Source organism: Cetorhinus maximus, chromosome 3 (assembly GCF_964194155.1).
Source record: "Cetorhinus maximus chromosome 3, sCetMax3.hap1.1, whole genome shotgun sequence".
NCBI lineage: Eukaryota > Metazoa > Chordata > Chondrichthyes > Lamniformes > Cetorhinidae > Cetorhinus > Cetorhinus maximus.
Genome location: NC_135881.1, coordinates 68,711,412 through 68,855,590, shown reverse-complemented (window position 1 = coordinate 68,855,590; position 144,179 = coordinate 68,711,412). Strand labels below are relative to the sequence as shown.

Below are 144,179 nucleotides of genomic sequence, written 5' to 3'. Positions count from 1 at the left end.
TCTCACTAAACCCTAGACTAGCATTTTTGGGGAGTTGTTTGTGTCTTCCTCCATGAAGACAGAACTAAAGTAGTTGCCTAATTGCTCGGTGATTTCCTTGTTCTCGATTATGTACTTTCCTGTTTCGGACTCTAAGGGACCTACATTTGTTTTCACTAATCTTTTTCTTTTTACATACTTACAGAAGTTTTTTCAGTCCACTTTTATTATCCTTGCAAGTCTACTCTCATACTCTATTTTTCCCCTCTTAATCAATCTCTTGATCCTCCTTTGCTGAATTCTAAACTGCTCCCAATCCTCAGGCTTGCTACATTTATTAGCAACTTTATATGACACCCCTTTGGATCTAATACCATCCTTTATTACTTCTGTTAGCAATTATTGGGCCATTATGTGTATAACCCTCTGTCAGAACCCAGGAGAAAAGTATATTAGAATGTGCTTTCCCACTTCTCATTTAGATTCATTCATAAAGTAATTTGTTGTGTTTTGGCATTGTTTATCATAGTTCACAAGAGTTTTAATTTGGAATGTCCTCAATTTGATTTGTTTTTCCACACTTCCCAGTGAGATGGATTTTAAAAAAAGGAATCCAGCCCAAATTTATGACTGTTACAGATTCATAAATTAGTTAGTTGCATCTTAAAGGGATCACTCAGGTTCATCTGGCTGAGACAATGAGTAACTGAGCTATGCAGACCAGGCAGAGCTCAGATTCAATCTGCAATTTCTGTTGAGTTACCTGATCTTACACAGGGCAATGGTAGAAGTGACCTCATTTAAGAAGGAAAATAATCAGTCAGCATTCTCTGAACTTTGATTACTAATCGGTTACTCCTGGATGGCAGTGTGCATATGTGGACCTTGGGTGAATACCTGATAAATAGCTTGCCAATAGCCATTAGTTAAACTCACAAATAAAGGATTGCATATTTGAGATACAGGAGTATTCCTTGCCTCTAAAACCATCAAGCAGTCAAAACTTACAAGAGAGAAAGGAAAAAAAAGATGAAGAAAAATGCACTGTACACATATTAAAAAATAAACACTCTGAAGGAGCTTCAAGTTTTAATCTACCCTGGAATTGAAATGTAACTCCATTCGGAAGTAATTGAATCACATCCATTCTGTTACAGCACTTCAAGTGTACATCAATTTAGAAATAAAATGAGCTAGATGAAATTGTGCATTGCAAATGAGGCTAAAATGTTTAGTTAAAATAGTCATCAATAGTTAAATTGAGCAGGACATCTCAAGTCATATCCTGATTTTTCCTGCCAGACCTTTCCAGACCTTTTCCTGCCACCTTTAGTTCAAAGTTATTATGCCCTTTAAGTTACTGGATGTGCAAGCTGATAACAGTGCAGTGATTAGGGAGATGAAAGGGAATTTATGCATGGACGCAGAGGGCATGGCTTTGTATTAAATTAACACTTTGCATCTGTCTTTACCAAGGGAGAAGATGCTGTACAGGTCTTGGTGAAAGAGGGTGTAATTCAGACACTTGAAGGGTTCAAAAATGATAAAGGTGAGGTATTGGATAGGCTATCTGTACTTAACATTGATAAAACACCAAGACTGGATGAGATGCATCCAAGGATACTGAGGGAAGTGAGAGTGGAAACTGAAGTGGCATTGGCCATGATTTTCCAGTCTTCCTTGGACTTCAGATATTTTTTTTTGATTTATTCACAGGATGTGTGCATTGCTGGCATTTAATACCCACTCCTAATTGCCCTTGAGAAGGTGGTGGTGAACTGCCTTCTTTCACCACTGCAGACGTATGGTGTAGGTACACCCACAGTGCTGTTCAGAAGGGAGGTTCCAGGATTTTGACCCAGCGACAGTGAAGGGCAGCGAAATGTTTCAAAGTCGGTCTGGTGAATGGTTTGGCAGGGAACTTCCAGGTGGTGGTGTTCCCAAGAGTCTGCTGTCCTTGTCCTCCCAGATGGTAGTGGTCATGGGTTTGGAAGGTGCTGTCCAAGGAGGCTTGGTGAGTTCCTGCAGTGCACCTTGTAGTTGGTATACACTGCTGCCACTGTGCAGTGGAGACAGTGAATGATTGTGGATAGGGTGCCAAGCAAGAGGGCTGCTTTGTCCTGGTGTCGAAGTTTTTGAGTGTTGTTCGAGCTGCAATCATCCAGGCAAGTGCTGACTCCTGACTTGTGCCTTGTAGATGGTGAACAGGCTTTGGGAAGTCAGGAGGTGAGTTACTTACCACAGGATTCATAGCCTCTGACCTGCTGTTGTAGCCACAGTATTTATATGGCTAGTCCTGTTCAGTTTCTGTTCAATTGAAACCCCAAGGATGTTGATAGTGGGGGATTCAGCGACGCTGTTGCCATTGAATGTCAAGGGGCGATGGTTAGATTCTATTTTGTTGGAGATGGTTATTGCCTGATACTTGTGTGGCGCGAATGTTTCTTGCCACTTGTCAGCCCAAGCCTGGATATTGTCCAGGTCTTGCTGCATTTGAACACGGACTGCTTCAGTATCTGAGGAGTTGTGTATGGTGTTGAACATTGTGCAATCATCAGCAAATATTCTCATTTCTAACCTTATGATGGAAGGAAGGCCAATGATGAAGCAACTGGAGATGGTTGGGCCTACGACACTACCCTGAGGAACTCCTACAGTGATGTGCTAGCACTGAGATGATTGACCTCCAACAACCACAACAGTCTTCCTTTGTGCTGGTGTGACTCCAACCAGCAGAGAGTTTTCCCCCTGATTCCCACTGACTCCAGTTTTACTAGGGCTCCTTGATGCCACATTCGGTCAATTGCAGCCTTGATGTTAAGGGCAGTCACTCTCACCTCACCTTTGGAGTTCGGCTAAGGCATTAATGAGGTCAGGAGCTGAGTGGCCCTGGCGGAACATAAACTGGGCATCAGTGAGCAGGTTATTTCAAACCAAGTGCCACTTGATAGCACTGTTGATGGCCCCCTTCCGTCACTTTACTGATGATGGAGATTAGACTGATGGGGCGGTAGTTGGCCAGGTTGGATTTGTCCTGCTTTTTGTGTACAGGATATACCTGGGCAATTTTCCACGTTGCCGGGTAAATGCCTCTGTTGTAGCTGTACTGGAACAGCTTGGCCAGGAACGCAGCAAGTTCTTCTATTGCTGGAATGTTGTCAGGGACCATAGCCTTTCCAGTATCCAGTGCCTTCATCCGTTTCTTGATATCACGTGGAGTGAATCGAATTGGTTGAAGACTGGCACCTGTGAAGCTGAGACCTCCAGAGGAGGCCGAGATGGATCATCCACTCAGCACCTCTGGCTAAAGATTATTGCACATGCTTCAGTCTTATCTTTTGCACTGATGTGCTGGGTTCCTCCATCATTGAGAATCGGGATATTTGTGGAGCCCCCTCCTCCAGTAAGTTGTTTAATTGTCCACCACCATTCACGACTGGATGTGGCAGGATTGCAGAGCTTAGATCTGATCCGTTGTCTGTGGAATCACTTAGCTCTGCCTGCTGTTTGGCATGCAAGTAGTCCTGTGATGTAGCTTCACCAGGTTGACACCTCATTTTTAGGTATGTCTGGTGCTGGTCCTGGCATGCCCTCCTGCACTCTTCAATGAACCAGGGTTGATGGTAATGGTAGAGTGGGGGATATGCTGGGCCACAAGTTAACAGATTGTGGTTGAGTACAATCCTGCTGCTGCTCATGCCCAGTGTTGAGTTGCTAGATCTGTTTGAAATCTATTCCATTTAGCACAGTGGTAGTGCCACACAACACAATGGATGGTATCCTCAATGTGAAGACAGGACTTTGTCTCTACAAAGACTGTGCAGTGGTAACTCCTAACGGTACTGACATGGACAAATGAACATTGAAGTCCCCCACCAGAGTACATTCTGCTCCCTTGCCACCCTCAGTGCTTCCTCCAAGCGGCGTTCAACATGGAGGAGCACAGATTCATCAGCTGAGGGGCGGGTGGGGGCGATACATGGTAACCAGCAGGAGATTTCCTTGCCAAGTTTGCCCTGATGCCATGAGAATTCATGAGGTCCAGAGTCAATGTTGAGGATTCCCAGGACAACTCCCTCCTGACTGTAGACCACTGATTTTTTTTTTCATGGTATGTGGGTGTCACTGGCTGGGCCAGCATTTATTGCCCATCCCTAATTGCCCTTGTTTAGATTTGAGATTCAACCACATTGCTGTGGATCTGGAATCACATATAGGCCAGACCAGGTAAGGATGGCAGATTTTCTTCCCAAAAGGGCAATAGTGAACCAGATGGGTTTTTACAACAATCAGCAATGGTTTCATGGTCATCATCAGATTTTTATTGAATTCAAATTCCACCATCTGCCATGGTGGGATTCAAACCCAGGTCTCCAGAGCATTACCCTGAGTCTCTGGGTTACCAATCAATGACAATACCACTGTGCCACCACCTCTGCTGGGTCTGTCCTGAAGGTGGGAAAGGACATACCTAGGGATGGTGACGGTGTTGTCTGTGACATTGTCTGTAAGATATGACTCTGTGAGTATGATTATGTCAGGCTGTTGCTTGACTAATCTGTGAGGCAGCTCTCCCAATTTTGACACAAGCCCCCAGAGGTTAGTAAAGAGGACTTTGCAGGGTCGATAGGGCCGAGTTTGCCATTGTTGTTTCCGGTGCCTTGGTCAATGCTGGGTGGTCCGTCCAGTTTCATTCCTTTTAGACTTTTTAGTGGTTTGATACAATGGAGTGTCTTGCTAGGCCATTTCAGAGGGCATTTAAGAGTCAAGCACATTGCTGTGGATCTAGAGTCACATGTAGACCAGACCAGGTAAGAACAAAATAAAAGCAAAATACTGCGGATGCTGGAAATATAGAACAAAAACAAAAATACCTGGAAAAACTCAGCAGGTCTGACAGCATCTGAGGAGAGGGATACAATTGACGTTTCGAGTCCATATGACCCTTCATCAAAACTAAGACATATAGAAATGAGATGAAATATAAGCTGGTAGAAGGGGGTGGGACAGGAGAGGTAGATAGGGGGCCAATGATAGGTGGAGGCCAAGAAGAGACTGCCAAAGATGTCATAGACAAAAGGACAAAGGGGTGTTGACCAGCAGATATCCTTCCTTAAAGAATATTAGTGAACCAGATGGGTGATGCCAGAGGACTGGAGAATTGCAAGCCTTACACCCTCCATCAAAAAAGGGAGTAAAGATAAGCCCAGCAACTACTGGGCTAATCAGTTTAACATCGGTGGTGGGGAAACATCTAGAAATGATGATTCAGGCCAAAATTAATCGTCATTTGGACAAATGTGGGTTAATTAAGGAAAGACAACATAGATTTCTTAAGGGAAAAATCATGTTTAATTAACTTGCTGGAGTCTTTTGATGTGGTGTACATGGACTTCCAAAACGTGTTTGATAAAGTGCCACATAACAGACTTGAGAGCAAAGTTAGAGCTCAGGAACAGTAGCAATATGAATATGAAATTGGCTGAGTGACAGAACCTGCTCTTTCTTACCTATTGTTATGACTGATGCAGTTGGTACAGCTGAGTTATTTAAAAATCCCAGCGGGAAACTTTAACCGACTGTCTTAACCTATAATTTTAAGTATTATGTTTGAGATGCGACTCTAAACTCAGTAATAAGACCACCAGTTCTTGAGGTTTTACATTAAACTAAATGAAACAATTTATTAATTTACACAGGTTAAAATAATATATATATTATTTATATATATATATATATATATATATATACACACACATGGCTACAAATTACTACTATCATAACTCATAACAAATTCCCAAGCTAACCTCCTTTGAGGCAATAGCAACCCATAGACTTAACCAAACACCGGGCAAAGCATTTTCACCTTATGAATTCAAAATGAGGTTTTTTTCACTTTGGTTCTGTGAAGCCAGTTGGAGGCTTACAGCTGCCTTTTGATCTCACATTGCCTCTGCTCTGCACACCCAAAAACTGCTGAAGTTATATCTACCACTGTTGATTGAATGTTAATTCTCATTGTATCAACAACATCTGAACTAAACCTCTCTAACAATAAAACCCCTTTCATAGTACCATTTTTATTAGTCATATAAATATATGGCTTGGTATCTGCTAGATAAGTATAATTTTTCACCCCACTTCTTGACTGCTCTATTCAAAAAATGCAAGTGCACACTATCTCTCTTACATATCAAGACTAGTACACATCAAAGCACCCAGACAAGCTGGCTTTAATCCAATTAAGACACACCCACAGATTAAACCTCTTTTAAAAGAAAAATATTTTCCAAAATATTATATACATTAATAGCTTCATGACACCCATATACATGACCTAGACCTTGGTACACACAATTTCAAAATTTGCGATGATACAAAATTTGGAGGTATTGTGAACCATGAGAAGGGTAATGTAGAAATTCAAAAGGTTGGTGAAATGAGCAGACAAATGGCAAATAAAGTTTAATGATGAAAAGTATGAGATGCTTCATTTTGGTAGAAAGAACAAGGAGAGACAATATAAAATAAAGGATACAATTCTAAAGAGCGTGCAGGAGCAGAAAGACCTGGCTGTATATGTGCATAAACCATTGAAGGTGGCAGAACAAGTTGAGAGAGCAGTAAATAAAGCATACAGAATCCTAAGTTTTATTAATAGAGGCATAAAGTTCAAAAGCAAGGAAGTTATGTTGAACTTGCATAAAACACTGGTTTGACCTCAACTGGGGTATTGCATCCAGTTCTGGGTGCCACATTTTAGGAAGGATGTGAAGGCATTGGAGCAGGCTTGTCTAACCTTTTCACATGGGGGACCACATTTCAATTTTTTTTCACCCAAGGGGCAAATGAGTAAATTTCTGAAAGGTAAGGTTTGGCACAACATTAAGCATGAATTTCAAAAAGACATATGAAAAGAAACAATTCGCTGAGCAAAAGAATGTCAAAACAATGGGCTGCATCTTCCAGTCAGCGAGCAGGAGGGCGGGGCCCGCTCACCAACGTGTAAAATGACACGGGGTGACGTCAGGCGGGTGTCCTGATGTCACCCCGCATCATTTACATTCTCAGATAGGTGGGCACGCAGCCAAGTCAGCTGCATGGCCACCGACCTATCGACAGCCTATTAAGCCATTAAAAAAGTAATTGAAATCATTAATGGAGCTGCCCATCCAACCTTAAGGTTGGCGGGCAGGCCGGAAGCCCTGGCAGGTTTCTTAAAAAACATGAAACCTCATCCACGGGTGGGATGAGGTTTTATGAGGGATTTAAAAATTTCAGAATATTTTAAAATAAAAGTTATGACATGTCCCAACTCATGTGACAGTATCACATAAGGGGACATGGCAGCGAAATTTTCTTCTCATCTTTATTTAATGTTTCAAACCTGAGCCGATCTCCCTGAGGCAGCACTTTGCCACAGGGAGATCTGTGGGCTCTTTCGCGCACATGCGAAAGAGCGCACTCCCGGCTCAAGGAATCCACCCCCCATCCGCACAGGGAGCGCATAGCACTTCCTGGCTTACATCACACTGGGCGGGCCTTAATTGGCCCTCCCACATAAAATGGCAGCGCGCACCCGACCAGGGGCGCCGATCGGGAACCCGTCCGCCCGCTCCCGCACATTCCCCCCCCCACCAAAGAAGGGAAAATAAATAATTGCCCAATAAATTGATTACTTACAAAAATGAGTAATAAATAAAGATGACTGTTTGAAACATGAGAGTATGTGTGTCCAACTCACTGCCAGTCTCAGGTGCTCACTCACTCACTCATCCTCACCCACTGGGAGAGTGGGTGAGAGCACATGATGGTGTGTGGGGTTGAGAATGAATGAGAACCCTGAGGCTGGGAGTGAGCCAGACACACATACTCTCCTCCCTCTCACCCCTCAGACACACACACACACACACATGCACATATACAAACACACACCACTCACACTCACCCCTCACCTCTGCCTCTCACACATTCACCCCTCTCACACACACACACATTCACCCCTCACACACACACACACACACTCACCCCTCTCACACGCACACACACATTTGCTCCTCTCACACACACTTATAATTAACATTATAAGAATGGTCAGTCCTGTATTTGGATGGGTAATAACGGTAAATGGTGAATGGTGGTTGGCAATTAAATAACTCACTGGAGGAGGAGGCTCAACAAATATCCCCATCCTCAATGATGGAGGAGCCCAGCACATCAGTGCAAAAGATAAGGCTGAAGCATTTGCTACAATCTTCAGCCACAAGTGCCGAGTGAATGAGCCATCTCGACCTCCTCCAGCGGTCCCCAGCATCGCAGGTGCCAGTCTTCAGTCAATTCGATTCACTTCATGTGATATCAAGAAACGATTGAAGGCACTGGGTACTGCAAAGGCTATGGGCCCTGACAATATTGCAGCAATAGTATTGAAGACTTGTGCTCCAGAACTTGCCGGACCCCTAGCCAAGGCATTCCAGTACAGCTACAACACTGGCATCTACCCAGCTATATGAAAATTGCCCAGATATGTCCTGCACATAAAAAGCAGGACAAATCTAAACCAGCCATTTACCACCCCAACAGTGTTCTCACAATCATCAGTAAAGTAATGGAAGGGGTCATCAACAGTGCTATCAAGCGGCACTTGCTTAGCAATAACCTGCTCACTGACACCCAGTTTGGGTTCCGCCAGGGCCACTCAGCTCCTGACCTCATTATAGCCTTGGTTCAAACATGGACAAAAGGGTTGAATTCCAGTGGTGAAGTGAGAGTAACTGCCCTTAACATCAAGGCCACATTTGGCCAAGTGTGGCATCAAGGAGCCCTGGCAAAACTGGAGTCAATGGGAATCAGGGGAAAACCATCCGCTGGTTGGAGTCATTCCTAGCATAACGGAAGATGTTTGTGTTTGTTGGAGGTCAGTCATCTCAGTTCCAGACATCACTGCAGGAGTTACTCGAGGTAGTATCCTTGGCCCAACCATCTTCAGCTGCTTCATCAATGACCTTCCTGCCATCATAAGGTTAGAAGCAGGGATGTTCGCTGATGTCTGCACAATGTTCAGCACCATTCATGACTCCTCAGATACTGATGCAGTCCATATCCAAATGCAGCAAGACCTGGACAATATCCAGGCTTGGGCTGACAAGTGGCAAGTAACATTCATGCCACACAAGTGCCAGGCAATGACCATATCCAACAAGAGAGAATGCAACCATGCCCCTTGATGTTCAATGGCATTACCATCTCTGAATCCCCCACTATCAACATCCTGGGGATACCATTGACCAGAAACTGAACAGGGCTAGCCATATAAATGCTGTAAGATCAGGTCAGAGGCTAGGACTTCCGCGATGAGTAACTCACCTCCTGACCCCCCAAAGCCTCTTCGCCATCTATAAGGCACAAGTCAGGAGTGTGATAGAATACTCCCCACTTGCCTGGATGAGTGCAGCTCCCACAACACTCAAGAAGCGTGACACCATCCAGGGCAAAGCAGCCCGCTTAATTGGCACCATATCCACAAACATTCACTCCCTCCACCGACGCACAGTTGCAGCAGTGTGTACCATCTACATGATGCACTGCAGGAATTCACCAAGCTTCTTTAGACAGCACCTTCAAAACCCACGACCACTACCATCTAGAAGGACAAGGGCAGCAGATAGATGGGAACACCACCACCAGGAAGTTCCCCTCCAAGTCACTCACCACCCTGACTTGGAAATATATCGCCATTCCCTCACTGTCGCTGGGTCAAAATCCTGGAAATTCCTTCCTAACAGTGTTGTGGGTGTACCTACACCACATGGACTGCAGCAGTTCAAGAAGGCAGCTCACCACTGCCTTCTCAGGGGCAACTAGGGATGGGCAATAAATGCTGACCCAGCCAGCGAAGCCTACATCCTGTGAATGAATAAAAAAGAAGAATTAGGTCAGTCAGGTCTCTGGATTGGATGTTTACAGTAAAAGTGATGTCAGTAATCAATATGGATGGGCGTTCAATGCTCCTGTTTCACCAAGACAAATTGGATCGTGCTGTAACAGAATCTTAATTGAAAATTCACCTATTGTATGGTTCAGGGACATTGTCTGTGTGTAAACCAACTACCATCCCTCCCTCACCCACCCACACTCTCACCCACACCTTCACTCGCCCACACCCACCCTCACTTACCAACCTACCTTTACTCACTAAATTGTCTGGGAATGGAGTGTGGTCAGAGGGGAAGAGAGACCTGGGATGAGGCCTGAAGCTTAGCGACACTAGTGAGCCTATCAGCAGCAGACTTGGGAAAGAAACAAGCTGTGATTGGAGGAACAGCCCCTTGCAGAAATCTTCAATTTCACTGACCGGTCCAACCGGCATCTTGACCCGTGGCTCCGTTGGGCCACATAGAGGGGCTTCGCAGGCCACAATGTGGCCCACAGGCTGCTATTTGACAAACCTGCTCGAGAGAGGGCAGAAAAAATTAATGAGAATTGTTCAAGGGATGAGGAACTTTAGTTACATTGATAGACTGGAGAACCTAGGACTGTTTTCCTTGGAGAAGAGAAGGTTTGAGAGGAGATTTGATATAGGCATTCAAAATCATAAGAGGCCTGGACAGAGTAGATAAGTAGAAACTGATCCCATGTGGAAGGATCGAGAACCAGAGGGCACAGATTTAAGGACATTGGCAAAAGAAGCAATGACAAAATGAGGGAAAGCTTTTTCACACAGTGAGTGGTTTGCTATCTGGAAAGCACTGCCTGAGAGTGTGGTGGGGGCAGGGTCAATCAAGGCATTCAAGGGGGAATTATATTATTATCTGAAAAGGAAGAATGTGCAGGGCTACAGGGAAAAGGCAGGGAAATGGCATCAGGTGAAGTGCTCCTTCAGAGAGTCAGCACAGACATGTTCCTTCTGTGCTGTAACCACTGTGATTCTGAGTTCAATTATGTCACATTCTACCCATCATCATAACTACTTACTTACATCTCTGCAATATTGGTAGCCTCTATCCTACCTCACACTCAGTCAATTAAATTCACTTTTATTGTCTCTAGACTCCCTCCCTCTAGGCTTCACCTTTCATAAACTCAAACTTATTCAAAACTCAACTGCCCATATCTGCGCTAAGCCCCACACACCAAAAGCCCCACACACTAATTAATCTATCCTTGATGGCATCCACCTATCCTCCAAAGCAGTGCAGTTAAGATCCTGTCCACATCTCCAAATACCCACACCCCACTTCCCACATATTCTGCAATCTCCTCCAGCTTTTTACCATTCACGCACCATTTCTTCTTCCAAGCTGCTAGCCTTTTGTGCACCTTCGTTCCATTGTTGCTGACAGAATCTAAAGCCACCTCAGCCATCTGCCTCTCCATCTTTCATTACCTTTAAAAATCTTCTCAATATCCATCTTTTCAGGCAAGCTTTTGAGCACTGTGTCTTCATGTTCCATTCTTTTATCCATTTTAATCTCCTTCAGATTATAATGTGTCTTCTGGCATTTTCTATTTTTAGAGCCTCTGTATAAATGCAAGTGATTGTTGTTGTATTTTCGCCTACTTGCCAAGTTTCCTGAAAACTTTCTGAATTTAATTTTTTGTTCCTTTGTTTTATTTTCAATTTTACTATCACCTGCAAACTTGAACATTTTACTTCAGTGCCCTCATGTAAGTTATTTATAAAAATATGTAATCCAAGTTAAGGAAGTTATTATAAATAAAAATTAATCCCCTTTGTGGCTTTTGTAGGTTGAAAGGTTTCCATTGATATCTATTCTCAACTTTCTTTTTTTGAGCCAGTTTTTACCTATTTGTCCACTTTTCCTTTTCCTTGTACATACACGGAAAAGTACAGCACAGAAGGGGGCCGTTTGGCCCAGAGAGTCCTCACTGACTCTTTAGAAGAGCAATCCAGTTAGTCAAATGTTTCTTTATTCGAACCATTATATTCCATTGTAGAATTTTGGCAGAGCGTTTTGAAGAAATAATGTATTAACAGATTCTCCAAGGCATTGTTCACAGCAAATCACATGTTATAATGTTTTATAACAAAAGGAACATAATACCATGTAATCGCATTGCATTATTCTGTGACTAAGGCGTAGCTGTATTTATTCTGGCCTATGCTTTTAAGCCTAATTACTATAAATAGTCACATTCCAAGGTTAATCAGCATTTAATTACAATTACAATTAGTGCAGGTGTCTTTACAGCTGATGACACAAACTCTGGATTTCCTAGTCTGTGAAACCTGTGGTTGTTGCAAGGTAGATGTGTTAATGCCTCTTACAGTTGGTAACTCGCTTACAAGTGTGGCCAATCAGACTATGCTGGCTGTTGATCTCCCTGGAATGACTTTCCTCTTGTGGTGCAGCTTCAAGCAAGACATGGAGGTGTCAGCTGTGGCTCAGTTCATAGCACCCTCGCCTTTGAATCAGAGGGTTGTGGGTTCATGTCCCACTCCCGGAAACCAAGAACTGTGATTGTACTCGAAAGAGTTGCAATCTGTGACTGTTGATAACTCGAAAGAGTTTCAAGCAAGACATGGAGGTGTCAGCTGTGGCTCAGTTCATAGCACCCTTTCCTTTGAATCAGAGGGTTGTGGGTTCATGTCCCACTCCTGGAAACCAAGAACTGTGATTGTACTCGAAAGAGTTGCAATCTGTGACTGTTGATAACTCAAAAGAGTTTCAAGCAAGACGTGGAGGTGTCAGCTGTGGCTCAGTTCATAGCACCCTCGCCTTTGAATCAGAGGGTTGTGGGTTCATGTCCCACTCCCGGAAACCAAGAACTGTGATTGTACTCGAAAGAGTTGCAATCTGTGACTGTTGATAACTCAAAAGAGTTTCAAGCAAGACATGCAATAATTCCAAAGAAACATCCAGTATTAAAATTAATTTGGACTTCACGAAGTGCAGGTGAAATTGCTATCTTCACTATGGCATTTTTTGTTGGAGCAGGGGAGTAACAAAACCAAAATCACAATGATGAAATTACTGCTCCACTCATTCTGGCATCCCACCTCCTGGAGCGAGCCAGGAAATACACATTTTGAGTTTCTGCTGGAAACAGGTGGGAAGCCTCATTCATGTATGGGTATAGTAGTGTAGTGGTTCTGTTACAAGTCCAGTAACCCAAAGGTCTCAACTAATAACCCAGGAAATTGAAAATCAAATCCTGCCATATCTGTTTGAGAATTTGAATTCAGTTTTAAAAACCTGGAGGTAAAAATGGCTATAAAAATGGCTAAGAAAGGCCAAAAAAGCTGTCAAACTGACAGAAAACCCAGCTGTTTCATTAATGCACTTAGGGAAAGAGACCTCCTCCAGCCTCACACCTATGTGGCTGACTCTTTACTGTCAACTGAAGTGGCTGAGCAAACCATTCAAGTGTAGCAGTGAAAAACATGGCCCACCACCATCAACTCAAAGGTAACTAGAGGTGGGCAATGAATGCCAGCTTTGCAGGTGATGGCTACATCTCAGGAATACCTGTTTTCAAATGCTTGTTGGAGTCTGATGATGCATATAGGATACCAGTGCATCCTTTGGATGAAAATGTGCATAGTCCATTCTGCAAAAACCCCACCCATTCAGCAGTGCAAAAATTGGTTAACCCAGTGTTCAACAAAGAACAGCTGGGGGTGAATGGTTATAAAATTTTGAGGGGGGGCCCAGGAGAAGCATGAGTGCCTCCAATAAAATATCCCTACCTGCAGCCAAAGCTGCCATGGTTACCTATACAATATTTCTTTAATCAGTGGAATACAGCACTAACCAGAATGGGTGGAGCAGCATGCTGGCACTTCAACTTTGAAAACTGCATTTCATCTTTTTGTTGGCTCTAAGAGTCTACTGACTTGCTGTTTTAAATAAAAATGTGCTCAACTTCACAGAGGAGCCATTGGATTCCATCCACAGTCTTACAACTTTCCATTCCTTTATTTCCCCCCACCCCTTCATTCCCTCCATCTCCCCATTCCTCCATCCCCACTCTGATTGACAAACTGCCTGGAAGTGCTCATTTTTAGCATCAGCAACTCGCCGATTTTATTTTAAGAAGGCCTAATCGTGAAAGTTGCCCGGATCTCCAGTGAACTTCACAGGATGAATGGTGGGCTCCTTCCAACCACCATTTGTTCAATGAAAGGGTCACATGAAAATTGATAGCACTACATTTGTCCATTAGGACTGCTGTAAGGAATTCCCACTGATCACCTATTGGTTGCACTAAGGGAGCTATAAGGAGATTAAAAAAAAGAGGCTTTACAATGGTCAGAAAGGCTCTTGAAATGTAAGTGACACAGAAAAGATGATAGAAGTGATTAAGGAATGGACTTAAAAATGTTCACTGAAACTTTTTCCTATTCCCTTGTAATGAGCTTTCATCTAACACTGATGTCCAAGTACAATGCCAATTATGTATGCCCTCAGAATCCCTCACACATGAATGTTAGAAGGTAATCTGCAGGGCAAAATGCCATCACCCACCTTAATTATCAGATTATAATGGCACTGCTACACATTTCAAACAGGAGATTTCAGCCACTGATTATTCGCTTGGTGAAAATGCACACATTGTACATAATTAGCAGACATCCACACTGTATATTTCTGTCATACTTTCTATTCCATTACATTCTGTTTACACTAATTTACAGCATACAACAAAAACAAAAATTTCTCCTGCATTTCGAGTGAGCTTTAAATTTGTTTCCAACTATTCATGACCTAAACTAAAAAATCTAGATGGGTGCATCTAAAGCAGCATGTCCTGATGGGAGTGGGGAAGAGGCTTTATGTAACAGGTAGTAGAAGTAATGAGCAAATAGCTACCTTGCAGGCTAGTTATACGGTATTCGTATACAGTAACATTCCAAGCTAGTCACAAGTATTAGGGCAGAATTTTTTGTGTCCACTGACATTAGGCATCTTGGCAGGCATGAGCAGACAATGTGGTGGGGAGGCCAAAAATCGGTTTCACGATGTCATGAAACCAGCTTGCAATCATTCGCTTCACCCGTCAATGCCGGGTTGCGTTTCCCCCGCTAGATGTTGGGAACTTCATTTTAATACATCTGCATATCATTATAAGATCAGCCCGCCTGAATCATCCCCTCTGCTGGATCATCCTGGCAATCACGCCGGCGTGTTTCAGAACTGAACATAAGCGATGTGCACCTGGCTAGCTGAACTTCGCTCGGGACTTTGAGGCTTGTTTGCCTACTTTGCTCCGGGCAGCACTCATGGTTATCAGCACCAGGCTTCGCAGGCTGCAGGGCTATGGCTTGCTTGGGGAAGGGAGAAAAGTGGCCTCAGGCAAGGGAAGAGGCTGTAAGGTGAGGGCTGTACTGGGGAAGGGGTGTATCCCAGGGTGTGTGTGTGTGAACACATGTTGATATGTGCAGGTGTCCTCAAGAGGGCGAGGGTTGAGGAGGCAGTTTCCAGAGGAGATGAGGCCAGATAAAGATGTGAGGGTGTGTGTGAGAGAATGAGTGGTGATGTCCCTTGAACTGGCAGTGTGAGATGCCAGTGAATGTGTGATGGGCTTGTGAGTGTGTGAGTTTAGAGTGATGAGATGGTTGCCTTACCCTGGTGGCACAGATGAGGTCATTCATCCTCTTTTTGCACTGGGTGATGAACCTCGTCTGTGCAGCTTTGGCACTGACCACCACTGCCATCACCTACCAAGCCAGAGTGGTGACACTGTTGGGCCTCCTGCGGCCAGAGCGGGAGTAGAGGACATCGTGGTGGGCTCCAGTGGTGTCCAGAAGGCATCCCAGGGATGTGTCACTGAATGGGGGGTGCTGGAGTCTTCTGTGCAGCCGTCATGAACTGGAAGTACTGAGAGGTGTGCACGCGGCTGCACTTTAAATATGGGGCCCAGCGTGAGGAAGTGATGAGGTGTTGGTGTGGTGGGCGAATCAGAGGCCAACCACCAACGAAACGGCATGTTTCCCAGGAATGCATGAATAATGAGGCGGGATTGGGACGATAAGGCATGAAAACCCGCCATTGCGGCCGGCACGTAAAATCCACTTTTTCCTGCCTGCTACCACACTTCGTGTAAATCCGGGATGATTCTGCCCATAGAAATGAGTACTCTCATACAGTAACATTCTTCTTTAATTATACCCATCTTCATTTCACTCTGTTGGGAATATGATGGCTAGAAGTTATAGATAAACATCCTTTTTTTTTTGATCAATGTTGCTGTTCACCAAAGTGAAAGATGAATCCTGTCAAAAGAAGCATCTTTCCATTTCTGACACCCAGTAGTTGCATTAAGCACTCTCCGATGAGGTATAGCATGAGGTAGATCTGTAATACTTAGATTTCCTCTATTAGATTTGCCTCTACTCTGCACAGCAATGTTACCTTAACCCCAAGCTCAGAAAAGCCCTAGTATCATATTGTTCATATTCTGCACCACCCACTCTGTAACGTTTTGAATAAAATAACTTGAGTTCAAAATTAGGGGCTGCTTTTGTGCTGTGCATCCGTTCCCTTGAGGACTAAGTTGAAACTGCACAAGTGTTTTTTTAGGTGGACTCTTACAGCCAACAAAAAGAGAAATGCAGGTTTCAAAGGTGAAGTGTCAACATGCTGCTCCACCCATTCTGGATACTGTTGTATTCCACTGATTAAAGAAATATGTTTTGGTCTGGTGCTTGATGCATTTTTCACTGAATACATATGCAATCAAGATTGAAAGAGAGGGATGATTCTGCCACCGTGTGTTTATGATACAAATTGTACCTCATAGCAAAGAGTGAAAAGATTACTACCACTTCTACCTTAATACTAGGGGATTCCTAACTATTTTCATAAAGTCCATAATACCTCCACTTCTACAGATAAAAGGAACTTTCTGCTGCATTCTGTTCACTCCAGCTCTTGCTATCATGAAATGTGGAAGATTTATGGGATTTCATTCAATTGTTCATTGTCAACAAAGTGGCTAAAACAGTGGGGAAAGTTCTTAATCATGAACTGTTCTGTTTGGACAAGTAGGGAATTGGACAGCACCTTGATGGATGGTGTTACTGGTCTTGTTAAGGGCCTAATTGGATAGTCCGCTAGTAAAATTGAAACCTTGATCAACGTGCAGCCTCCTGGATGCTTTAAATATGAAACAGAAGGCACAACCGTTATGCTACTCAATTGCATACTTGTGTTAGCCATATCTATTTCTGAGATACAACTTTTGTAAAATCAGAAAGATGAATCAAGCATGACCTCAGTAAGGATATTTTGAATTGAGGTATTCTGGGAATGTATTAATAAATTCAGTTACCTGGAAACAAAATATTTGATTCGTAGATACTTGACACTGTAGATATACCAGGGCAACTTTAGTATGGCAAGGTTCCCAACAAACAGCCTTGCTCAATGAAAGTGCAGATCAGAGAATTAATAAAAATAAAGAAAGCTCTTGTTTTTATATGACTGCATATATATGGGTCCAGCCCAAGAGAATCAAAGGAATTGGAGTGGAGTCCTATAGGTGCCTGGCGATCGCTTTAAGCAAGCACCTTCCAGGAACTCCTGCAACCGAAAGGACTCTAGATGGAGGGGCTCCCACCCTTCCTCTGGATTCAGTCTATAATGTGAAGAGGGAGATGCAGATGCTGAGAAAATTGGCTATGCAGCCAAAAAACAAATGGCAAGGATACTTTGTCTTTACTGTTATAAGTGGCAAACAAGGGTTGACCAACCCAGGAGATAACAGTTTACAGGTTATAAATCCAGTTTGTTTGGCATAAGGGCAGGGCACGACAATGGGAAGAATCAGCACATTCTATTAGTCAGACACTGCCTGCCTCAAGCGGGCCAGACCCCAGGCAATAAGGTACTGCCCTGCCAACATCTGCCTTCATCATTGGGTACATGAGGATTAGAGAGCCTATCCTCACAAGCAAGCTGTAAATGGGTATCCAAGAAACAAAAGGCAAAGATTCTATAGCTCAGAAGCTGGAATGTCAGGACTACATGCATGCAATACTCTAGGCCACAGCTAGAGTATTGTGTGCCATTCTGGAATCCGCATTATAGGAAGGATGTGATTGCGCTAGAGAGAGTGCAGAGGAGATTTACCAGGATGTTGCCCGGGCTGGAGAGTTTTAGTTATGAGGAGAGATTGGATAGACTGGGGTTATTTTCCCTGGAGCAGAGGAGATTGAGGGGGAACATGATTGAGGTGTGCATGATGGGGTAGACAGGAAGGAACTTTTCCTCTTGGTGGAGGGATCAATAACCACGGGGCATAGATCTAAGGTAAGGGGAAGGAGGTTTAGAGGGGATGTGAGGGAGAATTTTTTCACCCAGAGGACGGTGGGAATCTGAAACTCACTGCCTGAAAGAGTGGTAGAGGCAGAAACCCTCATAACATTTAAGAAGTATTTGGATGTGCACTTGCGATGCCATGGCATACAAGGCTATGGGCCTAGGGCTGCTGGAAAATGGGATTAAAATAGTTAGGTACTTGTTTGACTGGCGCAGACTCGATGGGCCAAAGGGACTTTTTCTGTGCTGTTGACCTCTATGACTCTATGACTATGATTCTATGGCTCTATGACATGCATGATGCTTACAGTCAACAAACAGATGGCATTGATCAACTGTGAGCTGCACAAGTTCAATATCAACATTGCTGCTCTCCAAGAGACTAAATTGGCTGACTTGACTGACCGCCCTGACTTGGAAATATATTGCTGTTCCTTTACTATCACTGGGTCAAAATCCTGGAACTCCCTTCCTAACAGCACTGTGGGCGTACCTACATCACATGGACTGCAGTGGTTCAAGAAGGCAGCTCACCACCACCTTCTCAAGGGCAACTAGAGATGGGCAATAAATGCTGGCCTAGCCAGCGAATCCACATCCCCTGAACGAATAAAAACGGGATCAGTAAGTGAGGCCAATCATATCTTCTACTGGCATGGCAAAAGTGCAGATGACACCATGAACAAGGAATGGGCTTTGCTGTAAACAGCAGATTGACACAGGCATTTGTGATGTCTGTTGCGACTTATGAACCTCACATCTTTTCATCTACCATTAGATGGAAGTTTTGTCACCATCATCTGTGCTCATAAACCAACTCTGTACGCCAATACCAAAGGTAAAAGCACTTATATGACACTCCAGATGATATTGTGGAACATCTACCGTATTTAAAGTCCTGGCTAGAGTTGGATCAGGCAGACAAACGTACCACGGTCATCATAGCATTGGCTAGATGACCAAAAATGGACAGCAGCTACTAAAACTTTGTGCACAGAATGGACTTTGCGTTACCAACAAATTCTTCCAGGACACATATTGACATAAAATGACATGGCACCAGCCGAGATCTGGCCACTTGTGCAAACTTGACCTGATAATGACCAGAAGATGTGATCTTTTCAGCATTCTTTACACACTCACCTATCACAGTGCAGACTGCGATACTGATCACTAGTTTATCAGTAGCCTGGTGAAAGTGCAACCATGGAAAATACACAAGTCCAAACGCAATGGCTTGCCACGCATGAAGGATAATGACAAATGTCAGAAGCTCTCAGAAATTCTTGGGCAATCCCTTCCAGCTGAGGGCTCACCAGATAATGCTGAGGAAGCATGCAGGTCTCTGCGGTCAATCATCTATGAAGCTGCAGTAATCACATCAAAGGAAGAACCGGGATCAAAGATTGGTTAGAGACCAACCTTGCAGAAATGACTGCTGTCATTGAAGTGAAGAGCGCAGCTCACCTGTTTTACAGCCTGCCTCCTAACCCTAAAGCATGTGACAACTTCATGCCCTACCCCAAGGCAGCACGTGAAAGACAACAAGGTACTGCACCAACAAGTATTGCATCAACCTATGCAAATAAATACTGATAGTGACAATGGTAACCTTTGCACAACGTATGAGGTATCAAAAGGGTGCTTGGCCGCACCATCATCAAAATTGTTCCTTTGAAATCCACAGATGGGGAACAAGCAAATTGCCCACTGGGTAGTCATGTGAGATGGATATCCGTGTGCTGTGCTTAATGATCTTCTGCAGCTACCTGTCATGTATGAGCTTGAAGCAGAACCCTCATTATTTAAATGGCTTGAAAAGGCCATTGATTCCCAAGCAGCAATGGAAGCATATGGAAAGGATGGAATACCAGCTGAGCTACTCAAAGGCCTATCTGCTGCCATACCTTCACAACCTCCTCCAACTCTGCTGGAGAGAAGGCTCTGGATACGTGTGACACAAGCATCATCACATTAAACAAGAACAAAGGCAATCAAGGGGATTGGAAGAACCACCGGGGCTTCTCACTCCACTGCGTCACTGCAGAGGCCTTTGCCAAAGTCATTCTAACAAAGCTCAATTGACTGACCAACAGAATAAACTCAGAAGCACAATATGGCTTCAGAGCAGGCAGATACACGGTATACATGATATTGTCCCAACGTCAGCTTCAAGAGAAGTGTAGAGGGCAGCAAACGCCATTCTACTTTGTTTTTGTTGATGTCACAAAACATTTGACACCATGAGCAGGACAGGCCTGTACCGGATAATAGCAGAAATTGGCTTTCCTCCCAAGCTTCACGGTCCTCCCATGATAACATGCGCAGCACCATTCGGTTCAATGGCTCCACTTCTGACAGTTTCGAGATCAAGAATGGGGTGAAACAGCCCCTGTCCTGTTTTGTATCTTTTCCTCTGCCTCTGCCAACATGGAAGGAGTGTATCTCCACACACGTTCAGACGGGAAATTCCTCAACCTATCAAGGCTGAAAAGTAAGACAAAAGTGTGGCATGTCCTGATCAGAGAACTCCTGTATGATAATGCTCAATAGTTGCCCATTCAGAAGACCAGCTCCAAAGGCTCACGGATTGTTTGTCCCATGCCTGTGTCATGTTCTCCCTCACCATCAGTGTCAAGAAAACTGTAGTAATGGGACAGGGTATTGCGGTGTTGCCTGTGATTAAACGTCACGCCACTGGAAGCAGTCAGCAAATTCTGCTAGCTTGGATCTACGGTGACAAACATCCTGTCTCTTGATGAAGAGCTCAGCACACACATTGAAAGGCAGACACCAACTTTGGCTGACTAACAAAAATGGCATGGAAAATCAACAAACTAACCTGCAGAACCAAGATGTTTATCTACAAGGCTTGTGTCCTCAGCACATTGTAGTGAAGTTTAGACAGCTTACACCCAGCAAGAAAAAAGGCTCAATAACTTCCATCTCCAGCGTCTACAATGCACCTTTGGAATCATAAGCATGCGGGCTCTATTCCAACAAAGAAGGCTTCACTGGCTTGGGCATGTGCACAGGATGGAAGATTGCTGTGCCCTCAAGGATATGTTATACATAGAGGTAGCCCATGCCAAGATACCAGTAGGGCACCCACAGCTCCAATTAAAGGATTCTGTGAAAAGAGGCATGAAAGACTTCAACATTAATCATGACAAGTAGGAAACTCTAGCTGAAGATCAATGCAAATGGCAACATCAGCTGTGGACAGGAATTCACCAGCACAACAACACGTGGTTTCAGAAGCTCCAAAGCAGACGCCAGCCCTGCAAACGAGGCATCAGCAGAGATCATCCTGCACCACAAACAAGAGGCAACTTCATGTGTGACATTTGTGACAGACTTTGCCTTTCCAGAATCAGTTTGTTCAGTCATCAAAAGAAATGGAGCAAATGATCACATCTGACCTCACCGAAGTTCTGAGGCTGTATTCCCATCATCTGTCGCAGATGGAAGGATGCGAATCAATGTATATAAAAGGCTACAACCCCAAAACTCAAATTTTCAGTTAAAACTAAGACACAACCATAATTTCTTTTTCAAGTCTGATAATTTATTTTTACAATAAATGATGCAGTTCAGTTCCAGCATTTTTATCCAAGAATCTATCAAACAACGTGATGTTGAATAGTAAGTGAATCTTGTTTCTCAGTGGATTGCTTTGCATACTCACTGACTCACTGATCAGTCGCTTTATGTTCTATCACGCATACAGCTGTAGGCAAGAAACAAGAATATGAACAATGAAAACATGATTTCACAAAATGATCAACTTTAGCGACCTTTCGACTATCAATATAAATGTCTGTGCTTTTATACCTAGAGAGGCTAGGCACAATGTAATGAAGCCTAATATGCATTTTTGTTTTGCTGGTGTTGGAAAAAGGTGTTAAAAAGTGTGTATCAATACAGAATTATTGCAATAGTTATTTTGGAACACTGGTGTCTGGAAAAGTGGAGTTGCTGTTGCGTTAGATGGCGAAGGAAAGAGCTACCTTGTTTGCCACTCCTGGGCACCCTCCCCACAATAAAATGGACAGTACGCTTAACAGAACATGGCAGCCAGACACCACACTAACTGTAGTTCCCACAAAGCCACAACAGCATCTCTCAAGCAACTTGATTTCCCTGAGAACCCTCCATAAGTCTTCCTTTTCTTCCTTTCATAAGATATGACACTTGCCACTGAAAAAGTCTATGGTGCCTGGAGCTGGTGGGTAACACGGAACTAACATTATATGACTAATTTAAAATCAAAATTCACCATTTACAGTTTCACCCACGTGTATAAAGACAATTCTGATTGGCAGGTTGTGGCTAGCGTGCTCCAACAGGATCTGTGTTCATTAATGAGTTAGATAATGAGATAGAAAACCACATATCTAAACGTCATGATGACACAAAGATATAGGCAGCTTTGCATGTAGTGTAGCTGGAAGGGTAAAATTACAGAGATATAAGTAAATGGCCAAAACTGTGGCAAATGGATTTCAATGTGGGCTAATGTGAGGTCACCAACTTTGGACCTTAAAAGGATAGAACAGGGTACTTTCTAAATGGTGAAAAGTTAAAACAGTGGGTGCCCTAAAAGACTTGGGGGTCCAGGTACACAGAGCATTAAAATGGCTGAAATAGCTACAGAAGATAATCAAAAAGGCAGAAATGCAAAAACACAGACTGTTGACCTTTACATCTAGAGGAATGAAATACACGGGAGTAGAACTCAAGCTTCAGCTATACAAAGCCCTGGTTCGATCACATCTGGAATACTGTAAGCAGTCCTGTGCACCATATCTTAGGAAGGATATATATATTGGCCTTGGAGGGATTGCAGCGAGGATTTACTAGATTGATACAGAAGCAAAATACTACAGATTCTAGAAATCTGAAATAAAAAGAGGAAATGCTGGTAATACTCAGCAGATCTGGCAGCACCTGTGGAGAGAGAAACAGAGTTAATATTTCAATGACCTTTCATCAGAACTGGGAATATTTAGAGATGCAATGAATTTAGGTTTTACTAGAATGATACCTGGACTCCGATGGTTAAGTTACAAGAAGAGATTAAATAAATTAGGGTTGTATTCCCTAGAATCTAGTAGGTTAAGGGGTGATTTGATTGAGTTCTCAAGATTATGAGGAACAACTATGCTAGATGGGAGAAACTGTTTTCACTAATTGAGGAATCTAGGACTAAGAGCATATTCTAAAAATAAGAGCCCAACCTTTCAGGGGTAAAATTGGAAAACAATTCTTCATGTAAAGTGTGGTAGAAGTTTAGAACTCTCTTTGGCAAATGGCAATTGATGCTAGATCAATTGTTAATTTTAAAACTGAGATTGATAGATTTTTGTTAGCCAAAGGTATTATGGGATGTGGGGCAATGGCAACGATATGAAGTCAGGTCGCAGATCAAACAAGACCTCACTGAATGGCGTGGGACAGGCTGGAGGAGCTGAATGACCTAATCCTGTTCCTATGTACCTCCTGCAAGTAAATGTTGATATTTTTATAATAAGTTTTCCCATTGATACAGCATACATGGAAGTTTTCATTGCATCTTGAGGTTGAGTGTTGCAATCCACTCGGAGTATATTTATAATCAATGTTTACAATTAAGCTCCTGTGTCTTTAAGGTGAGACTTCTTGCATCTGTCAAATTTCTAACTGGAAATGTGTGCGATATGCATAGCGAATGGAAATCCAGCAGAACCAATCTCCATCCAGTGCTGGAGCTAGACACAGGCGATTATGCTTATGACAGCATAACTAAACTGTGGTCTCTTCATTTCATTACAAGGGGAAATGATATTGCAGAAAAAAATAAAGATCTGGAGTTATTTTATCTTCTTCAGCTCCCTGTCCGAAGGCAGGTCCAACCCACAGTACCACAACCTCCACCACAGGTAGGGCAAGGAGGCAAGTCAAAGATTCACCCCAGCCGAAACAGAGATTGAAGCCATGCTGTTGGCACCAATCTGATTCATGCCAGCAACCCAACTCCACAAGTGGTCCAAGTTGCTGTGGCAACATGCACTTTTACATTCATGTTGTAGTCCAGAGCTATAAACACTGAGGGTTGAGGTTCCAATTTTCTTTCCATCCCATGACTGACCCGGAATCTCTCCCACCCTTACCAGCTGCCACTGGCATATGTTGGAAGGATATGCAGGTTAATATTCAACCAGTATGGCCATGGTGCGAACAACTTCCTTGGACATCAAGTCCTGGAGTCACAGGAGGAAAGAACAGTAAAAACTGGGAAATAAAAGCACTGGTCCAAACTGCTATTTCCTTCTGGGGTAGGACCCGAACCCAGAGCTTCTAGCTCAGAGACAGGAATGCAACCTACAGTGCCACAAGGCCTCCAGTTAGCATAAAGATGAATACCAGTTATTGTTCTTTCTGATATTAATTTCAAATTCTGTGGGCTTTAAATCCTGCCCAATTTAATATCCTTATTACTATTCTTGAAGAAATGGTCAATAAGCATTTGAACGTTGTAGCCAAGGGCAAATATTGATGAGTTCTTAACTCATGTGCAGAGATTATCACATTTCTGAATAAAAAGACTGGGAGATTCTGCATTTGTTCCAGATGATTTGTCTGATCGATTTGGCAAATTAGTTCCAATGCATCTCACGTTTGAGGTAGAAAACTAAAACTGTTGCTCATTTATTTCACTGTGCCACTGGGTTTGAAGCAAAGTTGAAATAGCAACTGAGTGTAAATGTGAAGATTCATAAGCTAAAAAAAGGTCATGGTGTCTACAGAGTATGTCAATAACTAATGAGTTTCAATCAAGTTTGCCAACTCCAGAGAGAAGTCACTCCAGCTGCCTCTGTTTAGTACACTATTCACAGAAGATTCTGGCATTACAGATGATTCTCTGTCAGGGAAATTAATGGAAGTACAAAACAGCTCAATTCTAAAGAAATTAGTTTGATGTTACACACAGCTAGGTTTAGACATCACCATTTACAATTTCAGGATCCGAACGTATCATGCTCAGTGTAGCTCTGCGTTAAATATATCTGTGTCATCAAAGGAAAGACATTACAATTATTCTAAAAGTAATTGTCACCTATTTCACAAGGGTTATCAGATAAGTATTAGAAAATGAATACACCAGAAATACAAAATTGTTTAGCCATGAAATATTTTCTATACTTCTGATTTGTTGAAATTATGTGTACTGTGCTCCATCTGCTGACTGAAACCAATAGTGCAATAATTCAATATAATGCAGAGTATACCATAAACCTTCAACTTTGAACTCTCCCCCTCGCTTCACTGTCACTCACCTCACCCTTAGACCCCCCAACCTCCCCAAACTTGATGTTTCCCCAAAAGGTGAGTGCTGTGGCCAAAGCCCTGCTCCTACTTAAACAGATTGCCTCCCCCCAGTTTCTCATACTTTCACTTCTTATGTTTCTCAAGTCCAGCACATGATAGTGCATGGAGGTGACTCTGGTCACAGGAAAGCAGTTGACCCAGAAGGACAATCTTCTGGCAACATTTCTCTTAGGGTGGTAGGGGAATTCAAGCCTGTTTCTTCTTAGGTTTGGGGTCTTGATGTGGGTTTCCCTACGGTTTGCCTGTTAACTTAAAAATGCTACCATAGACTGTTATTTGTAATAACCATTCTTGTTTATTTACAGACATCTATATTAATCTCAGTACTCTGCTTTCTGCCAGATCTGTCTCTTATTCATGTGACATTGTATCATAGTTACATCAGTATCAGGTGGTCTTGATGTCAACCCTTTATTCTACAAGGCAGCATCTGTACCCATTCATTAGTGTCCATCCTGCTGGGCACAGACTCAGGGGTGCAACTGGTCAGTCTCAGCAAAGACTGAATAGCTGCAACCAGGTCTTGGAAGGCCTTTGCAGGTGTGATGATCGGATTTAATCCCAAGGCATTTATTGAAGCAATGGTAACTACCACAACGAAAGCCACCCCAGACACTATTTCTTTCTTTTCTATTCATTCATGGAATGTGGGCATCACTGGCTAGGCCAGAATTTACTGCCCATCCCTAATTAACCTTGAGAAGGTGGTGGTGAGCTGCTTTCTTGAACTGCTGCAATCCATGCAGTGTAGGTACACCCACAGTGCTGTTAGGAAGGGAGTTCCAGGACTTTGACCCAGCGACAGTAAAGGAACAGCAATATATTTCCAAGTCAGGATGGTTAGTGACTTGGAGGGGAACTTGCAGGTGGTGTTGTTCCCATCTATCTGCTGCCATTGTCCTTCTAGATGGTAGTGGTCGTGGGTTTGGAAGGTGTCGAAGGAGTCTTGGTGAATTCCAAGGGGAGGGAGTTCCAGGGTTTTAGAAACATAGAAACTGGGAGCAGGAGTAGGCCATTCAGCCCTTCGAGCCTGCTTCGCCATTCATTATGATCATGGCTGATCATCCAACTCAATAGCCTGCTCCCGCTTTCTCCCCATATCCTTTGATCCCTTTCACCCCAAGAGCTATATCTAACTCCTTCTTGAAAGCATACAATGTTTTGGTCTCAATTACTTTCTGTGGTAACGAATTCCACAGGCTCACCAGTCTCCGGGTGAAGAAATTTCTCCTCATCTCAGTCCTAAATGGTATCCTCAGACTGTGACTCCTGGTTCTGGACTCCCCCACCATCGGGAACATCCTTCCTGCAAATACCCTGTGTAGTCCTGTTAGAATTTTATAGGTTTCTATTAGATCCCCCCTCATTCTTCTGAACTCCAGCGAATATAATCCTAATTGATTCAATCTCTCCTCATATGTCAGTCCTGTCATCCCAGGAGTCAGTCTGGTAAACCTTCGCTGCACTCCCTCTATAGCAAGTACATCCTTCCTCAGATAAGGAAACCAAAACTGCACACAATATTCCAGGTGTGGTCTCACCAAGGCCCTGTACAATTAGAGTAAGACATCCCTGTTCCTGTACTCGAATCCTCTGACTATGAAGGCCAACATACCATTTGCCTTCTTTACCGCCTGCTGCACTTGCATGCTTACCTTCAGCGACTGGTGTACAAGGACACCCAGGTCTCATTGCACGTTCCCCTCTCTCAATTTATAGCCATTCAGATAATAATATGCCTTCCTGTTTTTGCTACCAAAATGGATAATCTCACATTTATCCACATTATATTACACCTGCTATGCATTTACCCACTCACTCAGCTTGTCCAAATCACACTGAAGCATCTCTACATCCTCCTCACAGCTCACCCTCCCACCCAGCTTTGTGTCATCTGCAAATTTGTTTTGACCCAGCAAGAGTGAGGAAACAATGATATAGGCCGAGATTTTCCGTGCCCGCTGGCATTGGACTTGTTCAGTGGTGTGAGCGGACAATCTGGCGAGAAGGATAAAAATCGTCGCGAAACCAGTTTGCAATCATCCGCTCCGTCCGCCGATGGCAGGCTGCGTTTCCCGCCATCGGACATCGGGAACCTCAGTGTAATACATCAGCATATCATTGTGAGGACAGCCCACTGGGGCCCCCGCACATGTTGCCGAAGAGCCGCAGCAAGTCACCATTGGTCGGCGCCTAGCCTGACCCAGGGTCTATAGACACCGCCTTTCATTCCTGCAGATGACCGAGAACCAGTGTTTTCGTTATTTATTCACGGGATGTGGGCTTCGCAGGCTGGACCAGCATTTATTGCCCATCCCTAGCTGCCCTTGACAAGGTGGTGGTGAGCTGCCTTCTTCAACCGGTGCAGTCCATGAGGTGTAGGTACACCCACAGTGCTGTTAGGGAGGGAGTTCCAGGATTTTGACCCAGCGACAATGAAGGAACGGCGATATATTTCCAAATCAGGATGGTGAGTGACTTGGAGGGGAACTTCCAGGTGGTGGTGTTCCCATGTATTTGCTGCCTTCTAGATGGTAGTGGTCGTGGGTTGGTAAGATGCTGTCTAAGGAGTCTTGGTGAATTCCTGCAGTGCATCTTTTTTTTATTCATTCACGGAATGTGGGCTTCGCTGGCTGGGCCAGCATTTATTGCCCATCCCTAGTTGCCCTTAAGAAGGTGGTAGTGAGCTGCCTTCTTGTAGATGGTGCACACTGCTGCTACGTCGGCGGTGGAGGGAGTGAATGTCTGTAGATTAGTGCCAATCAAGCAGTCTGCTTTGGCCCGGGCAGTGTCAAGCTTCTTGAGTGTTGTGGGAGCTACATTGATCCAGGCAAGTGGAGAGTATTCCAACACATTCCTGACTTGTGCCTTGTAGATGGTGAGCAGGCTTTGTGGAGTCAGGAGGTGAATTACTCATCGCAGGATTCCTAGCCTCTGACCTGCTATAGTAGCCACGGTATTTATATGGCTAACCCAGTTCAGTTTCTGCTCAATGGTAAACTCCAGGATGTTGTTAGCAGGGGATTCAGTGATGGTAATGCCATTGAATGTCAAAGGGCGATGGTTAGATTATCTCTTGTTGGAGATGGTCATTGCCTGGCATTTGTGTGGCATGAATGTTTCTTGCCACTTGTCAGCCCAAGCCTGGATATTGTCTAGGTCTTGCTGCATTTCGACATGGGCTGCTTGTGTCGCCGAAGGCTGCACATGTCTAGGGAACTGGGCGGTCACATCTGCCAGTTACTACAGGATTTGGCGCCACAGGGACATGGAGGGCATCCACTCCCAGCAGTCGTAAAAGTGATGCTCAATTTCTACGCCAGTAGATCCTTTCAGGGTTTCACACGTGACCCCTGTGGGATATCACAAGCCTCCACCCACAAATCCATCCATGAGGTCACAGAAGACACCTTTGCGAGGGCACACAACTTTGTGCATTTCGCCCGGGACTAGGACAGTCAGGATGCAAGAGCAATTGGATTTGCCCAGATCTCGGGTTTCCCACAGGTGCAGGGTGCCATCGACTGCACTCACCTGGCATAGACCTCCCTCGCACAAGTGGTCAACTATATCAACCACAAGGGATTCCATTATCTGAATGTGCAGCTAGAGTGCCACCACCACAAACGCACTCTGCAGGTCTGCACACTGCTTTCTGGGGGTGTGCACGACTCCTACATTCTCAGTCGGTCACAGATCCCAGACGTCTTCCAGGGTCCACAGAAGTTGCAGGGATGGCTCCTCAGGAACAAGGGTTACCTTCAGAGAACGTGGCTGATGATACCCATGCCTCAGACTGCAGCAGAGTGAATGAGGCTCATGCTGCAACTCGCAACTTGGTGGAACAAACCATCAGGGTGCTGCAAGTGAGGTTCTAGTGCCTGGATTGGACTGGTGGATCCCTGCAATATAGCCCACAGAGAGTGTCACGCATCATTGTTGTCTGCTGCGCCCTCTACAACCTGGCACTGCAATGGGGAGAGGAGCTGGCTGAGGAAGAGAGGAAGAGATGGAGGAACTGGAGGCCTCCCTCGATGAGGGGTCGCTGATGGGGATGAGGGTGAGGAGGTCTTTGAAGGCGACGATGACAGGGATGAGGCTTTCACACTGGCCAGACAAGGCAGATGCACTCAGGAGGCCCTCATAGCTTCTAGATTTGTGGAGGTTGATGACTACATGCAATGAGGAGACACCATAGATCCTCACATTGCATCTATGAACATTTGACTCCAGGCTGACTTATGGCAACACTCATACCCTCTGTGAGAATGTCCTGTCATGGAGACGCAGTGGAGGCCCTAATAGTCGCTCGATTGCAGGAGGATGATGCAGTGATGCAGTAAGCACTCTCCATAGATTTTCACATAGCCTCCAAGAATGTCTGGCTCCTGTCTGGCCAAGGGCAGCTCGCTTGCACTCTGTTGTTTTGTTTGCTCTTCAGTCCCACGCTCCTCATCTACAGGCACCCGGTGTGGAGGGGGGGGTGGGGGAGGGGGCGGGGAGGGAGGACGACCTCCTCATGAACCTGCTCCTGGACCTGGCCAAGTTGGCCATTAACAGGTCCAGGCAGAGGATGATCAAAGGTGTCATCTGATCCGACTGTCTGCCCCTCTTCCGCAGCTATGTTCGCACCGGGTGTCCCTGTAGGAAAGCACGCAGTGTCCGCTGGCACCATCGAGGTTTTCCATGCTCGGTGGCCATCGCAGGGACTCGGGTGCTTTATTGACCCCTCTAATCACATTTTGATTTGATGTTGTAAGTTTCCTTTGTGATTTGTTTTTCTTTTGCAGTATCTCTTTAAGGGGCTGCCATTTACTTTGTCCCTGAATTTGTTAATTTAGCTTATTTAGTTTGTAATAAAAGAGTTACATCTTCTTCTTTTACTGTTGTTTGGTGTGCTACAGTCCCACACTCTTGATCTATGGGCACCCGGTGCAGAGGGGGACCCGGAGGGAGGAGGACCGCCTGGGCCTGGCCAAGTTGGCCATTAACAGGTCCAGGCAGAGGGCGATCGAGGGGGACATCCGGCCCGACTGTCAGCCCCTATTCCGTGGCTACGTTCGCGGCCGGGTGTCCCTGAAGAGGGAGCACGCGGTATCCGCCGGCACCGTCGAGGCCTTCCGTGCTCGGTGGGCACCGCGGGGACTGGGGTGTTTTATTGATCTCCTTGAGCACATTTTTGTTTAATGTTTGTAAGTTTCCTTTAAATTTTGTCTTTTGTTTTTGCAGTTTCCCTTTACAGGGCTGCCTTTTAATTTGTCCCCTGATTTGTTCATTTAGTTTATTTGGTTGTGAGTTTCCTTTGTGATTTGTTTTTCTCATGCAGTATCCTTTTAAGAGGCTGCCATTTACTTTGTCTCTCATTCTCTTTAATTTAGTTTGCTTGGTTGTAGTCAAAAAGAGTTACGTCTTCTTAACTTTCCTAACACTGCTGTTGTGTCTTGGTGCTGCCTGGCCATCCACAGTGGAGGTGCAGGCAGCCTGCTGACTGCTACACCCTATCTGCGATGACTTTGATGAGCGTCCTCTGGAGGGCCAAGACCAAGAGGGCACCGGCCTGCTTTCGGGCTCCTGCTGTGTGGCAGTGGCATGCTCCTCAGCCTGCGGAGCTGGAGCTGCTGAGGTCACAGGAAGAGGGGATTCGGATGGGCCAGAAACTCGCAGAGTCACCTGGATGGATGGCCCTGGGGCGTACACCTGCTGATCCTCCTCCCTATGGCTGACTCCTTGAGGAGAAGAGGTAGCTGGAGCGAGATCGAGCTGCCCTGTACCCCTCTCCCATACACACTGTTGGAGGCCAACTTTGGCATCACTGATGGAGTTGAGCCCATGCAGCAATGCAGGAGCGACGTCCTGGACCAAGGTTTCCATGGCGGCCACCATCCTACTAGTCTTGACCTCGGTGCATTGGCACGATGGTGCTATCACCTCAGCCTGAAGGTGAACGGACTCCTGCATTGTGCCTTGCAATTTGAGGAGTGCAGCGGACATCCCTTCCTGTGTTTGCAAGCTTGCCTTTGCAGCTCCAGCAACTGTGACATGATCGAGTCCAGAGGCTCATTATCCGACTCATACTCAGCAAATTTCTGGTCTCCAGCAGTCCACCAAGTGCTGGGTACCTAGGAAGTCCCTGCTGCTGCCTATTGTGGATCAGACAGTGCAATGTGCTCACCAGATTGTAATCCCGAAGCTACTCTAAAGCTAGGTCCCACCGAGATGTGTGTCTCTGCGCTAGTGGAGGGTGTGGGTGAGCGCTGTGACGGGACTTCAGGGAGGGTTCCTCCAGATTCCTCTTCAGAGTTCTTTTCGGGGCTTGATTGTAGGTCCTGGGTCATGGACGCTATTGGCTGTTTCCCAGAACAGGGAAGCAAGGGGAGATAATTAGTTTGCGGCAGTGCCCTGTGAAACAGGACACATTACTCACAGGATGGGTGTCTGATGGATGTTGCACTGCTGGATCCTCACTTGGTAAAGCAGTGCTGACCTCACCATCAGAACAGGAACGGTCCAGCTTGTCACCGGCCAGCTGGATGGCTCTGTTTTCAAAGTCCGCAAGGACCTTGATTTCAGGCATTCCTCCACTGGTCTGCGACCTCTCTCTTGTTGTGTGCCAGCTTGTCCTGCATGAATAGAGATGGAGAGAGTGTAAGCAGGGCACCTGCCAGGCCAGATGATAAGTATGCCTGGCATGTGTGAATGGTGTGTGGTCCCATGGGTGGGATGAGGACAATGACAGTGAGTGTGAGAGAGTGAATGGTGATGTCCCTTGAACCGGCAATGGGTGAGGATGTGTGATGGGTTTGCGAGTGTGAGTTGAGAGTGATAAGAAGAGTGACTTACCCTGGCAGAACGCAGGAGGTCATTCATCCTCTTGTGGCACTGAGTGGCTGTCCTCTTTTGAAGGGCGTTGGCACTGACCCCTGCTGCCACCACCTCCCAAGCCTGGTTGGTCAGGCTGCTGCCCCTCCTGCGGCCAGAGCGGGGGTAGAGGACATCGCGGCAGGCTTCCATGGTGTCCAAAAGGCGTTCCAGTGAGGCGTCATTAAACCCGGGGCTGCAGTCTTTTTGCCATTCATGAACGTCTTCCCTGCAGCAGTCCTGGGCTGGAAGCACTGAGATGTCTGTACACAGCTGGACTTTAAATATGGCGCCTGACTTGATGAAGTTGCAAGGTGATGGCATGGTGGGCAAATAAGAGCCCACCCATCATGGAAATGACTTATTTCCTGGGAATGCGTAATTAATGCAGCGGGTTTGGGACGATATGGCGTGAAAAGCTGCCATTGTGCCCACTACCGCACTTACTGCAATCTGGGACGATTCCGCCCATAGTCCCAAATCAGGGTGTATGACTTTGAGGGGAACTTGGAGGTGGTGGTGTTCCCATGCATCTGCTGCCTTTGGTAGAGGTTGTGGTTTTTGAAGGTGCTGTTGAAGGAGCCTTGGTGAGTTGCTGCAGTGCATTTTGTAGATGGTACACACTGCTGCCACTGTGCATTGGTGGTAGACAGGGTGAATGTTTAAAGTGGCGTATGGGGTGCTAATCACTACTTCATCCTGGATTGTGTTGAGCTTCTTGAGTGCTGTTTGAGCTGCGCTCTTCTAGGCAAGTGGAAAGTATTCCATCACACTCCTGACCTGTGCCTTGTCGATGGTGGACAGGCTTTGAGGAATCAGGAAGTGAGTTACTCTCTGCAGAATTCCCTGCCTCTGACCTGTTCTTGTAGCCGCTGTATTTATGTGACTTATCCAGTTCAGTTTCTGGTAATAATGATTCTTAATGCAACAGAATTAGTACTGAAGATTTGTGCTCTAGGACTAGCAACGCCCATAGCCAAGCTGTCCCAGTACAGCTACAACACTGGCATCTACCTGGCAATGTGGAAAATTGCCCAGGTATGTCCTGTCCACAAAAAGCAGGACAAATCCAATCCAGCCAATTAGCGCCCCAACAGTCTACTCTCGATTATCAGCAAAGTGATGGAAGGTGTTGTCAACAGTGCTATCAAGTAGCACTTACTCAGCAATAACCTGCTCACTGACACTCATTTTGGGTTCCACATGGGCTACTCAGCTCCATACCTCATTACAGCCTTGATCCAAACATGGACAAAAGAGCTGAACTCAAGAGGTGAGGTGACTGTGACTGCCCTTGATTCGAGGCAGAGATCCCTACCCACAAATTTTGACATCATTTGCATTCAACAGCGTTCATGTGCACTCATTTGACATTAATTGTGCTTAAAAGCAATCATTTAACCATTCTTTGATATCAATTGCATTCTAAAGCAATCATTTAGCTACTATTTAACATTATAAGTAATGTAATCGACATCAATGTTGTCAGATGCCCCAAACCACAGCGCTCAAACATTTGTGATTAGCACCATGACTTAAACATTCTGACACCAAAAACAGAGTTTATTTTCCGTATTTCTAAATTTCCATAGCTTCAAACGTCCTAAAACTGAGCTAACTTTAGAAAAAGCAGATACAGTTTTAACATATCTTTTAATAAACTAATTGCATGTTTGTCTTCGTAACTTATAACTTGTGCAGCACAGTGTTGCCCTCTCCTGAACCACCACGCCCCCATAGATTGCAGCAGTTTTCTCCCCCACCACCAAACACCCACCTCCCACCAAGTAATTTTCCCCCTCAAATCTCTACAATCCCGGAGCAATTTTTTTCCACTCCCAAATGCCATCATGCACCCACCCCCAACAGACTGCAGCAGTTCTCTTCCCCTCCCTCTCTTTCCAACTCCCTTTCTCCCTCATCCTCTATCGCCCTCCCCTCCCCCTCTCTTCCCCTCTCCTGTACACCTTTACCCCACATCTCACCCACTCCCCTCTCTCCCCCTACTTCCCCACTCTCTTCCCCCTCCCTCCTCTCTCTCCCCTTCCCACCCCCTTCTTCCCATCTCTCACCCCTCCCACTCTCTTCCCCTCCTTCCTCTCTTCCCCGCGCTCTCTCTATCCTCTCCCCCCTCTACCCATCTTTCCCCATGCTCCCTCTACCCTCTCCTCTCTACCCATCTCTCCCCCTCCTCATCCCCCCTCCCCTTTCTCTCCCTTTCTTCCCTCCATGCTCTCTCTCCCCTCCCCCTCTCCCCTCCTGCTCCTTCCTCTCTCCCCTCCCCCTCTCTCACCCTCCCACTTTCACTCCCCCTCTCTTCCCCCCTCTCTGCCACACCCTCCCCCACACTCCCCTTCCCTCCTCCCTTTCTCCCCTCCCCTTCTCCCATTCTCCCCTCCCCCACTCCCCTCCTCCCTCTCCCTCCCCTCTCTCTCTCTTTTTCTCTCCTCCCTACCCCCTCTCTCCACCCTCTTGCTCTCTCTCTCTCCCCTACCTGTCTCCCCTCTCTCTCTTCCCATCTCTCTCCCCACCCTCTCTCTCTCCCCCTCTCTCCCCCATCCACCCTCCTCCCGCTCTCCCTTGCCCCTGGGGGGGGGGGGCGGGGGTTGTTTAGAACCTGAGATTGGAGCTGAGGGGAGAGTGTTTAGAGGTGGTGGTGAGAGTTTAGACCCTAAAACACAGGCGAGTGGAGAGACTTTAACCCCTGAGACTTGGGGTGGGTGGGTGGAAATTATACAACCTGAGACTAAAATGAATTAAGAACTATGTGGATCTGGGGTGCTCTTAAGCATGTACTGTACAGTGGAAAGATTTTTTGGTCTGAATGAAAACAACTCAATAAATTCAGATATTATTTAAGTAATTAGTTTCCTTATACTTTTCAATGCAGGTTGCTGAGCACATTGGATAGCTTTGAACGTATTGAATAGCTTTGAGTGCCCTCAATGCCTTTGAGTGTCTTTTGCCATTTGATTGCATTTGAAGTCAAAGATGGAAAAACGTTGCTGATCTGTGATCAAACTCATTTCAAATTAGAACATTTGATGTCAAATTATCACTGACAGTTTTTGAGCACACTTAATGCAAAATTATGTTAACATTTTCAGGTAGGGTTTGACCGAGTGTGGCATCAAGGAACCCTAGCAAAACTGAAGTCAAAGAGAATCGGGGGGAAAATGTTCCACTGCTTGAAGTCATACCTAGCACAAAGGAAGATGGTTGTGGTTGTGGGAAGTCAATCATCTCAGTCCCAGGATATCACTACCTGAATTTCTCAAGGCATATATAGGCTCAACTAGCTTCAGATGCTTCATCAATGACCTTCCCTCCATCATAAGGTCAGAAGTAGGGATATTCACCAATGTTTGCACAATGTTCAGCACCATTCATGACTCCTCAGATACACAAGCAGTCCATGTCCATATTCAGCAAGACCTGGACAATATCCAGGCTTGGGCTAATAAGTGGCAAATAACATTCATGCCACACAAATGCGAGGCAATGAATATCTCCAACAAGAGAGAATCTAACCATCTCCCCATCACATTCAATGGCATTGCCATTGCTGAATCTCCACTATCAACCAGCCATATAAATACTGTGGCTACAAGAGCAAGCCAGAGGCTGGGAATTCTGCAGAGGGTAACTCACCTTCTGACTCCTCAAAGGTTCTCCACCATCTGCAAGGCACAACCCAAGAGCATGATGGAGTGCTCGCCACTTGGCTGTGTAAAGGAAATATCATTTTTTCCCCTAATTTTATGGTGGGATAGTGAAGCAGGCTTATGGGGACTGTGTGTCTGTATGTTTGTGAGTGTGCCTAGTTTAATTAAACTGCAGTCAGGCCGCAAGGTTTGAATCATAAAAGGGAGTAGGTGTAAACAGGCATTTTTGAAATGGAGTTGGGGTAAACTAGGATGAAATCTCAACAGATATGGCGTGAATGGAATTTACGTTTTTAGATAAGTTGAGAGGTTGTTCTATTCTCAAAGGGACATGATAAGATCTTTACAACTGACAAGATAAATAAGGCAAAGTTATTAAGTTTATTTTTCCTGGAAGTGCTGGCCATAATGACAACATGAAAGATTTTTATATTCTGGGAAAAGTAGCTCCCAAAGGAAGATTGAAACAATGGGATTGACAGAACAAAAGGGGGAACATATATTTAAAGAAAGATGGAAAGCTGTGTGTGGTTTGTCCATTCTGAGATCTTGAAGAGACCTGGAGAAGTTTACTGTTCGAGTAACCAAGGTTATGTTAAAAGCCTTTGGAGTTCCATTGTTGAATGAGCAGGAGAGAAACTGTGAATTTCCTCCCTTACAGCAACAGTGGGTGCTTGTGGTAATATTGCTGGATGTTTTATAGATTCATAATCTATTTAGACTATTGCCAAAAGGGGTGTATAGCTGAGAGTCTACTTAAGTAGAAATCTTGTGAGAACTGTCATGAGACTAAGTAACTGTGTAACTGTAATCTTGTGGGTGTTTAATTTTTTTTCTTTATGTTAATAAATGTTTTAATGTAATCTTCAAAATCTCTAAAAGCGGTAGTGGACTCATTACTTCTGACTTCAATGCATAAACCTTCTCATGATATATACAAATTGCAGAATTGTTATAATAGTGTGGCTATGTTTCCCTTTGAGATTTGGTCAGCCTGGCAAATACCAACTGCCCTATCATAATGCCTGGATGAGTGCAGCACAACAACACTCAAGAAGCTCAACACCATCCAAGGCAAGACAGCCTGGTTGACTGGTACCCTATGCACAATCTTAAATATTCACTCCCTCCACCACTGACACACAGTGGCAGCAGTGTGTACCATCTACAAGATACATAACAGCAACTCACTGAGGCTCCTTCGACAACACCTTCCAAACCCATGACCTCTATCACCTGGAAGGACAAGGGTAGCAGATGTATAGGTATAAAACCACCTGCAATTTCCCCTCGAAGCCACACATCATACTGACTTGGAACTATATCACTGTCCTTCACTGTTGCTGGGTCAAAATCCTGGCACTCCCTTAACAGCACTGTGGCTGTACCTACATCACATGGACAACAGCAGTTAAAGAAGGCAGCTCACTGCCACCTTCTTAAGGGTAATTAGGGATGGGCAGTAAATGCTGGTCTAGCCAGCGAAGCCCACATCCCAGGAACGAATAAAATAAAGAAAACCTCCAAGCTGTTGCATTCTCCAAGTTTATGCTGCAGTGTGTGAAAAACATCCTGCAGCGTTACAAATGCTGCTCTTGGACTCCTCTCATTTGTCAATTACTTTAGCCACTTGAATGGAAACCATCTTCACTAAACATGAGATCAATGTTCCCTAATTATTGCTCTTTGAAAACTGGGCTCTAGGGATCTAGGTCCCTAGGCTCATTGGCCATTTAAAATTGTTTCCTCCCCCTTTCCCTCATCCCAATCCCCTCCCTTCTGAGCCCCTAACCTCCCATTCAATCCCCTCCCCATCCCTCCAATCCCTGCTCCTCCCTTATCCCGCACCCTCCTTCTCCCCCTTTCCTTCCCTCTCCCGCTCTACATTCCCTCCTCCACTCTCCTCCCTCCCCTTTCCCCTCCTGCTCCTCCTTTCTCCACTCCCTGGAAAAGGTTTCAAATTTAATTTGAGACATGAAGACTTCATATAATTTTCAAATTTAGCATCAGATTTATAGTTATCTTTTGGACGATACCTTAAACCAAGGCCCTTCTGCTCTTTCAGATGAACATAGAAAATCCCATGGCACAATTTCAAGGAAAAGAATGAATTCTTCCTGATGTCCTGGTCAATGTTTTTCCTTCAATCAACACAGATTTTCTGGTCATTTAAGGAATAGCTTGTTTATGGGAACTTGCTGTGTGTAATTTGACCACCAGGTTTCCTATATTACAACAAAAACCATACTTCAAAAGTACTTCATTAGCTGTAAAGCACCTTGAGACACCCTGACATGGTGAAAGGCCCTATATGGATGCAAATTCTTTTTTTCCTCTTTTACTCCATAATACTCATTATCAATTTTGTTCAGTCACTCTTCTGACTCACTAGTTACTTTCCTTTGAATGTGTGTCCTTGTATTGGTGCTTGCAAAAGTGAGATGCCCTTATGGAGTTGGCGATTAAGTGGCAAGAGTTAAGGCTATGCTTCTGGCGTCCGGCACCCAGTGGAAGTGATGTCCATTATTATGGCTAGCCACTTCCTGCAGACGAGCTTGTTTAGCTGTTCACTGCGGCATTCCTCCATGGGGAAACAGAGGGCATTGCAATACTCTTTAAAAGTGTGCAAAACGCAGACTTTCTAGATGAGCATTTCCCGACTCTTATCAACTTTCTGTTTCTACGTACCCCAAACCTCACCCTCTCAGCTTTCCCTGTCCACCTATCTGCGATTTGCAGCATCCATTCTTTATGTGTGTTCAATGTTTCCAACAGAGTTGCTCCTTCTCTGGTTGTGTCCCTTTGATGCTGTTTATAGAACATCTTTGCCTTCAGAGAGAGAAAGATCAATGTCAATAGGACGCAACTGACATAGAACATACATAATGATGTGATGCAGAGGCACTTTAATTAAAGTGGTCTTCAAAGACTAGGGGCAGAATCTGATGAAGCTCCTAGGAGCAGGAAACAATGGCCAGAATTTTTCCCGCATCAGGCGGGCTCGGCGGGAGCGGGTGGGGGCGGTCATGGAGCCGGCTGCCGCCCGCAATCGGCTCGGCACCACGATTTCACACGGGCGGGCCAATTAAGGCCTGCCCAGCATGGATCGCGAGCAGTAGCACTGAGCACTACCTGTGCAGGCGGGGGGAGGAAGGAGAGCTGAGTCCAGTGCTCTTTCACGCATGTGCGCGAAAGAGTGCTTCAATCCCCCTGAGGCACGGAGCTGCCTCAGAGAGATTGAAGCGCTTTTTAGAGAAATTATTAAAAACATTAAAAATTTAATGAAACATGCCCCCTCACAGGATTGTGTCACATGAGCTGGAACATGTTTTTCATTTTTCAAAAAAAGTGTTTATTCAGTTTGTAAAAGCTTTAGGAAACCTCATCCCGCTCGAGGATGAGGTTTCCTAAAAAATGTAAAGGCCGCTTGGTCTTTTCGCCTGCCCGTCAACCATTAGGTTGGAAGGGCAGCGTAAATTTGGAGTTAATTAGTACGTTAATGGCCTTAATAGGCCTTTCAATTATCGGTGGGCATGTAGCCGACTCTGGCACGTGCCCGCTGAATGAAATATCGTGAGACGGCGCGATGATGTAGGAACGCACGCCCAACACCATTGCGCGTCATTTTGCATTCCAGCACCCCCACACGCTGAATGTAAAATCCTGGCCAATACTGCCAGGAGCACTTAATTGTGCTGGAGGCCAAATGTCAGCTTCCCAATAGTGGAATAAAATCACAGAATTGAGTTTGCGAAGGATAGACAGCAGATCGAGCTTCCCAGTGGCAAGCCTCGGGAACCTCTTTAATATATTTACATGTCATGCATGTTCATTAAAAGGCAACACCACCAGAATTAAAAGTACCTTTCCAATTAGGGAATCAGCAAATGAGAAACACGAACCTCCAGATTCACAGCTGCTTAAATGTGACGTGCAACAGGGGAGGTAGTCTGCCTGGTGGATTTGGGGTGAGCAGAAGATGCTTTTTCCTCTATGAGAATCTTTGTTCCAACTATTGGAGAGGAGGCATTGATTATTGAGATTGGTGATGGAAGTCAAAGGGGAATGAGGGAGGGAGGGAAAGAGAGAGAAGTGGCAGCCCTACAAAGTCTCCTGGAGGACAGGGGGAGGAAGCTGGACTATATAGGAAAGTTTAATGTTGTAGCCCCAGGATAACAGAGGAAATGTCAAGGATGATAGAGGGTAGGTCAAAGACAATGGATGGCAGGTTGAGGGTAATGGGTTGCAGTTCCACTTTGGAAAGCTCAAGGATCAATGATAGCTAGCCAAGGGTGACAGGGGTGGGTTGAAGGCCACCGAAGGCAAGATAAGGGTGGTGGGAGTGAGGGTCAGGGGTGATGGAAGGAAAGTCAAAGGTGATTGAGAGAGGGTGCAGCATGATGGCTTCCAGCTCCAGAGTCAGTGTGCAAGTGTCCAGGGATGTGGCTGTATTAACAAGAAGAGTTCTCTGCAGTGAACCTCGAGGATGTGGGCAGTGCTGACTAGGCCAGCATTTACTGCCAATTCCTAATTGCCCTTGAGAAGGTGGTGGTGAGCTGCCTTCTTGAACCGCTGCAGTCCATGTGGTTTAGGGACACCCACAGTGCTGTTGGGAAGGGAGTTCCAGGATACTGACCCAGCGACAGTAAAGGAACGGCGATATATTTCCAAATTAGGATGGTGAGCTATTCACAATATATATTAATGATTTAGATGAGGAAACTAAATGTAATATCTCCAAATTTGCAAATGACACAAAGCTGGGTGGAAGGGTGAGCTGTAAGGAGGATGCAGAGATGCTTCAGTGTGATTTGGACAAGCTGAGCGAGTGGGCAAATGCATGGCAGATGCAGTGTAATGTAGATAAATGTGAGGTTATCCACTTTGGTAGCAAAAAGAGGAAGGCAGATTATTATCTGAATGGCTATAAATTAAGAGAGGGGAATGTGCAACGAGACTTTGGTGTCCTTGTACAACAGTTGCTGAAGGTAAGCATGCAGGTGCAGCAAGCGGTAAAGAAGGCAAATGGTATGTTGGCCTTCATAGCGAGAGGATTCGAGTACAGGAGCAGAGATGTCTTGCTGCAATTATACTGGGCCTTGGTGAGACCACGCCTGGAATATTGTGTGCAGTTTTGGTCTCCTTACCTGAGGAAAGATGTTCTTGCTATAGAGGGAGTGCAGCGACGGTTTACCAGACTGATTCCTGGGATGGCAGGACTGACATATGAGGGGTGATTGAGTCAGTTAGGATTATATTTGCTGGAGTTCAGAAGAATGAGGGGGGATCTCATAGAAACCTATAACATTCCAACAGGACTAGACAGGATGGATGCAGGAAGAATGTTCCCGATGGTGGGGGAGTCCAGAACCAGCGGTCACAGTCTGAGGATACGGAGTGGACCATTTAGGACTGAGATGAGGAGAAATCTCTTCACCCAGAGAGTGGTGAGCCTGTGGAATTCGCTACCACAGAAAGTAGTTGAGGCCAAAACATTGTATGTTTTCAAGAAGGAGTTAGATATAGCTCTTGGGGCAAAAAGGATCAAAGGATATGGGGAGAAAGCAGGAGAAGGCTATTGAGTTGGATGATCAGCCATGATAATAATGAATGGCAGAGCAGGCTTGAAGGGCCGAATGGCCTACTCCTGCTCCTATTTTCTATGTTTCTATGTGAATGGCTTGGAGGGGAACTTCCAGGTGGGGGTGTTCCCATGCATCTGCTTCCCTTGTCCTTCTGGGTGGTAGAGGTTGTGGGTGTGGAAGGTGCTGTCAAAGGAGCCTTGGTGAGTTCCTGCAGTGCATCTTGTAGATGGTACACACTGCTGCCACTGTGCATCAAGGTGCAGATTGGGATATGGGTCTCGTTGCGGATTGGGATTCGGGTCTCAGTGCGGGTTGGGATATGGTGTAGGGAGTGAATGTTGAAGGTAGTGGATGGGGTGGCAATCAAGCAGGCTGCTTTGTCCTGGATGGTGTCAAGCTTCTTGAGTGTTGGTGGAGCTGCCCTCATTCAGGCAAGTGGAGACTATTCCATTGTACTCCTGACTTGTGCCTTGTAGATGGTGGACAGGCTTTGGGGAGGCAGGAGGTGGGTTACTGTGGTAATCTGAGGCACAATACGCCTTTAAGAGAATGTGCGCAGATTGACCACATGACTATATTACCCAATTGCTGTGCAGCGTGGGCTATAATGTTAATCAGTTGTTTAGAATAGGGTTTGGTTGGAGGAGCACATATGTGTTAGTGCTCTGTTACTTGTGTTAATGAACATGTGCTTCATCTTTCATTGGTCTTTGCGTCTGCAGTATCTTGTTTACAACTCACTCACCAGTAGATAGGCGTGCAACCGTGTTCACTGAGCAAAGCAACCCAACAGAAGGAACATAACAGTTACTCACTGCAGAATTACCAGCGTTTGACCTGCTCTTGTAACCACAGTATTTATATAGCTGGTCCAGATCAGTTTCTGGTCAATGGTAACCCCCCAGGATGTTGATAGTGGGGAATTCAGCAATGGTAATGCCATCAAATGTCAAGGGAGGATGGTTGGAGGTGGCAGCAGTTATAGTTCCCAAAACTCCTTTTAGGCAGTGAGAATAATGCTGCTGGCTTGAAGGGAATGAATGCTTCTCCAGTTGCCCTTCAAATATGGGGGTCAGAAGTCCGGGCAACAAATGGTATCAAGTAGAGAGCAATCCATCACACCCTTGAATTGTGCCTTGTAGATGGTGGACAGGCTTCGGGGAGTCAGGAGGTGAGTTACTTGCTGTAGGATTACTAGTCTCTGACCTGTTATAGCCACAGTATTTGGTCCAGTTCAGTTTCTGGGTAATGGTAATCCCCAGGATGTTGGCTATGAGGATTCAGCAATGGTAATGCCATTGAGTGTCTAGGGGCAATGGTTAAGTTCTCTTTTGTTGGAGATGGTCAGTGCCTGGCACTTCTGTGCCGCGAATGTTACTTGCCACTTGTCAGCCCAAGCCTGGATATTGTCCTGGTCTGCACCCGAGAATCCAGTGTCCTTATGCTGATGACACCCCTACCATTGCAATTGCTGCTGCTTTAGACATTCCTGCAAATATAGTGATGCGGCACTTTAAAAGCTGCACCAGAACTGTATGTTTTTTACTTTCCGAGCAATATCAGGAAGAGTATTACTGACTCAAACCCTCCCAGCATAGCAATTGAGGGCTCCAGGAGGAAATTGCAACAGATTAGTGTAAGAATGAGGCAATATTCCCGAAAAGGCATTAACCTGGCGATGGAAAGAAAGTCCAGGTCCAAATATCCAGGGTTCAATAATTACTGTAAATGGATTCCAAAGAGATATCCAAATGTTATGGAAGCTCTCCACCTCCAAATGTTTAGAGTATTTATCAGTACTGTTATCATGAGGCTGATGGATATACCCCCACATTTTCTGACGAATAGTGATCCTCACCATGCTATTCAAGAGGATTCCTGGACCTGTTGTCTAATTCAGGAGTTCTCAAACTTGCACCTGTCAGTTATTTAATGACCAACTTGAGACTATCTTCATTTTGGAGCCAAGACGCAGTCAAGGTCTACGTGAGGTTGAGGTGAATCCAAGATGATTTTTTTTTGTCAATGAAATTTTGGATGCAAGTCAACTTTCTGTTGTGACAAAGTCTGTGATAGAGCTGGTGACAAGCCTAGCCTTGGCATTCAGGTTTCCAATTCTCCAGTGCACCATTGACGATTGACCACTAGTGAGCCTGGTTCACTAATAAAGCCAGAAGGAGTAGCCCTGTCTCTGATGCCTGAGATTAAGCCCACTTGGCTTCAGATGTTTTATATGTCATATGATGGTAAGCAGCAAGAAGCAAGTTCTGTACAGTTTTAATTGCAGTACACTTGCATACGCCCAAGTTTCTCTAAGTCTTTGTTCTGCCAATCTGTAAACAAACCGTTTAGACTTAGGTAAGTGGAATGTCTTCTTATGGAGAAACAGTGTGAAGTCTATATTGGTCAAAAAAATATATAGTGGGACCAATCGTCCATTGCTGGATCGAAAGGATCAATTCATCTGAATTGCGGCAAACTGTGAGGGAGGTCCTTCGATGATTTGAACGGAACTTCTACTTACAATTGCTGTGTGAGGTACAGTACTGATTTAGTTTCACTTGCTTGCTTCTGTTTAACTTGTTTGATCCTGGTTGACAGTTTGTTGGATCCTGCTCGCACACTTGTTGTAAGGGGTGGCCGATTTGGTACTAATGATAGAGTTGAGTAGCAGACACTTCATAGGTAGAAACTCTGTACCTAGTTGCTGGCTGTTTGTAGAATTTTACACATTTTTGGCACCTTCTATAGATGTTTCAAGTATTACAAGTCTATAGGGAATGGCGTGGCAGGTGCTGGCGCACTTTTTGCTGACTTTAAACTTTCTACACAAACCTGGTGCACCCAGATATGGGTGCATTAGTAGGCCTTCCTCAGAATAGAGCATGACTGAGAGAATGAGCAGAGACCACAAGGGGTAGGACAAGCTGCTATAGGTGGGCAGATGAGCAAGGGGAGAAGGGTCATATCCTCCCATGGAGTTAAAGGAGCCATTTGCCTACTTGAAACACAAGGAGGAACAGTGTGAGAGACATTTGGTCTTCATAAGGAGATCCTCATTGAAATCTACTAGTTACAGCAGTCACAATTCCAACCTCAGAACAGGTCAAGGACCACATTGCCGGCAACTGTGAAGGTGACCCAGAAGATGATTTTTCTTACGTTTGAATCACAGTCCCTGCTGGAAGCATGTGAGCTGTGAATTTACATTATATTTTATGAAGGACTCATTAACTGCTTAACAACTGTTACATTATTCTTGCCAGCGAGGAGTGATTCAGTCAAAAGTCCTTAGCTGCCACAGGCAGCTTAATATTGCGTACACTGGTGTTGAATTCCCATGGGATTTTCCCCAAACATCCACCATTTACTCCATTTCTCAGGGTTATACACAGGTTTTCTGACAAATTTATAGCAGGCGATAGGATAATACCTGTGAAAAATGCTTTTGCATGCTCATTACCATGAAGAAAATGCATATTTTCAAATTTATTTGATAAGAGTTCAAGTTTGATCTGAAATATCGTGGTGAATTCTGAGGTGAAATGTGGATTTTTGACAACTATTGGACTTGGCAAAATGCAAACATTTTTTAAAGAAAAACTCAGACAATAGATTAAAGGACACGTTATTAAAATTTTATGTAAATGTCCACAATCACTTTTCAAACTTGAAACAAAACTGGTTACAAAACAGATGACAAGGATTAAAATTTTTATATGACCCTTAAACAAGCTGCATGAAATTTGACAAGTCCAAATGATTCATGTTGCCCAATTGCAATAAAAAGATTACATTGAGCATGGTGTTCCAAACACTGAGGTGTTGTATATTCATAAGAAAGTTTGGTATCAAGTACTAAAATGACAAAAAATATTGATATAAATTACACCTCATTCATAAGTTTAAAATTAGAATCATAACTTTAAGGCAGCTCTTCTGACTTATCTACACAATTCTAAAGCTCCAAGCTTTAAAAAAAATACCTGGAATTCTATGAAAAAATTATAATTGCTCAACAAGTTAGAGTCTGTGCTGTCTGAATTTCATCCAGAACATCCCGGAAAGTCTCCACACTAACTTCTCCCTTCGGATGCATCATGGCAGCTTGCTTCCAGACCTCTTCAAACGTTTCCTTGGACATGTCCACTCCAACCTTACAAAATATTTTCTTAATCTGAACAAATATAAATGGAAATAGAAAACTTCAGTGTCAGTGCAATTTCAAGTCCACATTTTAATTCAAATTACTGCCATAGAAATAATTGACATTTTGGAGGTGGTTAGAAATTGAATAATTAATAAAAATGACTTAACTATCAAAAGGCAGATTTGAAATGGAGGGTGCTTTGTGTCATTCTAACAGTCAGATAAGAAGAAAAGTACTAATTGATATTTACACTAGATTAAGACAGTCATTCAACAAAATAAACAGGACACTATAATTTATCTATTATTTTAGGTAGAGACCCCAATTGTGTTAATCAAACTATTCAAGAAATCAGCACCATACAACTATTAAGGAGCTTCCAATGATTAAGAAGCTGCCTTGGGTAAAATATACTGCATTTGGCTAAAGTCTGAATGAACTACAAATCCACTGAACTTGCTTTCAATATAAAGAATTCTATTAAATGTTCTCATTGTTCTTGACTGAAGCTCAATTATAGACAATAGAAGAGCTCAAACTTAACACAAAATCTCTCAGGGAATTGAGGGATATGGGATGAAACAGGAATGTGGAGTTGAGGCAGTAATCAGCCACGATTGTATTGAATGGCGGAGCAGGCTCGAGGGGCCAAATGGTCTACTCTAGTTCCAGTTTCTTATGTTCTTATCCCTTGATTCCATTTATGTTCAGTGCAGAAGTCAACATTTTCACTATGTATTCTGTGTGGCTGTCAAATCTATTTCTACCTCAATATTTTCTCCAGGCAGATGGTAGAATTTGAATTCAATAAGAATCTGAAATAAAAGTCTAATGATGACCATGAAACCATTGTCGATTGTCATAAAAACCCATCTGGTTCATTAATGTCCTTTAAGGAAGGAAATCTGCTGTCCTTACCTGGTGTGGCCTACATGTGACTCCAGACCCACAAGCAATGTGGTTGACTCTTAAATGCCCTCTGAACAAGGGCAATTAGGGATGGGCAATAAATGCAGGCCTAGCCAGTGACATGTACATCCCATGAATGAATTTTAAAAATCTAATCCTCCATCCATGCTAATATTTTACCCTGTACACCATGTGCTCTTATCTTATGTAGTAACCTTTGATATGGCATCTTATCAAATGCCTTTTGAAAATCCAAGTATGCCACATCCACAGGTTCCCCTTTATTAACCTTGCTGTTACTTCCTCAAAGAACTCTAAAGAATTAGGTATGCATGATTTCCCTTTCTCAAAACCATGTTGACTCTGCCTGATCCCATTATGATTTTCTAAATATCCTGCTATAACCTCCTTAATAATGGATTCTAGCAATTTCCCTATGACAGATGTTAGTCTAACTGGCCTAGAGTTTCCTGCTTTCTGCCTCCCTCCTTTCTTGAATAAAGGTATTACATTTGCTATTTTCCAATCCACAAGGGCCACTTCAGAATCTAAGGAATTTTGTAAGGTTGTAACCAATTCCTCTACTATTTCTGCACCCACTTCTTTTAGGATCCTAGGATGCAAGCCGTCTGGTCCCCCTGGGGACTTGTCAGCCTTTAGGTCTAATAGTTTTCCCAGCACCTTTTCCCTGGTAATGGTGATTGCTTATAGTTCCTCCCTCTAATTTCCTCACCTCTTGATTTTTAAGTATCTTTGGGAAGTTTTCTAAGTCTTCTACAGCGAAGACAGACACAAAATACCTGTTCAACACCTCCACCATTTCCTTGTTTTGCATTATTAATTTCCCAGCCTCACTCTCTAGAGGACCAACACTAGCTTTAATTACTCTTTTCCTATTTAAATACTTGTAGAAACTCTTACTATCTGTTTTTATATTACTAGCTAGCTTTCTCTCATACTCTACTTTCTCCCCCTATTTTTAAATAATTCTTTGCTGGTTCTTAAAATCTGACCAATCTTCTGATCAACCACAGACCTTTGCAGATTTGTACACTGTTTCTTTCAACTTGATATTATCCTTAACTTTTTTGTTTAGCCACAGAATATGCATCTTTCTCAAAAAGCCTTTCTTTCTCACTGGGATAAATCTTTGCTGAGAATTATTAAATATCTTCTTAAAAGTCTGCCACTGCATCTCTACAGTCCTACCTTTTAATCTAGTTTCCCACTTTAGCTAGCTCTGCCTTCATACACTTTTAATTACCTTCATTCGGGTTTAAAACATTAGTCTTAGACCCATACTTCTCCCTTTCAAACTGAACGTGAAATTATACCATGTTATGATCGCTGTCACCTACAGGCTCCTTTACCATGAGGTTATTGATTAATCCTACCTCATTGCTCATTACCGGGTCTAAAATAGCCTGCTCCCTGGTTGGCTTTAGAATGTACTGCTTTAAGAAATTATCCCTAATATACTCTATGAACTAATTTTCCAGACTACCTTTGCCAATCTGATTCAGCCAATCTATATGTAGATTAAAGTTACACATGATTATTGTGGTGCCTTTCTTACATACCCCATTTATTTCTTCCTGTATACTCTTTCCCTACAGTGTAATTACTGTTAGGGCGGCCTATAAACTATTACCATGAGTGACCTCTTACCTTTCTTATCTCTTATCTCTACCCAAACTGATCCTACAACAGGCTTTTTTAAGGTAAGTCAGCTTGAATGTAAATACCCAAGATTTTTAAGGCTTTTGCCTCCACCAGGTTATTACTGCCTAAATTTAAGTCAAGGGGAATGTGCTCATGTCTACCAAAGTCAACTCGTATGGCATTATACTTAGTAGCATTTAACTGCATACTTTTTTTCCCTCACACTATTCATTGAGAGTGTTAAGATTCTCCTAAACCTCACTAGCCACACACCCTGGTCTAGACTCAGTGACTGCTATATCATCTACGTATTTCCAGTATTTAAGGCCAGAGAAAGAGAATCATTAATGATCATTAGGAAAAGGATTGGCCATAGCCAAGTGCCCTGAAGCACACTGGCTGTTCACTGAATACTTTCGGATAGAGAGCCATTTTATCTGATGCACTGAGTGCAGTCAGTGAAGAAGTCAGCAATCCATTGGACAAGAACCTGTATGATCAACCCTCTCAAATGCCTTTGAAAAATATATTGTGATAATGGTTGACGTTGTTCCCAGCTTATTGGTGGTTTCCTCAGCAAAGGAAGCATTCAAGACATCGCATATCGGAACATTAAACCCATAGGCGATGACTTGGATAAACTTGGCTGGAATTCCATCTGGACCTACTGACTTGCCACATTTAACTCTCAAGAGCTCTTGGAAGACCTCCCACAGTTAAATCACAGGAGGCTGCTTCACTGGTAAAAATGTCAGTAATTGGGAAAAGTCCAGAGATGTCTTATCACCAGCAACGTCAGTGAAGTACTTATCAATGGCATTGGCGATCGAGTGTGACTCGCACTGATCAACCCATTATCCTGAGGCTATGCCCGTGTTCTACATTCACTCATCAGTCGAAGCAACCTCTCAGTGTCTAGCCCCTTAAGAATTTTATACGGTTCAATGAGATCACCTCTTATTCTTCTGAACTCCAGAGGTTATCAGCCCATCCCTCTCAATCTCTCCTCACAGGACAGCTCTCTCACTCCAGGAATCAGTCTGGAGAACCTTTATTGTACCCCCCTCTAAGGCAAGTATATGCTTCCTTAGGTAAGAAGACCACAGCATACACAGTACTCGAAGATGTTGTCACACCAAAGACCTACATTATTGCAATGAGACTTCTTGACTTTTATATGTCAACTTCCCTTGCAATAAAGGCTGATGTGTCATTTGATGATGCCTTCATTCTGCAAAAGTTCACTGCACCATCTGTATTGAGATAGAAGAACAACCCAAAGGGTGGCTGGTGGGTGACAAGGGCTACCAGCTGACCACATGGCTCATGATTCTAGTGCATAACCTACAAAGATTAGGGCAGAATGACTATAACTAAAGGTGTGCTACCACACAAAATGGGATCAAGCAGGTCATTGGGGTGCTTAAGCATTGCTTTAGCTGCCTAAATCACATTGGGGGGAGTCCTACAGTAGTCAGCAAAGCTCATGTCACATTCATTGTGGTCTGCTGCATGGAATGCAACCTCATCATCATGAGGGTACAGCCTTGCCTATAGTAATATGGAAACCAGCTGAGGACCAAGAGGAAAAAGAAGAGGAGGATGAGGAAGAAGAGGAGGGGAGGGTGAGGAGGAGACGGCAGAACCGAGGAAGCAACCTTTCTGGACACGCTGTCCACAATCGACTCTCCGAGCATGATGCCAGTGAATACAACCTCAATTCCCAATTCACCAATAGTCCCACATCTTGCCTTCCTTCAGTTGCTCATCACCACAACATCAGCTTGGCCACAAGCACCACAAAACAAACATTCCAAACCAGTACTCCTGCACAGCGCTACTGCAGTGGCTGCTGGAAGGCTGCTGACCTTCACTGGGGGAGATTGAGTGTGGTTGTGAGGCTTGCAGAAGTGCCAAGTTTTTGAGGGTGAGGTGAAGCTATGAATGTCAGGTATGAATCATGATTGATAGAGATTGTTGACATTGTTGGCAGATGAGTGATGGAAGATGTGGTGCATTGAGCTGTGTGTAAGGCTAGTGGTGCAGTTGGTGGGATATGACATTTTAAAATGCATTTGCTGACTTTGAGCGCACGCGAGAGGTCACTGAATTTCTTGTGACATTGTATCCAGTTCCTCAGAGCTAGACTCCTGGCATTGACAAACACAGCTTCCTGTTCTCACTGCCTTCTGAGTGTTTATCTGGAGGACCTCTTAGCTGTAAGAGCATACATGACATCTCTCCTCAACGCCTACCCCACTAAAGCCCCAAGTGCAGCGTCAGAAAGTCTTGAATCCCGCTCTCTGCCATACTGTGCCATAATTCAATGTTTTTCTTACTCAAACTCTCTTCTGCAACCAGTTCCAACTCCTGCTTCAGTCAAAATGCACCTTCCCTATAAGAGGCACAGGCTGATTTTAACTGATGCTAGCCTACTGCTCCTGGCATGCAGCCACCTAACAAGCCATATGAAGCACTGGCTGCACGCAACAATAATTTAAATGAGCAAACAGTACAAAGTTTGCATGCTGCCTGCATCTGAAGCAATGGACCTGGGTTAATCAAGCATCGTGATTGTTATATGATGTTATTGAATTTCACACCCAGAGGGTTATCTGGCAAGGCCCACTAATATCAGTGCCCAAATTCCTAATATGCATTCCAAGTGGTGAGTCTCCACGCTAAGAGGGAATCTTCATAAAAATTATTCCTTTGCAGGCATCCTTATTAGATTTTCTGTCAGCTTACATAAGGTTTACTTGCTACTACATAGGATGGTATCTAAATATAGCATCCCTATATTTTCTTGTAGGAAAGGCCATGTTGAATAATTAGTTTGTAGTTCAGTTATGTGTCATGATCAAGTAATCAAAGTATATCAATTAACATAATATGATATTCTGCTTAAATGTAGTCAATGTAAGACACCAATTTCACACCCTGTGAGCCTTTGTCTAGATGAATCCTTACTTGACAAGTTAAATACACCACATAGCCCTAGTCTTGTGCAAAGTGCTGTGAAGTCAGTTATGGTTGAGCGGATCCGAGTATGGAAAACGATATACTCGCTAGCCATTAACACTTAGCAATTATACTTGAGTTAGAAGGCCCTATTGTGTGATGTTACACAGTTTTAGGTCTCAAGCAACAGTTCTGTGTCTTAAATTGTTTTAGCCTTTTAACTTAAAGTGCCTGAAAGAGAAACAGCCATTTCCTTTCAAAGCATGTAACAGACTTGTGCATTACTGTGGGTTTTGCAATTTAGGAATTCAGTTTTGTAATTCTTGTGACTTTTATTCCTTATGAACATGCATCACATTGTACCATATATGTACCTTGTTACCTCAGTTTTAACATGCTGGTTGTCTTTATGCACTGATTTTTATACATGCTTTGTATAGATTTTATGTTGGAGAAACTTTGTAATTGAGGCTGTATGTCCTTTTGTACCCTTTTGTTATTTTTTCATTTACTTGCTCCAGTCATCAGCAGTCACTAGGGAGTGACATGCAAGCGTCTGAACACTCCAGAACACCTAATATATATCAATTAGGCATTTTGGGATATGGAGGCTAAAGCATCAATCATTCGAAGGTGACACCACACATCCACTTATTGCAAATAAGCACACACACAAATTATTTGTCGTGCCTTGTTACCTTGGTGAAAAGCTATAACTTAATAAAATAACAGGGAAAAGCTGCAATGAGAAGGATGGTCCCAAAAGTGACTGACATCATAGGGAACCAGTCAGGAGATAACAGGAAGTGACTTAAGATACCAATCAGACACTAATTATGCACCAGGTCTGACAGCATCTGCGGAGAGGAACACAGTTAACGTTTCGAGTCCGTATGACTCTTCAACAGAACTAAGGAAAAATAGAAGAGAGGTAAAATATAAGCTGGTTTAAGGGGGAGTGGGACAAGTGGTGGGACCCTCCACCCCTGCCCGTCCCTCTGTCCCCATCCCGTCTTCCAATCCCAGCTCCGGCCGTGTATTCACCATAGCCCCTGACCTTCCCCTCTCTGATGCTGAACGTTCAGTGCTCAGCAAAGGACTCAGTTTCATACCCTTATGCCCTCATCTCAATTAATTTCAGACTCGGCACGATGCTGAACTCTTCTTACACCGCCTTCGTCTCCATGCTCACTTCTTTGGGCAGGAGTCCTCTCCCCGTTCAACGGATCCTTTTACCCACCTCCAATATTCTCCCTCCACCTGGACCCCTCCCTCTGGATTCTTACCTTCTCTTGATCTTTTCATTGAGAACTGTCGGCGTGACATCAGTCGTCCCAATTTCTCTGCTCCTCTCACCCACTCTAACCTGTCTCTCTCTGAGCTTGCTGCACTCCGTTCTCTCAGGTCCAACCCTGACATTGTCATCAAACCTGCTGACAAGGGTGGTGCTGTTGTTGTCTGGCGCACTGACCTCTACCTCGCGGAGGCTGAGCATCAACTCGCAGACACTTCCTCCTACCTCTCCCTGGACCATGACCCCACCACTGAACATCAAGTCATTGCTTCCAAGACCGTCACTGACCTCATCTCCTCTGGAGATCTTCCTCCCACAGCTTCCAACTTGATAGTCGCCCAACCTCGGATGGCCCGCTTCTACCTCCTACCCAAAATCCACAAACAGGACTGTCCCGGCAGACCGATCGTGTCAGCCTGTTCCTGCCCCACGGAACTCATTTCTTGCTATCTTGACTCCATTCTCTCTCCCCTTGTCCAGTCCCTTCCCACCTACATCTGTGATTCCTCTGACACCCTAAATGATATCAACAATTTCCAGTTGCCTGGCCCCAACCGCCTCCTCTTCACCATGGACGTCCAATCCCTCTACACCTCCATCCCCCACTGGGATGGTCTGATGGCTCTCTGCTTCTTCCTTGAACAGAGGCCCGGACAATCCCCATCCACCACTACTCTCCTCCGTCTGAATGAACTTGTTCTCTCACTGAACAATTTCTCCTTAAACTCCTCTCACTTCCTCCAAATAAAAGGTGTGGCTATGGGTACCTGCATGGTCCCAGTTATGCCTGTCTCTTTATGGGGTATGTGGAACGTTCCTTGTTCCAGGCCTACTCCAGCCCCCTCCCACAACTCTTTCTCCGGTACATCGATGATTGCTTCGGTGCTGCTTCATGCTCTTGTTGGACCTGGAAAAATTTATTAATTTTGCTTCCAATCTCCACCCCTCCATCATTTTCACATGGTCCATCTCTGACACTTCCCTTCCGTTCCTTGACCTCTCTGTTTCAATTTCTGGTGATAGACTGTCCAACAATATTCATTGCAAGCCTACCGACTCCCACAGCTACCTTGACTACAGCTCCTCACACCCCTCTTCCTGTAAGGACTCCATCCAATTCTCTCAGTTCCTTCGCCTCCGTCGCATCTGGTCCGATGATGCCACTTGCGAAAACAGTTCCTCTGACATGTCTTCCTTCTTCCTTAACCGAGGTTTTCCACCCACGGTGGTTGACAGGGCCCTCAACCCTATCCGGCCCATCTCCCGTGCATCCGCCCTCACACCTTCTTCTCCCTCCTAGAAACATAATAGGGTCCTCCTTGTCCTCACTTATCACCCCACCAGCCTCTGCATTCAAAGGATCATCCTCCTCCATTTCCGCCAACTCCAGCATGATGCCACCACCAAACACATCTTCCCTTCACCCCCCCCGGCAGCATTCCGCAGGGATCATTCCCTCCGGGACACCCTGGTCCACTCCTCCATCACCCCCTACACCTCAACCCCCTCCCATGGCACCTTCCCATGCAACTGCAGAAGGTGCAACACCTGCCCCTTTACTTCCCCTCTCTTCACCATCCAAGGACCCAAACACTCCTTTCAAGTGAAGCAGTATTTCACTTGCACTTCCCTCAATTTAGTCTACTGCATTCGCTGCTCCCAATGCGGTTTCCTCTACATTGGAGAGACCAAACGCAGACTGGGTGACCGCTTTGCAGAACACCTTCAGTCTGTCCGAAAGCATGACCCAGACCTCCATGTCGCTTGCCATGTCAACACTCCACCCTGCTCTCATGCCCACATGTCCGTCCTTGGCCTGCTGCAATGTTCCAGTGAAGCTCAACGCAAACTGGAGGAACAGCACCTCATCTTCCGACTAGGCAATTTACAGCCTTCCGGACTGAATATTGAGTTCAACAATTTTAGATCATGAACTCTCTCCTCCATCCCCACCCCATCTTTTGGCAATCTCCACCTATCACCGGCCCTCTATCCAGCTCTACTTGTCCCACCCCCCCTTAAACCAGCTTATATTTCACCTCTCTTCTATTTTTCCTTAGTTCTGTTGAAGAGTCATACGGACTCGAAACTTTAACTGTGTTCCTCTCCGCAGATGCTGTCAGACCTGCTGAGTTTTTCCAGGTATTTTTATTTTTGTTTTTGTTTTGGATTTCCAGCATCCGCAGTTTTTTGCTTTTAACCAATTATGCACCATTTGACCTATTAGGGACTGATCATGCATTGCCTGGACCAAACAAAACTCAGGGATGCTACTAACCATGCACAGAGGTAGTGGCTAGCAAGGGTTAATAAGCAGCAAATTTCAGCAGCTAGGCACGCAGCATGAAGAAGTAAGAAGAAGCAAGATAGATTTCAGTTAACAGGACAAGAACAACACCACAGTGAACCAGAAATCGAGAGCCAATGTCCAGAGTGAACGGACTGCCTTTTACTAGGTATTGCAATTTTGTAGTTACTGCAATTAACTTAATAAATTCTCATTTGGTAGTACAGAATTTGAGTATTTCTGAAAAAAAAGAGACTTTTCTTTGTGGAAGCTTTTCATCTTGCACTCAACAGGACAAATTGCAAGAAAATACCAATGTCAGGGGAATAAAATATTTATACAGTATGAGAAAAACATGCTGATTGGTTGGCAAAAACATTGCAACATTCTCCATGGCAACACGCAACATTGGTTGCGGTGTTGTCATGGAGAATGCACCAGTTGATGGCAACTGACAGTTAACTGCCAAGCATTGTTTGAAATTTAAACTAGGCAGCTTGACCCTGATAGGTCAAGATTTTGGCCTGGGGGATGAACCAGTGGATGGATGTTATTTATTTTATTTAGCCAAAACAGGTGCACTGTGTGTATGGGGTCCTGTGCATTTATATATTTAGCTTCCAGTACATGCAAATGTGTCATACTGCGAACCTGACTGACAATCTTACATTTGTTGTCAGCATAATTCTTAGCACGCTGAAGGTTATTTTGCAAATGTTGTCTAATCGCGGAATCACATCTAATATTGGACACTGTGTTTTGAGTTTTACAAGCAGGGGCTGGTCAGATATGGTCTGTACCTTTCCCGTTGTCAACAGTGGAAGGGACATGCTGTTTGATATGGCCTGCCAATCTTTGGGACATTCGGCCTACATACCTGGCATCACACTGGCAATGAAATTCATATACACTAAAGTCCCGCCGTTCGCTGGGGTTTATGTTTCCGCGATATCTCGCAAAGGGCAAAATTGTGAAGGGGGATCATGTTTTTAAATAGGATTCAATTAGAAAAGTTCCAGCCATGCGAGGGCAGTACGGGATTCTCCAGCAAAAATGTGGTGCAGTACCTTTATAAGACCGACAGGGAAGCCTCTGAGCAACACATCAGTGAAAATTTAAAATTGAATAGAGCTGTTATTGTAGCTCTTGACACAGCTATTTTGACATTTCCAAGTTAATCCCTTTGTTCGGGCTGCTCTTCAGCTGAAACTAGTTTCTGCTCCGTCATGGCCGCCATCTCCCCGGGAAAAAATGAGAGTGAGAGAAAAGAAACCGCACTGCTCACGCGATGGGCAATGCTGTGTACAAAGTACAAAGCGCTGGTAAGTGAAAACGTGAACAAGGAAGTTGCAAACAGCGGGACTTTACTGTACCATATTACTCATTTGTGTGATAGGCAGAACATCTTTTTGGCTTGACAGCAGCTTCCTGTTAGTGACAGCACAGTAGCAGCGTGAAACAGCTAGCTTCACCAATTGCTCAAATTTTGAGATACTTTGCCCTTCCAGGGTGATCTGAGGTAGCCTGGGCACTTTTCAGGGCCAAAAGTGCCGTAGCATTATATCATGGCAATCTAGACCCGCCACCATTGCGTGAATCAGTAGTCATTCAGCTTATCAAACAGCATGTCCCTTCCGCTGTCCACAACAGGAAAAGTACAGACCGTACCCAACCAGCCCATGCTTGTAAAACTCAAAATAGTGTCCAACATTAGATGTGATTCCGTGATTAGACAACATTTGCTAAATAATCCTCAGTGTGCTAAAATTATGCTGACAACCAATTTAAGATTGTCAGTCGGGCTTACAGTGTGGTGCATTTGTATGTACTGGAAGCTACACATATTAATACACAGGGCCCTGCTCTTTGCAGACAGAAAGAACATGTACATGCATTGCGCCTGTTTCAGCTAAACAAAATAAGTGATGGCCATTCACTGGTTTATCTCCCAGGGCAATGTCTCAGTCAATCAGAGTCAAGCAGCCTGGTTTAAATTTCAAACAATGTTTGCCAGTTAACTGTCAGTCACCATCAACTGGTGCATTCTCCATGGCAACACCTCTACCAATCAGAGTCCACTTGCCAACCAATCAGCACTCTCTTCTCATACAGTATAAATATGTTGTTTCCCTGACGTTGGTATTTTCTTGCAAATTGTCCTGATGAGTGCAAGACGAAAAGCTTCCACAAAAAATCTCTTTATTCAGCAATACTTAATAAATTCTGTGAAACCTGTGACAACATACCCAAAGTGGTCTGTAGCTAGTTGGAAATGTAGGTTTCTTTTAAATCAACCCATTCTAACAATTGTAATTGACTTAAGTCTTACAATTAAAGTTAGAGTGAACCGCAGATCTTACATTCTGATCATTGCAGAAAATGAAACTTCCATTGTGAGTGTTTTTTTCTTCTATAGGTCTTGGACTAGGAAGAGTTAAAATATCTTTGCCAATGACTTACCTCTTCTTTGGACCTGCCTATAAACATGTCTTTCTCATAAACATTTCTCCGGGCAAAAATTGAAGGGTTTAGCAAGGCAGAAGCCGTTGCTTCATCACCATAGTTAATCGTATCGCTGATACGACGAAAACGAGGGGCTGGCAAGTCAGTACGTATAGTAGGTACACCACAGGTTCGATAATCTGTTCAGAATAAAATATTCAGTAATCAGGCCAAGATAGTTTTAAACAAAACTAGTTTTTAAATAGCATACATACTTTCCAAGCAATGTAACTCAAAATATATTTTAATTCACTTCTCCATTATATGATTATTGGATGTTAGTTCATAACTTTCAGATACAATGTTTTAAGCTATTTTCAGTTATTCATGATATTACAGCCCTAGATAAACAAAAAAAACAAGCAAAAGCTTCAACAAAAGCAAAATACTGAAGATGCTAGAGATTTGAGAGAAAACAGAAAATGCTGGAAATACTCTGCAGTACTCTGAAGAAAGGTCCTTGACCTGAAACATTAATTTTGTTTCGTTCCCCACAGATGCTGTCAGATCTGCTGAGTATTTCCGACATTATCAGTTTTTATCTAAGCAAAAAACTTTATTTTCATCTATCTATATGATGAGGCAGTTCACACTAGAAGTTGAAAAATGCATTATTCATTACTAGAAATTTTATATGGGTGTGTTTTTCAAAGACCTGGAAGAGAGCAATTCATAATTATAGTTATTATATTAAAAATTTTATTCTTTCTGAAAAAAACATCCTTTTTAGCTTTTAAATTCTCACCAGACATACAGTCTTATTGGATAAATTTTCACCTTCAGCATTTCCAGCGCTGAGTTTTCCACTCTGGGAGCATATATCAGAAATCCAGTTGCACAGTCCTGCAATTTTCCATTCATTAAAATTGATGGATGGAGTCGATTCCCTCAGGAGAAGTAGAGGATAATGATGAAACTTGATAGTGATTTTTATGGGCATGGAGAATTTGGATCTGGGAAAATTCGCCAATTGGATTGAGGACCAAGGAAGTAAGCTTGTCAAAAGAAAATAGATTTTTTTTTAATTCTGCAAGAAGGTGAAAGAATTGTGGAACAAATTGCCAGTGAAAATGCTGGAATAGAATGCCACCGTTTTGAAAAAGGACTGGATGAATTCCTGTTTGGGAAAGGCTGCATGGTTATTAATTCCAGAGTTACAGTAAGGAAACTGATAGATATTTTGGAAGAGTAAACAAGTTGGGTCAATGTACCTGGAATTTCCATGGGAGTTCACTCCATTTCCTGCAGTGGAGAGATTGATGGAAACCCTGATTTTTGAAAAAAAACAGCTTTGTTTGCTGTTCATGCCATTTCTGCAGAGTTTCCAATGATCTTCCATCAATGTACTAGCAGGAAATTGGACGCACTCCATGGAGGTTCTACCCCAGAATATTTACCTGCAAAAAAGACATTCCTATGTGAAAACTGTGGAAGGCACTGCATCAGAGGTTCTGCAGATGAAAATGTATCATATATTTTTCTTAGTTTTTTTAAACAAAAATCTATTCTTTGATTATTAGTGATCTGAAGGCTGAGAGGTATGTCCAAAGGTCACATTTTAAGTAGGAGTGGTGGTTATACTTTTTTTAAAAATTGCATTCTCATATTTATTTTTCAATTAAATGTTCTTGTCGTTCTTGTTTCTTTTTCTGACATATTCAGCAATAGTTCCTGTATTTTTACTCAATCTTTTTAATCCTTTCTATGCTTATGTTCCAAAAACTGGTCCCAAAATTAGCAAAATACTGGCACTCTGGCACCTTATGATGGTTGCAAATTGTGTTTTTCCGATTCAACAAGAGACATGAGCACCTTATCACAAAACCCAGGATCAGGAATTTCAACACAGAAACATCTGTTGGTCCACCTTGACACTGCCTATACTGATGTTGGCTTCACATCAGAGCTAGCTATTTTAATCCTATTCCTGACACTCTGCTTTAGTATTTTTCTTCAAGAGTTAAACAAATTCCTTCTTAAATGGAATTACCAATTCTGCTTCATTCATCACTTAGCAGCAATACATCCTCATGGTGTAAAAATATTCTATTCGCCTTCTGACTGCCACAAGTATTGATCAGAAATTCATGTCCCTTGTTATCATTTCATTGACTCATTAATATAATATTAATATATAATTCCCACACAACAAAAACTGCATACTTAAATTTTTAAGTTGCCAGTTGTATTCAAGAAAACACAATCCATATGCAAATAACCAGTGGTTCTTCAAGGAATCACTGGAGGTCATCACCAAAAAGAGGTACATTTAAAAAAGATACTTATCTGAACGTGGAGCTGGGAAGAGCAGCCCTGTTCCTCTCGGGTCCACTGCAATGCCAAAGACTAACGCAGACCGTCATTCAAAACCTCCAGATTACTTCCCTGTTGTCTAATCTCTCTCCTCCCTCCCTCCTGATTGCTCCTTCCCTCTCTCCCATTTGCTGCCTTCTCTCTCGATCACTTCTTCCCTCATTCCTTCCCTCTCCCAATTGTCCCTTTACCTCCCAATTGCATCTTCCCCTCTTCCAGGACCTAACTGAAACATAGGGTGGAATTTCCCCAGATTTGCACGAAGTGCGGGAGCGGGTGGGTAAAATGATGTTTTACCCACCAGCTGCGATGGTGGGTTTTCACGCCGTATCATCCCAAACCTGTCTCATTATTATGCACTCCCAGGAAACACGCTGTTTCCATGGCGGGCGGGCTCTCATTTGCCCGCATGCCATCACCCCGCCGCCGCATCACGCCGGGCACCATGTTTAAAGTCCAGCCACAAGCATACATCACAGTGCTTCCACGGAAGACATGGCCAGCAAAGGAAAAAAGACTGCAGCCCCCCCGTTTCAATGGTGGGTCCCTCAAGCAACTGCTGGATGCCGTGGAGGCCCACCGGGATGTCCGGTACCCCCATTCTGGCTGCAGGGTGGGCAGCAATGTGACCAATCCAGCTTGGGAGGTGGTGGCAGCGATGGTCAGCGCCAACGCCCTGCAGAAGGGGACAGCCACCCCGTGCAGAAAGAGGATGAAGAATCTCCTCTGTTCCACCAGGTAAGTCACTCTTCTCATCACTCTCAACTCACAAACCCATCACACATCCACAGGGCCCTCACTCACTGCCAGTTCAAGGGATATCACCATTCATTCGCTCACACACACCATCATTGTCCTTATCTTCAGCATCCCAATGGTCTGCTCCATCAAGTTACAAGCTGCAGCATTATGCTGTCACTCTGCTGCAGTCTGAGGCCACCACAGGGATGTCATCAGCCACAGCCTCTGCCGGTAGCCCTTGTCCCCAGAGAGCCAGCCCAGCAACTTCTGTGGACCCTGGGAGACTCCAGAGATCTGTGACTGACTGAGCATGTAGGTGTCGCGAACACTTTCTGGAAACCGTGCGCACACACCTGCAGGGTGCATTTCTGGTGGTCACATACCAGCTGCACATTCAGTGAGTGGAATCCCTTGCAGTGGATGTAGTCCACCATGTGTAGTGATGGAGACCTGAGCACCCTGTATCTGTGGGAATCCCGAGATCAGGGCGAATCCAACGTCTCTTGCATCCTGGATGTCACAGTCCCGGGTGAAATGCACAAAGTTGTGTGCCATGGAGAAGATGGGATCCATGACCTCATGGATGCATTTGTGGGTGGCAGCTTGTGATATAACACAGAGGCCACCTGCGGAGCCCTGAAAGGAGCCACTGGCACAGAAATTAAGCGCCATGATCACTTTTGCAGCCACTGGCAGTGGATGCCCTCCGTGCCCCCTTGGCGCCAAGTCCTGCAGTAAGTGGCAGATGTGAGCGACCAGGTGCCTAGACATGTGCAGTTGTCGGCGACACTGGTTCTCAGTCATCTGCAGGAATGACAGGTGGCGTCTATAGGCTCTGGGTGTCGCTAGGCGCAGACCAGCTACGGCTCACTGTCGCTTCTGGGTAGTGTGTACGGGAGCTCCAGCAGCCCCTTCTTCCTGAGGTTGCTGCTCCAGTCTTTGTGCAGCCAGGAGCCTCAGTCGCTCTCTCCTCTGTCTTCTCTGCTCCCTGTAGGCCATCAGACATACAGCTAGGTCACCAGACTCCATACTCCCGATGTGGTCCTCCTGTGGTATGAAAGAGAGACGTGGTTAGCGTGTGTGTACTTAGCACCTTTCCTGGCCCTGTGGAGCGCTTGGTGCCACTTTGGTGCCTCCGCATTGCTTGCATGGGCGGGCAGTCTAGGAGCCCCGCCCCATTCATATCACTGTGGCTGCGCCTGAACTGTCTCAGTTGCAGAGGAATGGTCAGTTTACACAGGTGTCCCTACAGCGTGGCCATTTCCCTCACCTACCCTGCCCCCCACCTCGATTTCTTCTGGGTGGGATCCAACGCCAGGGCAGCAGTTGCGCCCCCCGCCCCCCCCCCGACAACAGTCACTTCCGTGGCAGGGCAGCAGTTGCCCCCAGACACCCTCCATCCCCGAAAACAGTCGCCTTTGAGGCAGGGCGGCACTTCACCCTGGCCCCCCGACACCGCTGAAGCCTGCAAAACAACAGGCGACCGTGGCGAACTCTGCAGAACGATGCTGTTCACTCACCTCCACTTCCCCCAAGTGAAGGCTGCCAAATGCATGTCGCATGTGTGCCCTTGTGAATCACATTGACGTGCTTTCCCATCGACGCGGACAGACGATCTGGCAGGGGTCCAAGAGCCTGGTGGGATGGCCTTTTAATAAAGTAGTACAACAAGCTCCCCGACAACCGTTGGTGGGAAACACGGTCCACCACCGGCAGGCTGAGTGGACGATCGTGACCTGCCTTCCCGCAGTCGTGAAACCGATCGCGCCATATTGTCTGTGCACGCCACCTATCACGCCCGCTGCCAGTGGGCTCGGAAAATTCCGCCCATAGTGGCCTGAATTTGAAATCTTCTTCAAAAGTGTGCTGCCTGAGCATGCCTAGTAAACAACTGCAGCTCGCCAGTCTCTTGCAAATGAAGCATGAGGCCCAATATCAGGTGTGCCCCAAGCATTCCCTATGCCAAGTTTGCATGTCTTGGTGTAGAAAAGAGGGTTTTCAATTGCTAAGACTTTGGGAAAAATTCTGGACGTGAAACAGAACTACAAATAGTTAAATCACTAACCTCCTGGAGGTGTTCACTACAAAAGAAATGAGTTGCATACCATAAGGCAAAGCTTAATAAAGGTGAATTTCCACAAGTGAATTGTGTCACGTTGGTACTAATGAACATTTGCGACTGTTGGTTGTATGGCGAAGTATTGGCACAAAGGTTTCCTGGATTTGCATATCCATTAGAGTGGTGAGAGGCGGAAAATCGGGTTTAATCTACTGGAGCATTTGGAAATTGGAATGGAGACTTTAAGATTAAAGTCCTGGCAGAAGATTGCAGCAACAGATTGAGGAATAGCCAGGTAAGTAAGGAACATTGCTTAGCTCATTCATTTAACTCCAGTGAAAAGGAGGGTGTTTTGGTCAACAGGCAGTAGTCCCCTTTACAAATGGAGCTGGCTGCATCATCAGTGTTAAAGGCATGGCAAAACTATCTATCCCATTTTGAGGTCAATTTTGCCTTTTAATGGAGGTGAAGGCAGTCAAAATCAACCCCAATATAAGCAGTACACTACCATGAAGCCCTGTAATAAATTATTTCATAGGAGTATTTTTGTTAATTGTGGATTAACTTTGTTTAATTGTATACAGGTTGTGGCATTAACCAAGGATTCACTTCTGCCCCTATAAATAGACACACACTGAAATGTAGCAGTTGGGTTAGGAGTGCGTGCTGGTAATGTGTGGCTCTGTAAATAAATGCTTGTAAGTGTAAAGACTGACTCTAGTTCTATCCTTCGCCTCTGTCCTTGGATGTCAGAGTGGTGTCATGAGCCACCTTTTCAGGGGATAGCCTTTGTCACCCAGGAGCCAACCATCCAACGAGCTGGAGCAACAAAAAGCCTTGGCACCTGGAAGTGCTGCAGAATGTATGCGTCATGGGAGCTGCCCAGGTACCTGGTGCAGATATGCAAAATCTGTGCCCTGTGGTCACACACAATCTGGACGTTAATGGAGCGGAAGCCCTTTCTGTTGATGAAGACACCCAGCTCACCCATTGGTGCCTCTATGCTCACATGAGTGCAATTAATGGTATCCTGGATGCTGGGGAAGCCAGCAATTGCAGCAAAGCACCTGGCTCGCTCAGCCTGGTTAGCATCGTCGGTCCAGAAATTAATGAAGTTCATCACCCATCTGAACAGAGCATCAGTGGCCAGCTTGATGCAGCTGTGGGCAGCAAATTGGGAAACCCCACATAGATATCCCGCTGACCCTTGGAAGGAACCGGAGGTGCAAAAATTCAGGGCCACTGTCACCTTCAGAACCACTGTTACAGTTTGAGGCGATCTCAGGGCCAATCATTTGGCATAAGGAGGTCACAGTCTCCCTAGAGAGGTGGAGGCGCCTCCGCCACTGGACCTCTGAGGTGTCCAGGTAGCTGGTGCGCTGCCTGCAGATTCTCCCTGCAGGATAACGGCGTCTTCAGCGGACCCTTCCACCTTGGACTTACTGCTGACTCTGCAACCCATGTCACTGTGCCTCTCTTTCAACAGGTTGCTCCCTGGGACACTGCCTGCAGACACGAGCTTCCTCTCCCTTCTAGCCCTCTCCTCCTCAGCGGAGGAGGTCCCTCCAGCGGAGTAGACAATCTCCATTAGATGGAATACAGAAGGCACAGGATAATGCACTGAATGGGGCACTCGGCAGAAAGCCTCCAAGAAAGCTCATAAGCCAAAATGTCCTCCAGAAAACACAGGAAATGCAATGAACTCTCAGAAAAGCACCTACAACCAACTCTCACCTAAACTCCAGAGCCATGGCTCTGGACGCCTTTTATCCTCCCCTGGATCGAGCTTGCATGAAAAACGGGATGTGTGGCCTGTGCGCCAACTGCAAAGTCACTTGGGCCACGTAAAATTCTAAATAACTGCTTTCTCAATGGCCTTAATCGCCCTTTTAATTGTCGGCAGGCGCACTTCCAACCCCTACGTGCACCTACCGACTGTAATATGGCGCGATGGCGCCACGACGTTAGGACACATAGCCAATGTTTTCTCACACGCTTTCATGCGAGTTCCGGCTGGCTGTGTGCCTGATTGGGCCACATAAAATTGTGGCCCAGGTTGCCAACCTAATATGTTGTGCCACAATCCAAGAGAAATTTCTAACCCAAATTGCAGTTTACAGATAATACAAATTCATAATTAATCTTCACACCATGTAAACATATACTCCATATAAAAGCACAGAACTGTTTGGTTAAAAAAAATATTTGCAAGATAAATGAAAAGATGGACTTAGATACACTTACCAGCTGGTGAATAACTCCCTACAACTCCATTGATCAATGAAGAGGTTTTCCAATAGTGACCATTAGACCTATCTTCTTTTTTAGTTATCGTTCTGAGAGTCTTAGCTGAGCTTCCAATATCTAATGGTACAATATCTTCAGGTGCTACTAGTCCACTGCCATCATCTGTTGGAGAAGTAGTTTTTGTTTAATAAAAGGACAGAAGTTGTTAAAAAATATAATCAACTAGCACAAACATTTTGTACCTTTTGCAATAATCATTTGTTCCATTTTTCCCAAAGGCATTTTGTCTTTCCAATTCAGAAAATTTGCAAACTCCAAGAAGTTAATTGTGCCATCTCCTTCAATATCACAGTATTCCATTAATTGGTCGATCAATTTGGGGTCTAGTTTCAAGTTAAACTGTATACAGACATCTCGTAGCTCTTCTCTGTCAATTTTTCCATCACCATTCTGGACAGAAACAAACAAAACAGAAAAGGAAATCAATACCCAGGTTTTTAGCAAAGGGTACAACTGTAATTTTATATAAAAGACAATATAAATTACCTGGATTATTCTGCCCAATTTCTAGCCACATTAATATCAAGATGTGGACCATGACATTATAAGCTTCGTGCACTATTCAGGGGCCTGGTGTGAGTTATTAAAAATAATTGTGAGTAGCAAAGCCTGTTCATTTTCACTTAATTTTACACCATTGTGTTTCTGACTATCAGAAATACATTCCATAGATGTCAGAAAATAAGTCGATCTTTAATGTTTTGAAAGATCCCTCCAAAAATGGGGGTCGGCTTATATGCCGAGTATAAAAGTGAATGGTGTGAATGGTCGTCATTTTTAAATGTCATCGGCATCCGATGTAAAGAGTGGGCGTGTTTTGATCTCCCGTGCATCTTCGCAATGCAGCTCATATTGCCTGTCCTTGTGCTTGGTTATAAGGTGCCAGTAAGTAAAACATGCATTTGTGGGGTGAAAAATTGAGGCTGCCTACTAATGCTAGTACAGCATGTCATGGCTGAAAAAGGGGGATTGACGTATACACCGTGTATATGCAAAAACATGATTTTTGGGGCTGGAAAAATTGAGTTGTTTTATACACCAAGTCGACTTATACGTTGTGATTTACAGTAACACTTGCACACTTGCCATGATATTCCATCTATTCGTTTTAATGGGCAAGAACTCCACGTGGGGTCCTGGGCTTGGGTGGCACATAAAAAAATTTCCAAACAGGTATTCAGGGTAGGTGAGGCTCAGATATAAACTTGTACAATTACCCATTAGATTTTTTTGTTTTCAGTTTGGGAATAAAAAGCTGTTTCTCTCCTATAACTGCCAGGCACCTACTCAGCTGTGAACTGCAATCAGGAAATAATTAATAAGTAAAACAGTAGTAAAAATACAAAGGACCAGCATGTCTGTAGAATTTCTTGCTGCAGAGTAAGGAAAGGCAATTTTACAAACCAGGAGCTGCAAACCCAATTGCAAAGATTCTTCCTCTCCCCAAAAGGATCTGTTGTGCCAGGCATGAAAGAAGGTGCCTGAAAACAGGCAGCACAGTTAGTCATCACAGTCCTGTATGTGTTATGATCTCAGCTGCTGTTACTACTGGACAAGTCAGATCCCAGGGTGGAAACCGGCTAGATAGATCCTAACTTTTATTTTTTCTTTAGAAACGCGGAGAGCAGCTACTGAACAGAGTCACGGTAGTCAGCTGATGTGCTTTTAACTAAAGAATAAAACATTTATTAAATAAGAAAAGATTAACTATATTACAATACCCTTTCACCCACAACTATACCTTTACAGATATATACAGATTCGCAAGGATAACACAAGTTATATAAGCTATTTTATACTCTCATGTTCACAGAAAGTACACATGTAAACCAATCGGTGAGCTGTGGTCAAGCACACCATCCCCAGAAACCAAGTGACAGATGCCACCCCAAACAGGCTATGGATCTCTCATCAACTCCCCCTCAAACGCTTGTCACACTGTGAGCCAACCAGTCTCACTGATCTCCATCTTTCACACGAAGGTTTCCAACCTTCACTCTCCAAGAATTCGCTTTGGAATCTTCTCCCCAAGCAATGCTTTCTCTCAGACGCCTTCCACAATGGTCCACCTCCAGGATTTTGATCTCTCCTTCCGAAGTTCCTATCCCCTGGATCAAGGAGCTTTCTTTCACGCACTCTCTCTCAGATACTCAGCCATGCCAACGGAACACCACCGCTTCATATGCCCATAATAAGGAGTAACCAACCTTTTGGCTGTCTCCACAAAGCTTCCAGCTCTCGCAAAACTATTTTGCTTTAAGTCTGCGTCCTGCAGCTTTCTCCCTTTAAGCTTGGAGCCTTCTTCTGCTCCTCACGCTTAACTTCACTTAACAGGACCTTTTCCGGATTCCAGGACCTGAATCTTGCATTCCAAGGTCGGGCACGCGCCTGACCCGAATGTATATAAAATTGCATGAAAAGACATCAGGTGTGTGTCCCGACGCCATCGCGCACGCAATAGTGAGGTCAGCGAGCCCACTCAGGAGTCGGAGCAGCGCCTGCCAACAATTAAAGGGCCAATTAAGGTCATTAAAAAGCCCACTGACCACGATTTTACGTTGCCCGTGTGAATTTTAGCTTGTCGCACAGGCAAAATGTGTGGGCGAAATTCACGTTTTAATAATTTCCTCATCCACAGGTGGGATAAACACCCCCGGAGCAGCAGCACTTTCTCTGCCATTGCCAGTTCTTTACTGTGCGAGTACAGAGTTATCCCAGAGTTTCTTGGCATCTCATTTGATTGTCAAGCCTGCCTTTCAGCATCTCAGGTCCTCATCTTCCCTGGAAGGTTCCCCTGAGTATTGCAGCTCCTTCATTTTCAAGGCACTGCTCCTCTGCATCCCATCTAATGGGGATAGTGTATTCCACTGGTAGAACCTCCTCTGAAGAGGAAGTGGGGCAGGAGGGTGAGGAGACCAGGTGGGACACGCGCAGTGACCTGGGGACAGACCTTTAAGTGCAGAGGCACGGGCTCAGTTGGTGCAGGGCCAGCAGGGAGGCCAAGGCGTGAGGGCATGCTGACGACGCCACTACCCAGTGGCTAGAGTGTTCAGGCAGTGCTCCAACTAACTCCAGGTGTCCAAGGTCCAATGTCGCAGGAGACTCCACCTCTCCAGGGTCCCAGTGACAGCAATATGTCACATGATAGGTCTGGAAATCACCTCCAACTGTGTGGCCGGTGGCTTTGAAGGTCACAGTGGTCTTCAATTTCAATGCCTCCGGTTCTTTTCAGGGCTCAGTGGGGGACCTGTGCGGCGTTTCTCAATCAGCTGTACACAGTTGTGTCAAGGTCGTGACTGATGCTATCGTTATACACTTCCACACTTTCATCCAGTTCCAGACAGACGAGGTGAGCAAGGTGGAGAGAGCACAAGGCATCGCTGCGATGGCTGGGTTCCCCCACACACTCTGAGACCACTGAACTTTGCGAGAAACAGGCACCCGACTAAAGCTCTCCGCATAGGTCCATGCCATTTCTGCACTTACCCTTGCTGACTGCAGCAGATCATTGAACCTTTTGTGCCACTGAAACCACGTGCAGTGAACCACGCCATGCCCACTGCCCAGGCCTTCTTGGGCACACCTAGAATATTGTGAACAGGTTTGGTCCCCTTATCTAAGGAAAGATGTACTGGCTTTGGAGGCAGTCCAGAGAAGGTTCACTCGGTTGATCCCAGGGCTGAAGGGATTTTCTTATGAGGAGAGGCTGAGTAGGTTGAGCCTGTACTCATTGGAGTTTAGAAGAATGAGGGGCGACCTTATTGAAACATAAAAGATTCTTAGGGGGCTTGACAGGGTAGATGCTGAAAGGTTGTTTCCCCTTTTGGGAGAGTCTAGGACCAGAGAGCATAATCTCAGAGTAAGGGGTCGCCCATTTAAGACAGAGATGACGGGGAATTTCTTCTCTCAGAGAGTAGTGAATCTGTGGAGCTCTTTACCGCAGAGGGCCGTAGAGGCTGGGTTGTTAAGTATATTCAAGGCTGAGATAGACAGATTTTTAATCAGTAAGGGAATCAAGGGTTATGGGGAAAAGGCAGGAAAGTGGAGTTGAAGATTATCAGATCAGCCATGATCTCATTGAATGATGGAGGAATTGAATCGATGGGCCGAATGGCCTACTTCTGTCCCTACGTCTTATGGTCAGGTGGGGTGGCCTTCTCTCGCCATCCCTGGGCATTAGTATATGCTGCCTGGTACTAACCTCCTCCACCAGCACTCCCAGGCACTCATCTTGAGAAACGGTGGGTGCAGTGGGGAGGAGAGACACAGAGTGCCCACCCGCCTTGCCCTCCCGCCTTCAATGACCATCAGGTGCTGAGGCCATCACTGTGCACCAGGACATTTGTTGGACTGCTTCCAAACAGCTCCCTCAGCCTCCCCCACAACTCCTGGCAGCCTTCAGGGAGCTGCCTCTTCCATTTTTGAACACCCCGCTGGGTCCCCATTGGAACCAGCATTGGATATGTTCCCACCCCCGCGCATGGAAAATAAATCCGGCAGTCACGTTTCACGCTGGGCGGGCCTTAATTGGCCACCCAGTATAAGATGGTGTTCACAGTGCGAACTCGGCCGGGAGCAGGTTTTGCATCCACTTACAGCCACGTCGATTTCAGGCGCACCCCGAGGGTAGAACTCAGGCCCTGTTCTTTTCCTTTGACTGGAAGGTCTTCTTGGGACTTTGTTTTTTTGTCCCACTCACTGGTTTCTGCGACCTTCTCTTGTTCTTATGGGAAATCTGCTTTCTGCAGTCCCCTCTCCTGTCCAGCTCCTCCTGGCTCCTGGTTTGAACTGAACTGAAACTATTGTTCTGTTTTTCTCTGTCTCTGTGGGTCCCTCTCTCTGAACCCCTGTTGCTAGGCAACAGCACAAGTTTTTCTACCTTGTGTTTGTTTTAACTTCCATTGAAGTGTCATAAAACCTCATTAGAATGCAGGCATCTTTTAAAGTGAAACCAAAACTCAAGTTCCCCCTTTCTTAACACCAATACAGGAACACAAATTAAACTTAAACTTAAAGCTAAAACTCATTCCCAACACCCACAAATACAAATATAATTTACTTAAACTATCTCTAGTTCCTAACACAAGTGACTGACTCGCGTGCAAGGACATTGTTTTACACATTCAAAGGAAACCCTTGGCCACCAGAATCCTAGCAGGTTGCCAGTGAAAGCCTGCTTCCAGCCAGGATGCATACTTGCACAATGAATCACAGAGGGAGTGATAAATTGGACTAAGGAGCAGCACAGTACAAACTCAAGATGTTAACATTTACATGCACAACACAAGAGGGAATAAATGCATTACACAAACATGTATGTAAAGAGAAGCAAGAAATGGCCACCAGGCCCAACCTATTCATGAAATGGTGCAATATCATGCACCATCACCCTATCCCTTAACAGTCTCTCAGGAGACAAAGGGGAAAAGAGCAAAGAACTGCAATCATTCAGGAGATGAGGAAAGAACTGCAATCATTCAGGAGATGAGGAAAGAACTGCAATCATTCAGGAGATCAGGAAAGAACTGCAATCATTCAGGAGGTGAGGAAAGAACTGCAATCATTCAGGAGAAACTCTGGGGAATTGCTCCCCAATCCATAACCAAGCAAGGCACAGGGAAATTGCAGTCATCCATTATGCTTCAAAAGCGAATAACTAACAACTTATGCTCTATAAATTGGAATCTTCTTTCTTTTCAGGAATTTGCCAAGTTCCCTTCTAAAGAATGTCTAGGACATCTGGTCCAGCTTTAAAATTATGTATCATTCTGGTCACCCTACTTCAATGGTCACAACTATTAGTGTAATCTTGAAATAAAAATGGAAAACAAAACTGCTACTTATTGTATTCAAGCAACTAGGGGGAGACAGTGTTGTAGGGGTAATGTTACTGGACTAGTAATCCCAAGGCCCAGGCTCTAGGGACATGGGTTCAAATCCCACCACGCCAGCTGGCGGAATTTAAATTCAATTAATAATCTGGAACATAAAGCTAGTCTCAGTAATGGTGACCATGACAACTATCATCAATTGCTGTAAAAACTCATCTGGTTCACTAATATCCTTTATATGTGACTTCAGAAATATGGTTGACTCTTAACAGGCATCTCAAATGGCCTAGCAATCCATTCAGTTCAAGGGCAATTAAGGATCGGCAACAAACGGCCTTGCAAGCGACACCCACATTCCACGAAAGAAAAAGAAAACTATTTATTGCTAAAGACTGAATACTAGGGGCTGGATTTTCCTGGTCCTAATTGCACGGCAATGGTGGAGAGTCCAAGAAGAAAATGGTCGCCGTCCTGCACAGCTGAAACTCCTGCCTCCGATTCTGCCTTCTCCCAATTTCTAATGAACAGGGGAGGGAGCAGGCCAGCTCCTATAAAGGACCTAATTTATATCATTGTGGGCTCATTAAAAGCCCATTTCTGGTAAGTTTTTCAGCGAGTCTGGTAGATTTCAGCAATTGCCTGGTGTCAGACCAGCTGCCTGGAGGTGGGGACATGTCACAGAAGCAGGAAGACTTTTAAAAGGTAAGTAAAAATGATTTTTTAAAGTTTGCATCCTTTGTAGGTGAAGTTCCATTACAGGTCAGGAGAGGAGCCAGCATTAAAAACACTGCTAGCTCAGTGGTCATTCCCCCTTCTCCCTTCTGGCATCACACGAGCATCAGAAGAATGGGAAAGGCTGTTTGGACTCCACCTGACCGCTAGGAAGGCTGCAGCTGGAAATGGATGCTGCACCCTGAGAAATTGAGGCCAGTGGAGATGAGGAGCTGCAGTCTGTCCAGGAAGGGCAGAACGTCGGGTATCAGGAGGCCAGAGGAGAGGGACAAGGGACATGAAGCAGAAGGACCCTAAGCACAGGATCTACAGGTAGAGGCAAAGAGAATTGTAGGTGACTGAGGTCCAGTGGCAAAAGATACTGCAACTCTCTAGACAGATATCTGTCCCTCATCAGCTGTGGACCTCAACGGCATCTCACAGTGACAGGTGCTCTCTTTACCGATGCTGGATTCCACATCGGAATCACAACTGATGGGGAAACGCAGGCTCAGTGGGCACTGGGTCAGGTGGCACCCTGCAATACCCTAAGGCACAGGGAGATGACCCTGAACAGAGTGGTGTCCCTGCTGCATGACGAGGTGGCATCCTCATGCCACCCTCAGGGAAGAGGACATCTCTCCTCTCCCTTATGGGTGCCAGGCCTCCAGGTCCCATGTGCCATCTTGGGTCCCTGTGGTGCAGTAGCAGGCTTTGGCACAAACTCTCTCCCTTAGGGAAATCAGCAGCCTCAGTGATGGCTGCCATGGGTGTCTAAAACCTGCCTCCATTCCTGCCTCCCCACAAGCCTTAATTGGACAGGAAACCTGTCTCCATATCAATTAAGGATTCATCCCTAGGAAAATCCAAAACACAGTGAGGCATCTATCAGAGGCGAGTTTCTGAAACAAAAGCAGAGGCTACTCCTGTTTCCCATCTCCAATGGTAAAATCCAATGCTAGATGTGCAACTGTTGTATTTTTATAGTGCCAGAATAATAATAGCACTCAAATAATTTACCTTGTCATAATGTCGAAAGGCTTCAAGAAGCGATTTGAAATTATGGAAGTTAGTTTTCATCAAATGCTGGCGAAGAATATTGAAAGTCCCTTGATCCCTGTCTTTCTCCCGGAGGAATTTGGTAGGGTTCCTATAGTAAATAAGGTCCCCAACACCTGAAAAATAATGCATTCATTGAGATGAGGCCAAACAATTTTTTGTTTGGATGAGCAGCAATATGCGATTTATCTCTACAACAGTGTAGCGTTCAGAATTTATTTATACATCAAGATGCAAATTCTTTCATATGATTATTTGTTTGCAGTTGGCATTGTCAAATATACAACTACAGGGCTTCATTGTATTTCCACCTGATTTTACTCTTTGCATCCAATGTAATGCTTTTGTTGTCGCTAACTATGCAGCCATCCTAAGCTAGGTCCCCTGGTCAGATATGTTAGTTTACTTTTGACATAAAGTTAGCATATTAATCATGCCTGCTTTCCATCATTACAATAATTTCAATTCTAAATATAACTTGGATCATTCCCTTGAAGTAAATGATGATCTACAGTAGCAATTTAAAAATAAGTTTTACTCCATTACAGCTGAAAACCTTGACATAGAGCTTTTCCATCTCCTACATTACAAAAACTGCTACAACACAGAACAGATTTTGCTTTTCATCCAGATACTTGGGGTGGAATTTTCCATTCTGGAGACTAAGTCCAGTGGTGGGCAAGAAAGTCGGCATGATTCCCACTGGGCAGCAAGGCAGGTGAACGCGCACGATCTCCTGCTTTTCAGCTCATTATTTATACATCAGCGAGGAGCTCAGCGAATCTTATGGCAGGGTGGGCAGGAAGTCGCCCACTCTGCTCTAACCTCATGGGGGTCAAAGATCCTGGTGCCATATCTAAAAGGCATTAAAAACCATTCACTCATTGCAGGCCAGGAATTCTGCATCACTCCTCCAGAGTTCTTGCAGCCGCAGCTCATTCTGGAGAAGCTGGCAGATGTGAGCAAACACATCACAGGACATATGAGGGTGCCTCTGGCATTGCCTTTCACTCATCTCTAGAAAAGATGAGTGAATGCTTGCCGTTGCAGTGGGCCATGCTCGCCAGCATCTTGACCTTATAGAGGCCCCGCTGCCTTTTGCTGCTCATGCCCTTGCCCCTCCTGGCCCTGTGCCAACCAGCAACTTGCCCTCCTTCTCGTCACTTAGTACCAAGGCAGGGTTGCCTGCAGCCTGCATCATCATTGTTTCAGTGGATGTGTGAACGAATTGAAGTGATACATCAAGTAATTGTGTCCTTTACAGGTTTCCCTCCATCTCAAAGCTAGCAGGCAAGTGTTAAGCCCTTCATCTGGCCCCCGTCTAGACATAGCACCCCACCACACCCCTTCCAGGTAAAGGACATCCTGGAGAGCCAGAGATGAGTGTTCCTCCTACCTTACATGAATGTGTAAAGAGACATTGCTGTTTGACCCGAGTGATGAGAGCCATGTGCAAGAAGCCTCAAGTGAACACTTTTCCACTTGTCCCCACTACCCTCGAAACTCTATAGAGACACCATTTGCTTGGCAACATAGAAAGAGTAACCACATTGTCTCTTGTCAGCCATGACCATTCACCCAGGAGGTTAGAGATTTGGAGTCGCAAGTTGGCTGCCCTCCACCAGCTGTGCCCCTTGGAGGCATCCACCTGCCTCCCTCCCTTCATTCCTGCCTCTGACTGCAGACGATGGCAAATGGCACAGAATGAATGGCAGCTGCAGACCTTGCTGGTATCTCGATATTATGAGACCCACAAGTCGGAAAAAAACCTGCTGCAATGTGAGCTTAGCCACAGAGAGGAGAACACAGGTGAGCATCACTGAGATCCAGTTGCCTCATAATTATTAGGGTGTCCCTTTAGTTGGCCACTTGTGCTGACCTTGAACTCCACACATCCGAAAAGATCCTCCACCCACTTCTCACTCATTGACTAGGTGTGTGGTCAAAATCAATTTGGAAAAAGCGGTACGCATTACCTTTCAAACTCGCTCAATCACCTTCCACCCTCTTCCTGTCACCCACCAACTCCCCCCACCACCACAGACCCACTCAGTATCACCATTCCTCTCCCCTTTGTCACCCTTGAACATCTTCCCATTACCGGGGACCCTATCATGATCCATCTCCACATGCCTTCCCTCCCCTCAGAGCTGACATCTGTTACCATCCCCATGCTCACCCTGATCCTTCCTCCTCCAGTTATCCGAGCCATCTGTCTAGTCCCCTTCCATGACCCACCCAATGACAGCTCACCTACTAGATTCTCACCCTGGACCTGCCATCCTACCGCATCCAACTCCTCCCTCTGACTGTGACTGTTCCCTCCTATCACCAATACCCTGAGTTCTCCCCCCAGGATCCCACTGTCGAAAGCACTGACCCTGCCCTCTAAGACACTCCCCCCACCTCTTCCTCGGACAGCCCCTCCCCCACCACTACTTCCCTGGACACTCTACGCTCTCCCCTAACCCCATCAGTTCCTGGACACTCTCCCCCACTTCCCTGGACATTCCCCCCAGCAAACCTTCACCCGCCACTCTCCCCACCGTTCCCCCGTAAGCCTGCCTCCCCTGTGCAGCATTCACTCCACCTTTCCAACTTCCCCCCCTCATCCCGTCCAGCCTTCACCTGCCTCCCGTTTCCAGCCTTGGCGCATCGTTTGCTACCAGCACTCGAGTGAAATTCTGCAAGGTCCCCAAAAACGTGAAAACAACATCTATTGACCTCAAAGTTGTGGAAGTGAAGCTCACCAGGTGCATGCCACTTATATACAGTCGTAAAACCAAACGTTCTAAATTCTCGCTGGCGGGGAGCTTAGTTTGGAGGGTGAACTTAATCCCAGCAAGGTAGCCTTTTAATGAGCAAGCATGAGATGCTAATGTGTGCAAATGGGATTCCCAACATTGTTCATTGGGAAGCTTGATCCTCCTTTAACCCGCCTTGAAAGTTGGGGGAACAAAATTCCAACATTTTAATCCATCGTTGGGAAACAGATTTTTTGCCTCCCGCCAAATTAAGTGCTTCCGCCGGCCAGAATTCCCATTTCTGGTGGAAGCATAAAGTGCTGTTTTCCTAAAGTCTAAATCTATTAACAACTGGAATACTGCTTCCATATCTAAGGAGGATTCTGTGCACAAAATTGAAAAGGAAACAAAAATATGCTTCTCCCTCAATGCCAGAGGCCAAATTTTCAAAGTGGGATTGGGAACCCAACACCCAGATGAATTTCATGTCCCAATCCTTGAACTGTGTCACAATCCCGATGTCTCCAGGAGACAAAAGCTGCCTGCCCAGCACCAGTGCCAAAGGAAGACAGCAGCCACGTTGGGGGATCTCTCTGTCTTATCAAAATGAGCAGACATTTCCTTAGAAGGCCAGCAGTGTTGACATTGAGAGAAGGGTCAAGCAGGCAAAATGTATGTAGAATGATCAAACCCGAACAAGTAAGTCCATGAAAGTTCAATTTTCCTTAACTGCAGAGAAAGTTTATGATGTCCTCGCGATGAACCCGACAGCTGGACTCTAAGGTGAATGAAACTGTTCGGCTTTTGCTGAATTAAGCATTGAAAATCGCAGTCTCCGGCCCCTTAACAAGCTTTTTAAGGATCTTAATGGCCCATTAATTGACAGCAAACGAGCTCCCCAATCCCTGCACGCACCCCACCCCCACCTGCCCTTTGTAAATTCAAAGCTGTCCAGATGGCCTCTAGAACTGCGATTTTGAAATTGGGTCCCAATACTGCAGGTATTTGAAAATCTGACACTAGATCTCTTCCTTGTATTTTGTCTAGATAATATGGTCCCGCTCCTCCAAATACTTTTCTCTTTCTTCATCTGCACATTCTATTTTTTATTCTTTCAAAGGATATGGGTGCTTCTGGCTAGGCCAATATTTGTTACCCATCCCTAATTGCCCTTGAAAAAGTGCTGGTGAGCTGCCTTCTTGAACTGCTACAATCCATGTGGTGTAGATACACCACAGTGTTGTTAGGGAGGGAGTTCCAGGATTTTGACTCAACAACAGTAAAGGAACAGCGATATGGTTCCAAGTCAGTATGATGTGTGGGTTGGAGGGGAACTTCCAGCTGGTATTGTACCCATGCATCTGCTGCCCTTGTCCTTCTAGGAAGTAGAGGTGCAGGTTTGGAAGGTGCTGTTGAAGGAGCCTTAGTGAGTTGATGCAGTGGATCTTGTAAGTGGTACACACTGCTGCTACTCTGCATTAGTGGCGGAGGGAGGGAGCGTTCAAGTTGGTGGATAGGTTGCCGAACAGGCTGGCTGCTTTGTCCTGGATGGTGTCAAGCTTCTTGAGTGTTGTTGGAGCTTCACTGAACCAGGCAAGTGGAGAGTATTCCAGCACACTCCTGACTGCTGCCTTGTAGATGGTGGACAGGCTTTGGGGAGTCAGGAGGTGAGTTACTCTCTGCAGAATTCCTAGCTTCTGATCTGCTCTTGTAGCCACAGTATTTGAATGTCTGGACCAGTTCAGGTTATGGTCAATGGTAACCCTCAAGGTGTTGATAGTGGGGGATTCAGTGATGGTAATGCCATTGAATGTCAAGGGGCGATGGTTAGATTCTCTCTTGTTGGAGATGGTCATTATCTGGCACATTTGTGGCACGAATGTTACTTCACTATGTTCCCATTATATTAAAATCAAGTTTAATTGCACAGACTCTGACTCTAACTCACTCTTTCACAGGGCCTCAAAACTGTGGAACATTCTCCCTCCCTCTTAAAGGCAGTAATACAAAGGGATGGAACTAAGTTATGTTACAGTTGTACAGGCCTCTGGTTCAACCCTATCTAGTTTACTGCATTTAGTTCTGGGCCTCACACCTCAAGAAGGATATATTGACCTAGCATGGGTGCAGTGCAGATTCATCAGAATGATAACAGGGCCAAAAGAGGTAAAGTATTCAAACAGGTTACATAGACAAGGCTCATGTTCCCTGGAATCTAGAAGTTTAAGAGGTGATCTAATGAGCTGTTTACGATGATCAAAAGATTTGATAAGTGGATAGTTTCTCTCTATCTACCCTATTTCCTCTGGTTGGGCATCCAGAACAAGGGGGCATAGCCTTAAAGTAGAGCAAGACCATTCAGGGGTGATGTTAAAAAATATTTCTTACAAATGTTAGTGAAATCTAGAACTCTATCCCCCAAAAAGCTATTGGGGTAGATGAAGTTATGATACAGATCAGTCTTAATCTAATTGGATGGTGTAAGGGGCTGAATGGCCTACCATGTTCCTATGTTTTTTCTTGTTTCTTCACCTTCAGGCTTTTAAAACCAAGTGTGGAATCAACAAAACACTGTTTCATGATTTACCATGTCTTCTTTTTCACTTTCTTCAACCTTGGTAGGATCTTACCCTTTGGGCTTTGGCCCTTCAAATTGGTTTTTCAGCATATTAAAAAACATTTCTGACAATCCCTCAAAATATAACACACCAACTGAAATAACCTCATCAATGCCACAGATAACTCTTCTAATAGTTCAGTATCGCTCATACCAACATTATTAAATCCTTTAACACCACACATCTAATTACTGATAACAGCTTCAGTGTCAACTGTAATAACACCTTCCTATGTTCTAAAAAAACAAGTAAAATCTGGCATGAGCTGCAAAACGTAATGTTTTTGGCTCTACTATACTTTCTCTGCTTTCACGGTATTAGATATATATATATATATATATGTATAAAAGTAGATCATATTAATAGAAACTAGTACTATAAATTCAGAAACTAGTACTATAAATGTCTCTACATAAGCAAAATAATCATGATTTAACATTCTTATAAAGGAGCTTGCGGACGCATTCTTCGACTGTGCTAAGAAACCCAAATCAAAATTACTATCGGAAACCCCTGCATTTATTACTCAATTACTCAATTTGCTTCATCTTTAATATATGACCCAAAGAAATACTTCTTGCATTTATACATTGACCTTTCACGACCTTGGAACACTCAAGTACTTCTAAAAGTGTAATGCTGTACTTCAAGAAACATGGCAGCTTTACATCATGGAGAACACTTACCCAATCACACTGCCATCAATGCCTAATAACTAACCGAAACAAAAACCAAATATTCCCTGGCTGCGAAATCATTCATGTGTTTGTGACCGCCAAGCTTGGCCAACACACTCCTAGCAGGCCTCCCACATTCCACCCTCCATAAACTTCAGGTCATCAAAAAACTCTGCTGCCTGTATCCCTACTCATCCCAAGTCCCATTCACCCATCACCCCTGTGCTCGCTGATCTACCTGATGGTTACCAGTAAAGCAATGCCTTGATTTTAAAATTTTCATCCTTGTTTTCAAAGCCTCCATAACCCACTCTCTGTAATCTCCTCCAGCCCCACAACACTCCGAGATATCTGCACTCATCTAATTCTGACCTCTTGAGCATCCCTAATTCTAATTGTTCTAACATTGTTGTCCATGCCTTCAGGTGCTCAGGCTCCAAGATCTGGAATTTTCTCCCTAAACCTCTTCCCCTCTCTATCTTTTATTCTTCCTTTAAGGTGCACCTTAAAACCTACAGCTTGCACCAAGCTTTTGGTCATCTTGCCAAATGTCTCCTTACATAGCTAGTTAAATCTTGTTTTGTAAGTGCTCCTGTGAAGTGCCTGGGATGTTTTATTACATTAGAGATGCTAAATAAATAAAAGTTGTTATTATATTGTGGCACAACAGGGTAAAGAGCGTGCTCCAAGGTTCCCCGATATTGCTCTGGATGCCTTGGTGGTGGAAGTGGACAGGAGGAGAGAGGTCATCTTTCCACAAGAATCTATCAGGTCCTGCAAACTGTACTAAGACACAAGGAGCAGACAGTCATGGTGGTCAATCCCAGGAGTCTAGCCCCTGGAAACAATGCTGTAAGTTCAATAACCTCGCATGAGTGGTCAAGATTGTGGGAGTGAGGATTCACACATCACCTGCATACTCAGGATCAGCATACAATAAGTTAAAGCAGCTTTCTGTTGAGAATGGGTAGCATTATAGAAGCCAGTCTAAAGCAGGGATATCTTCTCAGTACAAGAAGCTGATGGGATACCTAAAATTCACTCATCTGTGTCTTTGATGGTCTATAAGATGTTGATCAGGTCACTTGTGTTTATAATAATAAAATTATGACATGAGGCCAAGGTAACAGAATGTCAGGAGCTTAGAGGAGATTGAGAAGAGTTAAAAGTATTTTGCTGGCTCCATATTATTATTCTGATGTCACTTTTTTATCTAATAAATATATATAATAAAAGGAGTTGCTATGGATACCCGCACAGGCCCCAGTTATGGCTGTCTTTTTGTTGGGTATGTGGAACATTCCTTGTTCCAGTTCCGCTCAGTTTGGGCTCCATCAGGGCCACTCAGCTCTTGACCTCATTACAGCCTTGGTTTAAACGTTGACAAAAGAGCTGAACTCTCGAGGTGAGGTGAGAGTGACTGTCCTTGACATCAAGGCAGCATTTGACTGAGTGTGGCATGAAAGAGCCCTAGCAAAACTGGAGTCAATGGAATCAGGGGGAAAACTCTCTGCTGTTTGGAGTCATACCTAATACAAAGGAAGATGGTTGTGGTTGTTGGAGGTCAATCATCTCAGCTCCAGGACATCACTGCAGGAGTTCCTCAGGGTAGTGTCCTAGGCCCAACCATCTTCAGCTACTTCATCAACGACCTTCCTTCCATCATAAGGTCAGAAGTGGGGATGTTCGCTGATGATTACACAATATTCAGCACCATTCGCAACTCCTCAGATACTGAAGCAATCCATGTCCAAATGTAGAAAGACCTGGACAATATCAAGGCTTGGGCTGACAAGTGGCAAGTAACATTCATGCCACACAAATGCCAGGCAATGACCATCTCCAACAAGGGAGAATCTAACCATCACCCCTCGACATACAATGGCATTACCATCACTGAATCCCCCACTATTAACATTCTGGGGGTTACCACTGACCAGAAACTGAACTGATCGAGCCATATAAATACTGTGGCTACGAGAGCAGATCAGAGGTTAGGAATCCTGCAGCGAGTAACTCACCTCCTAGCCCCCCAAAACCTGTCCACCTTCTACAAGGTACAGGTCAGGAGTGTGATATGTATTCTCCACTTGTCTGGAGAAGTGCAGCTCCAACAATACTCACAAAGGTTGACACCAGGGGAAGTGATGGTGTAGTGGTATTGTCACTGGACTGATAATCCAGAGACCAGGGTTTGAATCCCACCATGGCAGATGGTGGAATTTGAATTCAATAAATATCTGCAATTAAAAGTCGAATGATGACCATGAAACAATTGTCATAAAAACCCATCTGGTTCACTAAAGCCCTTTCGGGAAGGAAATCTGTTGTCCTCACCTGGTCTGGCCTACATGTGACTCCAGACCCACAGCAATGTGGTTGACTCTTAAAAAATGCCTTCTGAACAAGGGCAATTAGAGATGGGCAACTAGCCAGCGACACCCACATCCCATAAACGCAACTGCACATCCAAATACTTATTACATGTTAGGAGGGTTTCTGCGTCCACCACCCTTTCAGGCAGTGCGTCCCACATTACTGTGTGTAAAAGTTGCTCATCACTTCACCTGTCAACCTCATGCCCCTTACCTTAAATCAATGCCACCAAGTTCCTCATCCCTCTGCCAAGGAGAAAAGTTCCTTTCTGTCAACCCTATCTATGCCCCTCATAATGTTATAAAGCTCAATAATGTCACCCCTCAATCTCCTCTGCTCCAGGGGAAATAACCCCAGTCTATGCTATGTCTCCTCATAACTCAAAGTCTCCAGCCCAGTCAGCATCCTGGTCAACGACCTCTGCACTCTCTCCACTCCAATCACATCCCATATCACAACTGCACGCAGAACTATAGCTGTGGCCTAGGTAGTGTTTTCTGCACTTGCAACATGACCTCCCTGTTCCTATATTCTATTCCTTGGCTAATAAAGGCAAGTAAAGGCATTTACCTTCTTAAACGCCTTATGCACCTGTCCCGCTACCTTAACGGGCATGTCGACAGGCCCAGCAAGGCCCCTCTGATCCTCCTTACTTTCCACGGTCCCACCATTCCTCGTGTATTCCCATACCTTGTTTCTCCTGCCCAAGTGCATCACCTCACACTTATCCACAAAACATTCCATTTGGCATTCCTTATGCCATCTGACCAGCCTGTCTGTATCCGCCTGTAATGTTAGGGTCTCCTCCTGACTATTTGCCACCCCACCAATATTTGTCTCCATAGGTTCTGGAAGGTTGAGCACATAATGAGCCAAGGGGAAAGGGATGAAATGTGTCACTCTGTGCACGCTAACTGATCCACTGTCCTTGTTGTTCATTTCAGCATCATCAGAGCCTGTCCACTAGGAGCAATTCCAGATGCCCTCTCTCACACATGAGGGCCCTCAACTGTCACCTGCGTCACACCATTTCTGCGAGGCAGGCACCAGCACAGATACTAGCACATCAGTGGGCATTGCAACATCGGCTAGTGGCCTGGGGCACAGTGCAGAGGGCACTTCACATTCGCTGGAGGAAATGGCACGGACAGAGAGTGCCGATGGCACCAGTGGTCGAAGGACTGCCGGGGACCAGGCACATGCTGAATCGGTGTGTGATGATGCGCCTCTGGAGTCGTCTGCAACGCAGCAGCTGCAGGAAATACAGCCAGGTGTGCGGGAGCATCTGGGAGTGTTGCATGAGACTATGCTTCGCTTGGTGTCCATGGTGGAGGAGTCCACGCGGAGCATCAGTGATGCATTGAGCCTCATGGCAAAGCATCATGCTTCCTCCATGGAGAGAGTGGCAACTCTCGTGGAGAGGGGCTTCCAGGAGAACAAGCAGCTTCTCCTGGGGTTACGCTCGGACCTGCAAGCCCTCACAGCGCCAGTGGCCGCAGCTGGTCATTGCCAATGTGGGAGATGGTGTGGGCTTCAAGCTTCCCAGCTCATTGTCCATCCATTGACGGTGAGCAGGGAGGTCCAGGGCAACCTCACGTTGGCGCAGCAGCTGCCTGTCGTCTCTGTGGGCTCCTCTCAGGGCGCTCTGGATGAGGGCAACAGCTGCTCCGCCCCTCTCCCAGTGACCACTTCATTGGGTGAGGCTGCAACGACTTGGGACATGCCAGCTGTGGAACTGGCAGATCCCTCCCAGGCGGGGCCAGCACTGGCTCCATGGGCCAGAGGATGGCCACCAAGTTCATCAAGGCCAGCAGGACAGCAGGGTCAGCAGACTGTCTCAGATGCCACTCCGAGCGATGGGGCGGCATCAAGATGTAGCACCCGGAAACGTAAACATAAGGCACCTTAGGCACAACATGTGTTTATCAGTGGTGCTTTTGTGTTGGCCCGAGATTAGGGAATTATTATTTGTTTATGCTTGGAAAACGTTTTGGTTTGATTTTGTGTGACCTTATGATGGTGAAAATTAAAACCAGATGTGTTACAATAGCTGAGGGTGGCTCCTTCGTTCTGCATTCATATGTTTAACATACATGTCATGAGTGTTTGAGTGGACATTGAAGTTTATATCCAAAGCCCTTAGTTGCAGCTGATGAAGTGGCAGGTGTAGCACTTAAGTGTCTAGTGTGGAAGCGCCAGGCAAGACTGGCCCTCTTGATCCATTTGTGTGGAGCTAGCTGAAGGTTCATTGCATTAAAGTCTCCCAGGTGACCCTGACGCTCCCGGGTCAGCGTTTAGCCCCTCATCATTCCCCTGTGCTTCCTCATCCTCAGAATCAGTGCTGGACTCATCGTGTGCAGCCGCATCCACTGCGTCAGCATCTTCATTGTCCACTGCGAGCCCCCTTTTCAGCGCAATATTGTGGAGAGCACAGCATGCAACACACATGATCTGGGGGGTACAGGAGTGCGCCCCCTGAACGGTCCAGGCATCGGAAGCGCATCTTGAGAAGACCGATGGCTCTCTCCACCACAGCCCTTGTGGAGGCGTGGCTCCTATTGTACCACTGCTCAGCTTCTGTTCTTGGATGGCGGAGAGGCGTCATGAGCCACCTTCTGAGGGGATAGCCCCTGTCACCCAGCAGCCATCCATCCAGCCGGGCTGGAGCACTGAAGAGACCCAGCACCTGGGAGTGTCTCAGGATGTAGGTGTCGTGGGAGCTGCCTGGGTACCTTGCACAGGCTTGTAGAATCAGCATCCTGTGGTCACACACTATTTGCACGTTCATGGAGTGAAAGCCCTTCCTGTTGACGAAGGCACTGGGCTCACCTGCTGGCGCCTTGATGGCCACATGTGTACAGTCTATAGCACCCTGGACGCGGGGGAAGCCAGCAATCGCTGCGAAGCTTCTGGCTCGCTGTGTCTGGCTTGCCTGGTCCCAACGGAAGTGGATGAAAGTCAATGCACACCTGAACAGAGCGTCTGTAACCTGCTTGACAAGTGTGGACAGCTGACTGGGAGACACTGCAAAGATAACCCACCGAGCCCTGGAAGGAGCCAGAGGTATAAAAGTTGAGGGCAACTGTGACCATCAGAGCCACTGGCATGGGGTGTCCACCTACATAGTTAGGGGAGATCTCAGGCCCAATCATCTGACAGATGTAGTTGACTGTCTCCCTTGACAGTCGGAGCCTCCTTCGGCACTGCACCTCAGCCATATTGAGGTAGCTGCTTCGCCGCCTGTATATCCTGGAAGCAGGATAATGGCGTCTTCTGCAATCCTTCCACCTTGGACTACCTCTTGGCCCTGCGCCACTTGTGCCTGCGCCTCTCCTCCCAAAGGTGACTCCCCTGGAGGCTGATTGTGCATTCCTGGCCTCCTCCTTATTCTAGCCCTCCCTTACTCCTCAGAGGAGCTGCCTCTAGTGGACATGTCAGAACCCATACCCAGGCTAACAGGAGGAAAGCTGCAGACCTGATAAAGATTACTGACTGCAGAGTGCTGACCCGAAGGTTAAAAGTACAGAGAAAGCTGCTGGAATTCGTTATGAACTGCTACTGATCACACAGGCAAGTTTAAACAACTTTCTGCAATAAATACTCACAGACCAGATTGACAACCCCACTGAGCACTCTTATCTGCCTGCCCATTGCGCCCATGTGCTGACCCGAAGATCGCACAAACGCCTGAAAATCGGTGTCAACTGCTGACTTAAGGGCCTTAACTAGCCCGTTAATTAATGGCAGGCACGCGTCGAACTTCATCGCGCGCCAGCCCAGTGAAATATCGCGATGGCGCGAGGTGAGGTTGGGACGCTCGCCCGACATCACCGCGCGTCATTTTACGCACTGACATTCAGGGCCCGTACCCCACACATCAAGCAGAAAATTCTACCCTCAGGGTAGGAGAATCCCTCCCTGCACGCGCCAGGTGGGAGAATCCCTCCCTGCACGCGCCGGGTGGGAGAATCCCTCCCTGCACGCGCCGGGTGGGAGAATCCCTCCCTGCACGCGCCGGGTGGGAGAATCCCTCCCTGCACGCGCCGGGTGGGAGAATCCCTCCCTGCACGCGCCGGGTGGGAGAATCCCTCCCTGCACGCGCCGGGTGGGAGAATCCCTCCCTGCACGCGCCGGGTGGGAGAATCCCTCCCTGCACGCGCCGGGTGGGAGAATCCCTCCCTGCACGCGCCGGGTGGGAGAATCCCTCCCTGCACGCGCCGGGTGGGAGAATCCCTCCCATGACACTCTGGGTGGGAGACTCTCTCCCTGAACGCGCCGGGTGGGAGAATCTCTCCCTGAACACGCTGGGTAGGAGAATCTCTCCCTGAACACTCTGGGTAAGAGAATCTCTCTCTGAACACTCTGGGTAAGAGAATCTCTCTCTGAACACTCTGGGTAAGAGAATCTCTCCCTGAACACTCTGGGTAAGAGAATCTCTCCCTGAACACTCTGGGTAAGAGAATCTCTCCCTGAACACTCTGGGTAAGAGAATCTCTCCCTGAACACTCTGGGTAAGAGAATCTCTCCCTGAACACCCACGTGCCACAATACTCCCTGCAGAGTTGAGCAACTTTAAACAATTCCAGAAACCACCAAACACTTTTACAATCTCAGCAGGAACAATAGCAAAAGCCGGTAGAAATCAATCAGCAGCTACCTGAAAGTAGTTAACGATTCCTTTTAACACCACGGGGCCGGGGGTGCGGGGGGAGGTGGGGGTGCTAGGGTTTGCTCCTCCTGTCGAATGCACATTCAGATTCATGAGGTTGCTGGGGCACTGACCTTCAAATTGTAGGGGTGCTGCATGACTCGCAATAGAAGTGTATGCATGTAGCACAGATGCCATTTTAGAGGCAAAATAGCACTTGAGAAGCCAAAGGCCAGGCACTAAGGAGCCGAATTTTACAGCCCCAGCTCCAAAGGAGGGAAGTTCAACTACAAATGCTAAACAACGTCAAAGGGGAAATAAATACCACACTAATACAATGGAAGTGCTATCAAGGCACTTAAAATTATATTATCAACTTTCAGCCATATTAGATCTAGATAACTGCTAAGTTGATGTTAATTCCTCTGGAAATGTCAGTTTATATTTAAATCATTACCATATTCATCAGGATGCAGTAAAACACCAAATGTGTGATCAGGGGGAATCTTCCGGGTATCTGCGTTTCTGAAAGAATCCAAAAAAAAAACTGCCATCAAAATCCAAGCAAATCATTAACAACAAAATTATTTTTTTTTTTAAAGTGATCAATAAAGTAAAATTTGACTCCATGGCCTAAACGTTAGGCCTCCTAAACCCCCAAACTGATAAGTAGGAAATATGGGCACACTTGTGACCACAAGCACATGAAACAAGATGCGTCCTTTACCCATGTGTTAGAGGCATGCACCAGGCAGTTTTCATATATGACTATGCCAGTGCCTTCACTGACTGCAGTCAGGGAAACTAACCTTGCTGAACACCTGTAACAAAATTACTTACCTGAGTGCAGAGCCAAAAGGAGCATTGCTGCTCCTCTTGATCTTATAATAAAACCTTGCTCCCAGCCTCTTTGAACACAGGATTCCCAAACCCAAGGTCCACAGCCCTGACCCCAGATCCCCACACCCCAAAACCCTGACCTCTGGCCTCCTGATCTTTCTTCCCTCAAAACCATCACTTGCCTGCGGGCAAGTCTTCACATTTGTGGGCCATTGCAGCCCTAGCAGCAGCCCCAATCTCCACAGCTTTCCTTCATGACCTCCTCCTGCTGCACCATTCCTACGTTATCAGGTACGAGGTTCAATATCTGGGGCTTCGTGCACTGTGCATTCAGATGCTCTTGAAGTTCTATTCCAATATGTTGCCATCTCTGGGACCAATACTTCTTTTTCCTTTGGCCCAATCTAGTTTTTTTTTCTTATATGGCTACAAGTCATACATTGAATAGAGTTAATCGCACCTCCTGCTTGAAAAGGTTTGAATACCAGGACAGGCAAACCTGCCTCCAAACCATACTTATGTTAATTACTGACAGGGTGATGCGATGGATTACTGTAAGAAAGCAATCCACTACCGATTAAGTTGGGGAGCAGCTGCTCCAAATGGAGCAAGACCTGGACAATATCCAGACTTGGGCTGACAAGTGCTATTGAGTGCTAGTCAATAATGACACTTGAAGTGGACCACGGTGGCAAACAACTGGTCAGTGGTGAAAATGGAGGGAAATTTAACGTGCATTAATAGTAAGCCCATATATATTTTATGCATTTTAGAATGTTGCAAATTAGACCATATTTCTGGAAAAAATATTTCTACATATAGTGAAAGGTTTCTTAGTATTTACAGGTGTTAATATCTGCAATTCATTGCAACTTGTAATCAGAGAGTTTGTACATATACCCATTTTGTTACATTCTTTGAAGTCACATAAGAAATGATCATATTTTTTATATTTGTTCTCAGTATGCGGACGTCACTGAAAAGGTCACATTTATTTCCACCTATGGTTGGAAGGTGCTGTTGGGCAGTCTTTGTAGTGGTGCTGCACCTACAATGATGACAGATAGGATGTGTAGAGGATCACACGGCTGGATATTACAGGGCGCCTGGTCATCATTCCCCCAGCTAAAATGTTGAGGAGGAGCCCACCCGTGATCCCGACGGCTGCCCCACAACAATTCCATGCTGGGAGCAGCCTTAATAGCTTTAAGCTGAGACTTCCACCCCTATCTTGGGGGGAAAAAATCCCTCCCGAGAGAACTGCCAGCCAATAGGGTGGAGTGCAGCACTGTAGTCCCAAAAGCGCCAGCTGGGAGTGGTAGCCACTGCTGGGGCAACAGGCAGTCAGTCCCACCATGCCGGGAAGCATGTCCGGGGACAGGTGTCTCAGCGAGGAGGGTGAGGTGGGTGAGGGGCTGGATTTAAGAGACCGTGGGAGGGTTAAACAGGGGGCGACTTCTGATAGGTCCAGGGACTCACAAAGGAGCATAGCTAAAGCTCCCAAACTTCCCACGTGGCATGGGTGAAATACAGATGGGACAGTGGGGGGTTGCCCATGAATTGGGCACATAAGGGCTTCAACAGGCACAATAGTACTGAAGACTTGTGCTCCAGAACTTGCTGTGCCCCTAACCAAGTTGTTCCAGTACAGCTACAACACTGACATTTACCCGGCAATGCGGGAAATTGCCCAGGTGCATCCAGTACACAAAAAGCAGGACAAATCCAGCCTGGCCAACTACTTCTCCATCAGTCTACTCTCCATCATCAGTAAAGTGATGGAAGGGGTCATCAACAGTGCTATCAAGCAGCACTTGCTGATCAATAACCTGTTCACTGACGCTCAGTTTGGGTTCTGCCAAGGCCACTCAGCTCCTGACCTCATTACAGCTTTCATTCAAACATGGACAAAAGAGCTGAGTTCCAGAGGTGAGGTGAGAGTGACTGCCCTTGACATCAAGGCAGCATTGAATGAGTGTGGCACCAAGGCACTCTAGCAAAAGTGGAATCAATGGGAATCAAGGGGAAAACTCTCCGCTGGTTGGAATCATACCTAGCACAAAGGAAGATAGTTGTGGTTGTTGGAGGTCAATCATCTCAGTTCCGGGACATCTCTGCAGAAGCTCCTCAGGGTAGTGTCTTTGGACCAACCATCTTCAATTGCTTCATCAATGACCTTCCTTCCATCATAAGGTCAGAAGAGGGGATGTTCACTGATGATTGCACAATGTTCAGCACCATTCACGACTCCTCAGATACTGAAGTAGTCCACGTCCAAATGGAGCAAGACCTGGACAATATCCAGACTTGGGCTGACAAGTGGCACGTAACATTCGTGTCACACAAGTGTCAGGCAATGACCTTCTGCAACAAGGGAGAATCTAACCATTGCACCTTGACATTCAATGGCATTAGCATCGCTGAATCCCCCATTGACCAAAAACTGAACTGGACTAGCCATATAAATGCTGTGGCTTCAAGATCAGGTCAAAGGCTAAGAATCCTTTCTTTTATTTGCTCACGGAATGTGGGGGTCGCTGGCTGGGCCAGCATTTATTGCCCATCCCTAATTGCCCTTGAGAAGGTGGTGATGAGCTGCCTTCTTGAACTGCTGCAGTCCATGTGGTGTCCTGCAGCGAGTAACTCACCTCCTGACTCCCCAAAGCCTGTCCACCATCTACAAGCCACAAGTCAGGAGTGTGATGGAATACTCTCTAGTTGCCTGGATGAGTGCAACTCCAACTACACTCAAGAAGCTTGACACCATCCAGGACAAAGCAGCCTGCTAGATTGGCACCCAATCAAGCCCCACAAACATTCACTCCGTCCACCACCAACGCACAGCAGCAGCAGTGTGTACCATCTACAAGATGCACTGTAGGAACTCACCAAGGCTCCTTAAACAGCACCTTCGAAACCCATGACCACTACCAACTAGAAGGACAAGGGCAGCAGACACAAAGGAACACTACCTCCTGGAAGTTCCCCTCCATGCTACTCATCATCCTGACTTGAGCTATATCACTGTTCTTTCACTGTCACTGGGGCAAAATCCTGAAACCTCCCTCCCTAACAGCACTGTGGGTGTACCTACACCACATGGACTGCAGCAGTTCAAGAAGGTAGCTCACCGCCACCTTCTCAATGGCAATAAATGCTGGCCTACACCTGATGAATGAATTTTTAAAAAGGTTTGGGCCTGATGCCTCACCCGCTCCCCCATAAAATTGCAGACAGGTCAAGCATTTGTGGGAAGGTGGCTGTGAAGGCCACCTGGGGAATTTTACAGCAACCTCACCCGCAAACACACCGGTGGGAACTGTAATAATCTACCCACTATGGTAGCAAGTTCAAGATTCTCACAATTCTCTGGGTAAAGAATTTCTTTTGAATTCCCTATTTGATTTCACTTTTCTGCATTGAATTTCTTCTGCCTTGTGTCTGCTCATTCCACCAGCCTGTCTATGTTCTCTTGCAGTCTATCACTATCTTCCTCAATGTTTACTACTTTCAAGTTTCACTTCATAAGCAAATTTTGAAATTGCCTCCTGTACCACCCTCCACCCCAAGTCCAAGTCAGTATTGTAGATCAAATATAACAGTATCCCTAGGGGAACATTTTCCCCCTGTTGGGGGGAAAGTGCGGGAGTGGGTGCCGGTGGCCGGCCTTCCGATCGGCGCTCCCAGTCAGGGGAGCGCCATTTTACGTGACGTTCGCCAGGAGGCGCTATGTGCTCCCTGTGTGGGCAGGGAGGGATTCCCTCAGCTGGGAGTGCGCTCTTTCACGCATGTGCACGAAAGAGCGCACAGATCTCCCTGAGGCAAAGCGCTGCCTCAGGGAGATCGGCTCCGATTCAAATGTTGACAGAAAGGTAATAAAAAAAATTTCCTGATATGTCCCCTCATGTGACACTGTCCTTAACTTTTATTTAAACATTTGATAAACATTTAAAATCCCTCGTGAAACCTCATCCTGCCCGTGGATGAGGTTTTATGCTTTTTCCGAGGCCCGCCTGGGCTCCCGGCCTGCCCGCCAACCCTAAGGCTGGACTGGCAGGTCCATCAATCAAGTTAATTAGTTTTTTAATGGCCTTAATAGGCTGTTGACAGTTCGGCGGGTGCACAGCTGATTCGGCTGTGCACCCGCTAAACTGAAAATCTAAATGATGCGGGGTGTCATTGGGATGCACGCCCGACATATTCCCGCGCCATTTGACGCGTCGGTGAGTGGGCCCCGCCCCCAACTCGCCGAATGGAAAAACCTGCCCCCTAGTGCTGAGCCTTGAAGAACTCCACTGTATACCTCCCTCCTAATCCAAAGACAGAAATTCACCATAACACCGTTTTCTATCTCAGCCAATTACCCATGCTGCCTTTGCCCCTTTTATCCCATGAACTTCAATTTTGCTAGCAAGTCTTATATGTGGTATTTTATCAAATGCCTTTTGAAATCAATGTACATACCAGCTGCACTACTCGCATCCACCCTCTCTGTTACCTCATAGTAAATCTCAAATCAAATTGGTCAAACATGATTTGTCCTTCACAATGCTGGTTTACTGGTCTATGCTTGTCCAAATGAAAATTAATTTTTTTCCCAGATTACTATTTCTAAATGCTTCCCCACCAATGACATTAAACTAACTGAGTTGAAATTGCTTGTATTTATCCTTCTCCCATTTGAACATGCATGTAACATTTCCAATCCTTCATTCCTTTGGCATCACCCCTGTATTTAAGGAGGATCGAAAAATTATGACCAGCACCTCCGCAGTTTCTGCCCTTACTTCCCTCAGCAACCTAGGATGCATCCCATCTGGACTGGATGGTTTATCCATTTTAAATACTACCTACTTTCTAGGACATCCTCTTCATCTATTTTTATATTATTCAGGATCCTGGCAACCTCCTTGTTCACCGTAACTTTGACAAAGTCCTCTTCTTTAGTAAACACTAGTGCAAAGTGCTCATTTAGTACTTCAGTCATGCCTTCTGCCTCCACCAACAGGTCTCAATTTTGGTCCCTAATCGGTCCCACCTCAAAACCATTTTATTGTTAAAAGAATTCCTGGATTCTGATCCAACAGTGATAAAGGAATGGAGATATTTGTTTAATTCAGAATAGTATGGGACTTGGATGGGAATTTGAAAGATGGTAATGTTCCCATGACATTGCTGTTCTGTCCCTCTCAGCAGTGGAGATGAGTGGGGTTCAAGTAATCTTGGTGAGTTTCTGTGGTGGACAATACGTTGTACAAATTGCAGCCACAGTGCATCAGTGGTAGAGAGGTTAAATATTGTCCAGTGGTAGAGACAACAATCAAGCCAGCTGCCCTGTTCTATATGGTGCTGAGCTTCTTGAGCATTGTTGCAGCTGCATCAAATCATACAAGTGATTAGGCATTTTGCTGAAAAGAGTGACATGAAAAGCTGAAGCTTTTCATCTTGCACTCATCAGGACAAACACAAGAATGCCAAATTTCAAACGATCACAACAATTTATATTACAGGAGAATAGGGTGCTGATTGGCTGGCAAACCTGATTTGCTGAGATTGTGCCATGGAGAAAACAATGGGGACCTATAGGCAGGCTCCCCAAGCTTCGGGTAATTCAAAAAAGGCACAAGGGCTTGAACATTTTCCTTTTGTTTGCAGAGAACGGAACTCTGCGTACGAATGTATGTCCACTACTGTCTAGTGCAAGACTCCTTCATCAGTCAATATACAGATTGGGATTCATATAATTCCACACTCTATAAGATTGGCCTTATCAGGAATCTTATAAATAGGGCCCTGAGCCATTTGAACACCTTTCAAGCTTGATTGCAGAAATAGAATGCATCACAGCTATCCTGTGGGAAAATGACTATCCTGATCAGGTCATAGTTTGCTGCGTATCATATAAACTCACAAATGGGCCAAAGGCCTGAAAGTGCCCAGACTACCTCAAATTACCCTGGAAAGGCAAAATATCTCAAAAATATTAACAGGTTAAGCACACTGTTTCATGTTGCTGTTATGCAGGGGTAAATCAAGAGGTATTTTCCACTAATAGGATTCTGGAGTCAGTCCAAAAAGACGTTCTACCTACCACAAAATTGAGCAACATTATGTATGAATTTTAGTACCGGTACAATGCCAGGTACATAGACCATATGTTGCAACAATTGACTGATTGAATCAAACAACATGTTCCTTAGCTGTTCATAATAGGCAGAGTACAGGTCATAGTCAACCAGCCCACACTTGCAAAACCCAAAGTATCTATTGTTAGATGTGATTCTATAATTGTGCAGCACTTCTCTTTAGCTCTGAAGAAAAGTCATACGGACTCGAAATTTTAACTCTGTTTCTCTCTCCACAGATGCTGCCAGGCCTGCTAAGTTTTTCCAGCATTTTCTGTTTTTATTTCAGATTTCCAGAATCTGCAGTATTTTGCTTTTTTTTAGTAACTAATTTAAGATAATCAGTCCAGCTTGTAACATGGCTCATTTACTTTTGCTGGAAGCAACATGCATTTATGCGTAGGGACCCGTTCTCTGCAAACAAAAGGAATATGTTTAAGCCTTGCACCCTTTTTGAATTACCTGGAAGCTTGAGGAGCCCATAGTTCCCCGTTGCTTTCTCCGCGGCAATGCCTCGGCCAATCAAAGTTGACTTGCCAACTAATCAACACCCTTTCTCCTGCAGTGTAAATTGTTGTGATCATTTGAAATTTGGCATTCTTGCAGCTGTCTGGATGAGTGCAAGATGAAAAGCATTGGCAACACATCTCTCTTTTCAGCAATATTCAAGTTCTGTACTAACAAGCGGCTGTTTGATTGCGTATTCCATCACACTCCCGACTTGAATCTTGTGGATCATGCCTGGTTTTTGAAAGTCAGGATTTTAACCTCTCACCAAAGTCTGCTAAGTCCCTGTTCTGCGCTTGTAGCCATGTAGTTGATATGGTTGCTCAAGTTCAGTTGCTAGTAAATGGTGCCACCCACTGTGCTGCCCCCCCCCTGGGTGTTGATGGACTCAGCAATGGTAGTATCACTAAATAATAGGGGGAGATAGGTGGTATTTCTTTTATTCAAGATGATTGTTATCTAATTATTATCATAAATGTTGCGTGCTACTTGTCAGTCCAAATTTGAATGTTTTCCAGGCCCTATTATAGGCTGGAATGGGCTACTTCATTATTGGGTGAGTAGCAATTGGAACCGCAAACTGTGGGATCATCATCAAACTGCACTATCCTGCTATTATGATAGAGGAAAATTAATTGAAGAAGCAACTGAAGATGTTTGGGACAAGAATGCTTCTCTGAGGAACTCTTGCAGTGATGTCCTGAGGCCATAATGATTGCCCTCGGAGAACCACTAATATCTTCCTTTGCATCAGGGCATGATGCCAGCCTGGAGGTTTTTCCCTTTGCTTTCAATGGCTTTAGTTTTCCAAAGGCTCCTTGTTGTCTTACTTTGTTAAATATTACCTTAAGGTCATAGGCAGATATGCTCATCACTCCTCTGACATTCAATTTGATGGCACTATCCATGACTCTTTCCATCACTTTACTGATGATTGAAAGGAGACTTATAGGGCAATAATGAGCCTGGTTAAACTTATCCTAGTTTTTGAAGATAGTACATACCAGACCAATGATCAAAGTTGTCAGGTAGATGTTAGTGTCATAGTAGTACTGGAAAGGTTTCGTTCAGGAAATGGCAAGTCTTTAGCACTACAGCTAGGATGCTGTGAGGGTCTTTGTTGTGTCCAGCCACATTGTAAGGTCATGTTCAATTAACTAAATCTCCTGGACACAGGTATTTATGAATGTAGGTATCCTGGGAACAGGCAAAGTAGGGTTATCCTCCTGGCACTTTTGACTCGAGACATTTATAAACACTTCAATTCTGTCTCTTGCACCTGTGTGCTGGGCTCCACCATGGTTGAGAATGGAAATGTTCATTCAGCCTGCCTTTAGTTGCCTGGTTGTCCCTCAACATTCTCAACTGGGCCATAGAGAGTCCTCTGATCCATTTGTTGTGGAATTACCTAGCACTGTCTACAGCCTGCTATTTTTGTGTTTAACATGTGGGTAGCCCTATACATTGGATTCACTAGGTTCATATTCTGTCCTGCATCATATATTGTGATGGTATACAATTCAGCTGCGATGATGGCCCACAGCATGTTGCAGATATCAGGTTTTGGGCTATATCTGTCCTAGGCTATAATAACTTATCATTAATGCTACATTATATGATGGAGGGTGCCCTCACAGTGGAACTGAGAGCTTGTCTGCACAAGGACTTTGGTCTATCAATGAGATCATAGGTAGAACTGTCTGCAACAGATAGACTGGTGAGGACATGGTCAAGTAGGCTAACTCATGTTAATTGTCTCACGAGCTAACAGCTGCAGTCTAGCAGCTATGTCCTACAACATTCAGCCAATTTGGTCAGTAGTGGTATGACACAGCCATTCTTGGTAATAAACAATTAAGTTCGTTGACAGAGTATATCTTGTGTTTCATTTCTCTTAGAGCTTTCTCAAAATAATTTTCAACACTGTGGACATATAAGAACATAAGAAATAGGAGCAGGAGAAGACCATGTAGCCATAAGACCACCTCTGTTCTACTACTGCCAACTGGTCTGTATGATTTTCTGATAGCTGAACTTTGTAGTAATTGTTTACAGCCAGCTGGCTTATTATCAACTGCATGACATGAACTGGAGTCACTAGATAGAAATGGCAGAGACTTTCCCTAATGGACAATAGCTTAACTACTTGAACTTCTATAACAATCCTTCTTTTGCATGGTTATTTTTCTGGCATTAGCCTACAAATTTCACTTGAAGTAGTCTCTAAGGTAGAAGAGGCTTGTATAGTAGTGCTCGGTGTAGTACACATTTATCACCAACAGATGGAAAATGTAGCTCTGAGGTCTGGTCGCCTACATGAAAAGAAACTCCAGGGTTTTTCCTGGATGGCTGAGCTAAGAGTTTTCGAAAGAACTCCCTCATCTTTATTTCTCAAGATCCTCTATCATCAATTATTAATTCCAAGAGTGAAGACTAAAAGTGCCACTATATTGTTTCTGCTCTGAAATTTCACTAGGTCTGTTTGTATTTGTGTCAGTGTTCGGGTGGGGGTTGGGTGGAATTTTTCCTAAATATCTAAGTCCTCAGGAAATTTATATTTATGATTTAAATCAAAATCTTTCTTCCAAAGTTTAAATTGGACTTACGGATCATGAACTTTTCCAATTTGATGGTGTGTTTTTTCCCTGAAGTCTTCAACTTTTTTTGATACGATCTTTGCAGAATTTCGCCTATGAAGAAAAGAAGCAATAATAATTGTGACTATTTTAATAGCAGGTGCCTCATTTGAACAAAACATAGGAAGGAAGTATCACAAGTCAACTGAAGTTATAACATACAAACATTCAAAATTGATGGGCTCTATCAAGCCTGCCCCACACTCAGAAAATTAACAGAGGGTCAATATGAATACCAAATGTGTTTCCATTTGTAGCTAAGTTACCCAAAACCCCAGCAATCTTTGACAGGCAATATACATTATATACATTTGACAGGCAAGTATCATTATTTTAAAACTGCCTGGTGTGATTTACATGACATGAGGTTTATTTTTGTGGTTGCTGACTGGCCTAGTGTTTTCTTGAAAGGGTGGTGAATAATGAAATGGCAGATTTGACAAAGGTCCACTTAGTATGTCAGCTTTCTGATTCATTTGAAATGCTTATTTTACCGCTCTGAGACTGAAAAAGGTGGAATATCTAACAGAGGTCAATGGAGATGTGTGGGATAGATATCAAAAAAAGTTCAAAACACCATGACAGTCCTTAGTTAAACTTAGATATAATGTTATAGGTGCAAGTGCCTATTTTTGAAGTCAAATCCGTATGAGATACCCACAGCTAGAAAAGCCTTGCAGTGAATGTATAAAGCAGTTCCTTTATGATACCACCAGCCCTGTTTCATTGACTTTCATTGAACGGAAGGGAAACACGATATCTCTACAGCTAGTCTTTAGAACAAACACTTACTGTTGCTCTTCAGTTAACCAGCGTAATGTTTTTGCTGTTAATCTTCCATCACTAAAATAAGGAGTCTCTAGTCCAAATGTACTATATCTGCTGTGTCTTGACCAGTCATATTTTCTGTCCCTCTGCTCCCCTATGGAAATAATTCAAGAAATCTGTTTAAATCTTGACACCTATGCTATTATTTTGATAACCATTACATGTCCCATTACAAATTCTTGCATCGTCACTAAGCCATTGCTGACATTCTGAACCAGTCACTCAACCCATGTCAAACAGGTTGACGAACACTCATAATTCAGATTAAAAGAATTCAGGAAATACCTCCATCTAATAAAGGAAATGGGTATCCCACACAACCACAAAAGATGTTATTTTAAAAATATTAGCAGATGTACTATGGAATCACACTCGGTTTTGAACATATATGGCTTAATTTATGTTTTTATGTGGGACTTTGTTGAAAGCCTTCTGAAAGTCCAAATAAACCACATCCAATGGCTACCCCTCATCAACTCTACTAGTTACATTCTCGAAAAATTCCAGCAGATTTGTCAAGCATGATTTCCCTTTCGTAAATCCATGCCGACTCTGTCTGATTCTGTCACTGTTTTCCAAGTGCTCAGCTATTAAATCTTTTATAATGGACTCTAGAATTTTCCCCACTACTGACGTCAGGCTGACTGGTCTATAATTCCTTGTTTTCTCTCTACCTTCCTTTTTAAATAGTGGGGTTACATTAGCTACCCTCCGATCTGTAGGAACTGTTCCAGAGTCTATAGCATCTTGGAAGATGACCACCAATGCATCCACTATTTCTAGAGCCGCTTTCTTAAGTACTCATCCTTTATACTTTATATTAAATGAATTTGCTACAATCTAAATGAGCTAAGTTTTACTTATTACTGTTAATTCTTTTTGATGCGGTCTTTCTCATCCTTTGAATGTAGGTCATCCTCCATTCTTTATACTAAATGAATTGGCTACAATCTAAATGGCCTACGTTAAGGAATATTGCAGAAAAAAATTGTTTGCAAAGTGCCACAGTGCTACACAGACTTACCTTAACTCTCCGAAAGCAGGCAGGTAGTGGCACACTGCACTTTATGCTCCCGAGGAATTAATGTGGTCTCCGTAGTGCCTCTTCAAGCTTCAACTGAAACTCTGCTTACCCAGGTATCGAGGGTTTCTGCCAATCTTCTGTCAAGCTTACAGTGGTTGATTAGGAGGGCCCCACAGAAATTCCCAGTACATTTTTACATTGGTCAATGAGATGGCTATTGTTAAGGTAAAATGAGCCTTATCATGCCTGGCAATTGGTCTGTCAAATTAAGCAAACAACACTAAGAAATGCATTCTTTGGATTGGCAGGGTCAACATGAATTTATGAAAGGGGAATCTGTTGGAAATCTGACAAACCTGTTGGAGTTTTTTGAGGATGTAACTACCAGAATAGATAAGGGGGAACCAGTGAATGTGGCATATCTGGATTTTCAGAAGGCTTTCAATAAGATTGCACACAAGAGATCAGTAAACAAAATTAGAGTGCATGGGATTGGGGGTAATATACTGGCATGGATTGAGAATTGGTTAATGGACAGAAAACAGAGAGTAGGAATAAATGGGTCATTCTCAGGTTGACAGGCTGTGACTAGTGGGGTACCGCAAGGATCAGTGCTCGGGCCCCGGCTATTCACGATCTATATCAATGATTTGGATCTGAGGACCAAATGTAATATTTCCAGGTTTGCTGATGACACAAAACTAGGTGGGAATGTGAGTATTGAGGAGGATGCGAAGAGGCTTCAAGGGGATTTAGGCAGGTTAAATGAGTGGGCAAGAACATAGCAGATGGAATATAATGTGAAAAAATATGGAATTATCCACTTTGGTAGGAAAAACAGAAATGCAGACTATTTCTTAAATGGGGAGAGACTGGGAAGTGCTGATGTCCAAAGGGATCTGGGCATCCTTGTTCATGAGTCACTGAAAGCAGGTGCAGTAAGCAATTAGCCTTTATTGCAAGAAGATTTGCATATAGGAGTAAAGATGTCTTGCTGCAATTGTATAGAGCCCTGGTGAGACCACACTTGGAGTATTGTGTACAGTTTTGGTCTCCTTACCTAAGGAAGGATATACTTGTCATAAAGGGAGTGCAATGAAGGTTCACCAGACTGATCCTGGGATGGCAGGATTGTCCTATGAGGAGAGATTGAGGAGGCAGGGCCTATGTTCTCTAGAGTTTAGAAGAATGAGAGGTGATCCCATTGAAACATACAAAATTTTTGATAGGGTAGATGCAGGATGTTTCCCCTGGTTGGGGGTTGGGAGGGGAGAGGGGGTTGGGGGGCGGTGGTCTACAACCAGGGGACACAGTCTCAAAATAAGGGGTAGGCCATTTAAGATTGAGACGAGGAGGGTTTTCTTCATTCAGCTGTTGGTGAATCTTTGGAATTCTCTATCCCAGCGGGCTTTGGAGGCTCAGTCATTGAGTATGTTCAAGACAGAGATCAATAGGTTTCTTGATATTAAAAACATCAAGAGATATGGAGATAGTGTGGGAAAATGGCATTGAGGTAGAGGATCAGCCATGATTTCATTGAATGGGGGAGCAGGTTCAAGGGACTGAATGGCCTACTCCTGCTCCTATTTCCTACATCCCTATGTATTCTGTTTCTCATTTAACCACATATTGCTTGATAAAGTTTTACTGCCAAACATAGTAAAAACAAATGGCTTGGGCTGACAAATACATAACTATAGAATCTGCATGGAAACTCAAAGTTTTCAGATTTTCCTAAACAGGAGATCCCTTGTGAATATTGATAAAATGTGTCTTTACCAATATACAACAAGAGAAATAAGAACATAAAAAATAGGAGCAAGAGTAAATCATTCGGTGCCTCGAGCCTGCTCTGCCATTCAGTACAATCATGGCTGATCTTCCACCTCAACTCCACTTTCCAGCCCACTCCCTATATCGCTTGGTTCCCTAAGAGCTCAAAATTTTTCCGATCACAATCTTGAATATATTCAACGGTAGAGGATCAACAACTCTCTGTGGTTGACAATTCCAAAGATTCACAATCTTCTGAGTGAAGAAATTTCACTTCACCTCAGTCCTAAATGATTGACCCCTCATCTTGAGGCTGCTCACATCTGTTCTAGGTATCCTAGCCAGGGGAAACAACCTCTCAAAGTCTTCATGCATTCAGATAAAGAGACTTTTTTTAAAACTTTTTTTTTCAGGGACCTTATTCACTGATACATTATTACAGTCAAACTCTCTCTCTCTCTCTCCCTGTTCCCACTTTGTTCGTCTTTATCCAAATCTCTACATGCTCTATTGCCTTGCCTTTTCTCTTTGATTTCTAAATTTCTCTTCTCCTGACACCCAGTAAGTCAACTGCAAAGTTCATTCATATCTGATGAGATGAGCAGAAGTCCAATGTCTTCTTTGGATCCCTTATGACCTTCCTTTAAACTCCCTTTGTCTCAAGACAGCCAACTTGAGGCAATGTCTGCTTCCTGTTGAGTTAAAATTTGTGGGTCAATTTGGATTCTTCAGAGGACACTTCAGAAACAGTTTCATACTTAGAGTGAAACTGTTCTGTAACCATTTAATTTAGAGAATGGATTCATTTGTCCTAAGTAGGTTGAATAAACTTGCTCAGCTTTTAACATTAGCAAGCCGGTATATGATTGGATGTGGAATTTAAGAGTCAGATTGGTAAACTGGAGTGCTCTAGGCTACTTCAATCACTCTCCAAGATGATTGTATACAACAACTTGCATTTATTATACAGAAGAAAACCCATGACAGATGCTTCTATTGCAGCTTAATGGTCTTACCAGCATCATCTTGTGCAATTATGTTTTCAACAGAATTCTGTTCCTGTTGTTTGATGCTCTGTATAATAATCCTTAAAAATGTGCCACACCAACATATATGACCCAAACTAATCCACAGTATTGCTGCTAAAAATGTGGAATTAAAAAGCACCTAATCTTTTTAATATTTCACCTTCCACCTACACTACCCGTAACCCCTCAAGAAGGAGTACTGATTATTGCCACTGACACGACCTTGAGCTCCACAGAGCTGTCAGTGATTGTCAAAAGAAAGCTTGATGCTTATGCAGTGAAAAGGTTGAACAATCAGCAAAAGGTTAGTATGCAAGTACAACAATGTTTACGAAGATAAGGCAGGGGAGTAGGGCTAGGTGGAATGCTCTTTCAGAGAACCAGTGCAGACTCGATGGGCCGAATGGCCTCCTTCTGCACTGTAAAGATACTGTGATACTCTGAAAGCTAATAGAATGTTATCGTTTATTGCGAGGGGAATTGAATACAAAATTAGGGAGGTTATGCTTCAGTTATACAGGGCATTGGTGAAACCACATCTGGAGTACTGTGTTGATCTCCAAATTGAAGGAAGGATGTAAATGCTTTGGAAGGAATTCAGAGAAGGTTTATTAGACTAATACCTGGAATGGGCAGGTTGTTTTATGAGGATAGGTTGGACAGTCTGGGGTGGAGTTTATAAAAGTAAGAGGCAACTTGATTGAAACATATAAGATCCTGTGGAGTCTTGACAGGATGGATGTGAGAGGATGTTTCCTCTTGTGGGAGAATCTAGAACTAGGAGTTACTGTTTAAAAATAAGGGGTTGCCCGTTTAAGGCAGAGGTGAGGAGAATTTTTTTCTCTCAGAGGGTCGTGAGTCTATGACTCTCTTCCTCAAAAGGCGGTAGAAGCAGAGTCTTTGAATATTTTTAAGGCAGAGGTAGACAGATTCTTGATAAGCAAGGGGGTGAAAGGTTATCAGGGGTAGGTGGGAATGTGGAAATGAGGTTACAATTGAATGGTGGAGCAGGCTCGAGGGGCCAAGAGGCCTAATCCTGCTCCTAATTCATATGTTCCTATGTAATTCAGTTTATTTGCTAAAAGATATTGGCAGGTGCTTGAAAGCAGATTAGAAATGGTGGATACTGTGGCGAGGAAGAAAAATGCCCCAGAAAAGGGAGACAGTAAATAAATCAATCATAAAACATCTCGCTACAAATATTTGCTAATACTATTGATGTCTCTTTTTGCAGTTACTTATTCATTTTGTAAGGCTGTCTGATTTTATATGTTTATGAATTATTCACGAAAATGTAGAACTCAATTTAAGATGTGATACTTGCTGCTGAAGACAATAGATTGAGGGAGAAATCCATGGGGAAGATTTTCATGGTGCTACCACCCCATTTGTGCTTACAACAGGATGGTAGAAAGATCAAGGTAATGTAATGGTTAGCCACACTAACTTAGCACTGAGTTTTCAAGCAGACCTCCATCCAAGCTGCCAGATTTGGTGATGCATGTGCAAAAATCAGTTGATGCTCTAAGGAGCCTCAAAGCCATTTTCATCTCAGTAACCCCCCCACCCCGAATATCATCAGTTCTTGCTTCTGCCCACCAACTATATACTGTATGTTGCACCCAGTGTTAATGAAAATTAAAGAGATCCTTAGCTGAAGCAGGTGAAATGTGGATAGAAGCATGGGACACATTTTTACAGCAGTCACATGTTGTTTTGAACTTTAAAGAGTTCCAACTTGACTGCGTTTCCTGCTGTAGGTTCTATACACAAGATGCTTAGGATTCTAAAGTTGCTTCATTCATCCCCGATACTTATTCCCCTCCTTTTTAAGGTGTTGCTGCAGTCCCTTCCCATTCAGCCAGCCAATGAAGTTTTAGCCCTGGCCCATGTTCAGAAACACAACCTGCCTACTGGAGAATGCATTTCAAACTGGAAGCTTGCTGAATACATCAAAATTTTAAAATCCAGAATCATAACAGAATGTGTCCAACACTGACTCCTTCCCACCCACTGCTCACCTGAAGAGCAGTCCAAATAAAAATCTCCTCTCTCATAAGTCCTGATAAAGTCAAGTCCTGACTTTCTGACATATGCAATATGCTACCATATTCCAATTTTAATTCCTACCTGACTTAGATTGGTACAGTAGTATATAAGTAGTTGTAAGAAACAATTTTGTTCTTCCTAACTTACATTATTGCAACTAAACAGGAATTCAGAATAAATGTGTATTAGTTACAGAAATCATAGCCTGGGTTTTAGCTTGGAAGTGAGTTATGTGTGGGGGTCGCAGTTTTGAGGTCAGAAAACCCAGAGAAGCGGCTTTCCAGAATATCCTGTAGCATTTAATGGCATGGTTATTTTAGATGGGGTTCCTGCTCGCAGGCAACCTGATTGACAGGCTGGAGGCATTTTGGGCAGAAAACCTGCTTCACAAGGCCAAAAAGCAGGTTGGTGGGGGAGTGAGAGAGGTCATTAGGTGGGTCCAGATTTGGTGGGTTGGGGGTAGGGGGGAGTGGGGTGTGAGTATGAGCTCAGGATCACAGGTTTAAGTTTACTGAATTAGCTTGTTGGGCCTAGAGGAAGCGCTCCTGCTCCACCTGGTTCAGAAACAGTGCTGTAATGGCATTTACCAATGGATTGAGTCACTCTTGCCTTTAAGCTACCACGTTTCCCAAGATCTCGCAACTACAGCTGCCTGTGGTTAAAAATAGAATGACTATTAAAATGAAGGCACAAATCCTCATTATCATATTCAAATAACCAGCTTGCTTCCAGTGAGCAGGTTATCCCTCTTCCCTCTTTCATTAGACAACATAAGTGAGCAGAATACAAGCAGGTTTGATTCCTGCTCCAGGGCCAGGATTTTCCCTTCCTGCCATCCGAGAAGTTGGCAGCGAACACATTGCCACTGATACTGCCTGCCTCGCAGCCATTTAACGCTTCAACCAGTGTTAATTGGCTGGAGGCAGGATTTCTGCCCTTCAGTCGGAAGGAAGTCCCACCTCAAAGAGCTGGCAGCCAATTTGATTGCCTGGCAGCTCTAGTCCCAGCAGCGGCCAGGACTGTGATTGCAAGCAGTTCCCAGAGTCTAAGTCCCTAAGTCCTAGGAGTCCAAGGCCAAGCAAGTTTTGGGGGTCTCAGGGCAGGGAGGCGAGGCCCAGATGGTGAGCAGAGGGGGCTAGGGGTGTTGGCGGACAGGCCAAGGTGGGAGGAACCACCCACTGCAGCATGACCTTTGGGGGGGGGTGGGGGGAGGGGTGCCCAATGTTAAAAGGAGGCTGATGATGGAAGCGCCCCTTTCACTCCCGAGGCCTGGGCAGGGTCACATGTTAGGCTTCACCCCTGCCCCTGACCTCCTGCCAGCCTGAAAATTGAGGCTGGACAGGAAATGATCCTTGTGGTTTTTAATTGGCCACTTAAGGGGCTCAAATGGAGTAAGGGCAGGGATGCCAACCCACTTCAGGCCTCCCATTGCATAATTGTAGAAAGGTCGGGGTGGGCGAGAGCCCAGTATGATGGCCACCTGAAGAATTTGATGGCCACCTCCCTGCCTACAAACCCACTGGCAGGGAACGTTAAATTCTGCCCCAGTTGTTTTTGCATTTTAACCTCCGAAACAACCTCAGACCACCCATTTTTCAGAGTCAAGATTCAGACCCATGTTTCCTTACCAACATTGTAATCATTGTGTGTTACAACATATAGTGGATGTCCTTTCTCTGATTCTTCATAAACTTGGTGTCGAGTCTTTGGTGGGTTTATAAGCTCTCCAGCAGAGATAGCTGAAATAAAAATTTTAATACCGTCTTAAGTAGTCAAATTCTACGTGGTACCTACACAAAGTAAAGAGTGCATAAACATTTATTATATAAAAGTAAGTGCCAGTTTTTGCAGTTGGCAACAGCATTCTGAGTCAGAAGACTGTGGGCTCAAGCTCCAGGCTTTGAACACTTCAAGCTAGGCTTGCACTTTCTTACAGAATTTAGGAAGCGCTTTTTCTCATTCTTTCACAGGATGTGAGAATCGCTTGCTAGGCCAGCATTTGTTGCTCATCCCTAATTGCCTTTGAAAAGGGGCTGCAATTTTTTGAAGTTCCAGCCTTTTAACAATAACTTGCATTTATGTATCACCTTTCACTTGTTAAAATAACCCAAAGTATTTCACAGAGACAGTCTCACCGAAAGAGATGGGCACGGGCTTGGGTGGCAACATCATGTTTTGGTGGTATTTGTAAGGCATACGAGGCTGAGCATGGAGCAGATGCTCGCAAGGAGAGAGGGTCAAACTTCTTTGAGGAGTGGGTGGTTCCTTTTGATATTAGTATGAAGACTCTTCTATAAGCACTCATTTGCACTGATGTTAAATAAATAAGAGGTTCAAATAGGAATGAGTGAATTAGCAGCCAACAAGAAATTATTCCAATGAAATTCTGATTTTCATTTTATTTGAGTCAAGCCAACTCTAAACTGTTTGCTTAAAAGCTCAGGTAAGGCGCTTCCTCCAGAGATTCAGTATTAATAGAGTGAGCTGCTGAGCCATAGGGCGGAATTTTACGTCGCACAGGCAGGCGCGTGCCTGACCCGATGGGGCATAAAATAGCACGCGACGATGTCGGGCAAGCGTCCCGATGTCATCACGCACTCGCACGATATTTCAGTCGGCAGGCACGTGCGAGAATTGGCAGCGCGCCCACTGACAATTAAGAGGCCTATTAAGGCCATTCATTTATTAATTAAGAGATTTTTCGTTGCCCATCCAATGTTATGGTTGGCGGGCAGGCGAATCGGCCAGGTGGCCTTTGCATTTGTCAGGAAACTTCATCCATGAGAGGGATGAGATTTCCGACATTAAATTTAAAATGTTTTGACATAAATTTTATTATGTATGTGTGCATGTGAGTGAGTCCTACGTGAGACTATTTTTTCAGACTTTCCAAATCCTTATTTTTTATTTAAAACTTCTTCAGCTCCCTGAGGCAGCTCTCTGCCTTCAAGGTGCTTTCATTGTGCACTCCCCTGCGCCTGCGCAGACTTCAGCGCTCATCCTCCTCCCCTCCCCCCAACCCAGGCAGCGCTGAGCCTTTCAACACGCCTTTCCCACTGGCTGCCATTAATTAGCCAGCCAGTATGAAATCGCGGTCAGGGGCCGATCGCGGGCAGCGGACCGTTTCCTGGCTGCTCCCAGACCCTTCCAATGCACCTGCCCGATGACCCGAAAATCCTACCCATACAGACCAGGGATATCCCAGGTTCAATCGCTTGCCTACTTGGAGTTAGTTCATCTCAGGCAAATTTGTGTTGTGTTGCTATCAGTGGTCCCAGTGTCCTTGGTTTAAGCAGGGGGAAAAATACCTATCGGGGCTGTTGCACTTGAATATGTCCAGTGATCCATGCCCAGCGTGCAGTGAAGACAGAATATTACTTGGCTGCGGTGACCATGCAAATGACAACTGGCAAGACACATCTATGAATAATAATGGAAAACTGGATAAACTACTGGAGGATACAAATCACTTATGGCATAATGCCCCAACAAAGAGTCAATGAGGGTAATTTTAATCCTCAGCAGCCTACAATGGGCACTCAAAGGGTGGGTCAGCAACTATTATATTTAAATGAGGTTACATGCTTCAGTTTTTGCCATTGTAGTAATTATAGTTTTATTTAGTGTGTAATGTACCTTTAAGAATAATACTTATCAGGAGAGATCTCGATATGTAGTAACCAATAGGAGAGTAGCGCGGGCTACCTCAGCAGTCAGTGTAGAGATAGAGTTGGAGTTGAAAGCACACGCATAGTTGCTGCTGAGTATATTGTAAATAAACTTAATGTTTCCACCCAAGAAGTGTCTGCAGATCAACTCTATCACTAAAAGTACAACTCAGCCACCCTACAAAAAACTGGCGACAAGGATAAAACAGGACTGAACAGAAGAAATCAAGTTAAAAAGAAATCGGCACTGTACCTCGCCCAGTGATTGTAAGTAGCAAGCTCCGTTAGAATTGAGGAAGTTATCCCCTCTCAAAATGTCACAATTTAGGAGAATTGATCCTCTTGAAACGGCCACAGATGATTGGTCTCAATACATAGATGGCCTCACGTTCTTTTTTCAAGCGAACGACATTACGGGGGAAGGGAAGAGGTGAGCAATCCTCTTGAGTAATTGTGGGAGCAAAACCTACAGTCTGATTTGACATTTGATGGCACCCAGTGCCCCAGATTCGAAGAATTTTGATGAATTGGTGGACCTCATGAAGGGACACTTTCAACCCAAGCCCTCAGTCATGATGCAGAGGTTCAGGTTTAATTCGTGAAATAGAGCTCCAGGTGAGACAATTGCATGCTACTTGGCAAATTTGAAGCAGCTAATGGAGCATTGTGAATTTGGGACGACTCTGAACAACATACTCAGGGATCGTTTAGTGTGTGGTGTGAAAGAGGACTCTATTCAGAAACGATTTTTGTTCAAAGTGAATCTGGATTTCAAGATGGTGCTAGATATAGCACTGGCCATGGAAAGCTTTGTAAGAGATTCAAACGCAATACAGGGTGTGCAAAATGGTGCCGTCCTCCACATCGGGCGGGAAAACTCAGCCGAAAAAGGTGCGAAAAAGCGAGACTCCGCCAAGGAGGGAAACAGCCCAAAGAATAAAGAAAAATAACTTAGCAACGTAATTGAAGAATAATTTTAATAGAGGTAGAAATAAGCAGTCTTTTAGCAATTGGCAGTTTAAAAAAATCGAATGCTACTATTGTCACAGAAATGGACATATAATGAGGCAGTGCAAGGAAAGATTCAAGCAGACTTGTAAGCAAAGTAAGAAGCCCAATGAAATCTACAATGTAGAAGAGCCCGAAACAGTAAATTCAGACATTAACTCGTTGTTTAATCTGAAAGTTGGAAAGACAGAACCAATATTTGTCACAGTGAAAGTAAATGGCAAACCTGTTAGAATGAAAGTGGACACAGGAGCTTCCACTATAGTAATTGGGGAACATATCTTTAGATATCTGAATAATGGTGAACGTCAATTAAGTTTAGAAGAAACAGCCGCCAAACTAAAAACATATACGGGTGAAGACATTCAAGTAAAAGGCATAAGCAGAGTTACTGTCCATTATGGAAGCCAATTGGCAAAGCTGCCAGTGTTAGTATTGAGAGGCAGAGGACCAATCCTTCTAGGGCAAAATTGGCTAAGGAAATCAACTGGCCACTGGGATTCCAAAAGGAAGCTCAAAGCATTCCTGTTTTGAAAAATGAGTGTGTAAGGACTCAACAACTTGAAGAAATGCAGGCTGTCCCAAGCCAAAACCTGGAAGAACAGCAGAAGGAACTTGAAGGAGCTTGATGACAGAGTTCAAGACGAGGTGAGCAACCTTCGAAGGGACAAAAAAACATGTTGAAAGAGCTTCACACACTACAAGATGCCCTCAAGTCAGAGTTTGTACCTCTGGAAATGTATGAAGAGAAACTGAAAGAATTCAGCACTTCTCTGAACAAACTAAAGAATGAGTTGGCAGAGAAGACATAACAATGTTTAATTTTCCAGGAGGCAGCAAACAAAAAGAAAAAGAGATGGAAGAGCTGAAGAATCAACAAAATGAAGCCAAAGAGGCTTTGGAAGCAAAAGTCGCAAAATTTTCCAAGAAGCAGGCAGATGATGAAAATTTGGGAGACTCAGCTACTGATCTCAGACAAGTTAAGCTTGCATCTGAGAGAAGTCTGGCCAATAGTGAAGTCAGAATCAAGGCTGAGATTAAAGTCTGTGCAAGAGAAAAGAAGGCACATAGAAAGAAGTTACAGAAATACTAATAGCACTCTATTCTGGCAGCAAACAAATACACTTTCGTACATAGACCTGGAAATCAAATCGAAAACGCCGATGCACGTAGTCATTTGCCTTTACAAGAAAATGATGAGCACATCCCAGTTCCACAGGAACTTGTTTTACTGTTAAATCTCTTAGATTCCTCGTCGGTATGTGTTTGACAGATCAGTGACTGAACAAGTCGTAACCCAGTTCTATCTGAAGTATAAGAACAAGTGCTATATGGTTGGTCACAGGAGCCTATATCTGAGGAAATGAAATAACCAGCCAGGATGGCATCCTATTGTGGGGAGCACAAGTGATAGTTCCTCCAAATCAGAGTTTTGCCATTCACAGATTACTAGGAGTAGTCGTTTCCGATAACGGCACAGCATTTACAAGTGTTGAGTTTCAACGGTTTACTAGCCTCAACAGTATCACTCGTGAAAACTGCACCATACCACCCTTCCTCAAATGGACTGGCCGAAAGGGCGGTTCAAATGTTCAATGCAGGCATGAAAAAGCTAACTGGTGATTCCTTGGCAATCAAGCTAGCACGCTTTCTTTTTCATTACAGGACTACCCCTCATACAACAACAGGTGTCACACCTGCGGAGTTATTGTTGAAACGCCGTCTCAGAACAGGATTGAGTTTAAAAATGCCAAATTTAGAGGGGAAGGTGGAAATCAGTCAGGGAAGCCAGAAAACTAGACACGACTGGCATAGTCGCGCAGGGAAATTTACTGTGGGAGAGCCGGTATACGTGAAAGGTTTTGGGGAAGGTTACCAGGTGAAATAAGTGTGATGACTGGACCTCTATCTTACCACGTGGAGGCGGAAGGCTGGTTCATTCGTAAACATGTAGACCACTTAAGGAAGAGAGAGACAAATCATCAAGATATGGTTCCACCAGTGACCATGACTGGGTCTGCATTTCCTGTTGAGGATACTCAACCCAGGACTGACATGTCTGATTTTCGTGTAAGAGTTGAGGATACAGAACTGCAAGTGCCCACCAAAGCACCTGATGTTCAGGCAGCTCCAGAAAAGGAGGTTCCTGACAAAGAATCTAAAATTGTGGAGCTGCGACATTCCACATGTACCAGGAAACGACCTGAAAGACTGAACTTTTAAATTCCTTACCCAGTGTAAATATTAAGTTTTCTTGAAAAATATGTACTTGTAAATATATGTATAGCTGAACTAAAAGGGGAGGAATGTCGTAATTATGGTTTTATTTAATGTGTAATGTACCTTTAAGAATAATACTTGTTAGGAGAGATCACATGATCTGCAGTAACCAATAGGAGAGTAGCGAGGGCTAACTCAGCAGTCAGTGTACAGATATAATTGGAGTTGAAAGCACACGTGTAGTTGGTGCTGAGTATACTGTAAATAAACTTAATGTTTCCAACCTGCCTGCAGATCAAATCTATCAGTAATAGTACAACTCAGCCACCCTACAACAGCCATCATTTTGGATTTAACAGCTGCAGGTCAGGTTTCTCAAGGCTCAAGGACTAAGCAGCAGAAGTGAGCACCAGTGCCACATCCCTGGTACCAGTCTAGTAAATGTCCTCTCCATCTTCTCCAAGGTCTTGACATCCTGCCCAAAATACGATGCCCAGAATTGGTCACGATACTTCAGCTGGGGTCTAACCAGTGGTTTAGCATAACTTGTTTATTTTTTGTCCCCTAAGACTCTATTTTTATAATAAAGGATTCCTCATGCCTTTTTAATAGCCTCCTCAACTTATCTTCCCAGCTTCAAAGACTTGTGTACGTACACATCCTGGGTCTCTGTTACTGAAACCCCTTTATCCTCCACGTAATCTGAAGTTTAATGCTTTAGATGTAATTCTAGTTTGTCTAATATGTTTGTGTTTGCTACTGCTTTATTCTAATTATTAGTACCTGTCACGAAAGTGTAATACTTCTCCTAATATTATTGCGATTTATTGTAAAAGTAGGTTAATAGTGAAGTTTGGATAGTTCCTCTGTTTGTGTGTGTGTGGGGCGGGTGGGGGGCGGATTTAATTGAATTAGAGACAGTTGGTCTGGAAGCTCTGACTCATCAAAAGAAGCTAGGTTTGAAATACTAAATACGTAAACATGGCAGAATTTTAGAATGCAAGGTGAGAATTTGCATTTTTCAATAAATCATGGCAGTTTGAATTTCAAAGAGAAGGAAAGATGTTTACACCTAGTCAGGGAAGCTAGGCCAAGCAGTGTGTTTATTTTTACCAAAGTATACTGACAATATTAGCACCATGAAAAGATTTATATTATGAGAAAGGTGAAGTTCCAAAGACATGTGGGAACAATGAAATTTACATTAAAAGGGAGATACATGTATAAAGGAGAATGAGGCTGTGTGTCAGGGAAGATATTGTAAGATCTAACAGAAGTGTGAGAAGCCTCCAGTATTTGTGCATTAAGCTGCTGTCTACAGAAACTGAAGCTGGGAAAAGCCACTTGGAATTCTACTGTCCAGGTTATCGTGTTAACTTGCTGGAATCTGTTTAAAATCTATTTTTTTAACCATTACCTTAACGGAGGTGTAACAGGAAGCCAAATTAATTAGGGGTTTTAGGGATCATTATAGCAGCAATCTGTAGACCTATGTATGTGCTTGAAATCTTTTCTTTTATTAATGAATATGTAATTTAGCTTTTAAAAATATCTCTGAAGGCTTGGTGGACTTATTACTTCTGAATTCAGGGCCCGCATCTGGAAATAAATACAAATTGCAAAACCATTGTGATAAGACCATAAGGCACAGGAACAGAAGTAGGCCATTCAGCCCATCAAGTCTGCTCTGCCATTCAATGAGATCATGGCTGATCTGATAATCCTCAATTCCACTTTCCTGCCTTTTCTCCATAACCCTGGATTCCCTTACTGATTAAGAATCTCTTTATCTCAGCTTTGAATATACTTAATGACCCAGCCTCTACGGTAAAGAATTCCACATTCACTACCCTCTGAGAGAAGAAATTCCTCCTCATCTCTGATAGCGAGTGATAGCGTAATCAAGTTTCCCTCATGGATTTGATCTGCCTGGCGCACATCATCTGCCACGTCATAACATACCTTTGACTCTTCTTTTGCCAAACGTGGTATTATATATATCCATCCCTTTGGGTAATCCTGGCGCTTGATCATGAGACTTCCCCAATGGAGCTCGCTGATTGCTTGGATATGTTGCAATAATTTTGTCAAAGAATATTTGCTGAACCCGTGTCTTCATTGGTGGATTTAACAATGATGCAGCCTAAATGCCAAAGTGAAATAAAAAGATTTTATAATATACTTAATTTTAATTAATATTCTCTTTACCTATTCCCAATTCCTAGTTTCACTGAATGCCTATCATCCTGCAGGTTTTGCACTCCACGGTTCCATATGCAACTTGACTCAGTTGCTAGCACACTTGTTTCTGAGTCAATGATTACAGATTTGAGACCACACTAGGACTTCAGCACATAATCTAGATTGACATCCAGCGCAGTACTGAGGGTCTGCTGCATCACGAGAAGTACTGTTCCAAACCTGAGGCCTCATTTGCTTGTCTTGGTGGACAGTAAAAATCCCATGTCACTACTTACTAAAGGCCAGAAGTGTTTCCTGGTGTTATTGCCAACAACTTTCCCTCAGTTAGTATCCAAAAACAGATTAATAGATTTTTTTAATTCTTTGATGGGGTGTTGACGTCGCTGGCTAGGCCAGCACTTATTGCCCAACCCTAACTGCCTTTGAGAAGATGGTGGTAAACCGCTTCCTTGAACTACTACTTGCAGTCCTGTTAGGAAGGCAGATTTTGACCCAGCCACAGTGAAGGAACGGCGATAAAATTCCAAGTCAGGGTGGTGAGTGGGTAGGAGGGGAACTTGCAGGTGGTGGTGTTCCCATTCATCTCCTGCCCTTGTCCTTCGTGGGTCTGAAAGGTGCTGTTCAAGGAGCCTTGGTGAGCTCCTGCAATGCATCTTGTAGATTGTATACACTGCTGCTACTGTGCATCAGTGGTGAAGGGAATGAATGTTTAAGGTGGTGGATGGGGTGTCAATCAAGTGGGCTGCTTTGTTCTGGATGGTGTTGAACTTCTTGAGTGTTATTGGAGCTGCACTCATCCAGGCAAGTGGAGAGTATTCCACCACACTCTTGACTTGTGCCTTGTAGATGGTGAGCATGCTTTGGGGAGTCAGGAGGTGAGTTACTTGCCACAGAATTCCCAGGCTCTTGTAGCCACAGTATTTATATGGCTGGTCCAGTTCATTTTCTGGTCAAAGGTAAAATTTTGCTAAATGTTGCTTGTGCCCCGTTGTTGGTGTTCACTGACTGCCATTTTAACCTGCACAGTAATTGCTATAATCTAACAATTAACTGTGAGCAATTTGTTTCAAATATTGCACTATATATTGGCTCTCCCACAGTCTAATATCATCTCTGAATTCACACGATGTGGATCATCTCACCTTCATGAGATCAATTTTACTGAAATTTACAAGGTCTTTAAAATGCACAGGAATATGGCTGAAACAGTTAAGGAAATATGGTAAGCATAAAATTAAAGAATAGTTAAAGCACAGAAAAAGGCCATTCAGCTGTCAAGCCTGTGCTGGCTCTCTCCAAGTGCAATTTAGCCAGTCTCACTCCCTTGCCCTTTCTCCCTAGCCCTGCAGTTTCTTTTTCCCTTTCAGCTGCTTATCCAATCCTTTCCCTCTGGCATTGCTACTGCAGGAACTCTCCCATGGCTACCATGATGGAGTGCAGGTCTGCACGCATTTCTGCGTTCTGCTGGACCAGGGTCTCCATGGCGTCTGCCATCCTCCCTAAGGAGACCTCCATACACGTTCATGTGGACACCACTTCATCAGAGAGCAGGCGGATGCACTCAACTCCCATGCCACTCTGTTGAGGGCATCCAACAGCCCTGCATGATTTTCCCTGCCTGCTGATTCTCCGCAATGAGTTGTAAGGCCGAATCCAGTGGCTCATCATCTGACTTGGACCTCATAGATGCTTCTTCCCTAGACGTCCTCCAAGTGCTGGGGAGCTCAGGTGAACCTGCCTCCTCCTGCTGCGGACACATGACCATGCAGTGACCATCAGATTGTGAACCTGAGCCTGCTCAAAATCTAGGTCTCACCAAGGTGTGTATCTCTGCGCTGGTGGAGGGTGTGTGTAAGCGCTGTGATAGGTCTTCCAGGCTGCTTAATTTCAGTTCTTCAATGGAGGAGGAGTCCTCTTGGCTGGAGGTGAGGTCCCGGATGGAGCTGAGGGATTGGCTGGCTGAGGGTGTCAGTTGCTTGGCAGAGCTCCCTGTGAACCAAAGTAGAGATAATTAGTGCATGGCAGCGGGGTCAAATGCAGTAGAGAGATCACTCACAGACGGGTTGAGAGAGGGATGATGTGGTGCAAGATCCTCATGTGGGTATTTGCCAATGACCTCACCACCGCTGCAGGCATAGTCCACATCCTCACCAGTCAGTGCAATGACATGCTCCTCAAAGTCAGTGAGGGACCTAATATAGGCCACTCCACCCCCAATCTGGGACCTCAACCTGGTGCTTGTGAGCCAGCTTCTCCTGCATGAAAACATGGAAAGAATGTGAGCAGGACACATGGCACTGCATGGAATGTTTGTGTGGTGAGCGGAGCCATGGACAGGATGAGGATGCGAGCACCAGAGGATATGAGCCTGATGGAGATGTGAGGGTGTGTATGAGAGTTAGCGGTGTCGTCCTTTGAGGTGTGAGATCCCTGTGGATGTGTGATGGGTTTGTGAGTGTGTGAGTTGAGAGTGATGATAAGAGTGACTTACCTTGATGGAACGGATGAGAGCATTCATCCTCTTCCTGCACTGGATGGCTGTCCTCTTTTGCAGGGTGTTGGCACTGACTGCCGCTGCCACCGCCTCCCATGCTGGATTGGTGACCTTGCTTGCTGGTCTTAGACCAGAGTGGGGGTAGAGAACGTCACACAGGCCTGCACTGCATCCAATTGGTGCTCGAGGGACACGTCACTAAATTTGGGGGCAGCATCTTTCCTCCCTTTGGCAGCCATCAGTTCCCAGCAGCTTCCTATCCCTTGAAGTGTACTAGCTCTGTGCAAGGGCACTCTTTGAATATGGTGCCCGGATTACTGAAGGCATGAGGTGACATCGGGACAGGCAAATCGGAGGCCACCCCACCATTGACCCAGCGTGTTTCCTGGGAATGCATAATTAATGAGGCAGGAATGGGATGATACATGATCCGAAAAGCCGCCATTGTGGCCAGCAGATAAAATGTCCTTTTTCCTGTCTGCTACTGCACTCAGTGCAAATCTGAGATGATCTGCCCTATCTCTCTATTTATAAAGCCCAGGATCCCATATTCATTTTTAACCAATTTTTCATTCTGTTCTGCTACCTTCAATGATTTGTGCACATATACCTGAAGTGTCTCTGCTCTTGCACACTGTTTTGAAATTAACCCTTTATTTTATATTGCCCTCCCCATTCTTCTCCCCAAAGCTTCACATTTCTCTGCATTAAATTTCATCTGCCATATATTCACCATTCCAAAAGCCTGTCTACGTATTCCTGAAATTTTTCACCATCCTGCTCACAGTTCACTACACTTTCAAGTTTTGTGTCATCGTGCCCTGTACTCTTATGTCCAATTTATTAATATATATCAAGAAAAGCAGTGATGTGAGTACAGACCCCTGTAGAACTCCACTTTATACCTTTCTCCAGTCCAAAAAAAACATTCACTACTACTCTTTATTTAGCCAATTTTGTATCTGTGCTGCCACTGTCCCTTTTATTCTGTGAAATTCAACCTTGTTGGCAAGCCTATTATATGGCAATGTGACAAAAGCTTTTTGGAAATCAATACACACATCAACACATTACTTTCATCAACCCTCTCTGTTATATCAAAAACTCAATAAGCTTAATTAAAAATGATTTACCTTTTAACAAATCCATGCTGGCTTTTCTTAATCAATCCGCATTTGTCCAGTGACTGTTTATTTTGTCTCAAATTATCATTCGTAAAAGCTTTTCCACCACTGAGGTCAAACTAACTGACTTGTAATTGCTGGGTTTATCCTTACAATCTTTTTTTGAACAAAGATATAACATTTGTAATTCTCCAGTTCTCTGGAACCAACCCCATATGAAAGAAGGATCAGAAGCTTATGACCATTGTCTCCACAATTTCCACCCTCATTTGCCTCAGTATCCTCAGATGCATCTCATTTGGTCCTGGTGACTTATCCATTTTAAGTATAGTCAGCCTTTCTAGTCCCTCCTCTTTATCAATTTTTATCCCATCCAGTATCCCAGCTTTCTCTTCTTTATTAATTATAAATTAATTAATTGTATCTTGCACCTGACATCTGTCATAAGCCACTTATTTGCATTATTTTAACATTTACTTCCTTTGTCATCCAGAGTACATTAGCTTTGGATGCTGTGTCTTTTCCCTTCAAAGGAATATGCCTAGTTTGTACCTGAACCATTTCTTCCTTGAAAGTCTTCCATCCCTCCATTACTGCTTTACCCTGCAATCGCCTTTTTTTATTCATTGCAGACTAGCACCCTTCATAAATCATGAAATTAGTTTTTCACTGGTTCAACATTATTACATTATATATTTTCCAGTCTCTTTCCATAATTACTCTAAACTGAATTATTTTGTGGCCACTGTTAGCTAAATGATGTACTATAACACCATCCACTTGCCCTAATTTGTTTTCCAGAAGCAGATTCTTCTTGTTAGACTTGAGGCAAATTGATCAGGAAAGTTCTCCTGTATACACACCAGAAATTCCTCTCCTTCCCTAACCCTAGCAATACATTTACAGTCTATATTAGGCTACCTGAAGTCTGCTAATATTACTCTATTTTTGTTACACCTGTCAACAAATTTGCTCATCTATGTAACAACATCCTCTCTATTGCTTAACTCAAGCCAAACTGATTCAGTCCTAGAATCATCTAGTATATTCTTTCTACTTTGAATTGTATTATTCATAGTCAATACTGCCATGTCCCCTCCTCTTTTCCTTTCTGTATCATTCCTAAATACTTGGTAATCAGGAATATTAAGAATCCATACCTGGGGCAGAATTTTACGTCCCGCAGGCGGGTGTGTGCCCGACCTGATTGGATGTAAAAGAGCGCACAATGAGGTCAGGCAAGGGTCCTGACGTCATTGTGCACTCACGCGATATTTCAGTCAGCGGCCGTATGCGAGAGTTGGCAGCATGCCCACCGACAATTAAGAGGCCTATCAAGGCCACTGATGTATTAATTAAGAGCAATTTTCCGCTGCCCGTCCAACATTGTGGTCGACAGGCTGGCGAATCGGCCAGGCGGCCTTTGGATTTTTAAGGAAACCTCATCCACGGGCGAGATGAAGTTTCCGACATTAATTTTTTCAAAATCAAAATGTTTTGACAGAATTTTTATTATGTATATGTTCATGTGAGCGAGTCCTAAGTGGGGACATTTTTTTCACAATTTTCAAATCTTTGTCTTTGGCTTTAAAATTCTTCAACTCTCTGAGGCAGCTCTTTGCATTCAGGGAGTTTTCACTGCATGCTCCCTCACGTTCGCGTTAACATCAGCACTCGCCCTCTTCCTGCCCCCACCCCGGCAGCACTGAGCTCCTCAGCGTGCGTTTCACGCTGGCGACCATTAATTGGCCAACCAGCCTGGAATCGCGGTCAGGAGCTGATCGTGGGCAGCGGTCCATTTCCTGGCCGCTCCTGGGCCCACCTGATAACCCAATAATCCAGCCCCTGATCTTTTTTGAGCCTTGCCTCAGTTAATGCAATCATATCAGCTCATGTGGCAACTTATCCCTCACTTACATTGTGCACATTGATGTACATAAAATTTAATGCCTTCTTTTGTCATTTTCCTCAATCTGGTTCCTGCAAATTTTGGGATATTTCAAATCTTACCTCTGTTTATCTCACTCTGTCCTCTAATCTCATTGTGGGTCCTTTCTGCTATCTTCCGATTCCCTTCCCCCTGCCAAATTAGTTTAAACCCTCCTCAATGGTATTTCTGCAAGAAACCGTGTCAATCCCCTCTTACTACCACTATATTCCTTTTTGCTCACCCCACTTGATTGGCTTCCTTTACCACAGTGCCATGGTCAGTTTGCTCATCCACCTTCCAGCCCCCACTCTCATCCAAACAAGCTGAGACAATTGCAGAGGCAGACACTCCTGCCCTCTGGATCCCCTTACCTCCCTCATTCGCAGTCACACTCTCCTGTCCCTGACTGCTGACCAAATTAGAAGAACCTATCCTAAGTGGTGTGACTGCTTCCTGGTACAAAGCATCCAGGTAACTTTCCCCTCCATGACGTGTCACAGTGTCTGCAGCTCAAAGACTCTGAGCCGAATCTCTCGAACCACAAACACTTACTGCAGACGTGCTTGCCCTGGATCACACCGGCATCCAGGGGCTCAGACATGCTGCAGCCTTGACACATCACCTGTCCAGCCATCCCTAATGTGTTTTAATTAATTACTTATTATTCACTTATTTATGTTGCTGTTTCATATATTTTATTAACTTTACCACCAGTTTGTGTACTATTTTAAGGACTGGAACAGACCTTAACCACTTACCAGATACTCACCAAACAGCTAGTTACTTTTCCTGCAGTAGAGGAAGAACCAACTCTTATAGGGAGAGAAAGGTAGAAAAAGCATAAAGAAACGAACACCTCCTTCCCCTCACCTCACCGAACTCCCCTACTCGCCAAACTCTCAGGTATGCACTCAGTTCCTCAGCTACACTCATTTGCCTTAGCTGCACTAAAGAACCCTGAATTTATCAAAAGCTGAACTGGGGCTGGATAAACAAGACTCAACCAGTGAGCTAATTAACTACTCAGCTCTCTCAGCAGAGTATGTTTACCCTGCCTAAGGATAAAAGAAAGAAAGAAACTCAGTATACTTACACAGTACTTTCTAGTTACTGCTAATTACAGGCTAGACTAAATTTTACAAGAACTAGATTAACACTTTAAACTCCCCCACTCACCAAACTCCCAGGTATGCACTCAGTTCCTCAGCTGAACTCGTTTAACTCGGTCAATACACTATGGCTTTGTCTTGATAGTGGTCAGAATTTTCCATACCTGCTGATGGCAGGGGTGATAGGTGGCATGAGCAGGCAATATGGCGCTATCGGTTTCACGACAGCAGGAAAGCAGGTCACAATTGTCCGCTCAGCCCGCCAACAGCAGGCCCCGTTTCCTGCCATCGGTCATCGGGATCCTCATTGTAATACATTAGCATATCATTATCAGGCCATCCCGCCAGGCTCTTGCATTCCCGCTGGATCATCTATCCACATCAACATGCTCTCCCACCGACGTGTTTCACAACAGCACAGAGGAGATGTGAACTTGGCAGCCTGCACTTTGGGTGAACTGGAGGTGAGTGCACAGCAACATTCTGCAGAGCCCGCCAGGGTTGCCTTTTGCTTTGCAGGCCTCAAAGGTGCTGGGGCTCAGGGTTAAGTGCCGCCCTGCCCGACTGGTGGTGGATGGTGGGGGAGGGAGTTCAGAGGGTCGCTTCTGGGGCAACTTTTGAGAGTGTGGGTGAGCGCTGTGATGTGACTTCAGGGATGGTGCCTCCAGATTCCTCTTCAGAGGTTTCTTCAGGGCTTGATTTGAGGCCCTGGGCCATGGACTCTGTCGGCTGTTTGGCAGATGCGTCTACAAAAGCAAGGAGAGATAATTAGTGCAAGGCAGTGGCCTGTGAAAGAGGACACATCACTCACGGCATGGTTGTCTGATGGATGTTGCACTGCTGGATCCTCACTTGGTAGAGCAGCTCCGACCTCACTGCCAACACAGGACCGCTCCAGGTCCTCGCCAGCCAGCTGGATGTCTCTGTTTTCAAAGTCCATGAGGACCTTGATTTCAGGCATTCCACCACCAGTCTGTGACCCCTCTCTCTTGTTGTGTGCCAGCTTGTCCTGCATGAGCAGAGATGGAGAAAGTGTAAGCAGGATGCCTGCCAGGCCAGGTGACATGTATGTCTGGCCTGTGTGGGTGTTGAGCGGTCCCATGGATGGGATGAGGACAATGACGGTGAGTGTGAGAGAGTGAATGGTGATGTCCCTTGAGCCGGCAGTGAGTGTGGGCCCTGTGGATGTGTGATGGGTTTGTGAGTGTGTGAGCTGTGTGATGAGATAGTGACTTACCCTGGCGGAAGAGAGGAGATCATTCATCCTCTTGTGGCACTGGGTGGCTGTCCTCTTTTGCCGGGTGTTGGCACTGACCACCGCTGCCACCACCTCCCAAGCCAGTTTAGTGCTGTTGCTGCCCATCCTGCACCCAGAACGGGGGTAGAGGACATCCCGACGGGCCTCTACGGCATCCAAAAATCGCTCAAGATATGCATCACTGAACCTGGGGGCTTCAGTCTTCTTCAGTTTCAGGGCCATATCTTCCGTGCAGCAGTGGTGGTCTGAAAGCATTGAGGTGTGTGCTTGTGCTGGACTTTAAACATGGCACCCGATGTGAATCAGCAACGGGGCGATGACAGGTGGGCGAATGATAGCCCACCCTCTGTGGAAACGGCATGTTTCCTGGGAGTGCATAAATAATGAGGCGGGTTTGGGATGATATGGCATGAAAATCCACCACCTTGGCCGGTGGGTAGAACATCATTTTACCCGCCCGCTACCGCACTTAGTGCAAATCTGGGGAAATTCCGCCCAGCGTGTGGTAGAGTATTGGATAAGAAATTAAATGAGTTAATTGCCTGATTGTCATGGTCATTAATGGCATTTTATGCCTGACAAAAATTCCAATAGGCTTTGTGTTAAGTCTGAAATAATAAGCAACTTATCAGACTGTGAGGATATTGCTTTCCTCTTCCCACACAGTCAGCTGACAGAAAAACATAATTATTGATCACTGGGTTGTTAAGATAATGGATGTTCTTTAAAAATGCTTGCTTGTTGTGCCAAGCAGACTCTGATCGGAATGGTGATATACTGCCTGGCGAAGTTTATCAGCTGCGATCTTTCCGGTTGCTCAGTCACAGTGATGAAGCAGATTTCAATAGGAGCAGAAGAGTGCTCTGCATAAAATCTTATAAATTACTTACTTTCAGAACTCTAATGATACTCTCCTCTAATGCCTATAATAGGAGCAGTATTGAATCCGTGAGTGGAACTTTCAACGTCAACAGTGCATTAAGCAGGCGGGAGTGGATCAGCTACCCATTATAAACCATAACTGATTTTCCTTGTCAATAAAATTGAAAGAGCCCCCCTCCCCCTTTTCTCGGCTTTGAATCTCACGACTATGTTGGTCACTACTTAGGTGAGATCTTCAATTTGGTTAATCTTCACATCATATTTAATGCATGAATGATATTAATTTCTCTTTTTACCACACTTCAAGTAAAGGTTTTCTCCACAAGTTCTTCCTTACTATTCCTTTCTGCCCAGCCCCTGAAAATTATGTTTCAATTACTTTTCAAGTACAAGTTTCATTCCAACCTCGTCAACCATTAGCTAATTAAGGCCAGGATTTTGACCTCGCCAGACTGCCCGGCGGGAACGGTAGGGAAGCCGATCGCCACCCGCAAACAGGGCCTGACCGCGATTTCACACGGGCGGGCCAATTAAGGCCCTCCCAGCGTAAAACACGTGCTGCAGTTGCCTGTGTATGAGGGAGGAGGAGGGAGGGCGGGAAACTTCGCGCACGTGCGCAAATGCGTGCAGGAAAAGCTCCCTGAGGCAGGAGATTTTTAAAAATTAAAAATAAAGAACTTTAAAATGTTACAAAACATGTCCCCTCATGTGTCCCTGTCACATGAGCAGGGACATGTTATTATTGAAATGTTGAAATTTTTATTTAATTTTTAATAGCTGTTGGAAACCTCATCCCACCCATGGATGAGGCGTCCTAAAAAAATCCAAAGGCTGTTTGGCCTTTTCGCCTGCCTGCCTACCATAAGATTGGATGGCAGCGAAAAATTTAATTCAATTATTAATTTATCACAAAATCGCAGAGTGCAGAAGAGGCCCTTCGGCCCATTGAGTCTGCACCGACACGTGAGAAACACCTGACCTACCTACCTACCTAATCCCATTTACCAGCACTTGGCCCATAGCCTTGAATGTTATGACGTGCCAAGTGCTCATCCAGGTACTTTTTAAAGGATCTGAGGCAACCCGCCTCCACCACCCTCCCAGGCAGCGCATTCCAGATCGTCACCACTCTCTGGGTAAAAAGGTTTTTCCTCACATCCCCCCTAAACATCCTGCCCCTCACCTTGAACTTATGCCCCCTTGTGACTGACCCTTCAACTAAGGGGAACAGCTGCTCCCTATCCACCCTGAGCATGCCCCTCATAATCTTGTACATCTTGATCAGGTCGCCCTCATTCTTCTCTGCTCCAATAAAAACAACCCAAGTCTATCCAACCTCTTTTCATAACTTAAATATTTCATCCCAGGCAACATCCTGGTGAATCTCCTCTGCACCCTCTCCAGTGCAATCACATCCTTCCTATAATGTGGCAACCAGAACTGCACACAGTACTCCAGCTGTAGCCTCACCAAGGTTCTATACAACTTCAACATGGCCTCCCTACTTCTGTAATCTATGCCTCGATTAATAAAGGCAAGTATCCCATATGGCTTTTTCACCACCCCACTAACACACCCCTTCGTCTTCAGAGATCTATGGGCATATGTTCCTCAGAACTTCCTACTGTCATGACATTCATTGAATACTTCCTTGTCAAATTACTCCTTCCAAAGTGCATCACCTCACACATTCCAGAGTTAAATTCCATCTGCCACTTATCTGCCCATTTGCCCATCCCGTCTATATTTTCCTGTAGCCCGAGACACTCAACCTCACTGTTAACCACCCGGCCAATCTTTGTGTCATCCACAAACTTACTAATCCTACCCCCCACATAATCACCTATGTCATTTATATAAATGACGGATAATAGGGGACCCAGCACAGATCCCTGTGGTACGCCACTGGACACTGGCTTCCAGTCACTAAAGCATCCTTCTGTCATCACCCTCTGCCTCCTACAACTAAGCCAATTTTGAATCCACCTTATCAAATTACCCTGTATCCCATGTGCATTTGCCTTCTTTATAAGTCTCCCATAATGGCCTTAATAGACCTTGTAATTGTTAGCGGGCGCACTGCTGAATCCCGTGCACACCCGCCGACTGAAATATCACACGAGCGCACGATGACGTCGGGGCGCTCGCCTGACACACCGTGCGTCATTTTACGCTCGTTCGAGTCGGATGTGCAACCACCGGACAAGCTAAAAATTCTGGCCTAAGTTTTCAATATTTTCCTGCCCTACTTCAGTAAAATATATTCTGATTGTCAACTGCCTGCGTAGCCCTAGTTCTGTGTTCCCATTAACAGAGACAGTGGTGTGGCTGGGATTTTCCATTCCGGGCCTAAGCCCTGTGGCAGGGGCAGAAACCGCGAGTGTTTCTCACCACGGAGGCCAATGGGACTTCACGCCAAACTGTGAATGTTGGCCTAATTAATTATGCAGTGAGGTTTTCCCAATGAATTGCGTGGCGGGGTGGGCTGGATGACGCACGCCTGGTCGCCACATATAAAAGGCGACGGTCATGAACTTCTTTGTCACGTACCCACTGTTGAAGGAAGAGATGACCCTCCGATCCCAGGAAGCATCACCCCCCCCAAATTCAGTGACGTTTCCCCCGATGTGCTGTTCCATGCAGCGGAGGCCAAGAGGGGCATCCTATATCTAGAAGATAGAAGGGGGAGGCCAAGCTGCGTGACCGACCCTTTATGAGAGAAAGTTGCCAGGGTGATCAGTGTCCACAGCCTCCACTGGAGGACTGACATGCAGTGCTAGAAATGGATGAATGACCTCATCCACTCCACCAGCATAAGTAAACCCTCAACTGCTCACACTCACCTCACTGAATGGTAGAGGGGACCTGGGCCTCAGTGGCAAGCACACCATCCATGCAGCCAATGCATAAAAGAGCTACTCAACATGAGAAGGTGATGCCGCATACCCCTACTGCAGTCCAACTAGTCTGCAGGTAGCAAGGCCACTGTGGGTCCCTGACCCTTCCACACACAGTTCAGATGCTGTCTGGGAGTGGGGTGGCAGGGAAAAGGGGATTAGCTGTTGAAGGCACCAGCAAGCCCTGCTAATGACATGCTTCTGTGAGCCTTATTCTTCTATCTGCATGGGCTCACTGCTCTGGAGGTTGTTGCCCAGAACTCTTGTGGGCAACCTGCAGTGCATCAATCAGATGGCACACAATCCAGTGGATTATTTGTAAGACTGGGAGCATGAGAAAGATACATGGAACCCAATTGCTCCCAACCCGACATTCTCTCCTTGCGCAGGAAAAGTTGAGGCACAACAGGAGAGAAAGAGGGAAGACAGGAGGGGGCCGGCCTGACCTCAAGAACCTTACTGAGTTCGAGGAGTGGGCAGCCCAGCTGGCAGGGGACGTACTGGACCGAGCCTGTGTAGATGGAGATGGAGATGGAGATGGCCTCCATCCAATAAGGATCCATGCATAATGTTTTTTTTATTCATTCACGGGATGTGGGCTTCGCTGGCTGGGCCAGCATTTATTGCCCATCCCTAGTTGCCCTTGAGAAGGTGGTGGTGAGCTGCCTTCTTGAACCGCTGCAGTCTATGTGGTGTAGGTACACCCACAGTGCTGTTAGGAAGGGGGTTCCAGGATTTTGACCCAGCGACAGTGAAGGAACGGTGATATATTTCCAAGTCAGGATAGTGAGTGACTTGGAGGGGAACTTCCAGGTGGTGGTGTTCCCATCTACCTGCTGCCCTTGTCCTTCTAGATGGTAATGGTCATGGGTTTGGAAGGTATGGTCACATAGAAACCTAAAGGTCATGTATTTCTCCATGTTGGAGGCAGCTCATGCAGTCAGTCACTCACTCTCTCCTCTCTCACTTACTGGTGCCAGCAGGAAGAGGGCAAGGGAAGAAAGAAGCCCTGTCGAGCAGTTCATCCAGTCCACAGAGGACCGAGGACATTGGGTAGGAGAAAGTGCACCTTTACAGGCGTCACAGCAATCATGTGCACCCTTCATCAGTACAGAGACACACACCTTGGTGGGTACTAGATCTAGTTCAGGCAGGGTCTCACACTCTGGTGGTCACCACATGGACGTGTGTCCGCAGCGGGGGGACTCTGGGTCAGTCAAGCTCACTAGCATTCGGAGGACTGCTGGGGAAAAGGCATCTGCGATGTACATTTGGGATTGGCCCTGCATGAGATGCTAGGGAAGCTGCGCGAGGCAGGGGAACATCAGGCAGAGGTGTCGGAGGCCCTCAAAACAGAGGCACTCGAGGCGGAGGAGTCCACCAGCCTGTTGATTGATGAGTGGTACCGACATGTGCGTGCATCAAGGTCTCCATGGGATGGCGGACGTCATGGAGAATGTGATCTAGCAGAAAGCCCAGCTTCTGCTAGAGATGCGTACAGATCTGCACTCCATCGCTGTAGCCATGGGTGAGCTTTTGCAGTGGCTACACAAGAGGGGGACAGGGCACCTCAACCTCCCTCCAGGTGGCTCTTCCCTCAAGAAGTCAGGCAGGGGCCCTCGGGTACCCAAAGGGAGGAGGAGCGGCTGTTGGACTTCCCTGGAACCTCCACTCAGCACTCTCTGAGGGTATCTGACCCTTCGGAATCCCCTCTGCCTGTGACCCCTTCAACTTCATCCTCTGTGACTGCAGAGGGAGCAGCTGCCCCACAGCAAAGTAAGCCAGGGCCTTCCAGGCCTCGGGTATCCAGAGGGTGACAACCAAGGTCGTCCAAGACAACAGGGCAAACTAGTCAGCAGGCTGCCTCCGCACCTGCGGGTGTCAGAGGAGCACCTAGAAGACGTGGTAGGAAATGCAAGATTAAGAAGTTATGATTTTACATGTGGCTGCACTGGTGCATTATGAATGTTCACATTATTACACTTTTGTAAATAGATTACACTTGCACCTTAATGAGGTCTGATGTGGTTTAATTGCGATTCATTGTCCTTAAGCCTGTGCGACCACCCCCACCATCATCAGAGGAACACCCCAGGCAGGGTCTGTGACCCCGGAATCATGCATGTGCAGGGAGGCATGGATCTTTGCCAGGGCCCTTGTGAGCCATGTGCAAGAAGTCTCCACGCATGCTGAGCCTTTGGCCTTCACATGCTCATCTGTTGAAACGCCTTAGAATTGCCAGTGCTACCGTTGTCCATTTGAGTTGACCGGCCACTCTACCCACCCCCCCCGGCCCAACTCCCATGCAGCATCTTGAGATTGCCACCTTGATACTCTTTTAATTTCAAGCAGCCATGGTGTGTGTGACTTTTCAGGTACAGCCCAATACCTTCCAAACTCCCCCCGTGATCCACAACCTCTTCTGCATAACCATTGACCCTCCTGGTGTGATCTTAGACCTCCCCATAGTGACCCTACAACCTTCCCCCATCACCCGCCTTCCCATGAAGGTGGATGTCCATGTCCCCCACCTTCCCAAGGAGCCCACCCCCATGGCAATAGACATGTCCCCCTCATCCTGCCAACCCCTAGAATCTAGTTTTACTTCCATGTCCCCTCCAACAACCCTCAATGTCCCTTCATCCGTCACCCTCGCCCTCGCACCCTACTGGCTCCCAATGCCCCCTTTAACTCTCACCATTCCTTTCTGTCAACAATTCCCTCCATACGCCCCTCAGGCCTCATCATTGGGCACCACGGACCCATCCCTTTGAAGCACTTTCCCCTCTTCCCCCCATCCCCGTTCACACCTGCACACCACCACCCCCCCATGCCCGTTCACACCTCCACACCACCCTCCACACTTGTTCACACCTGCACACACCAAACCCAACTGTCCTCCGCGCCTGCACCCACCGCCCCGCCTGCACTCCCCCATCCCCCCCTCCCCGCCTGCGTTCCACCATGGCCCTTCTCACTCTCCCGTTCCATACCAGCTCACCCATTCAACGACCCCTGCAGCATGATATCCTGCTGGCAGCACAGATAATTGGACAAAGGGGGGCTATTCTGGTCAGGCCTTCACCTGCATCCCATTGCAAAACAGCCTCACCCCAGCCTCTGGTGTGAATGGGGAGCCGCCATGACGGGTGGGAGCACACATTCCAACTGTAATTTCATGCCAGCGGGAAACCAACTTTTCAGCTCTTGCTGCACCGTTACCTGCCCAATTACCATTAAACCCGCCATGGGCAGGACTGGAAAATCCCAGTCTGTATCAGTTTTGGCACATTGATCACTTTAATTACTTGTACTCTGACGAATTGGGACTCTATCCTGCATTTGGTTTCCATGTTTGCACCTCTGTGGATCAATATGGACAATCATGTGCAGTACACAATTTTAAATCAGATGCTGAATCAGTTTTAAAATCTTGAACGTGAAAACATGGCTTCTGCTGGAAAACATTCTTCTGAAAGCTCGAGCACTTCAACTTCTGCCCAATCTTCTGAGTTAATGAAGATCATTCCACTAGTACTGCCATCTCACACCATTCCTTAGAACAGCAATAATTTGCTTTCAAGTTTACATCTTGGATGGATCTGCGATGCTTCAATAAGTTGCGCTGGGTATCAAAGGATATTCTGGAGATATTCCATTTAACAAATTTGACAAGCTGGATCTCTGCTGCTGAGTTTATCACTGTCTTTATGGGAGTAATTTTAACCCAACCCATCAAAGTAAACAGGCTTGGCCACTGCTCCATACTGGAATGCACGGGCTTCTTAATCTGCATATAGTCCTGTGCCAAGTTGGTGCTCGACTTCTTCATGGTCCTTGACAGTGATACAGGTTTTCTAGCAACCTTCCCGATGTAATAAGAATTTTGTTGTGCATACTATCAATATTCTTCTGAGGGCTGCTCCACCAAAGCATTCATATAATTCCTCTGCAGCAGAACCCATGTAAGACCTCATCCACTGGAGCGCTGGCACCTATTCTATCCTTGGGCCTGACCTGGTTGCAGGCCACTCATGCCCAGTCTCTCGCCATGGGCAGGTTTTGCTTCTAATCGATCCACTTGTTGTGCACAGCCTCATTATCTGGGCTAGTGGTTGCGAGTGCTAAATCAAGGGACAGTATGTCTTTATCATTCATCTCAACTAGGTGCTATCCCACTGCCTAGGCAAGCTGTATCTCTGAAAGGAGAAAAGCTCAAGGCTATGGCTGTGGTGTGGGGAAGGTGGGAAATGTAAGAGGTGCATTCTTCCACCATCAGTAGAGGGTGGGATGAGGGAAAAGTGGAATGCGAGAAGGAGGATCAGGTAGTGAATACCATCACCTTGATGGTTTCAGTCCCACCTCTGGCCAGGCCAGCAGCAACTCCACCATGGTCTCAGGACATGCAGGTGCACCTTGTTTCCACCCTCTCCCCAATCCATCCACTCTATTCCTAGTTAATGCCTGCTGCCCCCTATTGTATGTCACCTTATGCTGCAAGAGACATGGAAGTGCATCAGTGAGCTTGATATCCTCCAATTGGTTGATGTGGCTGTCATGGTTGAATTGCTAGCAGTGTGGGCAAGCTGTGAGATGTGGGTCTGGTGCTTGCAGCAGCGCTAAATGTGTGAGGATGAAGTGAAGTATATGAATATTAGGCATTTGTACTCCCTCAGTACTGAGATTGGTGACAGGTAAATAATGAGGGTGTGGTGATCAGAAGCTACTGGCAAAGTTGACAGGATATGGTATTTGAAGATTAATTTATTGACCACTTGTGCGAGGCTACTGAACTTCTTATGATACTATATCCAAATCCTCAGGACTAAACTGCTGGCACTGACCTTCACGGTGATCTGCTGCCACTGCCTTTTCATCGTCTTCTTCTCCCCTGCAGATAAAGTACATCTTGCCTCCTTTACATCTCTTCCACCAAGACATCCAGTGCAGTGTCCAGATCCTTGAGTCTGCTGTCTCCCCTGTTGTATCATTCCTCACTATTTCCTAGGTCAGATTCTCTTCAATCCTGACTCCCAGTACCTGCTCCAGCCACAATGCACTCCCCCTTTAAAAGGTTCAGGCTAGCTTTAAGCAGTGCAGACTAACGTTAAGTGGTGTTAACCACTCAGGATATTGGCCCCTTGTTGGTGTGTCCAGCCAATCAGAAAGACAGTTAGCACTGGCTGGATACAGAGAGCATCCAAATGATCAGGCAGCATGTATTTGGAACTATGCCAGCATTACATTCAACAGGCTTAACAGGTTAATCCCAAATTGCAAGCACTGCGTCTATTTTGAGGCTATTCAAATTAGCCCCACAATGTTCCAGTAACTTTTCTTCTGCTTGGCACACTCCCTACTCATTTTTCATTTGCAGATGGAGACTGAAAAATGAGCAAAAATGTGCATTTATGTATTTACTGAATGCAAACTACTGACTGAAATTTGAAAAGTCTGAGGCAACATTCCAATGACTTAAGCCTGCAGTTTCAAAGACGGCGAACATTTGCATCACTGTACATGACAAATTCCAAAGGCATTAAGTGGAGCCAACCTGTCTGCAGGAACCCATCAAAGATAATCACCGAAGAAGAATGTGACTGAACTGACGTGGGGAACTGAAATATTTCATACAAAGATTGATATTAAGATGTCCGTTAATAGTTTTAGAATAGACAAATATAGCTATGAGAACTCTTTCTAGGAATGATGAGAAATATAGCCAACACTGTAGGCATATGTAGCCAGTACTGTGGGAACCAACTAAAAATCACAAGCCATAAAATTGAATACAAAAACAAAAGTACCTGGAAAAACTCAGCAGGTCTGGCAGCATCTGTAGAAGGGAGCACAGTTAACGTTTCAAGTCCACATGACTCCTTTTGCTTTTACCATAAAATTGAATGGCCTTCACAGCTTGGATAAACAAGGTGTTAAGGAGATAAGGAAATAGACAGGAACTCAGTAGGCCCCAGACACTAACAAACATCCTGAGGCCAAAAGTTGAGATAACAGGGAACATCTGCAGCACAAAGTATCCCACTCATTGATTAGGTTATGTGATGTATGTGCTAAAGCAACATCAGAGATTGGGGATGTACCAAAAACAGTGAATTGCAATGTGAGAACTAAGTACCATGAATGTGACACAGAGTTTGTATTACTGAGAGATCCTTGGAAAAGCAACCAGGATAGATCTGATCTCTCCTCAGCATATGCTTGAATAACATCTTTGTCTACTGCAAGCTTACAGACTCAAGTGACCACTTTTACCACAACAGAACTACATACCCTGAGCCATTCCCAGGACATCCAGACTGAACTGTGGAACAAGAATTAGACATAATCACTTCAGACAAAGGACTCTGGCTGAGAGGAATTCATCCAGTCATAATCTAATCAAGTTGAAACTATGCATCTTGAATCCAATGGTCATGAGCATATTTGGGTCACTGGTCAGTTGATGAAAGAGGATCATGTGAGAAGCCAACTAATCTTTGTGTTTTAGGCGTTAAGAAACTGTTTTTTCCAGGCTACGGACAGAAGCAGAAAAGACGCCGAAGAGGCAAGACCCCTATGTTGACCTCCATTTCTCTCCCTCCATCCAACTTGCAAGTTTGAGCCCTGCCTGTTGTTTGACTATCCACACCTAGCAGGCAGAGATTTTTTTTAAAGAAATCAGCCCAGCAGCTGCTGTTTCCAGAAGAAAAATATAAATCGGCTGCCAACATCTTTAAACCACCTCGACTCTGAATCCTGAGGGACTATCGAGCTCAGCTGGATCCACCCAATTCATCAGTCTATGAGATCTGTATAACTTTAATCTTTATTGGACTTTAAAATATAACTTAATCTATCCACTCACTTTGTGACCTATTTTTGTGTGTGTGAACCAGAGTGCGTTTGAGCATGAAAGTTGGAACTTTTTTATTGTGCTTCTTAGACCAGATTAAGCACAGTAAATATTATCCTTTTTTCTTAAAAAAAACCTCAAGGAGACGTGTCGGTTTTATGTCTTGTACAGTCACAGTACATAAATAGTTAAACACTTAATAAATGGGCAAGCATATCCTTTTTAAAAAACCTGTTGCAGTCAAATAGGGAGTGGGAGAAGAGGGGAGCCATTCTACCACATCTCACCTGATCATAGCAGAAATTCAAATTAAATCAATGTGACACATTTTATTGGATTAATTAATTCTACAAGGATATCTTTAACCACAATCAAAACATTTTAAAAGTCCTCAGGGTCATTGTCCTCAGCATCTGATGCAAAGAGTTCATCAAATTCATTCTGAGTCATTTTGGCTATAGCATCATTGTAAGGATCCCAACTCTGGACCAAATTTTGCACTTTTGGTTTCAGAATCATCTCTCCGCGACAAACTGTCTTCCTCCCTATCCATTGAATTTGATATTTCACATTTTTTGAATGATCTGATGACAGTTTGTGCATTAATAGCATCTTACAATTTGATGATAAAACCACACAAAACATCAAATGGAGTTGCATGCATATTGACACCTGTGGAGTAAAAGGTTTTTTCTCCATCAACCATCCACCTATACTATTCGATGTGAACATGATCCTTGAAGGCTTGTTGAGGCACGCATCCAAAGGTTGAACTACAGATGTTAGACCCCTCTGGTATAACTGCAATTTGGGTGTTCTTTCTTTCGAGATGCCTCTTGATCTCATCAATTATATGGGATCTGAACTTGTCCCACACTAATAAGCTATGTTCTTTGTGACACCTATTCTACACATTATCGATCCATAACTTCACTCCATCCTCATCCATCCAAATGTTGTCATGGACATGAGCAAAACCTCCTGCAGGGAACTTGATTTTTCAGCATGGTTTTGCATTTGAAAATTGCAATTGGTTTAAAATTCATTCCATCAGCCATGCAGGCTAGTACCACCATGAACCTTGTCTTCTCATGTCCTGTGGTTTTCGATAGAACTGTTTTTGATCCCTTCCACTCCACAGGTGGCATGAATATCAAAATTCATGGGTGTTTCATCCATTTTGCTAGTGCGACATAATGGTACTTGTATTTTTGCCACTGACGATGAATCGCTGGAAACTGGTCATTTTGGCATCGAGGTCTTTTGGTAGTCTTACAAGGCTATTTCAGAAGACAGTTTAAAATCAACCACATTGCTTGGGTCTGAAGTCACAGGTAGACCAGTCCAAGTAAGGGTGGCAAATTTCCTTTCCTAAACCAGATAGGTTTTTACGAAAATCCAGTATTTCATAGTCACCATTACTTTTTGTTCCAGATTTAGTTAATTAATTGAATTCAAATTCCCCGGCTGCTATGATGGGATTTGAACTCATGGCTCCAGATTATTAGTTCAAACTTCTGGGTTACTAATGCAGTAAAACAACCACTACTGTACCCCTAATTTACTCCATTTTCAATTGCTTATATCTAAAAACATAAATATATAACAGGAATAGAAAAAGAGTACTGTAGCTATTAATAGTGAAACCAAAGTAATAATGCTACATTTCAATAAATACTTACAGATGTAGAAACTTTGCTAGGAAGCCCATGTTGCAATTGTGATGCAATATCAGGATCAGCTGCTTTGCCATGGAAAATTGTGGCTTTACCAGGTTTGAGACTGCTACTACTCAAAAACTTCTTTACCACAGGTGGGGTAACAGTCTGTGAGAATAAGCAATGAGAAAAATAAGCATTTGATTTGCTGCTTATTCAGGTTATGATGCCTGATTTAGATTTAAATTTAAATACATTAACTAATAGTTAAGTGAATATTGAAACATTCTGTGATAACTCCAGAAATTATAGCCAGCAATCATAGAAAACAATACTTAACGCATTCATATGGCATGTTTTTGTTTGCTATTTTAGCAGAGACATTAACTCATTTAACATTAATGGATGTGTGAACAGGGAAGCCTAGAAACATATGGATGGGGCTAGGCAGTTGGTCCATGGAGCAAGACACTGAATGGATGGATAAGCAATCAGATCATCTGGAAAGTATTTGAGGTAGAAAAGGGGCAGAAGGCCATTGAACTTCTTGGGGTACTGCATTCAGGTCCTCAGGGCCAGACAACTGGCAGTGACCATCACAGAGATCTGGTCCCACTGTCTTTGAAAAGTTTGTTTGGAGGATCTCCTGGCCCCCTGTGAATAGATGCTATGTAGTGCTTCCAGATGCTTCCAGTGCAGCATTACAAAATCTTCGAGCCGCTCTGACACTGTTGTCTTTCCCAAGTCAGAAGCAGTTGCAGAATGATTTGCAACATTTGCTCCAGCCAAAAGGTACCTTCCCTGTAAGTAGTGCAGACTTATTTTAACTTGTGCTAGCCTCTCCCGATTTTACGTCCCTCAGGTGCATAGCCACTCAACAGCATGGTTAGCACAGCTTGCATTCTACAATCATTAAATCTGCAGGGAGCATTAAGTTTGTGCACTACCTGCAGCGCAAGCAAAGGGCACAGGTTAATCACATCGTGATCCCCATTCCTGTTTTCAGGGCTTATCAAATTTCATAGCCAAAAGCTCTAAATGAATGATTCTAGCAAAATCTGTGCTAGGTGTGGTTAGCCACTGTGGCCAAACTAGCCTACAATCCACTGAGGTGACTTTGCCAAAGGCTATGCTCAGATAATCTGAATGATTTCCAGAAAGTCTCAATATATCTTTGCTTTGTATCAAAGCTTCACCCAATGGAGCTAACATTTAAAAGGATGTCCACCCTTAGGAATATGTGGCTGCACATGGAAACAAATGTGGTCCAATCATTCTTCTTGTACTATCCAGCCATCTCACAATTAGTTAGTTATTTCTCTCTTCTGTTACACAAACTGTTTCTTTCCATTGGTTTCAAAATCCTTTCTCCTTCTCCCTTATTTCTCTTTTTTCCTTGGAATATGACTTCAGATGTTAATGACAATAATTCCAAACTTTCCAAAAAGGAATGTTAATGATGGATCAGAAAAGCAAGTAACAAGGCAGAAGTGATTTTGAAAGAACTGAATAGTACAAAACCAGATGGTAGAGCTATGTTTGTTAACAAACGCCATTGTTCTAGAGATAGGTGATAGATATTGCTTTACAGGATACAGCTGAAGCTATTTTGTTTCAGATGGATTAACCTATTGTTCTAAAATTGATCACTGGTACCTACTGCAGTCATCCTTGTGTGTTGAAGTGTACCTCAAGATGAGGCAATTTGAATACAAATTAAAAGAGCAAAAGGAATAATGCTATTTTGCTTTGCAGCATTAATTTACACACTACAAACAGCCTTTGCAATAGGATGATTTCACTAATTCAATTGGCTGTATTAGTCTTTATTCAATTTTAAAATGAAATTTAAATTTTCCTTCAGTGTTTGCCAAGGCTGAGAAGCCTGGGCTGAGTGTCAATGGAATATGAACTGAAAGGAAACTTGTGGAGGCATCATATTGTTTGCGTTAGCATGTGGCAGAGCAGTACAGCATACATTTTGACATTACAGGGCAGACTCTCTGCAGGACAACAGTGCATTTTTCCTGTCAGTGCTATATGCAATGCTTTGTATGCTTGGAAATTCTGCCAAGCCAGAGTCATTGTATGCAATCATGCCAATGCCTTCTTTCCACGAAGAAAGCTATGAACATCTTATCCCTTGTAAACAAGGGCTGTCTTTTGATTGATGTATCAAAGGACAGCTAACAGATTGATTTGTCTCATGTCACTGGTGGTAGCTCAGTTATGATACAGCAAGAAAATCACAAGTTCCAGCAAGGGATTTATTTTTACAACTTTAGTGACAAAGAAGCTGACCAATAACTAAGCCTCAAAAAATGACAGAATTTTCCAGCCGTTGCTTTAGTCTTCAAAAACCACAAGTTGGGAAAATAACTTTTGTAAATTTGTTCAAACTTTAAGAGGACTTACCTTGCAAAGAATATTTAGTGTCAGTTTGGCTTACTTGTCAACACTCATTGTGGAGCCAGAGTGTTTAGCACATATTCTACACTGACAATGCAGTACTGAGGTGTTGCTGCATTCTCAAAGGTGCCATCTTTTAGCTGAGATGCTAAATGGAAGTTGTGCCTGTTGAGGTACAGTAAGTCCCTGCTTAATGTTGACTCACTTAACGTTGTTTCACTTTAATAAAGAGGCTAGGAATCGTGTGACAAGCAACTCACCTCCTGACTCCCCAAAGCCTGTCCACAAGGCACAAGTCAGGAGTGTGATGGAATACCCTCCACTTGCCTGGATGAGTGCAGCTCTCACAACATTCAAGAAGCTTGACGCTGCTCAGGACAAAGCATCCCACTTGATTGGCACCCCATCCACAAACATTCACTCCCACCACCACCACCAATGCACAGTGGCAGCAGCATGTACCATCGACAAGGTGCACTGCAGGAATTCACCAAGGCTCCTTTGACAGCAACTTCCAAACCCACAGCCACTACCATCTAGAAGGACAAGGGCAGCAAATAGATGGGAACACCACCACCTGGAAGTTCCCCTCCAACTCACTCACCATCCTGACTTGGAAATATATCGTCGTTCCTTCACTGTCGCTCAGTCAAAATCCTGAAACTTCCTTCCTAACAGCATTGTGGGTGTACCTACACCAAATAGGCTGCAGCGGTTCAAGTAGGCAGCTCACCACCACCTTCTTAAGGGCAATTTGCGATGGGCAATAAATGCTGGCCCAGCCAGCGAAGCCCACATCCCATGAATGAATTTTAAAAAGTCAATATATCCATTCAACATTGCCAGTTTCACTTTAATATCGTTTGCTATAGACTTACTCTTCTGTGTCCTGCCTGCTCACATGACCTTTCCCGCAGTGCTTCCACTCCCGCCCTCAGTCAATCTTCCCCTCACTCCCGCCCTTGCGTCCTGCCCTTATTCCCTCCGGCGTTGCCTTATCTACCAGCCTTGCATTCCCCCACCCCGGCCTTGCCTCCCACCTTAGTCCCCTGAGTCTGTTCTTCAGTTGCTCCTGACACCCATTCTGAACTCACACTGAAGTCCTGGGCTCCATCTATTGCCAGAAGTTGGTCGGTGCAGGTCTCTGGGGCTTCAGCTGCTACCTGCACTGACCAATGTCTGCCACTAGATGGAGACTGGTCAATCTAAAAGTACCATAGGTGAGTATACTTTTAAAAATATTATGTACAGTGTTGTATTTATTTTATATTTAGTGCTTTATTTTATTTTACAAGATATTTCAGCTAGGAATGCACAGTGCTGTATAAGTATGGTACAGTATTTCAACTTGTTCATTGTCTTTTCCAGGCAAGAAATGTTCGAAGGAACCTAACTCTGGCTTTAACATTGATTCCTATAGGAACCTATGATTTACTTAAAGTTGTTTCACTTAACGTCATGATTTTCTGGAATGCAACTACAACTTTGAGTGAGGACTCCCTATAGATGCAAAAGATCCCATAACACTATTTCTAAGAACACCAGGGGTCTCCTGGCCAACATCATGAAAAACAAATTCATTGGTCATTAGTTTAATTTGTTGTTTGTAAGATGTGCACACGTTGACTTGAAGCATAGTACAGCAGATGTGAGAGGAGGCCTCTAGTAGCTCTACAACCATGGGAACTACTTGTCCAAGACCAAGATGCCATTTTCAAAAAATTGATGCTTTAGGAACAAGACAGATTACTGCAAGCCTTGCATGTTTATCTAATAAATCCACAGTCCATGTGTGCGGAGTCATGGGCACAGAATTAAAAGCATAAAAGCTCCTTTAGAGAGGAAGCAATTTCAGGGTCATCTGTGGAAAAACTTCTTACAACAGAGGCACTGTTGTCAATCTTAGGTTCTCTAATGAATGCTCAAAGCGCTACCATACAATCCTCCAGCTGCACTGTGGCTTTGTCTATGGATAGCCTCACAAAAGTGATTGTTCAGACAAGGAGGAAAATAACGTCTGTCTTTCCCAAAGCCACACCACAGCTACAACATTGGCATCTACCCAGCTATGTGGAAAATTGCCCAGGTATGTCCTATACACAAAAAGCAGGACAAATCCAACCCGGCCAATTACCGCCCCATCAGTCTACTCTCCATCATCAGTAAAGTGACGGAAGGGGTCATCAACTGTGCGATCAAGTGGCACTTGCTTAGCAATAACCTGTTCACTGACGCCCTGTTTGGGTTCTGCCAGGTCCACTCAGCTCCTGGCCTCATTACAACCTTGGTTCAAACATGGACAAAAGAGCTGAACTCCCGAGGTGAGGTGACAGTGACTGCCCTTGACATCAAGGCCACATTTGACAGAGTTTTTTGTTCGTTCATTGGATGTGGGTGCAGCTGGCTAGACCAGCATGTATTGCCCATTCCTAATTGCCCTTATTCAGAGGGCAGTTACAGAGTCAACCACAGTGCTTGGATCTGGAGTCACATGTAGGCCAGATCAGGTAAGGATGGCAGATTTCCTTCCCTAAAGGACATTAGTGAACCAGAGTGTGGCATCAAGGAGCCCTAGCAAAATTAGAGTCAATGGGAAGCAGGGGGAAAACTCACCACTGTTTGGAGTCATACCTAACACAAAGGAAGATGGTTGTGGTTGTTGGAGATCAGTCATCTCAGCGCCAGGACATCACTGCAGGAGTTCCTCAGGCTAGTGTCCTCGGCCCAAATATCTTCAGCTGCTTCATCAATGACCTCCTGTCCATCATAAGGTCAGAATTGGGGATGTTCGCTGATGATTGCACAATGATCAGCACCATTTGCAACTCCTCAGATGCTGAAGCAGTCCATGTCCAAATGCAACAAGACCTGGACAATATCCAGGCTTGTGCTGACAAGTGACAAGTAACATTTGCCCCACACAAGTGCCAAGCAATGACCATCTCCAACGAGAGAGAATCCAACCATCGTCCATTGACATTCAATTGCATCACGATCACTGGATCCCTCACTATCAACATTCTGGGGGTTACCACTGACCAGAAACTGAACTGGACTAATCATATAAATACTGTGGCTACAAGAGCAAGTCAGAGGCTAGGATTCCTGTGGCAAGTAACTCACCTCCTGACTCCCCAAAAGCCTGTCCACCATGTAAAAGTCACAAGTCAGGAGTTTGATGGAATACTCTCCACTTGCCTGGATGAGTGCAGCTCCAACAACACTCAAGGAGCTTGACACCGACCAGGACAAAGCAGCCCGCTTGATTGGCACCACATCTACAAACATTCACTCCTTCCACCACCGACGCACAGTGGCAGTAGTGTGTACCACCTAAAACTTGCACTGCAGGAATTCACCAAGGCTCCTTAGACAGCAACTTCCAAACCCACGACCACTACCATCCAGAAGGACAAGGGCAGCAGGCACAAGGGAACACCACCACCTGGAAGCTCCCCTCCCAGTTATTCACCATCGTGACTTGGAAATATATCGCTGTTCCTTCACTGTGCTGGTTCAAAATCCTGGAACTCCCTTCCTAACAGCACTGTGGGTGTACCTACACCATGTGGACTGCAGCAGTTTAAGAAGATAGCTCACCACCATCTCCTCAAGGGCAACTAGGAATGGGCAATAAATGCTGGCCCAGCCAGCGAAGCCCACATCCCATAACTGAATTAAAAAAACCTACCTTGTCTGAAAACCCTCAGGTCTCCAGGCAGTTACAAAGATGGGAAAGGTTGAAATCAGTGGAGGTTGGTACAATCTTTCCAGATCATTCCACATCCACAGCAGTCAGCCTCCCCTCAATGACTGTCATGAACGTTGAAAGCAAACAATCTGCAGAAGCAGAATAAATGCAGCCTGAAGCTTGCCCATCTGATATTCTAGGAACAGAAAATGCTCGAAAATATAAGACCAAGATCCATGCAGTTCACCTTCTACCATCCCTGTAGTTGCATGATACAACAATAATAGATTTCTTGACTAACCATAGCAATTAATCTCCATCTATTAGTCTATAATAGACACAAAATTGACACAAGGAATGCCCTAGTGGTGGACTGTTTTGAGAACCATAGTTCCAAGTCAGAGTTCCTCCCAGTATGATACCCAACTAAATCAATAATGTACTGCAAAATTTTATTCCCCAAAATAAATCTCTCCAATTTACATTTGCAACTGCTTCCACCATCTTCTCAGGAAGTTGTTCCATAGATTGACTGTTCACTCATTATAATAGTTTCCATTGATTAGTACTTGAACTTTGTGGCCATGTTCTTTGGTTCTACTACTTTAAACAAGGTGACATGCTGAGGTTATATTCCTACCTTTGAGACATCATTTTGAAGAAGCACCTGATAAATTAAATTGAGCAATAAAGGCACACGCTGTTTGGAAAAGCTTGTGACACTGTTAAGATAGAAAAATCTTTGCAATAGATTTGCTGACACTGGCATCCATGATGGAGTTGCTTCAGATATCTATGGCATGTTTTATTGCAGTGGAAGGTCAAGATGGAGGGATTAATTGATGTTGTTATACAGCATGCTTAGACTTGGGTATCCAGATTGAGGTTTCAACAGTTGTTTCTCCCTGTTGGTGCCTGAATGCCAAGGTCCCTGAGTAGCCCCTTGACCTTCGACCTTTTTCAAACAATATTAGAATAGAATATTTTTGATCCAGTAATAGTAGATAGTATCCCTTTCTATTCATTTCTGTCATTCCCCCCTGGGGGAGCACAAGGTCTCATCTATGACTCCCCAAACCTAGGGGGAAGTCAGTCTGTAAAGTTATAAGCACACAGGCTTGCTGCTCCTGCGGTACAGAGAGAAATGAAATGGGGGAGTGAAGGGAAAAGTGCCAGTTTGAATAGGGATGGATGGAAGAAGAGCACCAGCTTAACCAAACTGCAGGGAATAAAAGGTGCCAATTTCAATTGACGAGGGAACAAGTGGAGTACCAGTATGAATTTGGAAGGCTGGAGAAAAGTCTCTCTATGAACTTGGTCTTGTGGGGGTAGGGTGCTTTGAGAATTGGGATGGTGTGATGTAGGGAATGGAAGAACGGTTGTTGAGGTAACTTTTGCGTCTAGTTGGTTTGTTGAAATTTTAAATATTAATTTGTTTTCCCTCTAAAAAGCTATTGTCAAATATGTACTTAAAGCGTAATACATCATTTTTAATGCTATACAATCCACTTCTTCCCAGGGGAGAATGCACCATCCATTTTCTACCTTCAACATACATTAAAACCTGTTTGATAAAAAGCATTACACTTATTCCTCAAAAACTAATGAAGAAATGTGTATACCTCCTTCTTAAGGTCCAAAGCCTATGTAACTATTTGCTTTCTCATAGCTGGTCCCTTCTTGAGGTGTGAGCTTTTGGGTCTTTAAGTTTTAAGCTTTTGATTAAAATAGCTTTGGCTAATTTGGCATGGGTGGCTACTCTAAAAGAAACAAAAACAGAATTACCTGGAAAAACTCAGCAGGTCTGGCAGCATCGGCGGAGAAGAAAAAAGTTGACGTTTCGAGTCCTCATGACCCTTCAACAGAACTGAGTAATATTAGCAGAAATTGAAATTTCACCCCTCTCCTAATATTACTCAGTTCTGTTGAAGGGTCATGAGGACTCGAAACGTCAACTTTTTTCTTCTCCGCCGATGCTGCCAGACCTGCTGAGTTTTTCCAGGTAATTCTGTTTTTGTTTTGGATTTCCAGCATCCGCAGTTTTTTTGTTTTTTACTCTAAAAGAAATCTTGTTGCACTTCAATGTCGTCAGATAAATACGTTTCTACTGTGCAAAGAACTAAATGTCAATAGTATTTCTGAAATTATATGGTTGCAACGTGTTTACATACCCTGGGCTGGATTTCTGTCAGACATTCCCCAACACTTCCAGTAATGGGTACTAATTTCCCCGCCTGCAAAAGAAACATTCATTAGCACGAGACTGTGACCACTGTCCGCTTCGCACCTTTCGCGCCGAGGTTTCGTTGTTAATTCATGGCACATAAATAAAATAAAGACCGACATATTTCAGTGAATAATTCCAGAAATAATGCGAAAGTCATACTTTACAATAGTTGACATGGATAAGACATTGAGCAGAAATTAGGAAGAAGAAACACAATACATACTGTATCCAGCACGGGGTCTTTATCGGTGAACTTCCCTGCATATACAGGTTTTAAAGGTTGGACGACACCCGACATAACGCATTTACTTTATGGTTACGCTTTACATAACCGCTTAATACTTTGGGAATGTTTGAATTCACATTTCAGTCGTCGTCCTCACAGCCCGGAATCTGGCTGGCCTCTGAAATGTTGATTTTTACTGTCGCCAGGCAACCAGCTACACGTGAGCACTTGGCGGCTGGTCAGTGGCACAATTGCAGCCGGCGGCGGAAGATGGAAGTGACTGGGACTCATACTCATCAGCATCTTAGTCTTCAATATTCGGACCTCCAATAGCTTCCGACAGATATTAACATTTGTACACTTGCAATTTCTTTTTCGTCATCTGGTTACTTCGGACAATTTGGAAGGAGTGGGAAATGTCATAAATTGTGCCCAGAATGTTTGTTTTTTCATTCTTGATTGGCCCCCAACTTCCAAGGGCCACATTTATTGCATATCTTTACTCGCCCTGAGGATCGTCATTGAACTACCAACTGTACTGTTTTAGGATTATGTCCACATTGTCAATTCTGAATTTCAGACCTTATAAAAGAAAATACCTTGCTGCTTCAGGCAACGCAACCATAAGACCACAAGACATAGGAGCAGAAATTAGGCCCTTCGGCCCATCGAGTCTGCTCCGCCATTCAATCATGGCTGATAACTTTCTCAACCCCATTCTCCCGCCTTCTCCCCGTAACCTTTGATCCCCTTACCAATCAAGAACCTATCTATCTCCGTCTTAAATAGACTCAATGACCTGGCCTCCACAGCCTTCTGTGCCAATGAATTCCATAGATTCACCACTCTCTGGCTAAAGAGGTTTCCACTCATCTCTGTTATAAAAGGTCTTCCCCTTACTCTGAGGCTGTGCCCTCGGGTCCTAGTCTCTCCTACTAATGGAAACATCTTCCCCACGTCCACTCTGTCCAGGCCTTTCAGTATTCTGTAAGTTTCAATCAGATCCCCCCTCATCCTTCTAAACTCCATCGAGTATAGACCCAGAGTCCTCAAACGTTCCTCATATGTTAAGCCTTTCATTCCTGGGATCATTCTCGTGAACCTCTTCTGGACCCTCTCCAGAACCAGCACATCCTTCCTGAGATACGGGGCCCAAAATTGCTCACAATATTCTAAATGTGGTCTGACCAGAGCCTTATAAAGCCTCAGCAGCACATCCCTACTTTTATATTCTAGTCCTCTTGAAATAAATGCCAACATTGCATTTGCCTTCCTAACTACCGACTCAACCTGCAAGTTAACCTTAAGAGAATCCTGGACTAGGACTCCCAAGTCCCTTTGCACTCCAGATTTCTGAATTCTCTCCCCATTTAGAAAATAATCTATGCCTCTATTTTTCCTACCAAAGTGCATGACCTCACACTTCCCCATGTTGTATTCCATCTGCCACTTCTTTGCCTATTCTCCTAACCTGTCCAAATCCTTCTGCAGCCTCCCCGCCTCCTCAAACTACCTGTCCCTCCACCTATCTTTCCATCATCTGTAAACTTAGCCAGGATGCCCTCAGTTCCTTCATCTAGATCATTAATGTATAAAGTGAAAAGTTGTGGTCCCAACACTGACCCCTGCGGAACTCCACGTCACCGGCCGCCATCCTGAGAAGGACCCCCTTATCTCCACTCTCTGCCTTCTGCCAGACAGCCAATCTTCTATCCATGTTAGTACCTTGCCTCTAACACCATGGGCTCTTATCTTACTAAGCAGCCTCCTGTGTGGCACCTTGTCAAAGGCCTTCTGGAAGTCCAAGTAGATAACATCCATTGGCTCTCCTTTGTCTAACCTACTCGTTACCTCCTCAAAGAATTCTAACAGATTTGTCAGGCGTGACCTCCCCTTGATGAAACCATGCTGACTTTGCCCGATTTTACCATGCACTTCCAAGTATTCTGAAATCTCATCCTTAATAATGGACTCTAAAATCTTACCAACGACTGAAATCAGGCTAATCGGCCTGTAATTTCCCGTCTTTTGCCCTGCTTCCTTCTTAAACAGAGGGGTTACATTAGCAATTTTCCAGTCCTCTGAGACCCTCCCTGACTCCAATGATTCCTGAAAGATCACCACTAACGCCTCCACTATCTCTTCAGCTATCTCCTTCAGAACTCTGGGGTGTAATCCATCTGGTCCAGGTGATTTATCCATCTTCAGACCTTTCAGTTTTCCTAGCACCTTCTCCTTGGTAATGGCCATCATATTCACTTCTGCCCCCCGACTCTCTTGAACTTTAGGGATGTTACTCGTGTCTTCCACCGTGAAGACTGACGCAAAGTACCTATTCAGTTCCTCCTCCATTTCTTTGTTCCCCACTACTACTTCCCCAGCATCATTTTCCAGCGGCCCAATGTCCACTTTTGCCTCTCTCTTACCCTTTATATATCCAAAAAAAAACTCCTGCAATCAACTTTCCACACATTTATTGTGCAGCCCTAAGTTAGCTTTGCTGTTAGCTTTTAAGTCAGTGCTCAGCAGTCTAGTGGGAAGTCAACAAGATGCTAGTTATAATGTTATGGTAGACTTTAGGGTTGACCAGCCTATATTACTATGGGCACACTGTAATTCCTGGTGGCTGCAGTGAGGTCAGCAGTGAGGCGCTGACTGAGAAGGGCCACTTTGATGAGATTTTTGAAGCGTTCAATGTTAATTTGCTTGTGGCATTGCTTCTGTTGCCTCCATTGTTTGCAGGCCAGGCTGATGGAGATGGTAGATCGGATAAGGCGGTGATTGGTCCAGCAGTCATTGGTACCTGTCATGGTGCAGGGCCATGTGGACATCTCTGCAGTCCCTTGCTCAAACAATGACAGTGTCGAGCAGGTACCAATGTTTGGACTGTGGGTGTTGCTATGAGATCTTGTGCTTGTCTCGCTGCTGGAACAGGGTGTTTGTTATGACAAGGTCATGTTCTAGACATTTTGTCAAGTGGAAGACTCCATTAGAGTTTGCTTTCTCTAATCCTTCCTTGTCAATCACACCCTTGCGGAGATTTGCTTGCTCCCCGACTCTGGCATTGAAACCTCCGAGGAGGATCAGTTTGTCGCTTGCTGGGACTCAGACTAGAGATTGCTCAATGTCAGTGTAGAATCTCTCCTTGGCTTCGCCTGTTGCCTCAAGTGTAGAAGCATGTGTGCTGATGACAGTGGCATGCTGTTCCCCATTAGGGTGAGCTGGGCAGTCATGAAGTGCTCATTTATCCCACAGAGGAAGTTACTGAAGTGCCAGACAAGCTCATTTTTGATGGCAAAACCCACCCTGTGGCAGTGTCGTTCTTTGCTGGAGGCCCCCCAAGAAAATGTGTGCCCCTTCGGTTGGCCTCCTCCTGCACATTGTGTCTCACTTAGGCCGACAATGTTGATATCAAAGTGCCCGAGTTCCTGAGCTATGTGCACACACACCCCAAGATCCCCTTGCTCCCTGCACCCCTTTTAGAATTGTACCCTTTATTTTATATTGCCTCTCCTCATTGTTCCTACCAAAATGTATCACTTCACAATTCTCTGCATTAAATTTCATCTGCCACATGTCCACTCATTCCACTAACCTGTCTGTATTCTCTTAAAGTCTATCACTATCCTTCTCATACTTCACAATATTTCCAAATCTTGTGTCATCCCCAAATTTTGAAATTGTGCCCTGCACACCCAAGTAGAGGTCATTAATACAGATCAAGAAAAGCAGTGATCCCACCCCTAAATCTAAGGAGGATTGGAAGATTATGGCCAGTGCCTTTGCAATTTCCACCCTTATTTCCCTCAGTATCCTGGGATGCATTTCATCTGGTCCTGGTAACTTATCAGCTTTAAGTACAGCCAGCCATTCTAATACCTCCTCTTTATCAATTTTTAGCCCATCCAGTGGCTCAATGCTA

General features: G+C 44.7%; 1 protein-coding gene across 3 annotated transcripts; it reads right to left on the bottom strand.

The window, feature by feature from the left end:
* Positions 1-45,382: 45,382 nt before the first annotated feature.
* efhb (EF-hand domain family, member B) lies at positions 45,383-140,423 on the bottom strand. Of its 3 annotated transcripts, XM_078534846.1 has the most exons (13): positions 140,255-140,423; positions 139,976-140,038; positions 131,729-131,872; positions 111,260-111,440; positions 104,030-104,140; positions 96,492-96,621; positions 95,670-95,753; positions 86,049-86,116; positions 72,490-72,644; positions 65,110-65,317; positions 64,865-65,029; positions 57,466-57,647; positions 45,383-45,919 (listed from the first exon to the last, which is right to left on the bottom strand). In XM_078534846.1, exons 1-13 carry the CDS (start codon positions 140,327-140,329, stop codon positions 45,758-45,760), a joined length of 1,728 nt encoding a protein of 575 aa, XP_078390972.1. In that variant the 5' UTR covers positions 140,330-140,423; the 3' UTR covers positions 45,383-45,757. The 3 variants fall into 3 exon arrangements, with proteins under 3 accessions (XP_078390972.1, XP_078390981.1, XP_078390986.1); XM_078534860.1 differs by lacking the exon at positions 57,466-57,647 and having other exon boundaries at positions 45,828-45,919; XM_078534855.1 differs by lacking the exons at positions 131,729-131,872; positions 139,976-140,038; positions 140,255-140,423 and adding an exon at positions 128,038-128,238.
* Positions 140,424-144,179: the final 3,756 nt, after the last annotated feature.

What these genes read in the sequence shown, in the direction of transcription:
- efhb (XM_078534846.1), bottom strand. Translation starts at nt 140,329, where the DNA reads ATGTCGGGTGTCGTCCAACCTTTAAAACCTGTATATGCAGGGAAGTTC. An exon ending in TGGTTAACTGAAGAGCAACA is followed by an intron (nt 95,754 to 96,491) that starts GTAAGTGTTTGT and finishes TTTTCTTCATAG; the next exon opens with GCGAAATTCTGCAAAGATCG. An exon ending in CCTTTCGACATTATGACAAG is followed by an intron (nt 65,318 to 72,489) that starts GTAAATTATTTG and finishes GTTTCTGTCCAG; the next exon opens with AATGGTGATGGAAAAATTGA.